Raw genomic sequence first — 144,179 nt, 5'->3', positions numbered from 1 at the left:
ATGTTACCAGTTAGGCTCTTGAGTCACGATGCTCAGGAGTCCCCCTTGACGCCCAAACGGGTCTTCGTACCTTGGGTCCACTAGGGGAGGGGCGTGCGATGACCAGGTCCGAGGGACCTGGCTCGGTGGCGTGTTCTCGGGAGTGGCCCAGGCGCAGCCCCCGTGCGCAGCCCCCTCGCACGGCGCTCCCGAGGGGAGGCGTTGCGATGAGGCCAGACACTAAGCTCTGGGCTCCCTGAGGTTGACACAGCCTTGGGCTTCCCTTAGTTGTTTATCACCAGCGCGGAGCATAGCGCTTCCGTATGTGCACGGGCATAGCCGCTCCTCGGCAGTGTCATCAGCCAGCACGGAGCATGGTGCTTCCACTGGTGCGTGGGAGTGGGGCTCCCCTTCGGGAGGAGCCCCCGAGGCATGTATGGCCCCGCCCTGACACGTGGCCGGCACAGTAGGGCTAGGAGAGGTGTATCTGGGCACCCGTGAGCCAGTACGGGACTCACGGGGCCCTACCTCGAGGCGGGTTGCGCCTGGCTCTGGGCCTTTGTCGGTGGTACGTCCCTGCAAGGTGGTTAAAATGCAAATTCTCTACATCCTCAGGTCCCGGCCCTCGAGCAAGCTCAGCCGCCGCCGGTATGCCAGGTCGCGATGTCGTGGACAAGGCCAGGTGGTGAGGGCTGGAGAGCCAGTAAGAGATCCTGAGTCGCGATGCTCAGGCGCCCCCCTTTTAACGTGCAAGCGCTTTGCATGATAGAGGAGAGGCCCATGGTAGGTAGCAGACGATAATCATAAGCAGGTTCAGCATGAAGAAGCAAATCAACTTAGATAGGTGCGGGGTAAGGCGAACACCATTGGGTCAGGCCCAAGCGGCTTGGGGATGATGCAGCCCGAGGGGCGCCCCCAACAAGGTAAGCTGAAGACGAAAGCAAAACGGATACATGCCGCAGGGACAGACCCACGCGACCTGGGAATGATGCAGCCCTGAGGGCGCTCCCAGCTGAAATGAAACTTGAAAGAAGTCACCTGATACCATTGTAGAGCAAGTGTCGGAGCAGCTGACGATGCGAGGCGAAGAAGCCAATCCTCACGAGCCCTCGGGGCCCCGAGCCTCGAGAGGCTCAGGAGGTTCGGGCGGCTTGGCGAGGTCCATCTCCATTTCCTCCAGCAGCGCATGATGCTTGGCCACCTGAGCTTCCAGAATGCTTCTCATCAGGCGCTGGTGGGCTACAGCCATGTTCGGCAGGCCGAAAGGCATGCGAACGTAGCTGTGCGGTGGACCCGCGCAATGCCCCATGCGTGAAGGACAGAAGCACTCCTGAGATGCGATTCGATAGAGCCCTGGGTAGTCGATGCAGATGCGCGGCCCGTTATCCTCGCCTGGATGGGGAGCTACGCTGGGCAGGCGGTGGTTGCCGTGCATGACTCTCGATTCCTGCAACTCCTGAGAGACCTTGGTGATGAACTCCTGAGGGTTGGGCCCTCCTTGCCTCACGCCTTCCTGAGGGAAACGTGCCGTGAAGCGTGCCTCCAAGTGGTGCCCGAGCGCCTCCCTCGTGACCTTGGCAAAGTCAGTGGCTCCCCAGGAAAGAGCCCCCGAGCCTTGCCCGAGGAGGGCACCGGGCGCGCCTTCCTATGCAATGGAGGGTGGCACCCCTTGGATGGGCGCATGTCCGGATGTGGCGCCTCCGGAGGATCTTGCCTCCTGAGGCCCTGAAAGAGGAGATGTCTTCTTCTTCTTGGGATCTGCTTCAAGAAGATTTCCATTCTTGCTGTCTGGGTCCATGATTGATGCGGATTGGAAGGCGCGCTCGAGGGAGCACACCGCATCCTTCTCTTCACAGGGGACCGTGATGACCCTGCCACTTCGTGGCATCTTGAGGACGTTGCTGTCAGGACCCCGATTCTGAGTCACACAGATCAGGCATGTAACACATCATATCACTTTGCGGCCTCACGCACGGTATTCCCACGGGTGCCACCTTACCTGGCCCGAGACCGTTTGCGCCTTTTGGCTCACGTATATGATAGTGTCGCTAGCGTCCATATGACAAAGAACCCGGGCTGACATGGCTAGTCGTGAACCCAAAGTGGCACTAACTTACAGGGACAGACATACATGACCCAACAACGAATGTGTCGGTCATCAGCGAGTGAATCCAGGCTATAGCACTGGGCTAGCAGGACTCCGGTGAACCAGGATGTAGCGGGCTAACAAGACTCCGGAATTCATCACGTGACATTTCCCCGAGGGGACAGACACAGGAATGAAGAAGGACACATGCCGGCCAGCCTAAGTGTTCCGGAGCAGTAGCAAGCTACCATGGCTCAGTGGAAACACTAGGAGACATTTCCCGGTAAGAGAGGCTACTAAGGATAAACAACTAGATAGTCAGATCCCACACATACCAAGAATTTCAATAACATGCACACAATATGCTCGATATGTGCAAATACAACATGGCATCACAACATGCCTCTACAACTCAAGTATTTTATTCAATAGGCTCCGAGGAGCGAGATATTACAAGCATGAGTCTCATGACTCAACATTGAGAGCAAACAAGTCAAGCACAAATGGAAGCTTAACATGTCTGAGTACATACATCTACAAAAGAAAAAGGCTGAGAAGCCTCACTGTCTATCAGATCCTGCCGAGGGCACAAGATCGTAGCTGAGGTAACAAGCTAAACGTCGAAGTCCACGTGGAACTACTAGCGAGACTGAAGTCTCTCTGCAAAAACATAAATTAAGCAACGTGAGTACAAATGTACCCAGCAAGACTTACATCAGATCTAACTACATATGCATCGTTATCAACAAGGGGATGGTGGGGTTTAACTGCAGCAAGCCAGCTTTGACTCAGTGGCTAACCTGAACTACGACTACAAGTAACTCTTTTGAGGTGGCGCACACGAGTCCACATATTCACCATATCAATACACCACTATGGATCCGCTCCCGTCTCCCTACGAGAACGCCATCCATAGCACTCACGCTTATCTTGCGTATTTTAGAGTATCCACTTTCACTTGTCTATGAACTGTACAGGCGACCCAGAAGTCCTTTACCACGGACACGGCTATTGGAATAGATCATATTAACCCTGCAGGGGTGTACTTCTTCACACACACTCTCACCACTTACCGCCGTTTACACGACATGTACTCGGCAACCTTCAAGTGGAAGCCCAGCGAGGGTGTCGGCCACGACCTGACTAAGCACACAAGTCTCTCATCTAGGTTTCTCGCCTATTCGGGTTCCATCCGCAAGGAGATTCGGCCGGGGTGTCGCTCACGGCCCCAAAAGATGTGAGCAGGGTTCCCAAGCCCACCATCCAGGTGCCACTTGGTACACCGTGCCACCGTGCCTAGTCTGTCCCAAGCCCACCTGTACCGGGTGCCACTTGGTAGACTACTAGCACTACCTACAAACACCAGAAACTAGTTGCAACTCCTGGACAGAGATCAAGTTGATTAATAAGCCGAGAGGGGCCGAGTTACCGGAACCCAATGTGTGGTAGTAACTGTTCATGGATCACAAACACAGAACTCAGTTACTGAGGACGGCTGCAATGAGACAACCCACCATGTACTCCTACATGGCCTCTCACCACTACCTTTACCAAATCGTGTTCACACACTTAGCTCTCAACAGTAGGACATGTTCACACACCTCTGATTCACCCCCGATGAATCAGACCTGACTCAACTCTAAGCAGTAGCAGGAATGACAAACAAGCATGAATGAGTAGGCACAACAGGGCTCATACAACTCCTACTCATGCTAGTGGGTTTCATCTATTTACTGTGGCAATGACAGGTCATGCAAAGGATAAAGGGGTTCAGCTACCGCAGCAAGTAATAGATGAATCCGTGTTGTCCTAATGCAGTAAAAGAGAGCAGGAGCGAGAGAGTAGGATTGTATAGGAATGAACAAGGGGGTTTCGCTTGCCTGGCACTTCTGAAGATAATATAGTTCTTCATCGGTGTCATCGATCACATCGTCGGTACACGTCTACTGAGAGGGGACAAGCACCGACAAACAAAGAAGAAACACAATCAATGCAATGCAACAGTATGATGCATGAATGTGACATGGCAATATGTTGTGGTTTGTGCTAATGCAACTCAAACCAGATTAAATGAAGTTGGTTTGAATCCAATATTCAAATTCAAACTCCACATGTGGTTATTTAAATACCATTTAATTGAATTGTCCTAAACAGTAGTCGTAAGTTGTTCTAACATGCATGAAAATGGTACGGATGGATAGATTGGATTTTTTGATCATTTTTCATATATAATTTATCTCATTTGGAGTTACGGTAGAATTTATATGAATTTTTATAGTTTTGGATATATTCTGGAATTTTTTGAATAAAAATAAATCCAGAAAATGGTTAACTGCGTCAGCATTGCATCACTGTGACGTCAGCAGGTCAACTGCGGTTGACCAGGTCAAACCTGACGTGTGGGGTCCACACGTCAGTGACATAGTTATATAACAGGATTAATTAAATTTAACTAATCAAATTAGCAGGCACTAGGCCCACTGTTAGTGTCAGCAGGGGGGGTAATTAGTCCTAAACTAAACTAGTCAAGGGCGGGGGCCACATGTCAGACGACCTGCGGTGGTGAAACCCCCGGTCAAAACGGTCAACGCCACCGGCGGCTTGACGCCGGCGACTGCAAACGCGGTGAAGCGTTGTGGGGTTGCTCCTCCGGTCACTAAAAGCGAGGCGGAGAGCCCCTGGGGGAAGCCCTTGCTCACCCGCATCCAGGGGAGCACGCGGCTGGGCGTGGGGTGGCCGGAGCTCACCAGAATGGAGCTCGCGGCGGCGCCGGAGTTCGGGCGGTGATGGTTACGGCGATGCAGCATGCGGCAGGAGCAGCGGAAGGGTGTGTTAGGATCCTGGGGGCATACTGAGCACGATTACGCGCTCAGACAGGAGCTTCAGCGGCTGCAACGACGACGGCGGCATGGCCGGCGGCGATGAGCTCTCGGGCTTGGCGACATACACAGCTAGGGAGCGCTATCGAGTGCTGTAATAGGGGTAAACGGATCATGAGCTCACAGTGGTAACATCGAGATGGTCAATGAGCTCGGGGAAGCGACAACGGCGACGAATCGACGATGACGGCCTTCGGTGCCCGAGGAAGAAGAAGATGATGGCGCCGGCATTGCAGGGCGTCCGGTGATGCTTGGCTCGGCGAGGATGAAGCTGGCGACGATACGGATCTCGGGGACGCGGAGAGGGAGCGAGGGAGTGGCTGGCTGCGGTGTTTCTCAGCGGAGTGGCCATGGCGGCTTCGGCCATGAGGGGAAAAGAACAGGGGACTGAGAGGGAGAGAGCAGGGAGGCAAGGGAGCGGCCGAGGGGGGTGTGCTGGCCGTTTCCCAGGCACGAGAACAGGGCGAGGGGGAAGCAGGAGGTGGAAGCAGGAGGTGGAGCTCGGGCGCGCACGCGTCGACACGCCTCTGCCTACTGGCAGAGGTTGAAGACGGTGGGGAGTTGGGCTGGGCCTCAGCCACAGTGTTGGGCCAGGTGGGGCGCTAGGTGGGCTGCAGGTAAGTCCAGGTAAACCTTTCTATCTCTCTCTCCTTTTATTAATGTTTTCTATTTTCTGTCTTTGTTTTTTTGGATTTAGTAAAATACTAAATCACTTTATAAAATCCTAAAATAAATTGTGGGCACATACTGGATTATTCCCAACAGCCCTCAATTATTCTCAGAATTTATTAGAGCATTTAAAATATTTATATAATTTAAATGCCCCAATTCATATATAATATGAGTTAATTCAAAAATCCATAAATGGCCAAGAAATATTCTCATCATTTTTGGCAGAGTTTTTCACCTTTATCAAAAATCATGAACATTTCCAAAGGCATTTTGGGTTCATTGAAGATTATTTTAGGTTGAACCTATTTGATTTGATCTGGTGTTAGGGTTTGAACAATCCCCATTTCAACTTAAATAAAATTTAAACATGATGCAAAAGGATGCAACACCAGGAAGTACCAGAAGCTAGGCATGTGACAACTCACCCCCACTAAATAAGAATCTCGTCCCGAGATTCAAACGTAGGGTAAGATGAAGGGGAACGCAACTAACGCAATCATCATGACCCAGGTTGCACTTCAAATGAACGTTGATTCAATCACCATCTTGTCTCGTCGTCTTGCTCTGAGAACTCAAGCCAACATGACAAAGAGAGGATAGGGAAAAAGTCTAAAAGGATCGATCTTATTAAAGGTCGAATAACTTAGGATCAACTCAGGGAATGAGACATAGCAACATCTCTCAAGCCGAGATACGAAGCACACATCTAGAGGGATGGAGTGGAACAGATGACGAGGGTTCACTAGGTAGACAACAATTCCACACTTAAGAAGGTGGTGAACGTTTGTCAACGTAGCGAGGAGTTGAGTTACCATGATACCATAACGGGGCACCTTAGGGAAGGTGACTCGTGGAATCATCCCTTAAGTGGCAAAAAGAATTACCTTTGAAATAGAGATCATTGAAACTCTTTATACCAGTCTAGGGAAAATCACAATTGATCGTCTGAAGGAATTTGAAGGAATGGCATACTCAGTTTGGAAAGGAAACTAGAGTTATAAGACAACTGGCAAACGGAAGGCACATCCCGATTGATACCGGGAATATAACCTAGTGTGTGAGCATGCTCTCAAGAACTTGAGCATTTCCATATTCATCAAGGTTTTACCAACATCCATGTCAAGGATCCTAGCAACACAACATACCACCATGATGAATAGTCATGGACAATGCAGATGCAAACGAAGATACCACCTTCTCAGATTTCACCTTAGCGAGGCCAAGGAAACAGAATCTGGATAATCGACCGAGAGACATTTAGCACTCCGCTTCTAATGTTCCCGTTGATGTGCTAGTGTATCCCATTCATATGGTTTGATATCTAGCACATCAAGTAAAGGTCGGACTTCGGGAACACAAAAATCCATAAGGAACAACTAGGGAGTAAATCCTATGAAATCCTTATGGGGAGGTGGCCAACTTCTTCAATCAAGATACTACAATAATAGGTCTTCCGGCTGGGTGTGTTGGCCACGACATCCACTTTACCGGTTTTCGAGGGACCGATATTATAGTTCTTGGGAAATGTTCCAACCATCATATCTGCCTGAGATTCAGATCTGGTTGGTGTCAGGATATTCCAGACTCATCAAGTCTAGGAAGAAAATGAAAGTTTGCAACACAAATCGACGAGATGACGTTGCGAGATTCTCGAGAAATGAACTATGATAGCAAGCTCCAAAACATGAGCTGGTTCTGCTACACACGTGTGAACACGCTGTCCCAGACAAACATGATCACATGGTAGTCTTACAATAAAACACTACCGAGTTCCGGTGGGGATCCATCAACAAGGATATCGAAGTCTTGTGCATGAACTAGTATTCGCACATCAACTCCTTTTCCTTGAACAATTCAATCAGTGGTTTGGTGTGCTAGGGACACATATAGAATGGAGGTAGCGAGCCTATCAAACCATAGCATACTTCGCACAAGCATGACTGACTTGAGATGGTTCCAGAGGAGGCAACATTGACTTTCTTGGATTCATGGCGGCAACTTGCACCAAATGCACATGAATTATAGGAAGTCACTTCTTTCATCCGAGCATATGCTTCATGCACGAGACATGAAGATAATGCTTATAAAAGTTTCCAACACTATCTTAAGATTCAACAAAATCATGGAAAAGATAAGGATGTTGTCGATGGGCTCAACAACAACTCATCTAGGATCCCATACAATGGAATTCCACAATCATGTGAACAAGATGATAGCATTGGTCAGACTCAAAGATATAATGGTGTATGCTCAAGGGGTCAACCACGAGTAAGACAACACTACGAATATCGTTGGTTCTAATTTGATTTGATGATAGCCCATACTCAAATCAAAGTTTTGACAAGACAATAGATCCAACAACTGATCACGGGGATCAGTCGATGAAGATATCATCTTTCTTCAACACACACACACTCACACTCAAGGATATCCCTTAGTGACGAACAAAGTCATACCATCTTCCATCTTCCAACTCTCCAAGTTGTTGTTTAGCTTAACCAACTAGCTCGGGGTATCCAACACAGAATCTTGGAGAATGGGTGGTTTGGAAGAAAACCAACATGGTCATGAACTCAACATAGCGGTCAGGTGAAACCTGGTCATACTTCCGAGAAGATATTCAGAAAATCACGTACCACCGATATGTTGCTAAGCTCGAGAACAATCTTGCTTTTCAGGGCAAGATAATATGACTGAATAAGCAAGGACTGACACTATCCTAACTCATTGATCGAAAAGTGCACCGGGAATAAGGACTAGGTAGCACGATCAACCTTAGGGCGATGATTCAAAAATCAACACGCTAAGAATGAAATTATTGTCCATTAACTACCAAGCAACGGAGTTGCTAGGAGTATTGATTTCGCACATCACGGTACACTTGTCGGCATTCCAGTTACAATAACACGGGAACCAAGGAATGAACAATGATGGCGAGAAGTATCACTACGTCAAGAATTCACAAGAGATGGTGCAATTCTCATGACACTCTGGACATAAAGATGGTAACACTCCAAGGTAGAACAGAACAAAAACTGGATTAGTATTTTGATCTGCGGAGTATGACTACTTTGACCCAATCCTAGATATGGATGAGGTACTGGAGTTCATTTCTCCTAGTCATTCTGGAATAGAATGATTTGACGGACCATAGAAAAAAACAGGCATCGATAACACGAATGCATAACTACTCCTGACTATCAATGGATAGGCGAGGGCTAGAAGACAACTAAAGAGGGACAACTCAAAGGAACATATGATTTTCTGAGTTGTGGGTGCATAGATTAACATGTCGAACGAGTTCAACATATTTCTTCCGGATAACCCATGCAGAAAGGTAGGACTGGCAGGGTCACAACATAGAATCGAGAACTCATCAAGAGCACTCTGGTTGTGATCTTTTTGTTTGACAAGGAACTACTGCCATAAGTAGTTCATGGTATTTGGAAGAACGATATACCACGAACCTCGAGGACTAATGCAAAGGTTACTAATAACCTAAAGGAACTAGCAACACTATCAACATGAAGTAAGTAGGGTGAATCTTGGTTCGGAAACCCAGGAATAGAATACCTACCAACTAAATGGCATCATGGGATGCTATTGAGAATAATGGCCAGAATCATCACACTGGGACACAAAACATGGCTAGATTACTAGGTAATACTCCAAGACACCTAGGGCCATAATAATAATTCCAACATATATACCGAGGCAATGAAGTACCTCAACACAGTAGTTCGTGTGGTTAATCTGGCCAAAGGAACACCGGATCGGTAAGAAGGGATTTGCAAATGCATCAGACTATTTAGAAACCTCGGATGACTCGGACAGCATAACGGCTGTAAACGCTCAAAAAGATTTGAGGAATCCTACAAAATGGTGGCATAACCACTCGATCATCACAATATCAAGATTTCGAGATCAACAGTTAACATACGGAAGTAGTAGGAGCTGAACTGAGGCTTAAATCCAACAATCTTATAAGTCTACGGATTAGCAACACGTGATCCTGATCGAAAGAGGAGATAGCCTAGTTCCTTAACCCCGTAGGAAAGGTAAGATGACTCAGATCAGAGGGCATAAGGTATAAGGAGTAAAAAGAGCCTTACGTTCCATCCCACAATCAATTCCCTTATATAACTAAATAATTTCTATACTCAACTTCGACCAGTTTGGCTTGGTAATCCTACAGGCAGTCAAGCTATGATACCAAAGCTGTCAGGACCCAGATTCTAAGTCACACAGATCAGGCATGTAACACATCATATCACTTTGCGGCCTCACGCACGGTATTCCCACGGGTGCCACCTTACCTGGCCCGAGAGCGTTTGCTCCTTTTGGCTCACGTATATGATAGTGTCACTAGCGTCCATATGACAAAGAACCGGGGCTGACATGGCTAGTCGTGAACCCAAAGTGGCACTAACTTACACGGACAGGCATACATGACCCAACAACAAACGTGTCGGTCATCAGCGAGTGAATCCAGGCTGTAGCACTGGGCTAGCAGGACTCCGGTGAACCAGGCTGTAGTGGGCTAACAGGACTCCGGAATTCATCGCGTGACATTTCCCCGAGGGCACAGACACAGGAACGAAGAAGGACACATGCCGGCCAGCCTAAGTGTTCCGGAGCAGTAGCAAGCTACCATGGCTCAGTGGAAGCACTAGGAGACATTTCCCGGTAAGAGAGGCTACTAAGGATAAACAACTAGATAGTCAGATCCCACACATACCAAGCATTTCAATAACATGCACACAATATGCTCGATATGTGCAAATACAACATGGCATCACAACATGAATCTACAACTCAAGTATTTTATTCAATAGGCTCCGAGGAGCGAGATATTACAAGCATGAGTCTCATGACTCAACATTCAGAGCAAACAAGTCAAGCACAAACGGAAGCTTAACATGTCTGAGTACAGACATCTACAAAAGAAAAAGGCTGAGAAGCCTGACTGTCTATCAGATCCTGCCGAGGGCACAAGATCGTAGCTGAGGTAACAAGCTAAACGTCGAAGTCCACATGGAACTACTAGCGAGACCGAAGTCTCTCTGCAAAAACATAAATTAAGCAATGTGAGTACAAATGTACCCTGCAAGACTTACATCAGATCTAACTACATATGCATCGTTATCAACAAGGGGATGGTGGGGTTTAACTGCAGCAAGCCAGCTTTGACTCAGTGGCTAACCTGAACTACGACTACAAGTAACTCTTTTGAGGTGGCGCACACGAGTCCACATATTCACCATATCAATACACCACTATGGATCCGCTCCCATCTCCCTACGAGAACGCCATCCATAGCACTCACGCTTATCTTGCGTATTTTAGAGTATCCACTTTCACTTGTCTATGAACTGTACAGGCGACCCAGAAGTCCTTTACCGCGGACACGTCTATTGGAATAGATCATATTAACCCTGCAGGGGTCCACTTCTTCACACACGCTCTCACCACTTACCGCCATTTACACGACATGTACTCGGCAACCTTCAAGTGGAAGCCCAGCGAGGGTGTCGTCCACGACCTGACTAACCACACAAGTCTCTCATCCAGGTTTATGGCCTATTCGGGTTCCATCCGCAAGGAGATCCGGCCGGGGTGTCGCTCACGGCCCCAAACGATGTGAGCAGGGTTCCCAAGCCCACCATCCGGGTGCCACTTGGTACACCATGCCACCATGCCTAGTCTGTCCCAAGCCCACCTATACCGGGTGCCACTTGGTAGACTACTAGCACTACCTACAAACACCAGAAACTAGTTGCAACTCCTGGACAGAGATCAAGTTGATTAATAAGCCGAGAGGGGCCGAGTTATCGGAACCCAATGTGTGGTAGTAACTGTTCATGGATCACAAACACAGAACTCAGTTCCTGAGGACGGCTGCAATGAGACAACCCACCATGTACTCCTACATGGCCTCTCACCGCTACCTTTACCAAATCGTGTTCACACACTTAGCTCTCAACAGTAGGACATGTTCACACACCTCTGATTCATCCCCGATGAATCAGACCTGACTCAACTCTAAGCAGTAGCAGGCATGACAAACAAGCATGAATGAGTAGGCACAACAGGGCTCAAATAACTCCTACTCATGCTAGTGGGTTTCATCTATTTACTGTGGCAATGACAGGTCATGCAAAGGATAAAGGGGTTCAGCTACCGCAGCAAGTAACAGATGAATCGGTGTTGTCCTAATGCAGTAAAAGAGAGCAGGAGCGAGAGAGTAGGATTGTATCGTAATGAACAAGGGGGTTTTGCTTGCCTGGCACTTCTGAAGATAATATAGTTCTTCATCGGTGTCATCGATCACATTGTCGGTACACGTCTACTGAGAGGGGACAAGCGCCGACAAACAAAGAAGAAACACAATCAATGCAATGCAACACTATGATGCATGAATGTGACATGGCAATATGTTGTGGTTTGTGCTAATGCAACTAAAACCAGATTAAATGAAGTTGGTTTGAATCCAAGATTCAAATTCAAACTCCACATGTGGTTATTTAAATGCCATTTAATTGAATTGTCCTAAACAGTAGTCGTAAGTTGTTCTAACATGCATGAAAATGGTACGGATGGATAGATTGGATTTTTCTGATCATTTTTCATATATAATTTATCTCATTTGGAGTTATGGTTGAATTTATATGAATTTTTGAAGTTTTGGATATATTCTGGAATTTTCTGAATAAAACTAAATCCAGAAAATGGTTAACTGCATCAGCATTGCATCACTGTGATGTCAGCAGGTCAACTGCGGTTGACCGGGTCAAACCTGACGTGTGGGGTCCACACGTCAGTGACATAGTTATATAACATGATTAATTAAATTTAACTAATCAAATTAGCAGGCACTAGGCCCACTATTAGTGTCAGTAGGGGGGTAATTAGGCCTAAACTAAACTGGTCAGGGGCGGGGCCCACATGTCAGATGACCTGGGGTGGTCAAAGCCCCGGTCAAAATGGTCAACACCACCGGCGGCTTGACGCCGGCGACGGCAAACGCGGCGAAGCGCTGCGGGGTTGCTCCTCCGGTGACTAAAAGCGAGGGGGAAGCCCTTGCTCACCCGCGTCCAGGGGAGCACGCTGCTGGGCGTGGGTGGCCGGAGCTCACCGGAATGGAGCTCGCGGCGGCGCCGGAGTTCGGGCGGTAATGGTTACGGCGATGCAGCATGCGGCAGGAGCAGCGGAAGGGTGTGTTAGGATCCTGGGGGCATACTGAGCACGATTACGCTCTCAGACAGGAGCTTCAGCGGCTGCAACGACGGCGGCGGCATGGCTGGCGGCGATGAGCTCTCGGGCTCGGCGACATACGCGGCTAGGGAGCGCTATCGAGTGCGGTAATAGGGGTAAACGGATGATGAGCTCACAGTGGTCACGTCGAGATGGTCAACGAGCTCGGGAAAGCGACGACGGCGACGAATCAACGATGACGGCCTTCGGTGCCCGAGGAAGAAGAAGATGATGGCGCCGGCATTGCAGGGCGACCGGTGATGCTTGGCTCGGCGAGGTTGAAGCTGGCGACGATGCGGATCTCGGGGACGCGGAGAGGGAGCAAGGGAGTGGCTGGCCGCGGTGTTTCTCAGCGGAGTGGCCATGGCGGCTTCGGCCATGAGGGGAAAAGAACAGGGGAGTGAGAGGGAGAGAGCAGGGAGGCAAGCGAGCGGCCGAGGGGGGTGTGCTGGCCGTTTCCCGGGCACGAGAACAGGGCGAGGGGGAAGCAGGAGGTGGAAGCAGGAGGTGGAGCTCGGGCGCGCGCGCGTCGACACGCCTCTGCCTACTGGCAGAGGTTGAACACGGTGGGGAGTTGGGCTGGGCCTCAGCCACAGTGTTGGGCCAAGTGGGGCGCTAGGTGGGCTGCAGGTAAGTCCAGGTAAACCTTTCTCTCTCTCTCCTTTTATTAATGTTTTCTATTTTCTGTCTTTGTTTTTTTTTGGATTTAGTAAAATACTAAATCACTTTATAAAATCCTGAAATAAATTGTGGGCACATACTGGATTATTCCCAACAACCCTCAACTATTCTCAGAATTTATTAGAGCATTTAAAATATTTATAGAATTTAAATGCCCCAATTCAAATATAATATGAGTTAATTCAAAAATCCATAAATGGCCAAGAAATATGCTCATCATTTTTGGCAGAGGTTTTCACCTTTATCAAAAATCATGAACATTTCCAAAGGCATTTTGGGTTCATTGAAGATTATTTTAGGTTGAACCTATTTGATTTGATCTGGTGCTAGGGTTTGAACAATCCCCATTTCAACTTAAATAAAATTTAAACATGATGCAAAAGGATGCAACACCAGGAAGTACCAGAAGCTAGGGATGTGACAGTTGTAGCCATGGTGAGTCACTGCCATGAACTTGGCCAGGGCTGGATACCCGAGGATGGCATTGTATGGCAGGCGAATGTGGGCGACGTCGAAGTCAATGAGCTCAGTGCGGTAGTTGTTGCGCTGTCCAAAGGTGACGGGGAGGCGGACCTACCCTATCGGGACAGTGGAACCATCAGTGACTCCGGAGAAGGGCTTGGTTGGCTGAAGCTGATCGTATGGCACTTGAAGATTGTTGAACGTCTCGACGGACAAGACGTTGAGCCCTGCCCCGCCGTCGATGAGGGTCCTGGTAACTTGCACATTGCTGATGACTGGGGAGCAGAGCATCGGGAGGACACCGGCCGTTGCCGCGCACTTGAGCTGATCCGCTGAGCTGAACGTGATGGCGCACACGGACCACCTGAGAGGGCGCGTGGCCTCAAGCTTGGGGAGGACTGCATTCACCTCGCGAGAAAACTGCTTGAAGATGTGCTGAGAGGCTAGGGCCTGAGCGCCGACCAAGATGCAGGCGATTGCACGCGGCTCCTGGAAGCCCCCAGCCCCCTCGTCCTGATGATGGTCTTCATTCCTTCTTGGTGGTGGTGGCAAAGGAGGAAGTCCTGCATTGCCTTGCGGGCGATCCTCAGGAGGTTGATCCCTCCAAGCTCCATCGCGAGGCTAGTCCTGCCAGCGGTCCTCGCGAGGCCGGTCACGCCACCCTTGGCGGGAGCCAGGGTCATCCCATCGTCCTCCACCTCTTGCTCTGCCTCGGCCGTAGCCCTGATCATTGCGCTCAGGGCGTCGACCGACCCGGCCTTCTCGCACGGCCCTGAGCTCTTGGAATTCGTTGGTGTTGTGGGTATGGAGATCGTGGTACACACAGTACGGGCTGCCCTTGAACGACTTCGGCTGGTCCCTGCCATGCTTTGTGTCCGGCTCTACTACAAGCACAACTGCCCCCTTGCGCTTCACATCCTTGGCCTTGGCTTTCTTCTCTTCAGGGTCTACTGCTGGGAGCTCGAGAAGAGAGAGGCGTCCCTCCTCAGCCCTTGCGCACTTGGTCGCCAGGTTGAACAGCTCCAGAGACGTACACAGATCTTTGTGGATCGCCAGCTCCTCCTTCATCTTGACGTCGCGGACGCCATCAGAGAACGCTGAGATGATGGCCTCCTCGGTCACCCTGGGAATCTTGAGGCGAGCATTGTTGAAGCGCTGGATGTACTTCTGCAAGGTGTCTCCAGGCTGCTGCTTGATGCGGCGCAGGTCACCCACGGCCGGCGGACGGTCGCGCGTGCCCTGTAAGTTGGCGATGAAGCGAGTGCACATCTCGTCCCAGGAGGAGATTGTGCCAGGGGCCAGGTTAAGGAGCCATGTGCGGGCGCCGTCCTTGAGTGCCATGGGAAACCAGTTCGCCATGACCTTTTCGTTTCCGTTGGCGGCTTCGATCCCCACCTCGTAGAGCTGTAAGAACTCCGTGGGGTCTGCAGTGTCGTCGTAGCGAGGAGGGAGGTCAGGCTTGAACTTGCCCGGCCAGGCGACACTGTGTAGCTCGGTGGTGAAAGCGTGGTAGCCTACGGTGACCACCGGATCTCTCTGCTGATGTGGGGCTTGCTCCTGGAGATTCCCACGTGCCGCTGCCTGGAGCAGCGTGGGGTCTTGACGTGGTGGCGCAGGGATGCGGTCATGGCGCACCAGTGCCAGGAGCACACGTGCCCCTTCTTGGGGATGAGGGGTTTCTTGGCAGCTCCTTTCTTGTTGCGGGGGCGCTGGACGCGGTGGATCTCGTCCTGGGGCCACGCGCCTTGGAGCCAAGAAGCTGTCTCGGGGAGGAGGTGGCGGAGGCGCCACCTGATCTACGCCTCCTGCGCAGGACGGAGGGCGAGGCAGCGAGAGGGACGGCACGGGGGAGCCCCCTGCGATGCTGACGAGCTCGGTGATGCGGGCGATCCATTCCTCGTAGAGGTCATCGACCGGACGGTAGTGCAGGAGCTCACGCGCCAAGAGCAACGCGGCGTGCGCGTCCGTGGGGGCGCGACGGCCGTGGGACGACGAACCAGCTAGAGTCAGCGATGGGGTGGCGGTGTGGCCTTCCCGCCGCACCGAAGGATGCAGCAACGAGGCCTGCTGCTCATTCCCTGCCGGGCCGGTGGCGGCGTTGGCGGCAGGCGACGCGGGCGGCGAGAGCAGCCCAACGCTCGGCGCGAGCTCTACGAGCGTCAGCCATGGGCACGACGGAAGATCGAACACGAAACGCGGAAGAAAGATTCCGGCGCACCCCTACCTGGCATGCCAATTGTCGGATGTTGGGTTCCGGCAGACCCTTAAGGTTCGAACTCTAGGGTGCGCACGAGGATCTTTCCCCTACTGGCGTACGTCTGATCGCCTCGTGAGAATCTAAGCTAAAACAATGAACAACACAAGGGACGCGAGATTTATACTGGTTCGGGACACCGTTGTGGTGTAATACCCTACTCCAGTGTGTGGTTTGGTAGATTGCCTCAGGGGCTGATGATGAATAGTACAAGGGAAGAACAGCCTCGCGAGAGGTGTTCTTGAGCTGGTGCGATGAACTGCTTGGGTGAGTTCGATCGACTCTTGGATGACGAACCAGATGCCCCTATTCTGTGGTGGCCATCCCTATATATAGAGGCCCTGGGCCTCTTCCCAAATATTGAGCGGGAAGGGCACCAACAACAGCCATTTCAAAGGGGAACATCGAGTACAAGTTATCCTGACTAAAGTTGGTCTTCAGCTGCCAAAGGCACTGGCGATGATGCCGTCCTGGGCTCCACGGTGACCTCCATCCTGCCGCTCTGCTGGTCTTGGTCTCGTTGCACTGAAATGGCAACCTTTGCCTGATGCCTCGGTACTCCATGCCTGTGCCTGCCCCCTTTGCACCAAAGAGGAAACAAGGACACTGCGCAGGCCGGCGCCCGCCTGGTGCCTACCTGGTCTCGATCATCATGGCTTGCGTCACGAGCACCTCGCGAGGTACCCTGCCTTGATCTCTCTGCCTCCTAGTGAGCCTGCCTGGCAAGGCCGTTCCTGAGGAAGCCTTGTGTCATCCGCCCCACGAGGCTTGGCCCCTCGCGAGGGTCTTGAGTCTTGTGCTGATGAAGATGGGCCGTGCTGGGCCACCACTTGAGCCACGCCGCAGGCCGCAGGCAGGCAAGTCTGGGGACCCCCGTTCCCAAAATGCTGATATTACTGGAGGTAGAGGGTGACTATATGAAGTTGTGGTAAAAAGTTGAGCTGAAGGAGAATAGTGTAGGTGGTCAAAACAATGATTTTGGTAAAATGTCAGAAGGTGTTTGATGCAAATTTGGGCAAGCAAATGGAGTCGAATTTACATGAGAATTAACATGATCAAATTTCATATAGTAATGAGTTTGATCACCAAGTTTGATCTCATCTGGAGAAAGTTGCCAATGTAACTTTGGCAAACCCTAGAAATCAACATAAATGGATTTTCCAAGATTTAGTCGTGAAAATCTTTTCTCCTTGATGCACCACTTGGTGTAGTGTTATCATTTGAGGATTTGAACATGTCCACAAAAATTGAGACCAAAAGGAGAAAGTTGGCAATGAGTTGTTCAAATTTGGTTCTGGACAGAGAGGGTTTTGGGGCACCTTGATTAAGATAACATTCTCTCCAACTTGTACCATTTTGTCTAGATGAATAATTAGACCATTTGAGCATGTTCACCAAGTTTAAGAACATTTGGACATGTTCGGCAATGTAAAGTTGCTCAAACTTCAAAATGGACAGAAATGGTTTTGATGGGATTTCATGATGTTATCTTGTTCTCCAAGACATGAGACTTGGCAAGACCACCAAATAGGGCATTTGTGACATGCTAGAATTTTCTTGGAATTCTTAGAGAATATTTCCTTTTTAAATATTTCAAAATCTTAAAATATCCAGAAAGGGGTTTTGAGAGATTTCACCAATATTTTGAAAATGAACATGTGTTGAAACTCATATATATGGTAAATATATGTCCACTGAGTTCCCCTAAATTTTCAAAAATAATTTTGAAACATTAAAAATAACTTTTTACCTATTAAAGACCATTTCTGGCCTAAAGAAAAAGCCTTTAAATAAAATAGCAAGATAACTTCTAAAATTATATTTTTGTGGTTTATGGGAGTCCTATACCTAATAGGAGTCAAACAAACTCTTTGAAATAGTTTGCATACCCCAAATGAAGTACTTGTAGTGCAAACCTCAATTCAGGGGGTTTTGGAAGACTAAATTTAGAAAATACTTTTTGGCCAAATTTTTTTTATAAGGAAATTCTATACTGTACTATACACATGGCATGATCATTGGGCAGAAGTTTTTTATCAAGGACAAGGAGTTTAAGAGTTGGAGGATTTATTAGATTTTTAGAGCACTTGCAACCATCACGCAAAAATCAAATCAAGCAAGGACCAAAACACTCAAAAGTTTTTGTTAAACCACATTTTATCATGATTTATTAGCTTAAGTGTTGTGGCATGAATATCGGGGTGTGACATCTACCATGTGCTAGAGGTGGGATGAAAAGCACTTGGCAATGATGCAAGGTGTTGCACGTATGCCATGATCCCCTTGGAGTTGCATTCTTTCAAAAAAACCACCGGGTGCCCCTAATGCTCATGGGTGATGTTGAACTAGGTCACCACTTGAGGAAGAAGTGGTGTACCGGAGCAAGCATTTGTGTGTGTAAAATGATGGATTAGAATTAAGATGTGATTACCATCCCAACCAAACATTTGCAACCACTCTACCCCTTGTGGGACGGGGCATTGTTAATTACCTAGATCGGTACTAGCATGGTGCCCACATTACTAGTGACATGGGTGACATGAGGTCACTCCTGGGACGGGGTCGTGCTTGGATAGGTGACCATGACTATTTTCACATGGCACCGGACACACCGTTGGTCCCTGGATGTATGCGTGACAATGAAAGGGCAGAGTCCCAAGATCTTGATGCTTATACACAAAGGTCGTGTACCAAAGAGTGGACCATATGTTAGTGTAGCCTAGGGAAAGATAGTGATCACGTGCTTCCCCTTAGTACTTGAGGTACTGCAGGATCGTGGATGACATGAAAGCTTCCCAATTATTGTGGGTAAATTGCACAACCTCTGCAGAGTGTCAAACTATTCGAATAGTCGTGTCCGCGGTCAAGGGCACTTGGGTGGTGCTACTTACTATGTCCAGAACTTTACATACTTGGTATGTGTAAGTTGCTTGGGTCAAGTAAAGACTTGCCATGTTGATTAAGCTAGAGTTGTTCTGAACTCTATTTATGTTGATATATGTAACCTGTTCACACGGATATCTAAATCCTTATGATGCATATTTTACGAGTTGTTGAACATGACATAGCACTCAAAACTAGCTTTCTACAAAAAATTACCTGTATCATGCATTGTTTTGCCTTGTTTCAAAACATGGGTTGCTTGTGAGTACATTCAAAGTACTCATTGGCTTGCCACTGGTTATTTATTGGCCAGGCTTCAGAGAATAGGATATAATGAAGAGTACCTTGGTGACGAACATGCGAGCTAGGACGCTTCCCAGACAGAATGCCTGTAGGGTTAAGGCAGATGGCATGGGTTCACGCTATCGTTCAAGACGTCCACTGCGATGATATACTCAAGACCTGACCATAATGGTCACAATTTTTGTAAACTGGTATGTATGGATGTAAGACTCTTATTATTCAGCTTCTGTGTGTTCAATGAGCATTGATCTCTGGGATCATTGTACACGTGTATTCGGTGATCACGACTTATGAGTCAGGGTCCCCACAGCTTTTCTTTTTCATTGACATGCTGATACAAGTACAAATGTTATAGAACATAAGCATGGACTCGAGAGATTACATTATCTAGAAAGTTAAAGATTTGGCAAGTGCTTACAAATTAAAAGAAGATAAGTGCCCCGTAATCCCCATTCTTTCCCTTTTCCTTCCCAGGTAAGGCAAGTAAAGACGGAGACGGGCATGGGGAACGCGTCGATGGAGAGCTTGGCAAGGTACACCATCTACCACCGACACCAGAGCCAGCAGGGCACAACCCCCGGCAAGGCATGTTGCCGGGGGAGGAGGCGGAGCAGATGATGGTGATGTCACTCATGGTCAGCTGGAGTCAGAGTCATCATCTTCCCTCTCGCTGTCATCATCGTAGCTGGCGTTGTCCTCCTGGTCACTGTCGCTCGAGAGGAGCTTTCGTCGTCCATGGAGCTCTCCGCACAGCACCCTAAGCGAATTCCTGAGCTCCCGAAGACCTTGACGGAGAGCAGGCCGTTCTCCATTAACTTGAACTGGAGAACGTGCCCCTCCAACAAGCTGTGCCGCGGGCAAAAGTTTTCCACCCATGGCGAAGATACATGACGTGAGGGGCGAGGAAATGGACGTCGACCCACATGCTACCATTCCCGCAACTCCTCATCTGCAATCTCAAGGCCTGTGGCGGATCAACCTCCATCACCCGAGCAAACCGGGTAGGGAGGCAGAGATGACCGCACACGGGCTTGTACAGCCTGATGAAGAACTCGCGGGGCTGGTCTCCGACATGTCCCTCCATTAGAGGAGGGGCCGCCAGCAGAGGCACAGCTGGGGCGCCGCCCCGTCCTCCTCTTCCCCGGGCACCGCGGTGACCTCGGCCTCGTCCCCTTCCTCTCCCTCTCACGGCGGGTTCCACCGCCGTGAGCTTCGGAGGAGGGGGAACACACTAGCGAGCAGAAGCCCTCGTCACCACCATCGAAGCACCAGCACGCCCTCTCACCATGGTGAATGGAAGAAAGATACTAATAAAAAGGAGGAGAAGAAGGCAAATGCGGAAAGACACCATCCCTCTCCCTTTTTATAGAAGGGTGGGGTCGAGGCCTGGCCTTCCGAACCAAGGGCGGCCGCCCCGCTCAACCAACGCGGCCTCTCGAGGCATAGGGAATCAGCACCGACCTGGTGCCCCAATCAGCGACGCCTAGTTTCCCACCTTGGTGTCAATGCCCATGCCCTCCGCGTCCGCCACCTGCCCTTCCTAAGGCATGAAGGACACGTGGCATGCGAGCCAGAGGCATGAAGACAAGTGGGGCGACCGTTCCACCCCGTGATCGTGGGGTGCAGTGCCATGCATGCCACGACCCAAGTCCACTTAGTAAATGAGTAGCGCCCCTGTGAATTCCTCTTTTTTATGAGGAGGGCGCGGGCCGCCTCTTTACTATCCACTGCGAGGTGACGCATGCGTGCTGTGGCCATCCCACGCACGACCCCCACGTCACGCACTCAATGCGGATCGTGGGGAAGCGCAACTGGTGAGAAGATCGTTGTCACGCCCAATATGCGATACTATCCTAAAGAGACTCGAAGGTCCCACCAAGGATAGAACCGCATATTAATACGCTTTTGCAAGGTGGATATCATTACATAAACATTACATAATAGATGGGGACACATACAAAAGGCATACAATGCCACATGAATACAACAACATCATACATGAGAGCAACATCCGACTACAGATGAAACACAAACAGAAACTCAAATGACATCCACCCTGCTAGCCCAGGCTGCCGACCTGGAACCTATCCCCTGATCGAAGAAGAAGCAGAAGAAGAACTCCAAAACACGTAAACATCGCTCTCACATCATGATCATTGCAATACCTGTACCTGCAACTATTGTTGTAGTAATCTGTGAGCCATGAGGACTCAGCAATCCCATTACCATGGGTATCAAGACTAGCAAAGCTTAATGGGTAAGGAAGGGGGTAAAGTGGTGAGGTTGTAGCAGCGACTAAGCATGATATGGTGGCTAACATACGCAAATACGAGCGAGAAGTGAGAAAACGGAACGGTCGTGAAGCTAGCAATGATCAAGAAGTAATCCTGAACTCCTACTTACGTCAAACATAACCCAAAACCGTGTTCAGTTCCCGGACTTCGCCGAGGAGAGACCATCACGGCTACACACGCGGTTGATGTGTTTTAATTCGAATCTGGTGTCAAGTTATCTACAACCGGACGTTAACAAATTCCCATCTGCCACATAACCGCGGGCACGACTCTTGAAAGTTTATACCCTGCAGGGGTGTCCCAACTTAGCCCATCACAAGCTCTCACGGTCAACGAAGGAGATGCCTTCTCCCAGGAAGACCTGATCAGTCTCGGAATCCCAGTTTACAAGAGATTTCGACAATGGTAAAACAAGACCAGCAAAGCCGCCCGATGTGCCGACAATCCCGATAGGAGCTGCACATATCTCGTTCTCATGGCAACACCGGATGAGACATCCTATGAGTAAAACCAACCCTCAAGTTTCCCCGAGGTGGCCGAATCAGCACTTAGAGAAGCACTGGCCCGGGGGGGCTAAAATAAAGATGACCCTCGGGTTGGATGACCCAAGGGAAGGGTATAGGTGGTGGTGAGGCAAATGGTAAAACCAAGGTTGGGCCTTGCTGGAGGAGTTTTATTCAAAGCGAACTGTCAAGGGGGTCCCATAAATCACCCAACCGCGTAAGGAATACAAAATCAAGGAACATAACACCGGTATGACGGAAACTAGGTCGCAAGAGTGGAACAGAACACCAGGCATAAGGCCGAGCCTTCCACCCTTTACCAAGTACATAGATGCATTAATTAAATAAGAGATATTGTGATATCCCAACATAATGATGTCTACCATGGAGCAATCTTCAACTTCACCTGCAACTAACAACGCTATAAGAGGGGCTGAGCAAAAGCGGTAACATAGCCAAACAACGGTTTGCTAGGAAGGGGGAAAAGGTTAGAGGCTGACATGGCAATTTGGAAGGCTTGAAGAGCAAATGATAGGTAGGGCGGCAAAGCGGTAGAACGAAGCAACTAGCATAGCAATGATAGTAATGAGATCCGAGGTGACGGTCATCTTGCCCGAAATCCCGCTAGCAAGAAGAACAAGTCCATGAAGAAGATGAAGCCACGAAGATGAACCAAGCGTAGACGAACGAATCCTCACGATCGCAACGAAACAGGAACTAACGAGAAGGAGCACAACCGGAAAGAAGCAAACAACAAGGTAAACACACCACACATAGACAAGACATGATGCACAACAAGCATGATGCATGACAAGGCTACATGAAGCTACTCATGGCAAGAGATGATGCATACAAGAGCAACACGTCAAAGCAAGTTTAAATGATGCCGGAAACAACATATAACAATTCCAGAAAATCCCCATATGCATATTTCGGAATTGGTCCAGAACTGAATAAAAATTAAGTTGCAGTTGTTAAACAGCAAGTTAAAGAGCACCAAAAGGATCTACACAAAATTCTAGTCAAGTTACATATAAAGTTCATTTAATTCAGAGCTACGGCCTAGAAGATATGAGCAACACAAGTTAAACATGGCATTGATGCAAAATGCACTTAAACATCAAGCAAACACACTCAAGACATAGATGCAACAAGGTAACATGAAGCTACATGCAAAACTACGCAAGTTTCATATAAAGCACACTCAAAACGGAGCAACGGTTCAACACATACACTATATACAAGTTTAAAGGACACATTGTCCAAAACACCAACTAGGCATCTTGCAAGCATCCAAATAATATGCTACAGCATCTCAATGTGAAAACAAAAGTCATGGGGATGAAGTACAGATGAAGCATGACAAAACATGAACACTGAGCTATCTCCAGAAAACACTATAACATGCTCAAAAGGACATGGCAAGATTGCAAATAATAACAGTTTACAGACTTAGAAGAAATAACATCAGGTTGCAGTGTTTAGAGCTATCAAACAACATGCTACAAGAAGTTATCATGGCAAACAAAGGCATGGCATGCTAATACTAAAGACAAAGAACAAAACACCCTTACTGAACTAATTCCAAAGATCAACAGAAAAGATAGTAGGATCCATGCAAACATGGCAAATGATATGACAGATTCAGACATGGCAGGAACAACGATAAGTAGGCATGTTGGTGAGCTTGTACCACTCACCAAAGAGCAATACATGGCATTAACCGGTGACCAACAGTAATATGACATAATTATGAAGCTAAACATGGCAATAGAAAGTTCATATGGGTGCACGGATCACTAGCAAAGCTCATGGAAAAACTGAACTTAATGTTAACAGGCTGACAATAACATTATTTAGCAACTTGAAAGCAAGATTACAACAATATAAAGCAGGCTATAAATGGAACCAGGGGCATTGATGGATAGAGCATGACATGTGCAACAAAACATCCTTAGTGAACATCTCCAGATTATACATAGAATGACTTGTAGCAGCAGGTTTACATAGCATCATGATATAACAGATTCAGACTAACAAAACAACAACAGCAAGTACCCTACTTCACAAGCTTGATGCACTCACTACAATACTCCCACAAATACATGGATTGCACCACCGTCAATATGGCATGATGTATCTCAAAACACATGTAGACATCAAGCTCATAGGATGCACACACAAAATGCAACGAAAAAGACAAAAGAGCAAGTTCTGTTAACAGACAGCAGTCAACATCATATGGCACTCTTGCAACGATGATTTGGGCATCAAGACGAACTCAAACAAACATGGCACAATGGAACAAAATGAAGAGCACACTCTGATGAACACTCTGAAATATAACACACACGAAATGGAGCGGTACACATGGAGTTATAGCAGGTCAAAGATAGCACCAGAATGTAACTATTTCGCGACTTGGCGGTTTTCAGTAAAAAAACAGGATGAGCGTCAAATAGCAACTAGCGCGCAGGGAGGGATTTAGGCGTGCTCACCACTGGGCTTGGCCCAGCATGCAGAGAAGGCCGGCTGGGCTTGGGGAGATGGGCCTGGGGGAGATGCTGGCCCACACGGGGGCTGCGTTGGAGGCGCCTTCCTCCTCCCATGCTCCTCATGGGCAGCAGCCATGGTGGCGGCGCCACTAGAAGAGGAGGTCGGCGAAGGCCGAGGCGAGGCAGGAAGGGGCCCAGCCGGATCCGGGCGGATCCGGTGAGGCCGGATCCATTCCCGGCGGCAGCGAGGCCGGGCGGCGATGGGAGCTTCGGGAGGCGACAGGAGGTTCTGCAGGGAAGAGAGAGTGAGACAGGGGAAGAAGAGAGAGGAAGGGAGATGGCGCGGCAACGGGGCTCGCCTGGGAGGCGAGGCGGCGGCGGTCGGCGACCTGGCGGTGGCGAGCCGGCGACGGGGTCGGGGAAGGCGACGGGGACGAGGCGCGGAGGAGCTCGGGCGCGGGTGAGCTCCTCCCTGGAGTAGGCGCAGGGAGGTTTCGGGCCCAGATGGGCTTCGAGGGCCTCCTGCGGGCCTGGGAGGGCCGACGGTGGAGCGGAGGAGGCAGAGGCGCGCGGGAGGCGACTCAGGGGCGACGTGGCCGACTCCGGTTGACTGCGCGCGACAGCTGGTGGCGGCGCGGCCTATTGGACGGTGCCAAGTGGCGGGGAGGAGGTGGCCGGTGCCGGATTACGAGGAGAAGGTGGGAGGTGGCGGCAGCTGATGATTGGGGCACGGGATTCGAGGAGGGAGGTTAGGGGTGACAAAATGGCAAGGAGGGCTGCTATTTATAGAAAGAGGGGGTTAGGGTTGGGGGTTTCAGACAGTTTCAGAGCTGTTTGATCTTGATCGGACGGTCCGGAGCGGAGGGGGGTTAGGTAGGTGGACTAGTGGGCGTGTAGAAGAGTCCTTGGGCTGAGAGGAGAGAAGAGAGAGAGAGGCCGGCGGCAGTTTCCTGAGACCGAAAACGTCCGACGATTAAACCGGCAACGATGCCGCTATAAGTTTAACGGTTGGGCTATCAAACGGACTCCGAATGTGACGAATTTTGATAGGCGGTCTAGCTACGCTATAATAAGACCACACGCCAACTTTCATCCCATTCCTAGAACATTTTTTGGCCACTTATACAATAATATTTTGGAGGTGTCGCGGGCGCGTGCGAGTGTGGTTGGGCTCAGAACGGACAACGGAGAGAACCGGGGGAACCCGAACAGATGCAAGTTTTGAAAAACATGCAGATGAAATGCAGATGATGACATGGCAAAATGCAACACGCAAGCAAATGACACGGCAACAACGACGAATAACTGGAGGACACCTGGCGCATCGGATCCGGGGCGTTACAACTCTCCTCCACTAAAAAGAGATCTCGTCCCGAGATCTTAGGACTGAGACGGAAGAGAAAGAGGAAGAGGTGAAGTAAGAATGCACGAGAAAAGATGAACAAAGTCGAGAGCACTCGGGTAGAAAAGATGAACGGAGAATATGAAGAGAATGAAAAGCTCAAGAAGAAGACAAACTCTGAAACCACTCTGATTAGAACAATATAGAAAAGGAATGAATAAAAGAATTTCTGCAACACTTCGACTGAAAATGGAAGGACTAGAACAAGAACTTCACAAGATGGGATGACACTTGACGAGATGAACAATGCAATGCCTCCAGAAGAACTAAAAGAATGGAATGAAAAGAATTTAGAAGGAAGGGTTGAACGGAGTTGTTGAGAAATTCAACAACGAAAGAATAAGCTTGTTGTGGACTTATCAAAACAACTCAAAACTTGAGGTGAAATTATGCCACAACCAAATGCTTGAATATCTGGGAATAACAAAGAAATGCTAAACTCCACTTCAAAAGAAAACGGAGAATTAATTACACTTCAAGACGCGAGAGGAAAGATACTTGAACTCCTCCAACAAAATCTTGATGAACTATTGAAGAATGAATTAAATCATGAAGAACCACCGTGAGGAACTCCAGTGACGAAAGGATGATGAGATAGAATGAAGGATGAAAAAATAAGATGAGCCTTGCGATGATTTAAATTGAGGTTCCGATGAAATGGCCGAGGAAATTTGAACTCCGGAAAAGAAAAGATGAAAACACTTGGAACTAGAATTTATTACTCACGAACAAACTCCGAAGGAAGGGATTAATCCTTTTGAGGAAATAAGTGTCAAATAGCAACTAGCGCGCAGGGCGGGATATAGGCATGCTCACCACTGGGCTTGGCCCAGCACGCGGAGAAGGCCGGCTGGGCTTGGGGGAGATGGGCCTGGGGGAGATGTTGGCCCACACGGGCGCTGCGCTGGAGGCGCCTTCCTCCTCCCATGCTCCTCACGGGCAGGAGCCATGGCGGTGGCGCCGCTAGAAGAGGAGGTCGGCGAAGGCCGAGGCGAGGTGGTAAGGGGCCCATCCGGATCCGGGCGGATCCGGTGAGGCCGGATCCATTCCCGGCGGCGGCGAGGCCGGGCGGCGATGGGAGCTTCGGGATGCGACGGGAGGTTCCTGCGGGGAAGAGAGAGTGAGGCAGGGGAAGAAGAGAGAGGAAGTGAGATGGCGCGGCGACGAGGCTCGCCTGGGAGGCGAGGTGGTGGTGGTCGGCGACCTGGCGGCGGCGAGCCGGCGACGGGGTCGGCGAAGGCGACGGGGACGAGGTGCGGAGGAGCTCGAGCGCGGGTGAGCTCCTCCCTGGAGCAGGCGCAGGGAGGTTTCGGGCCCATATGGGCTTCGAGGGCCTCCTGCGGGCCTGGGCGGGCCGACAGCAGAGCGGAGGAGGCAGGGGCACGCGGGAGGCGACTCAGGGGCGACGTGGCCGGCTCCGGTTGGCTGCGCGCAACAGCTGGCGGCGGCGCGGCCTATGGGACGGTGCCAAGTGGAGAGGAGGAGGTGGCCGGCGCCGGATTACGAGGAGAAGGTGGGAGGTGGCGGCGGCTGATGATTGGGGTGCGGGATTTGAGGAGGGAGGTTAGGGGTGACAAAATGGCAAGGAGGGCTGCTATTTATAGAAAGAGAGGGTTAGGGTTGGTGGTTTCAGACCGTTTCGGAGCCGTTCGATCTCGATCGGACGATCCGGAGCGGAGGGGGGTTAGGTAGGTGGACTAGTGGGCTATGTAGAAGAGGCCTTGGGCTGAGAGGAGAGAAGAGAGAGAGAGGCCGGCGGCAGTTTCCTGAGACCGAAAACGTTCGACGATTAAACCGGCAACGATGCCGCTATAAGTTTAGCGGTTGGGCTATTAAACGGACTCCGAATGCGACGAAATTTGACAGGCGGTCTAGCTACGCTATAATAAGACCACAGGCCAAGTTTGATCCCATTCCGAGAACATTTTTTGGCCACTTATAAATTATTATTTCGGAGGTGCCGCGGGCGCGTGCGAGTGTGGTTGGGCTCAGAACGGACAACGGAGAGAACCGGGGGAACCCAAACGGATGCAAGTTTTGAAAAACATGCAAATGAAATGCAGATGATGACATGGCAAAATGCAACACGCAAGCAAATGACACGACAACGACGGCGAATAACTGGAGGACACCTGGCGCATCGGATCCGGGGCGTTACAATCGTGGAAGCTAAATCTCTGCCATGTGTGCCCACGCACTGCTTTGGGCCTGGCCCAACTACGCCTTGCACTTATGTGTGGCCCAGGCCCGAGGGCTCCTGTCAGTGTACAAAAGTATGGGCTCTTCTATACCCCTTACTTGTGCACGGGCCGTCGTAGCCACACCTGCGATGGGGCTTGGCAGGGCGGAAGAAAGCAAAACACAAGACTACCAAGATAGACACTCAAGACAGTGAACAAAGAGCAGAGGACAAGATGGACCTCCCCCGGCAACATCCTTACCGGGGCGGCTTGCATCGCCCCGGCAAGCTCCTTGTCAGGACGACCTGCGAAGCACTAGCAAGGCCATCACCCTTGAGGCTAAGAGCTTTGACACCATCGACAGCGTCAAGGCCAAGACTTGGGAACGCATGCATAGTAGCATGCAGATCTTTTGTGAAGACTGATAGCATGCAGGCCGGCGTGGGACCAGAAGACAAAGCCCCCCAGCAAGACCCTTGCCGGGGACGACTGTGAGGCCCCTGGCAAGCCTTGTCGGGGACGATTGCGGGGCCACAGCCAAGCCCGCACCCGACAAGGTTTTGCCACGTCACCACCGCTCCAGCACGATGACCAGCTTGCCAACTAGGCAGACGCCTGCGTGGCGGCATGCAGATTTTCATGGAGGCTCTACCACCGCACCAGCACAACAGCTAGCTAGCCAGTGTGGCACTGCATGCCTGGTCATCCTAGACGCGTGTCAAGGCAAGGACGGGCGGCGACGGATGGGACGACTTCTATTACCGTCCCCGATAAAGCAAGAGGGCACGTAGGCAGCACATTAAATGTGTTTGTCCTACGGTGCCGAGCGATAAGTATGTACATTGTAGATACTTTCCACCTCATGTGTGCCATTGTGGCAACCTCTTTGAGATATAAAAGGAGGCCCAAGGCATACTGAGAGAGGATTTGGACTTTTGGACTAGGCATGCACCATAGCTAGTTCAAGAGCTCAAGACCACAGAATATACAGACAAGCAGGACTAGGGTTTTACGCACCAGTGCGGCCCAAACCTGGGGGAAAAATCCCTCGCGCTAATCACTAGACCTGCTCTTCATGCAGCTCTCTCCCCGCCAACCGTAGAGGGGATCCCCGTAATCCCATAGGTGTTCGTTTCCCCGATAGTTTGCAATTAAATATAGCAAGGTGATTTGGAATGTGATGAGAAAGAAGCACAAAATTTATTGACGATTCCATTTTTCGAAGTGCGACACAATTCCTGGATGGCGTAACATGGGCACGCATTCTTGGATGCATACATAGCGTGTGCACCGTAGGATGCACCGCAATCGGCGATGTCAGCACAACACTTGTTCCATCAAGTGTGCGCGCTTGTTATTACCATCACGCATGATTCTTTTAATTAGAATATGTGCCCGTCTCCTGCACACACCTTGATTTGGCTAATCGTTTCTGTTCTTTTGGCTAATCGTACACAGTTGATCCTAGTTAACTATATGCCATCTATGGCACACACCTTGATTTGGCTGACAGTTTCTGTTGTTTTGTCTCATCGCAAATAGTTCATCTGAGTGAATTATATGTCGTCTATCGCACACACCTTGATTTCTCTGATTTATATTGTTTTTACTTATCGTAAATAGTTCATCCGAGTGAACTGTATATCGACTATCGCACACAACTTGATTTGGCGGGCCATTTCTGTTGTTTCGCTCGTTGCAAATAGTTTGTATGGATCAACTATATGCCACATATCACACACGTGACTCTAATTTGAATCGTGCTTGATGCATCCACCATCGCACACAATTCGTTTTATTGGTGACAGTTTTGTTACGATACCGTTTGCAATTCATGCATCGCACACAGTTTTGTCGAAGGGTCCCGCATACATGTGTCGCATTAGCCTCATCCTATAGTAGTGTAAGCCTCCTTGTATCTCCCTCCAAACAGCTACCATACCTACCTATTATGGCATTTGCATAGACATTCCAAGGTATATTGCCAGGCAACATCCATCATTCTGTTTCCATGACATACATGTTCATTGTCATATTGCTTTACATGATCATATAGAGCCGACATGATATTTGTGGCACAGCCACCATTCATCATTAGTATTCATTTTACGCTAGATTGTTGTACATCCTGGTACATTGCCAAAGGCATTTATATAATGTCATATTGTTCTAGTTATCGACTTGTAGTTTTGAGTTGTAAGTAAATTAAAGTGTGATGATCATCATTATTAGAGCATTGTCCTAGTGAGGAAAGTATGGTGGAGACTATGATTCCCCCACAAGTCGGGGTGAGATTCTGGAAAAAAAAAGGAGGCCAAAGAGCCCACAAAAAAATGAGAGAAAAGAGAGAAGGGGCAATGTTACTAACCCTTTCCACACTTGTGCTTCAGAGTAGCACCATGTTCTTCATATAGAGAGTCTCCTAAGTTGTCACTTTCGTATACTAGTGGAATCTTTCATTATAGAACCCTGCTTGTATATTCTGATGATGGGATTCCTCAAATATCTGAGGTCTTCATGAGTAAGCAAGTTGGATGCACACCCACTTTTAAGCTTTCATACACTTATAGCTCTTAGTGCATCTGTTGCATGGCAATCCCTACTCCTCGCATTGACATCAATTGATGGGCATCTCATAGCCCGTTGATTAGTCGTGTTGATGTGAGACTTTCTTCCTTTTTGACTTCCCTTATTAATCTCTATCACCGCATTCTATTTCACCTATAGTCCTATATACATGGCTCACGCCCATGTATTGCATGAGGCTGAAAATGATGAAGCGCATTAGAAGTATGATCCAATTATCTAGTTTGACACCGGGGTGCTCATGATTTATATTTATGCGATGAAGGTGGAGCCATGCCATGCTAACATGATAAAATGAGTGGGGATAACATTCATTAAGGGTTGTATATTTTGAAAAAATTATTATTATGGTTCCTATATTCATGGACATTGTTATGTTGATATTATTACTTCATTGTTTCTTAATGATTATACCATAAAGAGATTACATGATACACATGTTATGTAGCATTTCACATCATACATTCTGTTTTTATCATTTACCTACTCGAGGACGAGCAAGAATTAAGCTTGGGGATGCTCATACATCTCCAACATATCTATAATTTTTGTATTGTTTCATGCTATTATATTATCAATCTTGGATGCTTTATATCCATTTTTATGCTATTTTATATCATTTTTGGGACTAACCTATTAACCCGATGCCTCGTGCCAGTTGTTGTTTTCTAGTTCTTGGCTTTTTAGAAAATCAATACCAAATGAAGTCCACACACGATGAAACTTTACAGTGATTTTTTCTGGACCAGAAGGGACCCTAGAAGGTTCAGGAGGAGGCCAGAATAGCTACGAGAGATCCACGAGCTCACAAAGCGCGCCCTAGGGGGCAAGGTGCACCCTCCAAGCTCATGAGCCCCACGCAACTCTGTTTGACCTAATTCCACCTCTGTGAATTCACATATATTCCCAAACCAACAAAGAGCCACCCGCAACACTTTTCCACCGCCGCAAGCTTCTGTTCTTTCGCGATCCCATCTATAGGCCTTTTCCGGTACTCTGCCAGAGGGGGAATTGACCATGGAAGGCTTCTACATCATCCTTGCTGCCTTCCGATGATGTGTGAGTAGTTCACGACAGACCTATCGGTTCATATCTAGTAGCTAGATGGCTTCTTTTCTCTCTTTGATCTTCAATACAATGTTCTCCTCGATCTCCTTGGAATTCTATCCAATGTAATCTTCTTTTGTGATGTGTTTATTGGGATCTGATGAATTGTGGGTTTACGATCAGATTATTCATTGAAAGTAATTGAGTCTTTTCGGAACTTTATTATACATGCTTGTTATAGCATTGTATTTCTCTCCGATCTATCCGTTTGGTTTGGCCAGCTAGATTGATTTATCTTTAGTGAAAGAGGTGCTTTGTAATGGGTTCAATCTTGCGGTGTCCTCACCCAGTGATGGAAGGGGTAGCGAGGCACGTATGGTGTTTTTGCCATTAAGGGCAAAACAACAGGGTTTAATCATATTGCTTGAGTTTACTTTGTCTATATCATGTCATCTTACTTAAGGTGTTACTATGTCTGTCATGAACTTAATACCATAGATGCATGTTGGATGGCGGTCGATTGGTGGAGTAGTAATAGATGCAGGCAGGAGTCAATCTACTTTCCACGGACGTGATGCCTATATACATGATCATTGCCATGAATATGTCATAAGTATGCACTTTTCTATCAATTGCCCAACAGTAATTTGTTTACTCACCTTGTGCTATGTGTTCGGGAGAGAAGCCTCTAGTGAAAACTATGGCCCCCCGGTAAACTTTTACCATATTGCTGAAACCAAAAATACTCTGCAATTCTACTTTTTTTGTTTTACTTTCCTTTTTATCTATATATCACTTTCAGAATTAATCCTTGCAAGTAACGAGTTCAAGGGGATTGACAACTCTCTTTCCCACGTTGGGTGTAAGTATTCGCTTTTGTGCATGTAGGTGCTGCTAAAGAAGGTTTGCTTGGTTCTCCTATTAGTTTGATAACTTTGGTTCTCACTGAGGGAAATACTTATCTCTATTGTACCGCTTCACCCCTCCTCTTCGGGGGAATCCCAACATAGTTTACAAGTAGCAAAATGCAGCTACGTGATGCAAATGACTAGGATGTCGACCCTTGTAAAGCTTGACATGGGCCTCCTTTTATAGACGAAGGGGCTACCAAAGTGGCAAATTTGTAATTACAAGGATAGATAATGGCTACAGTAAGCTACAGTGCCAAATACCTAACTCTGATGGATTAGGACAAAAGCATTAAATGCTTTGTTAGGTGACACGCTAGGGAGGAATGTCGGAAAGTCATCCATCTCCACCTGTGTTGCTCGCCAAACTACCTTTTATTTCCTTCAAACGCCTATGGGACGGGTGTCAATAAAGTTGTTCTTCAGCCACAGCATTGACACGTGCCCCGACAAGCATCACCTAGCTGCCTGCCCGCTCGACACCTGTTGGCAGACTCTTGTCGACTGCCACGGTGGAGTAGCGGGCGGGAGCTTACCTGCTCCGACCCTCATGCTACTTCTTGAGCTTGCATTGTTGTTTCCCTTGAAGAGGAAAGGGTGATGAAGCAAAGTAGAGATAAGTATTTCCTTCAGTTTGAGAGCCAAGGTATCAATCCAGTAGGAGACAATGCACAAATCACCGAATACCTGCACAAACAATCAAACAAACTTGCACCCAACGCGATAAAGGGGTTGTCAATCCCTTCACAGTTACTTGCAAAAGTGAGATCTGATAGAGATAGATAAATGATAAAGTAAATATTTTTGGTATATAGATCGGAAAGTAAAAGATTGCAAGAATAGTAGATCGGAAACTAATATTGTAGATCAGAAACTTGTCTGATGGAAAATAGACCCGGGGCCATAGGTTTCACTAGAGGCTTCTCTCAAGATAGCAAATAATACGATGGGTGAACAAATTACTGCCGAGCAATTGATAGAAAAGCGCAAAGTTATGACGATATCTAACACAATGATCATGAATATAGGCATCACGTCCATGATTCTGCATCTACTACTATTACTCCACACATCGACCGCTATCCAGCATGCATTTAGAGTATTAAGTTCATAAAGAATGGAGTAATGCATTAAGTAAGATGACATGATGTAGATGAATTAACTCAAGCAATATGATGAAAACCCCATCTTTTTATCCTCGATGGCAACAGTACAATATGTGCCTTGCTGCCCCTACTGTCACTGGGAAAGGACACTGCAAGATTGAACCCAAAGCTAAGCACTTCTCCCATTACAAGAAAAACCAATCTAGTTGGCCAAACCTAACCAATAGTTCTAAGAGAATTACAAAGATATCAAATCATGCATATAAGAATTCAGAGAAGATTCAAACAATATTCATAGATAAGCTGACCATAAATCCACAATTCATCGGATCTCGGCAAACACACCGCAAAAAAATATTACATCAAAATAGATCTCCAAGAACATCGAGGAGAACATGGTATTGAGAATCAAAGAGAGAGAAGAAGACATCTAGATACTAGTTATGGACATGTAGGTCTGTGGTAAACTACTCATGCTTCATCAGAAGGGTAATAGAGTTGATGTATAAGCCCTCCATGATCGAATCCCCCTCCGGCAGGACACCGGAAAAGGTCCCTAGATGGGATCTCACGGGTACAGAAAGTTGAAGCACTGGAAAAGTGTTTTCGTGGATGCCTCTGTTGGTTTGGGGATATATGGGAATATATAGGCGAAAGAATTAGGTCAGGAGGGTCACGGGGTCCACAAGGGTGGGGGCGCACTGATACGTCTCCAACGTATCTATAATTTTTTATTGTTCCATGCTATTATATTACCCGTTTTAGATGTTTATGGGCTTTACTTTACACATTTATATCATTTTTGGGACTAACCTACTAACTGGAGGCCCAACCCATATTGCTGTTTTTTTGCCTATTTCAGTGTTTCAAAGAAAAGGAATATCAAATGAAGTCCAAACGGAATGAAACCTTCGGGAGCGTGATTTTTGGAACAAACGTGATCCAGAGGACTTGGAGTGCAAGTCAAGAAGCAGCCGAGGCAGCCACGAGGGTGGAGGGCGCGCCCACCCCTACAGGGCGCGCCTCCCTATCTCGTGGGCCCCTTGGGCGGCCACCGACCTACTTCTTCCTCCTATATATACCCACGTACCCCGAAAACATCAAGGGAGCCCATGAAAACCTAATTCCACCGATGTAACCTTCTGTATCCGCAAGATCCCATCTTGGAGCCTTCGCTGGCGCTCCGTCGAAGGGGGAATCGACCATGGAGAGCTTCTACATCAACACCATAGCCCCTCCGATGAGTTGTGAGTAGTTTACCACAGACCTTCGGGTCCATAGTTATTATCTAGATGGCTTCTTCTCTCTTTTTGGATCTCAATACCATGTTATCCTCGATCTTCTTGGAGATCTATTTGCGGTGTGTTTGTCAAGATCCGACGAATTGCGGGTTTATGATCAAGTTTATCTATGAGAAATATTTGAATCTCATCTGAATTCTTTTATGTATGATTGAATTATCTTTGCAAGTCTCTTCGAATTATCAGTTTGGTTTGGCCTACTAGATTGATCTTTCTTGCAATGGGAGAAGTGCTTAGCTTTGGGTTCAATCTTGCGGTGTCCTTTCCCAGTGATAGCAGGGGCAGCAAGGCACGTATTGTATTGTTGCCATCGAGGATAAAAAGATGGGGTTTATATCATATTGCATGAGTTTATCCCTCTACATCATGTCATCTTTCTTGATGCATTACTCTGTTCTTTATGAACTTAATACTCTAGATGCATGCTGAGTAGCGGTCGATGTGTGGAGTAATAGTAGTAGATGCAGGCAGAAGTCGGTCTACTTGTCGCGGACATGATGCCTATATACATGATCATGCTTAGATAATCTCATAATTATTCGCTTTTCTATCAATTGCTCGATAGTAATTTGTTCACCCACCGTAATACTTATGCTATCTTGAGAGAAGCCACTAGTGAAACCTATGGCCCCCGGGTCTATCTTTTATCATATAAGCTTTCAATGTACTTTGATTTGCATCTTTACTTTTCCAATCTATATCATAAAATACCAAAAATATATTTATCTTATCATACTATCTCTATCAGATCTCACTTTCACAAGTGGCCGTGAAGGGATTGACAACCCCTTTATTGCGTTAGTTGTGAGTTCTTTGTTTTTTTGTGTAGGTGCGTGGGATTTTTGAGGAGCCTCCTACTGGATTTATACCTTGGTTCTCAAAAACTAAGGGAAATACTTACGCTACTATTGTTGTATCACCCTTTCCTCTTCAAGGAAAACCAACGCAAGCTCAAGACGTAGCAAGAAGGATTTTTGGCGCCATTGCCGGGGAGGTCTTCACTCAAGTCAAGACATACCAAGTACCCATCACAAACTCATCTCCCTCGCATTTACATTATTTGCCATTTGCCTCTCGTTTTCCTCTCCCCCACTTCACCCTTGCCGTTTTATTAGCCCTCTCTTTCCCAATCACCTCTCTCTTTCGCTTGCTCTCTTCTTCTTCCTCGCTTTTGTTTGCTGTTATGTCTGAAATTGGGGAAATTATCGTCGATATGGACAATAATGATAACATGGAAAATTTGGCTGCTCCTGCTGAAGAACCACCTATCTTGCATACTAAAAAGTTTCGAATTGGTAGTCGTAACATTATTGGAAAAGGTGTTATTCAAGATTTCTTTACTTGTGCCGGTGCTTTACCTTCTATGGGTGGTTCTATTCTTCATAGAACTAGTAGTTGCGGATGCTATCGCTATGCTTGTAGTTGAGCTTGAAAGACAATTTATGCATATGCATCCTTGCATACAAAGAATTTTCTTGGAATTTTCTAATATTGAGCATTCTTCTGTTAAGCGCATTGTTACTATATTTTTGGCTAATGAGTTTACATTTATAATAAGAGAGGCCAAAGAAATCTTTGTGCACTATAGGGTGGACGCCGGTCGTCCTCCCATAGAAGCGATCCTCTTTGATCAAGAGGAAATTAGGCGTTTTCAATCTTTGGACTATGTTGCTTTCAATGAAAACCTTAGAAAAAATGTTCCTACCAATGTCCTAGTTGATAGAATTTCCGAACTTAATAATGATTTTGCTCTTAGAAATAATGAGCTAGGATACTCTCTTGAGTATAGGCTCACGAAATTCTGCCAAAAGAATGCTTATAATGATGAATTAGTTGTGCAATATGAAGAGCCAAAGGAGGAACCCATCCCTCATATGATTGATCTTGGGGACTTCTGTCCCATTAAATTTAGCCCTTATGATTATTTTCGCTTGCCTCAAAGAAAACTTGCTGCTGAACGTAGAGATCTATCTTATTATTATGGCACTACTTAGATCTATCCTCGCTTTTATGCCTAGATAGGGGCGTTAAACGATAGCGCTAGTTGGGAGGCAACCCAATTTTATTTGTGTTTTTTGTTTTTGTTTATTTTTAGTAATAAAGTTTTCATCTACCTTCTGTTTAGATGTGTTTTTATGTTTTAATTAGTGTTTGTGCCAAGTAGAACCTATAGGATAACCTATGGTGATAGTTAATTCGATACTGCTGAAAAACAGAAACTTTGCACGCACGAAATTAGTTTTGTTAAATCACAAAAACGTGCTTTTGTGTTGATTCTATTTTCTGTAGACAAATAGACAATGTATTCAGGACTTCCTATTTTTGTAGGATTTTTAGAGTTCCAGAAGTATTCATGGGTTATAGATTGCTACAGATTGTTCTGTTTTTGACAGATTTTGTTTTTCGCGTGTTGTTTGCTTATTTTGATGCAGCTATGGCTAGTATTAAGTGATATGAACCATAGAGAACTTGGAATACAGTAGGGGTAACACCAATATAAATAAAAAATGAGTTCATTACAGTACCTTATGTGGTGGTTTTGCTTTCTTTCACTAACGAAGCTTATGAGATTTCCTGTTGAGTTTTGTGTTGTGAAGTTTTCAAGTTTTGGGTAAAGATTTGATGGACTATGGAATAAGGAGTGGCAAAAGCCTAAGATTGGGGATTCCCATGGCACCCCAAGATATTCAATAATAGCCAAAAGCCTAAGCTTGGGGATTCCCCCGGAAGGCATCTCCTCTTTCGTCTTCGTTCATTGGTAACTTTACTTGGAGCTATATTTTTATTCGCCACATGACATGTGTTTTGCTTGGAGCGTCTTGTATGATATTAATCTTTGCTTTTTAGTTCTCCACAATCATCCTTGATGTACACACCTTTTGGGAGAAGCCCACTTGATTAGAATTTACTAGAATACTCTATGTGCTTCACTTATATCTTTTGAGCTAGATAGTATTGGCTCTAGTGCTTCACTTATATCTTTTAGAGCACGGCGGTGGCTTAATTTTGTAGAAATTGTTAGTCTCTCATGCTTCACATATATTATTTTGAGAGTCTCTTAGAACAGAATGGTATTTTCTATGGTTATGAATTTGGTCCTAGAATGATGAGCATCCAAGTTGGGTATAATAAAAACTATCATAGAAAGTGCATTAAACACTAGGATCAATTTGATGCTTGATAATTGTTTTGATATATAAAGGTGGTAATAATAGAGTCATGCTAGTGGATAATTATGAAATTGAGAAATACTTGTGTTGAAGTTTGCAAGTCCCGTAGCATGCACGTATGGTAAAAGTTGTGTGACAAATTTGTTGCATGAGGTGCTCTTTTGATTTCCTTCCTTATGAGTGGAGGTCGGGATTGCGCGATGGTTAACTCCTACCAACCCTTCCCCTAGGAGCATGCGTAGTAGTACTTTGCTTTGAGGGCAAGTAAACTTCTGCAATAAGTATATGAGTTCTTTATGACTAATGTGAGTCCATGGATATACGCACACTCACCCTTCTACTTTGCTAGCCTCTATTACACCGCGCAACTTTTGCCGGTATCATGCACCCATTATTTACCTTCCTCAAAACAGCCACCATACCTACCTATTATGGCATTTCCATAGCCATTGTGAGATATATTGCCATGCAACTTTCCACTGTTCCATTATTATGACACGCATCATCATTGTCATATTGCTCTTTGCATGATCATGTAGTTCACATCGTATTTGTGGCAAAGCCACCTTCATAATTTTCATACATGTCGCTCTTGATTCATTGCATATCCCGGTACACCGCCAGAGGCATTCATATAGAGTCATATCTTGTTCTAGTTTTGAGTTGTAAATCAATAAAAGTGTGATGATCTTCATTATTAGAGCATTGTCCTAGTGAGGAAAGGATGATGAAGACTATGATTCCCCCACAAGTCGGGATGAGACTTCGGACTTTATAAAAAAAGGAAAAAAAGAGAAAGGACAAAAAAAGGCCAAAGAAAAAAAAAGAAGAAAAAAGAAAGAAAAAATAATAATGAGAGAAAAAGAGAGAAGGGACAATGCTACTATTGTTTTTACCACACTTGTGCTTCAAAGTAGCACCATGATCTTCATGATAGAGAATCTCCTATGTTGTCACTTTCATATACTAAGTGGGAATTTTTCATTATAGAACGTGGCTTGTATATTCCAATGATGGGCTTCCTCAAAACGCCCTAGGTCTTCGTGAGCAAGCAAGTTGGATGCACACCCACTTAGTTTATTTTGTTGAGCTTTCATATATTTATAGCTCTAGTGCATCTGTTGCATGGCAATCCCTACTCACTCACATTGATATCTATTGATGGGCATCTCCATAGCCCGTCGATATGCCTAGTTGATGCGAGACTATCTTCTCCCTTTTTGTCCTCGCAACCACCACCACATACCACCTTAGTGCTATGTCCATGGCTTGCGCTCATGTATTGCGTAAGAGTTGAAAAAGCTCAAGCGCATTAAAAAGTATGAACCAATTGCTTGGCTGAAACCGGGGTTGTGCATGATGGGAGTGTTTTGTGTAATGAAACTGAAGCATGGCCTAACTATATGATTTTGTAGGGATAAGCTTTCTTTCGCTATGCTATTTTGATAGGACATGATTATTTGTTAGTATGCTTCAAAGTATTATTATTATTTTGTTTTAGAGGCTTTTATCTTGAATCATTTGGATCTGAACAATCATGCCACAATAAAGAAAATTACATTGAAAATTATGGTAGGTAGCATTCCACATCAAAAATTCTGTTTTTATCATTTACCTACTCCAGGACAAGCAGGAATTAAGCTTGGGGATGCTTGATAGTCTCCAACGTATCTATAATTTTTTATTGTTCCATGCTATTATATTACCCGTTTCAGATGTTTGTGGGCTTTACTTTACACATTTATATCATTTTTGGGACTAACCTACTAACCGGAGGCCCAGCCCATATTGCTGTTTTTTTTTGCCTATTTCAGTATTTTGAAGAAAAGGAATATCAAACGGAGTCTGTTGGGGATATAACTATTTGTGTAAGCCGCCCAGGAGGGGCCGGGTTACGCAAAGAGGACTCACTAGGGAGAAGCCCAAGACCAAAGTATGAAGATGGTGGTTCATAGAGAGCTTAAAGCCCGCAGGCGACTTAAGGCCCGTTGTAATAAACTGCTGTCATAATATTACTTGTATCATAAGGTAGACTTAACTAGTCACCAAGCCGGACATTGTTTATAAGCCGTCCGAGACTCTGTAAGCCGCAAGGTGTTGACCCGTGTATATAAGGGGACGACCCGCTGGCGGCTTAGGGCAAGAAACAACTCATCGAGATCCAGGCATAGCGTATCTCGCTCCCTGGTCATTGAAACATCAATACCAACCCAACTAGACGTAGGCCTTACCTTCACCGTAAGGGGCCGAACTAGTATAAACCCTCTCGTGTCCTTTGTCCCGATTAACCCCTTCAAGCTTCCTAGTTGCGATGGCTCCACAACTAAATCCTTTCACGAGGACATCTGACGTGACAATTCCACGTCAGTTGGCGCCCACCGTGGGGCCAGCGCATGGTGGATTTGAGTTCTTGAAGGGAAACTTCGAAGGGCTCACGGGATACGTAGTAGGCCAGAGGACCAAAAGTCGTCGCGGTAAGATCTACATCGACGACGAAGGCTGGGGCCCCGACGCCGGCTCAATTGAGTATGGGTACCAGGTCCCCTTTGGAGGGATCCACGTCTTCATCAGCCGGATTGGAGAGCCGGGGCCTGAGCCGGACAACTGCACCGACCTCGTTGAGACGGCTCAGCGTGCGAAACCCGCCCGAGTTCAAACCGGCATGAAGCGTGTCTTTGTGGGCTACGTCCATGGAGAAGAATTTTCTGAAGGTCCTGAAGATGGTGGTGAGACGGTCGTCCCCTCTAACGGTGATTCGTCCACCGATTCAACAGATTCTTTGTATCAAGTTCAAGATGGTGTGCTCGGGGGCTGTTCCGATAGCCTTAGTATTCCGGACCCCTGTGAGTCGCCAAATTGGGCAGGAGTCTTTATGGCTGGGACTCAACCCGGACAAAACTCTACAGCCGCGACCGCAATCACTTCCGGGTTAGGAGCAGCCGGGGCAGGAGGCCCTGTGCGCCCGCCGGCTCAAGTGCTGATAGACCTCATGGACAAGCTTACGACCTATTAACCGCCACGGTTATCCCTGCAAACAAAGATGAGCATGATGCGGAGGTAGCATGGGTACGTGAGGAGATAGCTCAGGCCAAGGAGGCCTTAGCAGCTGAGGATACTAGGCTAGCTACGGAGCGGGCGGCTCTTGATGCCCGGGCACAACGGTTGCAGTCAGAGGCCTACCAGCTCACGATGAGTTTAAACGCGTCCAATGAGGTAATGAGGAGGAGACACCAGAAGACCCAATCCTGGTTGCCTCCGAATTATGACCCGAGGGTTCTTTTTGCTACACCCGGAGCTGGCCCAAGTAACCCGCCCGATGCTAATCAGTTTATGACATCCGGAGCGGGAGGACCGGCTCAGCGTCGGGAGATGCCTCCTCCTCATATGAGCATGGCACCGCCGCGTTATGTGCCGGTACCAGAGGGTCACTTTTCCAACCCCATGGAGAATTTAATCACGGCGTCAGCACGCCTGGCGGCTCTTCTAGTGGACGGGGATGATCCAACAGCAGTGGAGACCCAGAGGATCAGGGAACTTGTCCAGACGGCCCTGGCTCAGCAGGAGACCTATTCTTACAGCCGGGATAGGATTCATTCAACCCCTCCGCCTTGGTTAGCACCGCCTCGTCAGAACCGGAGCCCGAGTTACAGCAGGCACATGGAGTCCGAAGCTTTATCAAGCAACGCCCAATGCCGTAACTATCATGGTGGCTATAACCCGGTGCAAGACCGAGTACGTCAGGAGAATGAGCGGGCGGCTCAACAGGCGGCTCAGCTGGCAGCTCATCAGGACATCCCGGAGTACCCAACGACTTCTATTGAGTTGGGAGTAGCCACCAGAACCGGTGGAGTTCCTTGTTTGATACCGGCTTTGCGCAACGTGCGCCTGCCTAAGGACTTCAAGGGACCTCGAAAGGTGCCGAATTACACGCCCGACTTACAGCCCGGAGCATGGATTGAGAGTTATGAGATGGCCATGGTACTGTTGGAGGTCAGTGATGCGGAAATGGCTAAATACTTCACCATGATGTTAGATGGAACGGCCCGGTCTTGGCTAAAAGGTTTACCACCTAATTCCATTGGTTCGTGGGAGGAGTTAAAGGCCCGTTTCATCCAGAACTTCAAGGACACTTGTAAACAATCCATGTCAATCGTGGACTTGATGAGTTGTAAGCAGGGGGAGGGTGAATCCACCACCCATTGGGTACGCCGAGTTAAGGAGATAATTCATTCATCTGATAAGATGGATGCCGGCTCTGCAGTCCTCATGTTGGAGAAAAATTGCAACTTTGAGCCGCTGAGGCAGAAATTGGGACGCCTTAGGCGTGACTGCGCCGATATGGGAACGCTGATGGCGGCTTTAGTCAAATATGCCGATTCTGATAATACCAAGGACCCTGCGTCTGACGATGAGAAGACAGGGAAGGGTAAAAGGAACGGTAATGGAAAAGGTCAACAGCACAACCCGGGGAATCAAGGCGGCAATAAGCGTAAGGCAGACGGTAGCCCGGAGCTTGTTGCTAACGCGGGTACACAGGGTAACAATGAGAGACGCGGGGGTAAGTGGCCCCGAATCGGCGGGTCAGGTCCATCTCTTGAGCAGCTACTCAACGAGCCCTGTCCGAAACACGGCACCCGGGAGCACCCCGCTACGCACCTGTGGAAAGATTGTGCGATCATGAAGGCGTTTAAAAATTCCAATATCTTTGATGGTGGTCATGGACCTGGTGGCGGTTCAGGGGCCGGCGGCTTTCATGGCCCGGGTGGCGGTTCAAGTTCCGGTTTTCAGGGACAACCGGGTGGAAATAATCAACAGCAAGCTGGTCAGGGAGGACAACCGCAGCAGCAGTCGGGTTACCAGAGCCAACTGAAATAGTTGAGCGGTGGGCAATACCATGTGTTCACCACTAGCTTATGCAAACGTGACCAGAAGGTTCATAAGAGGGCTGTAAATTTGGTTGAGCCGGCAGTCCCTCGTTATTTGAGATGGTCAGAGCAACCTATCATTTGGAGCAGAGAGGATCACCCGCTACGAGTTGATAATCCGGGTCAGTTAGCCTTGGTTGTAGCACCCCAGGTTGGTGGATATAAATTCACTAAAGTACTCATGGACGGAGGTAGCAGCATCAATATCCTCTATTATGAGACCTTCCAGCGCATGGGGTTGACTAAGAAGAATCTGAGGACGTCCAACACTGTTTTCCACAGGGTGGTTCCAGGCAAGTCAGCTTAACTAGTTGGTAAGATTGAATTAGAGGTGGCTTTTGGAGATGAGTATGATTCCAGGGCTGAGAAGTTGACGTTTGAGGTGGTCAAGATCAAAAGCCCGTATCACGCTCTATTTGGGCGACCGGCTTATGCTAAGTTCATGGCACTGCCGTGTTAAGTTTACTTACAGCTCAAGATGCTGGGTTACAAGGGCACCATCACCGTACATGGGAGTCGAAAGGTGGCCTTGGAATGTGAAGAAGGCGACGCGGCTTACGCTGAGATGGCCTATGCTGCGGAGGAGCTCAAATTCTATCAAGACAATGTTGACCCAGCGGATATGACCTCCCTCAAGAAACCAACTACTGAGCATGACCCGGCGTTGAAGTTTAAATCGGCCTCTGAGACAAAGCTTGTCGACTTCACCCCGGGAGACGCCTCTAAACAGTTCAGTATCAATGCCAATTTGGATCCTAAATAGGAAAGCGCGCTCATCCAGTTCATCCGTGAGAACCGGGACATCTTTGCATGGAAACCTTCTGACATGCCGTGTGGCAACCGGATTTCCGGGTATTAATTCCCAGAAAATGGCCCTTGTGCTCATCAGCCCCAGGATTACTGTTAGCTGATGAGGCACCAACTTGATACAGATATTCCAAGCAAAACATAAAATATGTAGTACAAGACCATTCTGGTCTGTGAGTACAACAAATGGTTTCTAGTGGTTGATGGCGGAAGCGGGTTGTGAATCATCAGTGTCTATGGGAATCCGTTTCCCACAGGAATAGGTGACCAGGATAACTCCTATCTTCGCGAGGCTGCTATCACCGTTGCTTAGGTTTTGGGGCTGTCATCACGGTCGCTCCTCTCCGCGCAAGAAATCTGGCCAAGACAATAGCCAGGGACAAGCCAGTGAGTACTTTGAATGTACTCGCAAACATTATGAACATGGATATAATATAACAACGATGTTCTGAAATATTTTATGCTCACGACGTCAATCACAAAAGATAATAAAAACTCTGATGCATGCAAGCAGGATATTTATGAATATGCAATAACATATTAATAATAAAATGCACCGATCGGGTGTCTGAAGCGACGCCTCAAAGGTTAGTAACAAAGAGAAATGCCTCAGTCGGGCGTCTGAGTGACACCACATAAAGGGCTTATAAAGAAAATAAATAACAACATGCCACAGTCGGGCGTCTGAGCGACACCGCATAAAGGGCTTATAAAGAAAATAAATAACAACATGCCACAGTCGGGCGTCTGAGCGACACCACATAAAGGGCTTATAAAGAAAATAAATAAAGTGAATATCCAGGAGGTAAAACCATCCCAGGGATACTCAATATTCCAAATAATATAAAGGGGTTAGTCCATAATAAAAGACTAATCATAATCATCATAAGTCACAAGGCACAATCCATGTTCTGGTTTAACAGTTTCTCCTTCGCAGACCGACACTTGACCCATCCCAGACTGTAGTCCTTAACCATGGACACGGCTATTCGAATAGGTTTAATCTCTGCAGAGGGTGTACTCTTTACCCTCGAGTAACGGATTCCTTTAGTCCATCAGGACTAATTCCGTCTATGGTCTTTTAAATGAAAACGCACCTGACTTGCACACACCAGCTTAACTCACCGGTGTCTGGAATCACCCACGACACTCGTTAAGCAAAACTCTAAGTGGGGAGGCTACAACCTCGATTAGCATGGGATCACAAAATTTATACAGCATGCAAACTGGGGAAGCTACCCCCTCGGCTACAACCGAAACACCCATGCCCCCTGACCGGATGACTGGCTTTAATCCATGGCCGTGGTACCCTCATCCCGGCCTCTCTGTACGGTGTGTGCTAGAAAGGGGTTGACAAATTACTGAACTGTACTCTACTTGTTGTAGAGACGAGTGGTAGTACGAAACAAGTATGGGGGTTACTGGAAATGGACTCGATCTATGGTCGACTCAGGAGGTTTAAGTATTCCCTACAAGATTAGCATAACGAGTATATTTCATCCAACAGACAGAATCACCACTTATCATACCCTTCATGCCATGCCAGAAAAATCGTCTCGACGAGAAACTAGGGACAAGCTCGGGTCAACCCAAGACAGAGACTTTCCCGTTATTCTTCCGGTAGGCACGGAAGGCATTCGAGGATGATCACTATCACAAGCCTGTCCATTTCCAACAGCAAAGAAATTTCCAATGCGCATTCATGCAAATGATCACATCACCACATAAAATAACGAGTTCTACGTATTGAGGTGGTGTCATGATCGTGTCAAGCAATGCATGCAAAATATTATGCCAGGGTTCAGAATGCTTGCCTTCAAGGTGTGGAAAGGCAGGGTGCACTCCAAAACTTTTGAAAGTTTTCTTCTCTCTCTCCAAAGTCCTATTTTAAATAAATTTCAATTAACACACAAACTCAAAACAGCACAAAAAGTTGTTTTGAAATTTTTTCAAATAAATCTTAAAATAAACTAGATTAAATTTGAGAGAGGTAGGAAAAAGAATCAATTCATTTGGAGTTATATTTAAAAAGTTATAGCCAGTCAAAGTTTAGTCAAATTCCTGGTTTTTAAATAAAACAGAAAAAGAAAAGAAAACGTTTCGAACTGGTACACGTCGAAGACGTACTTTGAGATTTACGTCTTCACTTAACCCACGTGGACTGGGGCGGGGTCACTGATAGTGGGTCCAGGGGGGCCACTGGTCAGGTTTGACCAGTCCATCTCTCCCTCCTCTTCCTCTGCCCGAACGGAGGCGAGGTGACGGCGATCAACGCCGGTGAATGGCTGCTCCCCGCGGGCTCCAGAGGGTCGGGATGGATCGGCAAGACCGGGGCGGTCCTCCCGGTGGTCGTTGGGTCGGCGAGGGTGGAGGGAGTCGCCGACGGTGAGTTTCGCGGCGGAGGAGACTTCGGGAGCAAAGTGGTTTTGGGGCTGCAATGGTTCCCGATCAAAATCGAGCAGGGGGAAGGGTTCACGGGAGGAAGAGATAGCCTCTGGTGGAGAGAGAGGAGAGGGGGAGGCTCTGGTGGTGCCGGAATGGCCGGGGCGGTGGCGGCGGCAGGAGTTGCCGGAGAGGAAGAAGACGACTCCCCTTGTCTTCCTACTGCTATGGGTGGGTCGGTGAGGGAGTGAGAGAGGCTTCGTGAGGCCTGGACGAGCTCGGGTGCTTCTTATATAGCATGGCCATGGCGGTTCCGTGGCCGAGGATAAGGTTGCCGGCGAACCGACGTTCTATAGCTTCCAGGGTGACGTGGAGGCGACGAGAGCTAGCGGACGAGCGAGGGGATAAGCTTGCGCGGCTCCCAGGGGCAGGTGGCGAGCCGGGGTGGCTCGGGCGGCGCTGACCGGGCAGAGGCGCACTGCGGACGCGGGCGTGCCGCCAAGGCTCTGACGGCGGCGCTGTAGAGTGCCAGGGCGGTTTGGGGTTTTCTGGTGAGAAGGGGAGTGCGTGGCGCGGCTCTGTGGTGTGGGCAAAACTGGGGGCGCGACGTGGCGGCTCGGGCGCGGCACGTGCAAAACGCGCGCTCTGCTCGCGCCCAGAGCACGCACGAGACGTGCTCGACGAAATGCCAGGGCGTGTTAGAGGTCTCGGGTGAGGCTGGGAATTAGCAGACCTAGGTTAGGAGTAGCTAGAAGTCTATTGGACAAGGTAGTTAGGCAAGGGAATCAAGATCACAGTGCAAGCTAAGACTTATGTCAAAACTGGTCATGCCTACAGGGTGCTCGACAGAATGCCACATGCACCTAGGCATTTCTTGGAGTGGTAAAATCTTCCAGAGTGGGGTCTCTTTAGATGAAAGAGAGGGTGGTGAGGTTAGTTTGCCAAAAGGAGGAACTTGCTAGTGCAAGTTTTGCAAAAGTTCAGTTTTGGACAGAAAGAACAGGGCATGATTGCATGTACTAGAATTGCTCCAATGAGTCCAACCTCTTGAACTTAAGGTTCTAGCAGGAAGGGCTACAAGTAGGAAAAGGAATCATAGCAAAAGGAGCAAGTTAAAATATAGCTGTAGTACAATCCATCCAGTTGGACCAGAATGAAGATGAGGATGGTTCACTCAATTTTTCCAAAGAACAACACTAGGTTATTGCAAAAAGTTGATTAGTATACTCCTGTTGACATCCCAAAATTTTGGTAGAAGTTTTAAGGAAATATTTAAATAGGTTGTAGTGCAAAACTGCCATGTGGACCAGATTTGAAAACTTGGTGTAGAACTCAAAATATCCAAGTAATGAAATATATTTTTGCATAAAAGTGTTTTATAAACATCACATGACCTCCCTAAATTTTTGGTGGAATTTTTAAAAGAATTTATCAAAGGGTTGCGGTGTAAAAGAAGCCTTGAAGCTTAGAGAAATCATTTTTCAATAAATAAGGCACCAGGGAAAAATAATTATGCAAATAATCCCACTGATAAAAGAATTGTTTTATTTGAGAGGGAAAAATAAGTCCAACAATAATTGAAGAGATCTCACTTGGGGTAAAACTCCATAACAATAAAGAAAAGAGTGGTTCTGAAATCAGAAGAAAATACAGAAAATAAAGGTTTTAGTTTCTAGGCAAAATTTGAATTAATAAAACAAGGTTAAAATTTTGGGGTGTCACAACACTACCCCCCTTAAGAAAAAATCTTGTCCTCGAGATTTGCTAGGAGCTGTTTTGGAAAAACAAGTACTCCTCTTCGCAAAATTTATACCGCGCGCAAACTGGGGAAGCTACCCCCTCGGCTACAACCGAAACACCCATGCCCCCTGACCGGATGACTGGCTTTAATCCATGGCCGTGGTACCCTCATCCCGGCCTCTTTGTACGGTGTGTGCTAGAAAGGGGTTGACAAATTACTGAACCGTACTCTACTTGTTGTAGAGACGAGTGGTAGTACGAAACAAGTATGGGGGTTACTGGAACAAGACTCGATCTATGGTCGACTCAGGAGGTTTAAGTATTCCCTGCAAGATTAGCATAACGAGTATATTTCATCCAACAGACAGAATCACCACTTATCATACCCTTCATGCCATGCCGGACACACTCGTCTCGACGAGAAACTAGGGACAAGCTCGGGTCTACCCAAGACAGAGACTTTCCCGTTATTCTTCTGGTAGGCACGAAAGGCATTCGAGGATGATCACTATCACAAGCCTTTCCATTTCCAACAGCAAGGAAATTTCCAATGCGCATTCATGCAAATGATCACATCACCACATAAAATAATGAGTTCTACGTATTGAGGTGGTGTCATGATCGTGTCAAACAATGCATGCAAAATATTATTCCAGGGTTCAGAATGCTTGCCTTCAAGGTGTGGAAAGGCAGGGTGCACTCCAAAACTTTTGAAAGTTTTCTTCTCTCTCTCCAAAGTCCTATTTTAAATAAATTTGAATTAACACACAAACTCAAAACAGCACAAAAAGTTGTTTTGAAAAAATTTCAAATAAATCTTAAAATAAACTAGATTAAATTTGAGAGAGGTAGGAAAAAGAATCGATTCATTTGGAGTTATATTTAAAAAGTTATAGCCAGTCAAAGTTTAGTCAAATTCCTGGTTTTTAAATAAAACAGAAAAAGAAAAGAAAACGTTTCGAACCGGTACACGTTGAAGACATACTTTGAGATTTACGTCTTTACTTAACCCACGTGGACTGGGGTGGGGTCACTGACAGTGGGTCCAGGGGGCCCACTGGTCAGGTTTGACCAGTCCATCTCTCCCTCCTCTTCCTCTGCCCGAATGGAGGCGAGGCGACGGCGATCAACGCTAGCGAATGGCTGCTCCCCGCGGGCTCCAGAGGGTCGGGATGGATCCGCAAGACCGGCGCGGTCCTCCCGGTGGTCGTTGGGTCGGCGGAGGTGGAGGGAGTCGCCGACGGTGAGTTCCGCGGCGGAGGAGACTTCGGGAGCAAAGTGGTTTTGGGGCTGCGGTGGTTCCCGATCGAAATCGAGCAGGGGGAAGGGTTCACGGGAGGAAGAAAGAGCTTCTGGTGGAGAGAGTGGAGAGGGGGAGGCTCAGGTGGTGCCAGAATGGCCGGGGCGATGGCTGCGGCAGGAGTTGCCGGAGAGGAAGAAGATGACTCCCCTAGTCTTCCTACTGCTATGGGTGGGTCGGTGAGGGAGTGAGAGAGGCTTCGTGAGGCCTGGACGAGCTCGGGTGCTTCTTATATAGCGTGGCCATGGCGGTTCCACGGCCAAGGATAAGGTCGCCGGCGAACCGATGTTCTGTAGCTTGCAGGGTGACGTGGAGGCGATGAGAGCTAGCCGACGAGCGAGGGGATAAGCATGCGCAGCTCCCAGGGGCAGGTGGCGAGCCGGGGTGGCTCAGGCGGCATCGACCTGGCAGAGGCACACTGCGGACGCCGGCGTGCCGCCAAGGCTCTGACAGCGGCATTGTAGAGTGCCAGGGCGGTTTGGGGTTTTCTGGTGAGAAGGGGAGTGTGTGGCGCGGCTCTGTGGTGTAGGCAAAACCGGGGGCGCGACGTGGCAGCTCGGGCGCGGCACGTGCAAAACATGCGCTCTGCTCGCGCCCAGAGCATGCACGGGACGTGCTCGACGAAATGCCAGGGCGTGTTAGAGGTCTCAGGTGAGGCTGGTAATTAGCAGACCTAGGTTAGGAGTAGCTAGAAGTCTATTGGACAAGCTAGTTAGGCAAGGGAAGCAAGATCACAGTGCACGCTAAGACTTATGTCAAAACTGGTCATGCCTACAAGGTGGTCAACAGAATGCCACATGCACCTAGGCATTTCTTGGAGTGGTAAAATCTTCCAGAGTGGGGTCTCTTTATATGAAAGAGAGGGTGGTGAGGTTAGTTTGCCAAAAGGAGAAACTTGCTAGTGCAAGTTTTGCAAAAATTTAGTTTTGGACAAAAAGAACAGGGCATGATTGCATGTACTAGAATTGGTCCAGTGAGTCCAACCTCTTGAACTTAAGGTTCTAGCAGGAAGGGCTACAAGTAGGAAAAGGAATTACAGCAAAAGGAGCAAGTTAAAATATAGTTGTAGTACAATCCATCCAGTTGGACCAGAATGAAGATGAGGATGGTTCACTCAATTTTTCCAAAGAACAACACTAGGTTATTGCAAAAAGTTGATTAGTATACTCCTGTTGACATCCCAAAATTTTGGTAGAAGTTTTAAGGAAATATTTAAATAGGTTGTAGTGCAAAACTGCCCTCTGGACCAGATTTGAAAACTTGGTGTAGAACTCAAAATATCCAAGTAATGAAATATATTTTTGCATAAAAGTGTTTTATAAACATCACATGACCTCTCTAAATTTTTGTGGAATTTTTAAAAGAATTTATCAAAGGGTTGCAGTGTAAAAGAGGCCTTGAAGCTTAGAAAAATCATTTTTCAATAAATAAGGCACCAGGGAAAAATAATTATGCAAATAATCCCACTGATAAAAGAATTGTTTTATTTGAGAGGGAAAAATAAGTCCAACAATAATTGAAGAGATCTCACTTGGGGTAAAACTCCATAACAATAAAGAAAAGAGTGGTTCTGAAATTAGAAGAAAATACAGAAAATAACGGTTTTAGTTTCTAGGCAAAATTTTAATTAATAAAACAAGGTTAAAATTTTGGGGTGTCACATGCTGGGTGTACCGAGGGAACTCGCTGAGCACACTCTCAATATTGATCCAAAGTATAAGTCGGCCAGGCAGTTTCTCCGACAATTCAATGAAGAGAGACGGACAGCTATTGGGGAAGAGGTGGCCCGGCTCTTAGCGGTCGGGTTTATTGTGGAAGTTTTTCATTCGGAGTGGTTGGCTAACCCAGTGCTGGTGCTCAAGAAGAACGGCACTTGGCGGAAGTGTGTGGATTACACGGATTTAAACAAGGCTTGTCCGACTGATCCCTTTGCTCTCCCCCGTATTGATCAGATCATTGATGCTACGGCGGGTAGTGAACATTTGAGTTTTTTGGATGCTTACTCTGGTTATCATCAGATCAAAATGGCAGTCAAGGACCAGGAGAAGACAGCTTTTATCACTCCGTTTGGGGCCTTCTATTATGTATCTATGCCGTTTGGGCTCAAGAGTGCCCAGGCAACTTATCAGCGATGCGTGCAGAACTGTTTGCACGATCAAATCGCGTGCAATGTTCATGCTTATGTGGATGACATCGTGGTGAAGTCCAGAGAAAAGGAGACCTTGATATCCGACTTGAGAGAGACTTCTGACAATCTCTGGGTTTACAAGATGATGCTTCACCCGGCCAAGTGTGTGTTTGGTGTACCTGCAGGTAAGCTCTTGGGTTTTCTGGTGTCAAATAGAGGCATTGAAGCTAATCCGGAGAAGATCACGGCGATTACCTCTCTGGCTAAGCCGGCATGTATCAATGATGTTCAGCGCCTGGCGGGACGGGTTGCTGCTTTAAGCCGGTTCATAAGCTGGTTAGGAGAGAATGCCTTACCGCTATATCAGATGATGAAGAAGACAAACACTTTTTTCTGGAGCGATGTTGCTAACACTGCCTTTGAAGATTTAAAGAGACAGTTGTCTGAGCCACCGGTTCTTGCAGCTCCCATTGATAAAGAGCCGCTATTGTTATATGTGGCTGCTAACTCACGTGCTGTCAGTGTTGCCATCGTGGTGGAACGTAAGGGGGCAGGCAAGGAGCATCCAGTTCAACGACCGGTTTACTACATCAGCGAGGTGCGCATTGAGTCTAAACAAAGGTATCCACATTGGCAGAAGCTTGTTTATGGTGTGTTCATGGCAAACCGGAAACTGAAGCAGTACTTCCAAAGTCACCCTATAACGGTGGTGAGCTCAGCTCCTTTGGGAGATATCATACAGAATAGGGAAGCTACATGATGAATCACCAAGTGGGCCATTGAGCTTGGGCCTTATGGTTTAAAGTATATGCCCCGTACTACCATTAAATCTCAGGCCTTGGTGGATTTTATCAATGATTGGACAGAGTTGCAGGCACCTAAGGAGAAGCCGGACAATACGTATTGGACTATTCGTTTTGATGGGTCCAGGCAGTTAGAAGGATCAGGGGCTGGAGTTGTCTTAACTTCCCCTCGAGGTGATAAATTTCGTTATGTGCTCCGGCTCATGTTTCCTTGTACTAACAATGCAGCTGAATACGAGGCCTTGCTCCATGGTCTCCGGATGGCTAAGGAGATGAATTTAAGCCGGGTAAGGTGCTTGGGCGACTCAGACCTCGTGGCTCAACAGGTCTCAGGCACATGGGATTCTAAGGATCCCCTTACGGCGGCTTATCGCCGTGAAGTCGATGCCGTAGCTGGGTACTTCAAAGGGTATCAGGTGGAGCACACTGACAGAAGGAAGAATGAGGCGGCGGATGCTTTAAGCCGGTTGGGCTCTCAACGCGAGCCGGTGCCACCTAACACCTTTCTTGATGTTTTACATAATCCTTCTGTCAAGGTACCTACGGAGGAGGAGCTTGCAGTGCCAGACCCGGAGGCACAGTTGGTGGCTGCACTTCATGTCATCCCGGTTTGGACATTGCCATATTTGGCTTATATGACCCGGGGAGAGCTGCCTGAGGATGAGACCTTGGCAAGACATATTGTCAGGCGATCCAAATCCATGACAATTGTTAACGGCGAGTTACATCATCTCAGTGTCACAGGGGCGTTCCAGCGTTGTGTGTCGCCTGCAGAGGGTCAAGAGATACTTCGAGAGATCCATGAAGGAGATTGTGGTCATCATGCCGGTTCAAAATCTCTGGTGGCCAAGGCCTTCCGTCAAGGTTTTTATTGGCTGACGGCTCATGCAGATGCAGAAGATCTTGTTAGCAAATGTGACGGATGTCAAAAATTCTCACGATGGGCTCATGTGCCGGCTCAGGAATTGAGGATGATTCCAATTACTTGGCCATTTGCATTCTGGGGGCTTGACATGGTGGGACCTTTTAAAAGGTCTAAGGATAAAAAGACACACCTCCTGGTGGCAGTGGATAAATTTACAAAGTGGATTGAGGCAGAGCCAGTTAGTCAGTGTGATGCGGCCACAGCAGCTCAGTTCATCAAAAAGGTGATCTTTCGTTTTGGTTTTTCACATAGCATCATAACTGATAATGGCACTAATCTCTCCAAGGGTGCTGAGGGAGTTCCAGACTAGGGGGTGTCCGGATAGCCGAACTATCATCATCGGCCGGACTCCAAGACTATGAAGATACAAGATTGAAGACTTCATCCCGTGTCCGGATGGGACTTTCCTTGGCGTGGAAGGCAAGCTTGGCGATACGGATATGTAGATCTCCTACCATTGTAACCGACTCTGTGTAACCCTAGCCCTCTCCAGTGTCTATATAAACCGGATGGCTTTAGTCCATAGGACAAACAACAATCATACCATAGGCTAGCTTCTAGGGTTTAGCCTCCTTGATCTCGTGGTAGATCCACTCTTGTAACACACATCATCAATATTAGTCAAGCAGGACGTAGGGTTTTACCTCCATCAAGAGGGCCCGAACCTGGGTAAAACATCGTGTCCCTTGTCTCATGTTACCATCCGCCTAGACGCACAGTTCGGGACCCCCTACCCGAGATCCGCCGGTTTTGACACCGACATTGGTGCTTTCACGGAGAGTTCCTCTGTGTCGTCACCAATAGGCTCGATGGCTTCTTCGATCATCAACTACGACACGGTCCAGGGTAAGACCTTTCTCCCCGGACAGATCTTCATATCCGGAGGCTTCGCACTGCGGGCCAATTCGCTTGGCCATCTGGAGCAGATCGGAAGCTACGCCCCTGGCCGTCAGGTCAGATTTGGAAGTTTGAACTTCACGGCTGACATCCGCGGGGACTTGATCTTCGATGGATTCGAGCCACAGCCAAGCGCGCCGCACTGTCACGACGGGCATGATTTAGCTCTGCAGCCGGACAGTACCCTGGAGGCCGCACTCGAGCCCGCTCCGATCTTCAATTCGGGGCCGGCTGCACAGATCGAGAACGGATGGCTAGACACCGCCTCGGGGGCTGCAAACTCTATGGCGATAGAGCCGAACACTGACCTTGTCCCTCACAAAGCTCGTGACTCCAAGGTGCCGGACTCCGAACCTCCTGCACCCCCTCCGATCGAATCCGATTGGGCGCCGATCATGGAGTTCACCGCAGCGGACATCTTTCAACACTCACCTTTCGGCGACATCTTGAGTTCGCTAAAGTATCTCTCGTTATCAGGAGAGCCCTGGACGGACTGCGGCCAGGATGGTCGGGATGCGGACGACGAAGAAATTCAAAGCCCACCCACCACCCACTTGGTATCCACTGTCGACGATCTAACCGACTTGCTAGACTACGACTCCGAAGACATCGACAGTATGGACGATGATGCCGGAGACGACCAAGAACCAGCACCCATCCGGCATCGGAAAGCCACCCCAACGCACGACGTATACATGGTGGATACACCAAAAGGAAGCGACAACGAGGAAAAACGGGACGGGGCGAAGGACAACTCCCCCAACAAACAACCAAAACGGCGACGCAAGCGCCGCCCAAAGACCGGCCTCGATAAAAACGGCACCCATACGGACCCGGCCCTAGAGCAGGGCGAAGTAGTGGACGACGAACATGATGAACTGGACAAGCAACCCATCCCCGGCGAAGATGATCTCACATCACCAGAGCATATGAACCTTCATAAAAGGCTCATCGCCACTGCAAGAAGTTTGAAGAAGCAAAAGCGGAAGCTCAAAATAGCGGAGGACACACTCAGAATGAGATGGAGCAAAGTACTCAACACCGCAGATAAATATGGCGCTAGTCACCAGACAAAGAGCTACCCGAAGCGCAAACTGTTGCCCGAATTTGACGAGGAGGCCTTAGAACCCCCGCAGTCAAAAAATAAAGAAGCCACCTGGCCGGATAGATGACCAGATGACAGGCCAAGAGCAGCAAGGGGCGCCGGACACAAGCCGGCACACGATCCTCGGAAAAAGGGTGACCCGGCCAGGTCCATCTATGGGCCAAAAAAGAATACTCCAGGAAGCAACATAACCCGCCGAGCATTTGAAGACAATGGCACACCCAAATACAGGGGCACCGCACACCCACTATGTTTCACCGATCAGGTACTGGATCATGGATTTCCAGCGGGATTCAAACCCGTAAACATAGAGGCATATGACGGAACAATAGACCCCGGAGTCTGGATTGAGGATTATAACCTACACATACATATGGCCAGAGGAGATGATCTCCATGCCATAAAATACCTACCCCTCAAGCTCAAAGGGCCAGCTCGGCATTGGCTCAAAAGCCTCCCAGAAAATACCATTGGAAGTTGGGAAGAGCTTGAGGATGCGTTTCGAGCAAATTTTCAGGGGACTTATGTCCGCCCTCCGGATGCAGACGATTTAAGTCACATAACTCAACAGCCCGGAGAGTCAGCACGCAAATTCTGGAACAGGTTCCTCACTAAAAAGAACCAAATAGTGGACTGTCCGGACGCTGAAGCCTTAGCATCCTTTAAACACAACGTCCGAGACGAATGGCTCGCGAGACACCTCGGCCAGGAAAAACCAAGAACAATGGCCACACTAACAAGCCTCATGACTCGCTTCTGCGCAGGGGAGGACAGCTGGCTGGCTAGATGCAGCACCAGCAACCCGAGTACATCCGAAGCCAGGGATGGAAATGGGAAATCATGGCGCAGAAAAGATCAGCGCCGGAATAAGGAAAATGGCCCAAATAGTACGGCGGCCAATGCTGGATTCAAAAGCTCTCGGCCGAATAACAAAACACTGCCCCTCAAGGACAATAGTGACGAGCTATCCAACCTAAACAAAATTCTCGATTGGCTATGTCAAATACATGGTACCTCCGGGAAGCCTGCAAACCATACCCATAGAGATTGTTGGGTCTTCAAGCAGTCCGGCCGACTTAACGCCGAACGCAAGGGGCTCGACACACCAAGCGAAACTGACAAACCCCAAAAGCAGCACTTCGGAAAATAGAAGACTTTCCCACTAGAAGTCAAAACAGTGAACTCACTTCATGTGATAACACAAAAACATAGCGTGGCACCTGCCGTATCAGGACACCGTCCACAGAATGAGGGTAGACCCTACCAAAATTCTCCATAACAGCACTTCCTTCAAAGGAGTGACGCCAGGCCTTTAAGGCAATTATACGGGCTCTGTACCACTAGAGGTTGTGTTCGGTTCATCCGACAACCTCCGTCGTGAAAAGCTCACTCTCCATATCGCCCCATTTTACAGTGGACATCGAGCACTACTGGGACGCAAAGCTTTCACCCGCTTTAACGCACTACCACATTACACGTCTCTTATACTTACAATGCCCGGTCCACGTGGCATAATCTCATTAAAGAGTAACTCCGAGTGTTCCTCGACCACGGAGAGCGTGGGGCTGCCTTGACAGCCACTCCGACCTTGCAGGTCAAGGCCCCTGAAAGCAGGTCATTCAGACCCCGGACACGCTAGGCGAGTTCGGCGTAAATAAACAAGGGGCTTCCCAGCCGCATACCCCCTTTATAAGGGGCCGCGCGTATAAATGATGAGAGCCAATAAAGCTCAACTTTCTTCATCTTCCAAATTATACTTTATTTTAATACAACTTTTGCACGATATTTCTTAGAAACTAAGTCCTTCTCTTTTATAGACGAAGCACGTGCTACACCCGTCCAGGATACAGCACAATGGAGACACAGGCGCAGACGTGCAGCAGGGACCCGTTGCAAGGATTCTTTTCAGATTAAGACCCTGCGTAAATCTTTCTTACTGTCTCTTGTTGATACACATCCCCCGGTTTCCTACCATAGCCGAGGAGGAGGCTGGTGTTTTGGCATCGGCCGCGTCAGAAGTCCCCTCCTGTACCTGGACACTAGGGGCTTAGGGCATTGTTCTGCCCGGTATCATAAAGACCAAACACCTCAGGGAGTGTTCGGCGTCTCGAGTTAGGCCTTATATGCATCAGCTCCGAATCATGTCTTTGGTCAATTGTTGGGTTTGCCCGGCTCCTGTGTTTTGCGGCCTTATGTTCCGTATGATCAGCTAACGCGGCACCGGGAGAACTACTGCGATTGTGCCCCGGTTCGACCGGGCGAGCACCTCAGTAGAGAAAGCCGAAAACTGACTGTCATGATATAGCGAGAGACTGGTCAACCACTCGATCGACCATTGGAATGTTTAGAATTCCTCCGCTTTGACGAAGGACCGCTTCCCGGTCAGGCACATACGCACCCCGAGTTCGGAGAAGAGCGGTGCCGCTAGGGGCTATATAGTAGCCCCACATTTGAGCTCCTATGGCTAAGTGAAAGTGATAAAGCATTATAGTCCGGTTGCCTAGTTTGCTACGCTATCACCTCCTTAAAAGGACCAAGACGTTGGATTAAGTGTGAAAAAGCGCTTTTCTTTTTGCAAACACCCCCGCACCATGTGCATGGGGGCTGAAGCCAAAGACTGCCATCTTTCAGATTATACATACACATACGGCCGCACAGGAGATAGTTCAATACTTGAACGCACAAGTATAAAAAGCTATTGCATTATAAACATGATATCAAAAATCATACATGTCATTTAAACATAACATCTTTCGAGCACTGCGACTCTATTAAACGAGCGCCCTACAGGACTTCCTCAAAATAGTGCTCGGTGGGGAATCGGCTTTCGTCCGTACCCCGGGACGCAACAGCGGTGGCATCCATCTCCGCCCAGTATGTCTTCACACGGACGAGTGCCATCCGTGCACCTTCTATGCATGCCCACCGCTTCATCGCCCCGATATGCGGCACCGCCCCAAGGAACTGCTGCAACAAGCCAAAATAACTCTTCGGCTTGGGCCTTTCCGGCCACAGATGAGCGACCACATCCGTCATGGCAAGTCCGGACAACCTATTTAGCTCAGCCCACTCAACCAGCCGATCACTCAACGGAAGTGGACGCTCCGGACTATGGAATTGAGACCAGAAAAGCTCTTCCATTTCGTGATCCTTCTGGCTTCAGAAGTGCACGACTGCGTCCGCCGCACTCGCCGCCAAATCCATATAAGGATCCTCCGCACCGCACAACCGGCCCAGTTGAGCATACTTCATACCCGTGAACTTCCTACGCATCATAAAGGGCTTTCCAGCCACAATGTCTCTGACCTGATGCAGTTCCTCCTTCACAGCCCGCATTGCACTACGGGAATCCTTGGCTTCGGCGTCGGCCTTCTTCAGGTCCTCTTGCTCCGCTCGGTGTTCTCTTTCAAGAACCTCCTAGCGGCCGGTAGCATCTTTTAAGTTCGCGGCCATTCCGGCCATCTCCACCCTGCTTCGGCAGTGAGCAGCCTTCTCGGCTTCTAGCACTTCCGCTGCCTTCGGGGCAGCCGCTTCGCTTTTTTTGCCTTGCTCCTTGGCCCGAGCAAGCTCTGCTTGAAGGTTTTCCACAGCAACAGCACCATCTGCATCAAGCATACAAATCGTAAGGAATGGGCGTCAGTTCCCTTACTAGGCAATCGCGGAGCAACCACATACCTTGTGACTCATCAAGTCGTTTATTGACCAGCAAGATGTCCGCATCCGCAACGTCGAGTTGCCTCTTCATCTCGGCAACTCCATCAGTCCGGCTGGCCACCGAACGTTTCGGCACCTGCACAGGAAAGGCGACAATCTATAACTGAGATTATGATCCTCGGCACGCTGCCGTTTTCGAAAGCATACCAAGTCTCAGGGGCTACTATCTATACAGGGCGCACTTCATGTGCAAAACTGTCAAAAGGTATGTCATTTTTTGCGTACCTCAAATCCCGTCAGCAAACTTCCGACGGCCTCACACAACCCACTTTCGGCGGATGAGATCCTCTCAATCACTATACTCATTAATGTGCGGTGATCTTCTGAGATAGACGCCCTCTTTAGCAAATCTTGCAGCTCCACCGGCCGTACTCCAATGGGTGCCGAACTCTCCGGCCCCGCCGGACTCGGGGAGACCCTCCATGATTACACCTCAGGGTCGCCCGCCCCGCACGACGGAGCGGCAGATGGAGGCGTTTCGCTCTCCATCATCTCCGGACGAAGGTCTCCCGAAGATGAGTTGTGCTGAGATGGGCTGAGATCCGAACTACAAGGTGAAAACTTCGGTTACCCTTAGAAATTAAGCAGGGGTATCCACTATTACAAAATTCCCCCTTTTTTACTTACGGCTCGCTGGAGGGCTGATTCCTCCGAGGAGACAGTACGGCCGGAGCTCTTCCCGGCACAGGACCTTCCGGTACAGATTTCTTTCCCCGCTTTGAGGCCTTGGCCTCCGGGTCTTCGGAAGCGGTCCTCTTCTCCCCCTGGAAGGAGGGACTCTCGATCCCTCCCTTCCTGAAAGCCTCCTTGGCAGAGGTGGTAGTTCCCCTGTGCCCCCCTTTGCCCTCCTCCGAAGGTGCAACCTCCAACATTTTGATTAACACGGGATCCTGCATGGTCTCAGGGAGGGGGGCCAGACACCGTATCAGTTTTGCTTGCGCTATCCACTCCTGTCCAAGGGATAGCTGGTTAAAAGGCAAACCTACGATAAATAAATGGACAATGTGTCCGGACACAGGGCTACTTACTTGAGTATCCGGGCGATTGCAGCTTAGGCCAGCATCCTCGGTCAAGTCCGGACGCATCTCTTGCGATCCGAAGAACAGTTTGTACATCTCCGCGGGTGTCAAACCCATGAAGTGTTGAAGAGCTCGTGGCCCCTCCGGATTAAACTCCCACAGGCAGTGGGGGCGACGTTTGCAGGGCAGTAGGCGCCGGATCAGCATAACCTGTACCACTACGACTAGATTGATCTCCCTTTCTTGGAGGCCTCGAATCCGGTCCTGCAATAGTGGTACGTCTTTGGATGGCCCCCAGTCACGCCCCCTGTTGACCCATGACGTCAGCTGTTGTCGAGGGCCCGAGCGGAAGACGGGCGGCGGCCTCTGCCTGCTGCCCCTAGGATTGGTGATATAGAACCACTCCTGTTGCCACAGGCCGAGCTCCTCCTGAAAAGAGCCCTCGGGCCATGGAGCATCGGCCCTCTTGCTTATAACCGCCTCGCCGCACTCTGCCTGACGCCCCTCAATCATCTTCGGCTCCACGTTGAAGGTTTTGAGCCACAAGCCGAAGTGAGGGGTAGTGCAGAGGAAGGCTTCGCAGACGACAATGAATGATGAGATGTGGAGGATGGACTCCGGAGCCAAGTCATGGAATTCCAGCCCATAGTAAAACATGAGCCCCCTCACGAAGGGATCCGTCGAGAAGCCTAAACCCCGACGGAGGTGAGACACGAACACGATGCTCTCACCAAGCTCGGGAGTCGGAATGACCTGCCCTCGGGCAGGTAGGCTATGCGAAATCTTGTAGGTTAAGTACATGGCGTCTCTCAGGTTTAGCACGTCCTCTTCCGTGACAGAGGAGGGCATCCACCGGCCTCGTAGGTCAGGGCCGGACATTGTTGAAGATCGAAGGTACCCGAATCTGGAGCCATGGGTGTTGGAACTCGGGGCGAGGGGCGGATTCGATAGAGGATTGAAGGAAAAGAACGGGCCTTCGTCTCATTATAAAGAGGAAGAATACCAAGAGTCGTCCCCGTGACCGTTTGGAACCCGCCTTCGATGTAGGGGGCGTGGCAACGGGCACAGTTGGGTTACCCACGTCTGTATTGATGGGAATCCTGGAATAAGGGGAACACGATCTCTGCTTCGACAAGACGTGCCAAGGAAGCCGCTTTGCTAAACGCGCTGAGGTGGTACAATAAAAACAACTCTAGTAAAGGCTTGGTAGTGGTGTGACGTCATGCCGCAAAATACGTCAGTAGATTGAACTTGTGTAATATTATTCTCTCTACGGTGGTGCGTGGAATTTACTTTTGCAGAGCCAGACACTATCCTGGTGTTCACAATCTTCTATAAATTATTCGGAGGAAGAACCCGCCTTGCAATGCCGAAGACAACATGCGCACCGGACTCGTCGTCATTGAAGCCTGGTTCAGGGGCTACTGAGGGAGTTCCGGACTAGTGGGTGTCCGGATAGCCGAACTATCATCATCGGCCGGACTCCAAGACTATGAAGATACAAGATTGAAGAATTTGTCCCGTGTCCGGATGGGACTTTCCTTGGCGTGGAAGGCAAGCTTGGCGATACGGATATGTAGATCTCCTACCATTGTAACCGACTCTGTGTAACCCTAGCCCTCTCCGGTGTCTATATAAACCGGATGGCTTTAGTCCATAGGACGAACAACAATCATACCATAGGCTAGCTTCTAGGGTTTAGCCTCCTTGATCTCGTGGTAGATCCACTCTTGTAACACACATCATCAATATTAATCAAGCAGGACGTAGGGTTTTACCTCCATCAAGAGGGCCCGAACCTGGGTAAAACATCGTGTCCCTTGTCTCCTGTTACCATCCGCCTAGACGCATAGTTCGGGACCCCCTACCCGAGATCCGCCGGTTTTGACACCGACAGGTGCCATGGAGGAGTTCTATCAATGGGAACATATCCGGCTTGATGTTTCGGCTGTTGCTCATCCTCAATCCAATGGTCAAGCAGAAAGAGCTAATCAGGAGATTTTAAGGGGTATCAAGCCACGACTCTTGGTCCCCTTACAGCGGACTCTGGGTTGTTGGGTGGAAGAGTTTCCCTCTATGCTGTGGAGCATCAACACTACGCCTAACAGATCAATGGGTTACACGCCTTTTTTCATGGTTTATGGAGCAGATGCAGTTCTGCCAAGTGATATCTGGCATGATTCGCCCCGTGCGACGGCTTACGTTGAGGCTGATAATGAGAAGGCTCGACAGGAGGCTCTTGACTTGTTGGATGAGGAACAAGACTTGGCAATAGCCCGCTCGGCGATTTACCAGCAAGACCTTCATCGCTATCACAACCGCCGGGTCAGAAGTAGAACATTTCAGGAAGGCGATTTAGTGCTCCAGCTCATCCAAGATCAGTACAATATGCACAAGCTATCCCCTCCTTGGGAAGGACCCTTTGTGGTCAGCAAGAATCTGCACAATGGGTCATACTACCTCATCGATATTTGAGAGCACAAGGACTCAGGTAAATCGGAGGAGGAGACCCGCCAGCCATGGAATATAGCCCATCTTCGGCCTTATTATACATAAGCCACCGGCTCTTTAGATGTATATATTTTTTGACAATGTATACATTATATAAAGTAATAAAGCAGGACCTCTGTCCTTTTTTCACCCTCAAAAAAGTGTATATGTCCTTTTGACAGGTGGTGTAAACAACCAATAGGGACCGGATCATATCTGAATCCAGTTTTACCTTTGGTCCGGCTTATGATCATATCAGAATCTAGCCATGGTCATTTGGGGGCTTCCTGTTCAAACATAGGTCGTATCTGAACCAAAGAGAACATAGCTGTCGATACCCACTTGATCGGCATACTTGCCAAGCCTACTTGGGGGCTTCCTGATTATATTTGAATCATAGCTTAACCCCTTTAGGTCTGACGTGGATCGTATACGAATCAGTGTCATTAAACAAATCTTATGGTCACTTGGGGGCTTCCTGTTCAAACATAGGTCGTATTCGAACCAAAGAGAACATAGCTGTCGATACCCACTTGATCGGCATCGCCAAGCCACTGGGGGCTATATGATTGTATCCGAATCTTAGCTTAACCCCTTTGGAACGGTTTACTGGTCGTATCCGAATCAGAAGCCTGTAAAGTATTTTGATTATCCTGAAACCTTGTGAAAAGCATTTTGAGATGTTTTTTGTCTTGCCGGTTTAATATTCGTTACCCCAGGTTGTTAAGTGCCGGGTAAACATTATATGAGCCGGGAAGATTATCCAAGGATTGTAGAATAAGGCAAGGAAAGTTTAAAACACAAAGGAAGCAAAAGCCAGAAATATATAGCCATGGCAGCTTACGAAAAGTATTAAGCATGCACAAAGGCATGACAGGCATGGGGAAGTTTTTTCTACCCTATTACAAGACTCCCCGAGTCTGAAATTGATGAAACATTGTTTTATGGCCAAACACTTGGCGATTTACTCCTTCGGCGGGCTTGAGGGCTCCGGGTCATCCTTCTCCGCTTCTCCGTCGGCGGTTTTGTCCTGGAAAGTTGATGAGGCCCAATCAATGCGGCTCAAAGCTTCAAATTCAGCTTCAGCATCTATTAAACTGGCCGGGTCCACTTCAGGGGCAAAAGTATGCTTATGAATTGGAGGGATCAGGCTGATTTGATCATATGGAGCGTTTGGGATTCTCCAGTTTTTACTGTCATAAGTCGGTGCATACTTGCTAAGATCTGTGTCGTTTCCAATAAGGGTTGCCACGGGACGTATGGCTTTGACACAGGCGTTGAAGTCATGGTCATCAAAGGCAGTATCGTCCTCCTTCAGACTTGGGTATCCAAGGGCAAGGTCGGTCGGGTCTAGTTCTGGGAGCCATGCTTTGGCCCGACTTAATGCGGCTACGGCTCCGGCTCTTGAGGACGCCTGCCTTAAATCTTGGATCCGCTGAGGAAGAAAAGCGAGGCTCTTCAATACATCTTGCAGAAGGCGGGGATGTGGAGTTGATAAAGCTACAACGGCCAAGGCACGTTGTGACCCGGAGTATAGCTGCTCCACAAGGGTGTAAACTGCCTTGAGCTTGGTCAGCATGTTTTGCTTATGGTTGGTACTCCTGGGGCCTGTATGGTCACAAGCATAACAATTAGCCGGAGATACTCGTCACACTAAATCTTGGAAGATTACAATGTTTAAAGGCTTAGAGTGACTTACCGAAGATGGATGAGACCATTTGGGATATCTGCCGCTTTAAGTCGGACAGTTCGGTTGTTGCCTCTGCAAGTGATGCTTCTGCCGTTTCGGCCCGAGCCACTAATGAAGCCCTTTCATCAACCCAAGCTTTTTTCTCCGACTCAAAATTTTTCTTCAATTTCTCTTGTTCAGAGATGCTAAATTCAAACTTGGAGTTTGATTTTTGAGTTTCAAGATCTTGAAGCTTCAGGTGGCTCTTCAGGTCAGCAATCTCCGATTCAAATTGACTTATGGTGACCTGCATTGACACCAGGTTCTGGTAAGGATTATAAGGTAACATTCAAAGTCTCAAGCACCTTACAAGTAAAGATACTTGACACTTGGGGGCTAATGTTTGCTGAAAAATTGTAAACCTTCTCTTGTCGGGTCACATATATTAAAGTCTCAAGCACTTTACAAGTAAAGATACTTGACACTTGGGGACTAATGTGTCAATTCAAAGTTTCATGCTATCAATGGGTTAAAAATATTCACTTTAAACCGGACAACTAACGGTAAGTAGATTTCTAAGTCTGTAGCATATTTATTCATAAGCGATAGACTTGGGGGCTGGTACAGTAAGTAAGGTTCAAGAAAAGTTAAAGTTATACCTCAGATTTATGCTGTATTTGCTTCACCATGTCAATTTCCAGGTCACGGCTGTTGTGCACTTGGTTCAGATAACCTGAGACTATATCACCAATGCTTAGGTGAGCTTAATCAATGATATCTTGTTTAGCTTTCTGACGTTGGGAAAACTCCTCCTTGGCAGTGCAATGAGAAAGAACAGTAGGCTGGCCCGGTTCAACGTATTGGTTTTTCATAAACACAACTTCTGGATCAGTTGTCTTGACCGGGCTATGAATTTCCGGGTTATCAGAATTGTGGACAACGTCTTTTGTAGGCGGGTCAGAGGTTGACACTGGAATATCAAGAGTCAATTCAGGCGGTGGCTGATGAGTGGAGCTGTCAGGAACGGATGAGTCAATTGCCGATTCAGGGACCACCTGGTCTTGGGACGGCTTATTCTTCTTTGCCCTCTTGCTGGGCTTCACTTGAAGGCTGTCAATCAAAGTGGAAGGATGAGTATCAACGTATAAGTATGGAAAAACTTAAAGTAAGAAAGGTTGTATTACCCGGGAGCTGTTTTAAAAACCGACATGTTTGATTGCATCGACTCGTCGAAAGACGGAGAAGCATCCTGATAATTGGAGTCAGATGAATTGAGAGGTTGGCGAATTAGACCCGCCAAAGGAAAGGCAGAATGTAAATCGGAGGTAACCTCAGTTCGACGCTTCCTGGTTACATCAGGTAAGCTGGAGGAGAGTTCGGCGTCTTGAGTGGCCCGAGTTTGCCTCCGGTTCTCAAGCTATTGTTGCTTCAAAAGAAATTGAGGATCTTGATAAGCAAGTGCATGTGAAAATTTTACTTTCCGGGTCACCCTTCGGATCTTTTGCTTTGGCAAAGGCTCTGAGTCGGAGGAGATTATAGTTACCTCTTCATTGGCTGCTCGACTGTTCCCCGTATCCTCTTGAAGGGATAAAATGTCAGACAGGTGATAGGAAGGGACTTAAGAAAATTTAAAGATTACCTCTTCCTCATCCGAAGAGCTATCCTCCAATCTGAGTAAGTCGGAGGCGCTGGGTTTCTTCTTCTTTGAGGTTCCTACCTTGGCGGCTTTCCTTTCAGCTTTCTTGGTTGTCCTGGCCTGTTTGGCAGTGTCGTGGGCATATTTGACCTTCCAGAAGTCATCACCGGCCTGTGGAAAAAGTTAAAGAATTATGAGTATCAAGAAAGGTATAATATATCCGTAAACATTTGTTACGATTGATAACTTACCGCAGGGGCCGGGTTACTCTTGCAAAATGGAAGTAAGCCGAAGGTGTTGCTCGTCACAGTGCCCTCCTTCAGAAGTGATTGGGTTGTAGCATCCACCACATCATCTGGTAAGTCATCAGGGCTATGGCGTAGCGGATCATTCTTTTCTCCAGTATAAGTACACAATAAGCCGGGACGGCGGCTTAATGGAAGTATACGCCAAGTGACCCAGACTCGGACCAGATCGATGCCGTTTAAACCATTTCCCAATAGAGCTTTAATCTTCTTGATGGTGGAATTAAGGGGCACGCGTTCAAGGGTTGTTAGCTTGTCTGGTAGCAGATGATTAGACTCAAGGCACAGGGCGGGAAAGCCGGGCAGAGGTTTTTCATCAGCCGGAGAAGTGTCCTGACAGTAGAACCATGTCTGGTTCCAAGATTTGGGGTGACTCGGTAGCTCAGCATAAGGGAAAAGACAACATCTCCGTCGCTGGATTGAGATGCCGCCAAACTCAAGACTGGGCCCGTTGGCACGTTCATTTTGCCGGTTCATATAAAAAATTTCCCTGAACAAAAGCAGACTTGGCTCCTCTCCCAGGTACACCTCGCAGAAGACTTGAAAATTGCAAATATTTGACACAGAATTCGGTCCGATGTCATGAGGTCTAAGGTCAAAGAAATTTAAAACCTCTCTGAAGAATTTTGAGCCAGGAGGAGCAGATCCACGGCTCATTTGATCCGTAAAAATTATTACTTCCCCTGCTTTGGGGTGAGGCTTTTCTTCAGACGGGTCAGGGGCACGGTACGATATGACGTCCTTTTTTGGCAGATGCCCAGACTTTACAAACTCAGCTAGTTTGCTATTGGTCACTATGGATGGAACTCAATTGCAAGTTACAGGGGCCTTGGTAGCCTTAGGAGCCATCACAGCAATTGGCCTATGGAAAAGCAAGAAGATCCGGTTCAATTTAAAACCCGAGAGGAAAATCTTGATTATTTAAAGTGGCAGCTTAATGAGGGGCCTAATGATATAAGGATGACTGTGCAATAATATTTAAGCCGCTACACGTATCAAGTACAATTCAAAAAAATTCTAGGTCATGAGGAGCAATCAGGGTTCTGTGTCATTTATTTAAGATGGATATCTTGACGGTGGTATTTCCGAGCATTTACCAGAAGAGGTTTTCCGGGTGATAAAAGCAAGTTTCACAGATAACAGTTATTACTCTGGATCAAAATATTGCTCTGAAAGGAAATTTTCTAGACCTAAAACGAGGCAGAGAAGTTCATGCACTCGAAGAGGTTTCTTGAACAAGGAAAAGGAGATCTATTTTTATGCAAGATCAACACAAACAAACACCGCAGCAGTTCTACGTGGTTTTCACGATCTAAACAGGGCATTGGAAGGAACTAGTGAGGGTTTGGTGTCGGCCAGTGATGAACACCGACGAACTCGATAAGGACCTAATGCAGATCTGAGAAAGGGAATGAAAGGAACTCACAGATGCGGACGAGCTGCGGAGTTTCGCCGTTGATCTCTGGTCAAGGTCAGGTCGATGCAGAATCCTGAGTTGATGAAGATGAGGGAGTCGATGGCGACAGCGGCGGAGCTCGAGTGGCAGAGAGGAGAGGAAGAAGACAACTGGGGAAAAGACCTAGGTCGCCCTATTTATAAGGGAAGACTAACTAAGAGGGCGTGAAAGACGAGGAGATAACAATTATTATCCAGCGGCTCTGGCGCCTCGATTCTCGGGATGGTCAGTAAAGACAAAGGTCCGTTCAAGATACGACGGAGTAAAAATTAATTTTTATTGAAGATGACATCATGATGATTTAACCCGGATCGAGATGATGACATCACGGCGGGTTAAAATTCTTCATTCAAGACAAAGGACTGCAGGATAGTCCATAAGGTATTTTAAGATTGACATGAACAGGTTCAAATCAATCTGGGGCCTAATGTTGGGGATATAACTATTTGTGTAAGCCGCCCAGGAGGGGTCGGGTTACGCAAAGAGGACTCACCAGAGAGAAGCCCAAGACCAAAGTATGAAGATGGCGGTTCATAGAGAGCTTAAAGCCTGCAGGCGACTTAAGGCCCGTTGTAATAAACCGCTGTAATAATATTACTTGTATCATAAGGTAGACTTAACTAGTCACTGAGCCGGACATTGTTTATAAGCCGGTCGGGACTCTGTAAGCCGCAGGGCGTCGACCCATGTATATAAGGGGATGACCCGCTGGTAGCTTAGGGCAAGAAACAACTCATCGAGAGCCAGGCATAGCATATCTCGCTCCCTGGTCATCGAAACATCAATACCAACCCAACTAGACGTAGGCCTTACCTTCACCGTAAGGAGCCGAACTAGTATAAACCCTCTCGTGTCCTTTGTCCCGATTAACCCCTTCAAGCTTCCTAGTTGCGATGGCTCCACAACTAAGTCCTTTCACGAGGACATCTGACGTGACAATTCCACGACAGAGTCCAAACGGAATGAAACCTTCGGGAGCGTGATTTTTGGAACAAACGTGATCCAGAGGACTTGGAGTGCAAGTCAAGAAGCAGTCGAGGCGGCCACAACGGTGGAGGGTGCGCCCACCCCTACACGGCGCGCCCCCCTACCTCGTGGGCCCCTTGGGCGGCCACCGACCTACTTCTTCCTCCTATGTATACCCACGTACCCTAAAAACATCAGGGGAGCCCACGAAAACCTAATTCCACCGTCGTAACCTTCTGTATCTGTGAGATCCCCTCTTGGAGCCTTCGCCGGCGCTCAGCCGGAGGGGGAATCGACCACGAAGGGCTTCTACATCAACACCATAGCCCCTCCGATGAGTTGTGAGTAGCTTACCACAGACCTTCGGGTCCATAGTTATTAGCTAGATGGCTTCTTCTCTCTTTTTTCATCTCAATACCATGTTCTCCTCGATCTTCTTGGAGATCTATTCGATGTAACTCTTTCTACGGTGTGTTTGTCAAGATCCGATGAATTGTGGGTTTATGATCAAGTTTATCTATGAGAAATATTTGAATCTCATCTGAATTCTTATGTATGATTGAGTTATCTTTGCAAGTTTCTTCGAATTATCAGTTCGGTTTGGCCTACTAGATTGATCTTTCTTGCATTGGGAGAAGTGCTTAGCTTTGGGTTCAATCTTGCGGTGTCCTTTCCCAGTGACAGCAGGTGCAGCAAGGCACGTATTGTATTGTTGCCATCGAGGATAAAAAGATGGGGTTTATATCATATTGCATGAGTTTATCCCTCTACATCATGTCATCTTTCCTAATGCGTTACTCTGTTCTTTATGAACTTAATACTCTAGATGCATGCTGGATAGCGGTCGATGTGTGGAGTAGTAGTAGTAGATGCAGGCAGGAGTCGGTCTACTTGTCGCGGACGTGATGCCTATATACATGATCATGCCTAGATAATCCCATAATTATTCGCTTTTCTATCAATTGCTCGACAGTAATTTGTTCACCCACTGTAATACTTATGCTATCTTGAGAGAAGCCACTAGTGAAACCTATGGCCCCCGGGTCTATCTTTTATCATATAAGCTTTCAATGTACTTTTATTTGCATCTTTACTTTTCCAATCTATATCATAAAATACCAAAAATATATTTATCTTATCGTACTATCTCTATCAGATCTCACTTTCGCAAGTGGCCGTGAAGGGATTGACAACCCCTTTATTGCGTTGGTTGCGAGTTCTTTGTTTGTTTGTGTAGGTGCGTGTGACTTTTGAGGAGCCTCCTACTGGATTGATACCTTGGTTCTCAAAAACTGAGGGAAATATTTACGCTACTATTGCTGCATCACCCTTTCCTCTTCAAGGAAAACCAACGCAAGCTCAAGACGTGGCACGCACCCTCAATCCTTGTGGCCACCCCATGGCTCCTCCGACTTCATCTCCAAGTCTCCTGGTTGTCTTCTGTTCCAAGAAAAATCATCGTGAAGGTTTCATTCCGTTTGGACTCCGTTTGGTATTCCTTTTCTGCGAAACTCAAAAATAAGGAAAAAAACAGGAACTGGCACTGGGCTGTAGGCTAATAGGGTAGTCCCAAAAATAATATAAAATAGCATATTAATGCATATAAAACATCCAAAACAGATAATATAATAGCATGGAACCATAAAATATTATAGATACATTGGAGACGTATCAAGCATCCCCAAGCTTAATTCCTGCTCGTCCTCGAGTAGGTAAATGATAAAAACAAAAATTTTGATGTGGAATGCTACCTAACATATTTATCCATGTAATTTTTTGGCATGAATGTTCAGATCCATAAGATTCAAAACAAAATTTTAATATTGACATAAAAACAATAATACTTCAAGCATACTAATAAGACAATTATGTCTTCTCAAAATAACATGGCCAAAGAAATCTTATACCTACAAAATCATATAGTCTCGCTATGCTGCATCTTCATCACACAAAATATTCAAATCATGCACAACCCCGACAAACCAAGCAATTGTTTCATACTTTTGATGTTCTCATACTTTTTCAACTTTCATGCAATATAGGAGCATGAGCCATGGACATAGCACTATAGGTGGAATAGAATATGGTGGTTGTGGAGAAGACAAAAAGAGGGAGATAGTCTCACATCAACTAGTGTATCAATGGGCTATGGAGATGCCCATCAATAGATATCAATGTGAGTGAGTAGGTATTGCCATGCAACTGATGCACTAGAGCTATAGCTTTATGAAAGCTCAAAAGAAAACTAAGTGGGTGTGCATCCAACTTGCTTGCTCAAAAAGACCTAGGGCAATTTGAGGACGCCCATCATTGGAATATTCAAGCCAAGTTCTATAATGAGAAATTCCCACCAGTATATGAAAGTGACAAAATAGGAGACTCTCTATCATGAAGATCATGGTGCTACTTTGAAGCACAAGTGTGGAAAAAGATAGTAACATTACCCCTTCTCTCTTTTTTCTCATCATTTTGTTTTGTTTGGGCCTTTCTCATTTTTTGGCCTGTTTTTTATTATTTTTTTATTTTTATTTTTCGCCCGGAGTCTCATCCCGTCTTGTGGAGGAATAATAGTCTCCATCATCCATTCCTCAGTCGGACAATGCTCTAATAATGAATATCATCACACTTTTATTTACTTACAACTCAAGAATTGCAACTCGATACTTAGAACAAAATATGTCTCCATATGAATGCATCGGGTCGTGTACCGGGATGTGCAATGAATCAAGAGTGACATGTATGAAAGAATTATGAAAGGTTGCTTTGCCACAAATAAGATGTCAACTACATGATCATGCAAAGCAATATGACAATGATGAAGCATGTCATAATAAATGGAACAGCAGAAAGTTGCATGGAAATATATCTCGGGATGGCTATGGAAATGCCATAATAGGTAGGTATCGTGGCTGTTTTGTGGAAGGTATATGGTGGGTGTATGGTACCGACGAAAGTTGCGCGGTACTAGAGAAGCTAGCAATGGTGGAAGGGTGAGTGTGTATAATCCATGGTGAAAGCACAAGTGCTCCCTTGGTGATTTTGGTAATTAATGTCAACATATCTCTTGTTGGACTAATACTCTTACCTAGTATGTTTCAGATAAGTTCAACAATGGACTGGTGTGGACTAGAGGATGTGGAACCCCTTCAAGATGCTAAGGACAAAGGATTGGCTCAAGCTCAAAGCACAAGACTCTACATTTTACTTTTAGTGATCCAAGATCACATTGAGTCCATAGGAAAGCCAATACCATTAAGAGGGGATGAGGTGTTGCTTAATGGCTTGCTTGCTCAAAGTGCTTAGTGATATGCTCCAAAGCCCTCAACCACTTTCTCACATCCACATATGTCCCAAACCAAAACTCAAACTCGGCCCTACCGAATCTTTCTATCCGGCGCCACCGAGTTCAGATGACATAGCCACTGCCAGAAACCCTAATCAAGTCGGTCTCATCGAGATGGGCTTGCAAACTCTCTGTTGCCTATTGCAATAATTTCGGTCCCACCGAGGTACGCAATCGGTCCCACCGAGTTTGCCTGGCCAACTCTCTGTTTCGCTTATTACCCAAATCGGTCCCACCGAGTTTGTGTAATCGGTCAAACCGACTTTAGGCTTTACCCTAACCCTAGCACATCGGTCCTACCGAGTTGATCATATCGGTCCCACCGAAATGCCTAATGGTCACATTATGAACTAAATCGGTCTAACTGAGTTTCACGATTCGGTCCCACCGAGTTTGGTAAGTTGTGTGTAACGGTTAGATTTTGTGTGGAGTCCCTCCACCCACTCTTCATTCGTGGAGAGAGCCATCAGAACATGCCTACACTTCCAACATACATTTTCTGAGAGAGAACCACCTACACTTGTGTTGAGGTCAAGATATCCCATTCCTACCACATAAATCTTGATCTCTAGCCTTCCCCAAGTTGCTTTCCACTCAAATCTTCTTTCCACCAAATCCAAATCCTATGAGAGAGAGTTGAGTGTTGGGGAGACTATCATTTGAAGCACAAGAGCAAGGAGTTCATCATCAACACACCATTTGTTACTTCTTGGAGAGTGGTGTCTCCTAGATTGGGTAGATGTCGCTTGAGAGCCTCCGTCAAGATTGTGGAGTTGAACCAAGGAGTTTGTATGAGCAAGGAGATCGCCTACTTCGTGAAGATCTACCCTCGTGAGGCAAGTCCTTCATGGGAGACGGCCATGGTGGGATATACAAGGTTGCTTCTTCGTGGACCCTTCATGGGTGGAGCCCTCCATGGACTCGCGCAACCGTTACCCTTCGTGGGTTGAAGTCTCCATCAACGTGGATGTATGATAGCACCACCTATCGGAACCACGGATAAAAAATCTCCATGTCTCCAAATTGCGTTTGCACACTCCAATCCCATCCCTTTACATTCTTGGAATTTGCATGCTTTATTTTCCACTGCTCATATACTCTTGTCATGCTTGCTTGATATATATTGTGAATGTTAAACTTGTGCCAAACTCCATTCAACTTAAAGAGATTAAAAACTGCAACTTTTCTTACTTAGAGGTCTATTCACCCCCCCCCCCCCCCCCCGCCCCTTCTAGACACCTCTTCTCGATCCTTTCAATTGGTATCAGAGCTTTGGTCTCCATTGCTTTGGTTTAAACACCATTGGAGGAAGATGGATGAGTCTACTTTGGGGAGTCTTAGACATAGAGTGCCTATACTTGATGGAGAGTATTTTCATGAGTGGAAAAATGAGATGCTTGTGATTTTCAATGAATATCATTTGAACAAGTACATTACTAGCCCTTGTGCACCTCATGTTGACCCTATGCATCCTACCCTTGATGAGTCAATTGACATGATTCGCGATCTTAGAACTGTTGATCTTATCACTAGAGGTTTGCCTAGAAACTTGATAGGTTGCTTGCCTACTCTTAAGTGTGCCTACACCATATGGAAATTTCTTGAGGAACGTTTTCCAAATTATTCCTTGCAAAATCTAGATGAAATTCTCCATAAGTCTATTGCCTTGAGTAAGATGAATTCCAATGATCCTAAGTTTGGTGATTGTCTATTTGAGCTTACAAATCTTATGCGTGCCAAAGGAGATGTTGGAATTATTAGCGTTATTATTTCCGAAGCTATTAGAATTCATAAAGAAGATCGTTGTCAAACTCATTCTAATGAATCACCCTCTCTAGGAATTGATCCATCACATGCCGATGTTGTACATGGATACTATGATGAGGATGATGATAGTGAACTTGATCTTGATGATGCAATGAGACACTTTGGTCTTATGGCAAATCTTCGGGGATACATGGCGGTAGGAAAGGAATGGGTTCTTGATAGTGGATGTACCGATCACATGACCGGAGATAAAGATATGTTCCGTGAGCTTGCTGAAAACGACGGCCCTCAAAAGTATGTCACTTTTGGTGACAACTCAAAGGGTAAGGTGGTTGGCCTCGGTAAGGTGGCTATCTCACATGATAGCTCCATACAAAATGTCATGCTCATTGAATCTCTTGGGTACAATTTACTTTCAGTATCTAGACTTGCTGATTTCGGTTTCAATGTCCTATTTACTGAAGTAGATTGCCAAGTGTTTCGAAGAGACAATCATAAAATGGTCTTTACCGGTATACGTATAGGTGATCTTTACATTGTTGATTTTACTAAAAAGGATCAACCTAGAACATGCTTAATTGCTAAATCCTCTAAAGGCTGGTTGTGGCATAGACGGTTAGGTCATGTGGGCATGCGAAACCTTGAAAAGCTTATTAAAGGTAATCATATCCTCGGTGTTAACGATGTCATATTTGATAAGGATAGACTTTGCAGCGCTTGTCAAGCAGGTAAATAGGTTGGAGGAAGGCATCCCATGAAGAACATCATGACCACAAGGAGGCCGCTCGAGCTACTTCACATGGATCTTTTCGGTCCCAACGCTTACAAAAGTCTCGGTGGAAATTCTTTTGGCTAGTCATAGTCAATGATTTTTCAAGATTTACATGGATATTCTTTCTTGATGATAAATTGCGGGTCCAAAATATCTTCAAAAACTTCGCTTGGAAGGCCCGAAATCAATTTGAAGTGAAGATCAAGAAGGTTCACAGCGACAACAGAACGGAGTTCAAGAACGCAAATGTGGACACCTTTGTTGATGAAGAAGGGATTTCACATGAGTTATTGGCTACGTACACACCTCAACAAAATGGAGTTGTTGAGAGTAAGAACCGGATGCTCATCTAAATGGCGAGAACGATGCTTGATGAGTACAAGACGCCGAAGTACTTTTGGGCGGAAGCGGTTGAGACAGCTTGTCATGCAACAAATCGCTTGTATCTTCACAAGCTACTCAGCAAGATGGCATACGAGCTCCTCACCAGTAACAAACCCCTAGTTGGATACTTCCGAGTATTCGGCTCAAAGTGCTACATTCTTGATAATCATCATCGTTCTAAATTTGCTCCTAAATCTCATGAAGGTTTCCTACTTGGTTATGGCTCAAACTCTCACACTTACCGTGTCTATAATAATTTCACCCGAAAGGTTGAAGATACGGTAGATGTGAAGTTTGATGAATCTAACGGCTCGCAAGTAGAGCAATTTCCAATTGATGTAGGCGACAAAGACCCTTCAGAAGCAATCCAAGACTTGTCTATTGGCAAGATTCGTCCAACGGAGGTGAAGGAGAGTACCCCGTCCATCCAAGTGGAAGCTTCCACCTCACGACAAGGTGAACCAAGACTTGATACGGAAGCATACACAAGTGGGACACTCCAAGACGAAGAAAACAAGGAAGTACACCAAGATGAACATCAACAACCTCCTTCTCCACCATGACAAGAGAACGACAACGTCAACAATGAAGAAGGCCAAGAAGAAGAACAAGATGAAGAAGATGTTCCACCCAGATCCAAGCAAAAGCTTCCACAAGTTTGAGCAAGAGTCGCCAAAGACCATCCCGTCGAGCAAATCTACAATGATATCCAAACCGGGAGAATCACTCGCTCTAAAACTCCTTTGGCTAACTTTTGTGAACATTATTCATTCATCTCTAGCATTGAACCTATGAAGTTTGAAGAAGCATTGGAAGATCCGGATTGGATAAACGTCATGCATGAAGAGCTACACAACTTTGAGAGAAATCAAGTTTGGACATTGGTTGAGAAGCCCGACAACAACCACAACATCATTGGTACCAAATGGGTGTTTCGCAACAAGCAAGATGAAGATGGACAAGTAGTTCACAACAAAGCACGTCTCGTCGCCCAAGGCTACACTCAAGTCGAATATATGGACTATGGTGAGACATATGCCCCCGTTGCTAGACTTGAGTCCATTCGCATCTTACTTGCCTATGCTAATCACCATGATATCAGCTTGTACCAAATGGACATTAAAAGTGCTTTTCTAAATGGTGAAATAGAGGAGGAAGTTTATGTTAAGCAACCTCCATGCTTTGTCAATCCTAAGAAACCTAATCATGTTTACAAACTTCACAAAGCTCTTTATGGTCTTAAACAAGCTCCTAGAGCGTGGTATAAATGCTTGACCAAGTTCCTTATTGAAAAAGGCTTTGAAATTGGAAAAATTGATTCTACTCTTTTTACTAAAAGGGTTAATGGAGAACTATTTGTGTGCCAAATTTATGTTGATGATATTATATTTGGTTCGACTAACCCTCACTTTAGTGAGAAGTTTGGAAAGCTAATGTCGGAGAAGTTTGAGATGTCTATGATGAGTGAACTCAAATTGTTTCTCGGTTTGCAAATCAAGCAAACTAAGGAAGGTGCCTTTGTCTCTCAAACAAAGTACACCAAGGACTTATTCAAGAAGTTCAATATGCAAGAATGCAAAGGTATGAGTACACCCATGCCTACTAGTGGACATCTTGATTTGACCAAAGATGGTGAACAGGTTGATCAAAAGGTTTACCGCTCCATGATTGGTTCATTGTTATATCTATGTGCCTCTCGTCCCGATATTATGCTAAGTGTGTGCATGTGTGCACGATATCAAGCGGCCCCTAAAGAATGTCATCTTAAGGCAGTGAAAAGGATAGTGAGATACTTAATACACACACCAAATTTTGGCATTTTGTATCCTAAGAGGTCTTCTTTCGATCTTGTTGGTTACTCCGATTCGGACTATGCGGGAGACAAGGTTGATAGAATGTCCACTTCGGGTACTTGTCAATTTCTTGGTAGATCTCTTGTGTCTTGGTCCTCCAAGAAACAAAACTCGGTATCCTTATCCACTGCCGAAGCGGAATACATTGCCGCTGGTTCATGTTGTGCTCAATTACTTTGGATGACCCAAACTCTCAAGGATTATGGGATATATGTGAAACATGTTCCATTGCTTTGTAACAATGAAATTGCTATCAATATTGCTCACAATCTCGTGCAACACTCTCGAACTAAGCATATTAAAGTTCGTCATCATTTCATTCAAGATTACATTGCCAAAGGGGAAATTAATCTTAAGCATGTTCGCACCGATAAGAAATTAGCGGATATATCCACCAAGCCGCTTGATGAGAAAATCTTTTGTTGTTTGAGAGGTGATTTGAACATCATTGATGCTTCAAACTTGGAGTACGAACTTCTTTTGGATACATGCAAGGCATGAGCCTTTGACTAATCCTTGATATTTTCTTTCATGTTGCTATTCATATATCTTGGATATATTTGCACCCTTGCATATCATCTAACCCTTGTAGGTACTTGGATGAATCTAAATCTATGAGATTGCAACCCACTCACATCTTGAGCAAATTTCTACATCAGCAAGTCTCTACACAATGGTGGTTGAAGACAAGGAAGCACGAAACCCTTCAAACATATCCTTTGACAAATTCTATATTGAGTTTCATGATTGTCATTTTCGATACACAAGTGCTCTTCCTTGCAAGACTAACCCATGTAGGTAGATGAACTCAAATTCCAAGTGGAGCTCTCAACTCTTGATGAGCTACATCAACCTTGAGCAACCCACAAAAGTTCAACTACATGATCATGATCAACACCACCACCCATGGTATGTTATTCCATCTTAGAGAAGCTTTACTCCAAGTCATGAGTCAAAGCAACTCAACAAGATGTGAATACATCAAAATGCTTAAACGAAAAATGGTAACCCCATTTTGAGCTTAAACGAGGAGTATAACCTATGATCAAGTGATCTCACTTGACTCCTAAGTTAATATACTCTAACATAGGTGACATTGTTGCCGACTAATTCTAGATGAAGTTCTCTTGTGTTCTTTTCTGTGATCTTGCATTTGTCTCATGCATATTTGTTTCCCCTTTAAAAAAACTTCATCTAGATTTCTTTTCTATTTCTTTTTGTTCTGCATTCCCTGCATCCAATTATTTGCAAATCTTTCAGTTAATTCCTTGCAAATCCTTGTGAGATCTTACTTGACTAGTGAGCTGAGGTGACAAGTGTTTTCTCTGTGATGAACTCAGTCACACCGGTTTGTTGTTTTCGGTCCAACCGAATTCTTTCGGTGCAACCAAAGCACACAACTCGGTGCCACCAATTTCACTGCAGGAAAGACAGCTTGCCACTTGTTCCTGCATTCTTTTTGATCCAGCTCCACTCAATGATTCTTGTCCTCTACCAGCATCACATTCGACTTGCTGCTTTGCTCTGTGACTCAAGGACCAAACCCTTTTGTAACAAAAATCCAGAAGAACCCTTCCTGGAAATTGATGTCAAAGGGGCAGAGAGAGATCACATCAAAGCTTAATCATTTCTATAAGGGGGAGAATACTCAGGGGGAGAGAGTTCTTCCACAAGGAGACAGGAGTATCACTTCAAAAGACCCCAGATGCTTGGTGTTCAAGAGGACAGAAGTCACATGTCTTTAAGAGGGGAAATACATGTTCATATTTGATTGTTTGCATTAGCTCTGTTTCTTTTCTTTGCTCTGATTTTCTGTTCCCTATCTTCTCGCAGTATCCCATGCTAGATTCAGGGGGAGCAAGACATCTAAGGGAAGGAAATCCTTGAATTCATTGCACATCTTTACCTTTGGGGACATGTCTATATCCAATGGGGTACTCAGTACTCACTCTCTACATGTCATCCCAGTCTTGGTACTCTTGTGGTTTCTTTTGTTTGCTCTGGCTAGTAGTTGTATCTGTGTTATCTAACCTTGTTTACGCAGGTTCATTCCTTCCTAAGCCAACTCAAGACCACAAGGTAAGTATATGCATCACAGTCATGTGTATGAGGATATCTTGCTGATGTACATACTGTTTGCAAGGACTCATGAGCATTAAGGAACATTTCCTATAATTCACATCATTTGCTCTGATGCATACAGCCAAGATACATATAACACATTGCTTACTCTGTCATGCTTATGCATTCACATGCTCCTATATTCCATATTTACATGATTGCATACATGTAGGGGGAGCCTATGCATGTTACATGTCTTTCCAAAGCTTTACTTGTTATTCTCTATATCTTTATCTAAAGCTTTGATGTATGTTGTCATCAATTACCAAAAAGGGGGAGATTGAAAGCACAAGTGCTCCCTGGGTGATTTTGGTAATTAATTTCAACATATCTCTTGTTGGACTAATACTCTTACCTAGTATGTTTCAGATAAGTTCAACAATGGAGTGGCATGGACTAGAGGATGTGGAACCCCTTCAAGATGCTAAGGACAAAGGATTGGCTCAATCTCAAAGCACAAGACTCTACATTTTAATTTTAGTGATCCAAGATCACATTGAGTCCATAGGAAAGCTAATACTATTAAGAGGGGATGAGGTGTTGCTTAATGGCTTGCTTGCTCAAAGTGCTCAGCGATATGCTCCAAAGCCCTCAACCACTTTCTCACGTCCATATATGTCCCAAACCAAAAGTCGAACTCGGCCCTACCAAATCTTTCTATCCGGCACCACCGAGTTCAGATGACATAGACACTGCCAGAAACCCTAATCAAGTCGGTCTCACCGAGATGGGCTTGCAAACTCTCTGTTGCCTATTGCAATAATTTCGGTCCCACCAAGGTACGCAATCAGTCCCACCGAGTTTGCCTGGCCAACTCTCTGTTTCGCTTATTACCCAAATCGGTCCCACCGAGTTTGTGTAATCGGTCAAACCGAGTTTAGGCTTTACCCTAACCCTAGCACATCGGTCCTACCGAGTTGATCATATCGGTCCCACCGAAATGCCTAATGGTCACATTATGAACTAAATCGGTCTGACCGAGTTTCACGATTCGGTCCCACCGAGTTTGGTAAGTTCTGTGTAACGGTTAGATTTTGTGTGGAGGCTATATATACCCCTCCACCAACTCTTCATTCGTGGAGAGAGCCATCAGAACATGCCTACACTTCCAACATACATTCTCTGAGAGAGAACCACCTACACTTGTGTTGAGGTCAAGATATTCCATTCCTGCCACATAAATCTTGATCTCTAGCCTTCCCGAAGTTGCTTTCCACTCAAATCTTCTTTCCACCAAATCCAAATCTTGTGAGAGAGAGTTGAGTGTTGGGGAGACTATCATTTGAAGCACAAGAGCAATGAGTTCATCATCAACACACCATTTGTTACTTCTTGGAGAGTGGTGTCTCCTAGATTGGCTATGTGTCACTTGGGAGCCTCCGTCAAGATTGTGGAGTTGAACCAAGGAGTTTGTAAGGGCAAGGAGATCGCCTACTTCATGAAGATCTACCCTAGTGAGGCAAGTCCTTCGTGGGCGACGGCCATGGTGGGATAGACAAGGTTGCTTCTTCGTGGACCCGTCATGGGTGGAGCCCTCCGTGGACTCGCGCAACTGTTACCCTTCATGGGTTGAAGTCTCCATCAACGTGGATGTACGATAGCACCACCTATCGGAACCACGAATAAAAAATCTCCGTGTCTCCAAACTGCATTTGCACACTCCAATCCCATCCCTTTACATTCTTGCAATTTGCATGCTTTACTTTCCGCATGCTCCTAGGGGGATAGATTGGTAGGAAAAGACCATCGCTCGTCCCCGACCGCCACTCATAAGGAAGACAATCAAAAAATAAATCATGCTCATCACATAATGGTTCACCATACGTGCATGCTACGGGAATCAAAAACTTTAACACAAGTATTTATCAAATTCGCAATTACTCCACTAGCATCACTCTAATATCATCATCTTCATAGCTCAAAACAATCATAAAGAATCAAACTTCTCATAGTATTCAATGCACTTTATATGAAAGTTTTTAGTATATCCCTCTTGGATGTCTATCATATTAGGACTAAATTTATAAGCAAAGCAAATTACCATGCTATTTAGAGACTCTCAAACTAATATAAGTGAAGCATGATAGTTGAACAATTTCTATAAAATAAAACCATCATCGTGCTCTAAAAAGATATAAGTGAAGCACTAGAGCAATATTGCCTAGCTCAAAAGATATAAGTGAAGCACATAGAGTATTCTAATAAATCACGATTCATGTGTGCCCCTCTCAAAAGGTGTGTACACCAAGGATGATTGTGGCAAAATAAAAAGCAAAGACTCGGATCATACAAGACGCTCCAAGTAAAAACATATCATGTGGTGAATAAAAATATAGCCTCAAGTAAAGTAACCGATAGACGAAGACGAAAGAGGGGATGCCTTCCGGGGCATCCCCAAGCTTAGGCGCTTGGTTGTCCTTGAATATTACCTTGGGGTGCCTTGGGCATCCCCAAGCTTAGGCTCTTGCCACTCCTTATTCCATATTCCATCAAATCCTTACCCAAAACTTGAATACTTCACAACACAAAACTCAAAAAAAAATCTCATAAGCTCCGTTAGTATAAGAAAATAAATCACCACTTTATGGTACTGTTGTGAAATTGTTCTTTATTTATATTGGTGTAATATCTACTATATTCCAACTTTTCCATGGTTCATACCCCCCGATACTACCCATAGATTCATCAAAATAAGTAAACAACACAAAGAAAACAGAATTTGTCAAAAACAGAACAGTTTGTAGCAATCTGTAACTCTCGAATACTTCTGTAACTCCACAAATTCTGAAAAAATAGGAAAACCTGGGAAATTTGTGTACCAATCCAGTGCTAAAATAATCAGATCAAAAGCTCGCTTCTGTGAATGACGAAAATTATTTTCCTGGGCGCAAAAGTTTCTGTTTCTCAGCAAGATTAAAACAACTATCACCGTAAGCTATCCAAAAGGTCTTACTTGGCACAAACACTAATTAAAACACAAAACCACATCTAACCAGAGGCTAGAAGAATTATTTATTGAAAAACAAGAACAAAAATAAAAGAACAAAAATAAAATTGGGTTGCCTCCCAACAAGCGCCATTGTTTAACGCCCTTAGCTAGGCATAAAAACACGAATAGATCTAGGTATTGTCATCTTTGGTATGCAATCCATAAGTGCCTCTCATAATAGATTCATATGGTAATTTAATTTTGTTTCTAGGAAAGTTTTCCATGCCCTTCCTTAATATAAATTGAAAGCTAATGTTTCCTTCTTTCATATCAATAATTGCACCAATCGTTCTAAGGAAAGGTCTACCAAGAATAATAGGACATGTAGTATTGCAATCTATATCAAGAACAATGAAATCTACGGGCACATAATTCCTATTTGCAACAATAAGAACATCATTAATCCTTCTCATAGGTTTCTTAATAGTGGAATCCGCAAGATGCAAATTTAAAGAACAATCATCCAATTCACGGAAACCTAACACATCACATAAAGTTTTTGGAATTGTGGAAACGCTAGCACCCAAATCACACAAAGCATGGCACTCATAATCTTTACCCTTAATCTTAATAGTAGGTTCCCACTCATCATAAAGTTTTCTAGGGATAGAAACTTCTAATTCAAGCTTTTCTTCAAAAGATTGTGTTGGCGTACTAGAGTAGGGGTACCCTAGTATCCCGAACTCGTGCACGGGCAGTTGCAGCGCCTCGCGGCAAGGCTTGCCGGGCGACCGCCAAGATCCTCCGTGGTTCCTTTGGAGCCATTCAAGAACAAAGTATTTAAGCCCAGGACACAAGGCCCTAGCAATAGGAGCTTGCCGGGAAGGCCAACCAAGGCATTTCAAGGAACTTGCCGGTGAGCGACAAGCTTTCGGACCCGACAAGGCAACGGCCGCGGCAAGGCGCTTGCCGCGGTAGGCGGCCACTCTGTCCCCACGCTCCAGCGCATCCACCAACGTGTCGCTCTAGGGGCCTTTCCAGGCGCGCGTGGCAGGAGGCTGTGCAGCCAGCGGTGCGTGGTGGCATGCGAAGCTGACAAGATCGCCATCGTGGCGAGCGGTGGCGCCCCTGACGGTCCTTTTCTGCACTGTTTGGGCTACACAGACGGGCATTTAATGCCCTTGTCCCCTGCCGTCAGGGTTAGGTAGGAAACACTGTACAAGTAACTGTACCAACCACCTCTCTTTTTACATTTGTACCCTTGTTTACGTTGCCACCTGTCGGTGACCCCTTGAGCATATAAAAGGAGGCCCATGCGCAATGTAGAGAGGGTTTGGATCATTCAGAAGCCAGAAAAACACTTAGCTCTCTCGAGCAAGAACACAATACAATCAGACAAGCAGCAGTAGGAGTATTATCTCTCCGGAGAGCTCCGAAGCTGGGTAAACTGCTCGTGTGCTTCGCCTCGATCTGCTCTTCGTGCGACCTCCGCCCCCCACCGAACCGAAAGGGGCCACGGTCCGCCGGCCCCATAGGTGTTCGTGGATCAGTTTCCCCGACATCTTTGGCGCGCCAGGTAGGGGGCGTCGAGGTTGTGTGAACCTGATCCGGCGTTCACACGAGCTAGATCTTCATTTTCTTCATCAACATGCCACCGAAGAAGAAGGCTTCGGAGGCAGCTGTTCCGTCCACGTCGATCCCACCGCCACCGGAGCAAACGGGTGGTGGGGTAGACGTCAGCGGAAGGATGGACATCGACGAGGAAGCTCATGACGCTGCCAGGTCCAAGGGCAAGGCAGCGCAGACCTCGACGTCCACGCTTGTTCCGCGCCCATCTCAGGAGGCGCAGGACCGACAGCGTCATGGTACTCGCAGTACCATACGTTTGTTGGGCCAAGATCAAGCTGGTGGATCCCGGGGCGCTCAAGACCAGCATGCACGCCAGCATACTAGCACGAGCGAGACACGGTCGCCCGAACGGGATGATGCTCCTTCTAACATAGTTAGAAGTCCGAGCACATCCCGCTCCTCACGCCGTCCGCCACTGCCACCCACCACTCCGGCAGAAGCTTTGGCGCGAGCTCAACTGCTCCTGGATTACCCTCCGACGTCGGACAAGATCGACGAATGGAGGGCCACCATTCAGAGTCTCATCGGCTATGCCAACGGCGACACTCTGCGGCAGTGACGCATTCAGAGTCTCATCGGCTATGCCAACAGCGACACTCCACGGCAACCGAGCGCGTCGCTGCCGGGGCAGGGTTGCCAGGCGCGAGCCGGTGGCGACGAAACTAGTGGAGGTGCAACCACCATGCAATCACCACCCCGAAGGCCAAGATCGCCGACTCGTCGGATTCACCTCGATAGCGACTCCACCGCATCGTCGGATCCACGAGCTCGTCACGATCAGCGCCAAGTTCTTCATGATCGACAGCAAGAAGACACTCGTACTCGCATCGAGCGCCGAAGAGAAGCGCGACGTCAATCTGACAAGCGCGCTGGGCCTTTTGTTGACATGCATGCGCCAGGGGAACCAGGCGATCTACCGTACGCGGTAGGTTGCCCTGCCTTCACTCGTGAACTGCGGCAAGTCCAGTAGCCCAGCACGAAGAACTTCAAGCCAGACGTACCGGAGAAGTATGAAGGCAAGACGCATCCGTCGGAGTTCCTCAGCATCTACACCATTGCGGTGCAGGCTGCCGGGGGACGGGACGACAAGATCCTTGCCAACTACTTCCCGCTGGTGCTCAAGTCCAACGTCAGATCCTGGCTCATGCACTTGCCGGACAACTCCATATCCTCTTGGGCCGATCTATGCCATCAGTTTGTCGGCGCCTTCACAGGCGGCCACAAGCCTCATGGCCAAGAGAGTGACCTTCATCTTCTCGCCCAGAAGGAAGGAGAACCCCTGTGCAAGTACATTCAGAGATTCAGCAGTGTACAGCACAACATCCCAGACGTCCACCCTGTCACGGTGATCAGCGCGTTCCATCAGAACGTGCGAAACCGCAGGATGCGGGAGGAAATGGCGATGTGCAAGATCAGACATGTCAGTGAGCTATATGCCCTGGCCGACAAGTGTGCACGTGCTGAGGAAGGGAGGAGACTCCCTGGAGAGAACATAGGAGCAGGAGGATCTAACAGTGATGATGCTGCCCCGGCAAAGAAAAACCGGTGGCGGAATAACAGGAAAAAGAAAGGAAAAGAGGTGCTAGCCGTTGAGCAGTCCGGCAAAGAAGCCAAAGCTGGTAACTCCGGCAAGGAGGTTGCCGCAGCTGTGGCAGTTGCCGACAAGCAAGACGGCACCAACAAGCAGTACTGCAAAATCCACCGCACTAAGGGCCACGACCTCCAGAGCTGCAAGAAAGTCGAGCAGCTTGTTGAGCAACAGAAAGCTGAATACGAGCGGCGAGACAAGGAGAAAGCCCAGGAAGGTGCTGGAGGATCCAGCAAGAAACGTCCCGGCCGAGGACGACGCCACGGCAAGGCCAAGCAGCGGCAAGGAGACAGACCTCCTCGCGGCCGCGACAAGGATGAAGATGACGACGACGATGAAGACATGGATGGTGAGGAGACAGATTAGCAGGAGTTCCAGAAAGCCACAGAGGTCCTGTGCGTTGACGGTGGTGCTTCTCTGCATACTTCGCACCGCCAGCTCAAGCAGTGGGTGCGGGAAGTTAATGCAGCAGAACCACCCGTCGAGTCACGCAAGCCTCTGAAATGGTCCAGCACGCCTATCATCTTTGATATTGAGGACCACCCTGATCGCATAACTGCGGTCGGGTGCTTGCCGATGTTGGTTTCACCAACTATCCGCAACCTCAAGGTCACTAAGATGTTAGTTGATGGCGGGGCCGTCTTGAATCTGATCTCCTCCGCGGTGCTCCAGAAACTCCAGATCCCTAACAGTGAGCTCGAAGAAACCGGTACATTTCAAGGAATCAACCCGGGAAGGAGCAAGCCGAAGGGAAAGATCACGTTGCCGGTAACATTTGGCAGCGAATTGAACTTCAGGACTGAGAGGGTCACTTTTGACGTTGCTGACTTCCCATTGCCTTACAATGGGATACTCGGCCATCCAGCACTCGCCAAATTCATGGCAGCCTCTCACTATGCCTACAACATGCTCAAGATGCTAGGCCCGATAAGTGTCATCTCTGTCCCTGGCGACAAGAAGGATGCTCTTATCTGTGCCGACAAGATCTACCGGGAAGCAACAGCCGCAACAGATCGCAAGTCACTTGCCGCTGAAGCTCCAGGGGGGAAGAAGAAGACCAAGTCCGGCAAGAGCTCTGATGCCCACTCCGGCAAGCGCACCTCTTCGGAGTGCTGCGCTACCATCGAGGACGCACCATCGAGCTCCACCGGCAAGTGTAAGAAGGTAATGGCAGCTCCACCTGAGACCAAGAAGGTGCCCGCCAAGGAGGACGGCACTGGTGGTACCTTCACCATCAGTGCCACTCTCGACCCTAAATAGGAAAGCGCGCTCGTTGCTTTCCTGCGGGCGAATGTCGACGTGTTTGCATGGCAACCGTCTGACATCCCCAGTGTTCCCAGGAAAGTAATTGAGCACCACCTTGCCGTTTGTCCTCATGCGCGGCCCGTCAAGCAGAAAGTCAGGAAACAGGCAGTGGAGCGCCAAGAATTCATCGCAGAAGAAATCAAGAAGTTGGAGGCAGCGGGCCTTGTCAGAGGGGTGCTCCATCCTACATGATTGGCCAATCCTATAGTCGTGCGCAAGGCAAACGGGAAATGGAGGCTTTGTATCGACTTTACCGATGTTAATAAAGCTTGTCCTAAAGACCCATTTCCCTTTCCGCGCATCGACCAGATTGTTGACTCCACGGCCAGGTGTGATTTGCTTTCATTTCTTGATGCATACTCAGGATACCATCAGATCTTCATGGCAGAAGAGGATGAGGAGAAGACCGCATTCATCACCTCGTGTGGCACGTACTGTTTCGTACGGATGCCTTTCGGTTTGAAGAATGCTGGTCAACATTTGCAAGGGTAGCCCACCACGCTTTTGAGCCGCAGATGCACAGGAATGTGGAAGCATACATGGATGACATAGTGGTCAAGAGCAAGGACAGGGCGACCCTGATTCAAGATTTGGACGAAACATTTGCAAATCTGCGCAAGATCAACCTCAAGCTTAACCCCGAGAAGTGCGTGTTTGGAGTACCCTCCGGCAAGCTTCTCGGGTTCTTCGTGTCTCAGCGGGGAATTGAAGCCAATCCCGACAAGATCAAGGCCATTGAGCAGATCGAAGCACCAAGGTGCGTCAAGGATGTACGAAGACTTGCCGGATGCGTGGCTGCTCTCAGCAGGTTTATCTCTAGATCTGCTGAGCGCGCCCTGCCATTTTTCAAAATATTGAAAAAGGCAGGTCCAATGAAATGGACTCCGGAGGCGGAGGCTGCGCTGCAGGACTTGAAGAAATACCTGTCCTCCACCCCAACACTTGTCGCACCTAAGCCACAAGAGAAGTTGCTGCTGTATATAGCGGCAACCAATCAAGTGGTTAGTGCTGCGTTAGTGGCAGAGAGAGAGGCAGATGCAATCACGGCAGACGCGTCCAGCGACAAGCAGGGGGCTTCGCCGACAAGCTCTGGTCCCGACAAGGATGGATCTGCGCAGGAGCATGATAAGATGCAGAAGAGAATGGTGCAGCGCCCAGTTTACTTTGTCAGTTCCCTTCTGCAGGGGGCTAGGTCAAGGTACTGTGGTGTGCAGAAATTGCTTTTCGGCCTCCTCATGGCCTCGAGAAAGTTGCGCCATTACTTCCAAGCACATGAGATCACAGTCGTCACTCGTTTTCCGCTGAGGAGGATACTGCAAAATCCCGAAGCAACAGGCAGGATTGTAGAGTGGGCGCTGGAACTGTCAAGCTTTGGCCTCAAGTTTGAAAGTACTTCAACTATCCAAAGCAGAGCATTGGCAGACTTCATAGCAGAGTGGACGCCAACGCCAGATGAAGAAATTCTAGAGACAAGCATCCCCGTCAAGGAAGCGAGCAAAGAGTGGCTGATGTACTTTGATGGTGCCTTCTCGCTGCAAGGCGCCGGTGTGGGCGTGCTGCTTGTCGCACCCACCGGAGAGCATCTCAAGAACGTAGTCCAGATGCACTTTCCCAAGGAGCAAGCAACCAACAATACTGTAGAGTATGAAGGATTGCTTGCCGGTCTCAGGATCGCAGCAGACCTTGGGATCAAGAAGCTCATTGTTAGGGGTGACTCACAACTTGTCGTCCGCCAAGTGAACAAGAATTATCAGAGTCCGTTGATGGAAGCATATGTTGATGAAGTGAGAAAGCTGGAAGAGCACTTTGACGGCCTGCAGATGGAGCATGTTCCGAGAGCTCAGAATGACATTGCTGATGGCCTGTCAAAGTGCGCCGCGCTAAAGTTACCTGTGGAACCAGGGATCTTTGTGCTCAAGCTGACTCAACCATGTGTAACACCATCAACTGGACAAAACAAGAAGAGAAAGTTGATTTCTGGTGACTATTTTCCGGCAGAGCTCCCTGAAGCCGCCGCCAAGAAGGTCCCCAAAATCAACGCCAAGAGTGCTGAGGAGCAGTCTGCTCCGGCAAGCCTTATGGTTTGTTCCGTCGTAGTAGACGCTCCCGACAAGCTTCGCTCCGGCAAGCTTGCCGGGGGACATCAAGCTCCGGCAGAGCCGTAGGTTCTCGCCGTAGAAGCGGATGTTCCCGCAGCAGCAGATGTGCCTTTAGTCCTTGTTGTCGAGCCACAAGCTCCAGCATGGGCATAGCAGATTGTCCATTTCCTTCAAACAGGAGAACTTCCCGAAGAACAAGAAGAAGCGGAAAAAGTAGCCCGATAGTCAGGTATGTACCAGTTTGTTGACAGCACACTGTACATAAGAAGACTCAACGGTGTGAAATTGAAGTGTGTTTGCCGGGAAGACGGACGAAAGTTGTTGGCAGAGATACACGGAGGCATATGTGGTCACCACATTGGCGCAAGAGCACTTGCCGGCAAAGCGTTCCGGCAAGGTTTCTTTTGGCCGACAGCCCTCCAGGATGCAACTGCACAAGTAACCAAGTGTGAAGCGTGCCAGTTCCATTCCAAACAGATACACCAGGCAGCTCAAGCTCTCCAGACGATCCCTTTATCCTGGCCATTTTCGGTCTGGGGGCTCGACATCCTCGGCCCCTTTCCCCGAGCTGTCGAGGGCTTTTAGTACTTGTACGTTGCAATCGACAAGTTCACAAAGTGGCCGGAAGTGGAACTAGTGAGGAAGGTGACAGCATAGTCAGCAATCAAGTTCTTCAGGTCGATTGTTTGCCATTTCGGGATCCCTAACAGGATCATCACTGGTAATGGCACGCAATTCACGAGCCGCACCTTCATGCAGTATGTCCAAGATCTTGGCGCCAAGATCTGCTTCGCTTCTGTTGCTCATCCGAGAAGCAACGGTCAAGCGGAGAGGGCAAATGCTGAAGTGCTGCGCGGGCTCAAGACCAGAACTTTCGACAGGCTGCACAAGTGCGGAAGAAACTGGATCGAGGAGCTGCCGGTGGTTCTTTGGTCGATCAGAACGATGCCAAATCGAGCCACTGGCCAGACACCTTTCACTCTAGTCTATGGAGCAGAGGCAGTTCTCCCCACGGAACTCGTATACGGATCACCTCGAGTGCTCGCTTATGATGAGCTTGAGCAAGAGCAGCTGCGACAAGATGACGCGTTGCTCCTTGAGGAGGATCGTCTTCAGGCTGCTGCACGAGCTGCTCGATACCAGCAAGCTTTGCGCCTCTACCATAGCCGCAAAGTTAATGCCAGAAGCTTCGAGGAAGGTGACCTTGTTCTTCGGCGCGTTCAGTCCGCCAAGAATTCCAACAAGTTGACGCCGAAGTGGGAAGGCCCTTACCGGGTGAAACGAGTCACTAGGCCTGGCGCTGTCCACCTTGAGACCGAAGATGGCACTCCGGTGAGCAACTCCTGGAACATTGAGCATCTTCGTAAGTTTTACCCGTAGGGCGCGGTTGCCGGAACCCGTTCCGGCAACCACCTTTTGTACGAGTCTTGCCGATGTTGCATGTAATCCTTTGTACAAAGCCGGGCGCAGATCCCGTGCATAAGTAAAGCTCATGTGCTCCGCACATCTTGTCAATTCCATGCATTATATTATTTCTTGCATGCGTTATCTGACACTTTGTGCAGCACCTACCCCCGGTAAGCAATAACGAGCCGGAAGGCTCCATATCTTTATTTTCTCTTCTTTCTTTTTCTCAACAAAGGAAAGGAAGGTACCCTCGCACACAAGTTTCCCGGGGGGAAAGGAGAAGATAATGGTATGGACCAGGCGTCGTTTAAGGAAGTTTTTCGCCTTGCCGGGAAGCAAACGACAGAAAAGCTAAGTTGCCAAAGTTTGAGCAATTAGTTTTAAATTTTTAAGTTATCTTCCTTGAACGACCGTGCTTTGTATGGAAAAACTGTGTGCGGAGGAACCAACTCGTAGCTAGTTGCGCCCTTACTTTGTTTCGAGTCCGCTCAACAACTTAAGTGTGCTGCAACTAGTCGCGACAAGGTTTCTTGTCGGAAGCAGCACCGCCAGCAGGCTGCTGACGTCCCGCACTCAGCGCTCGCAGCTCGGGTGCCTGCGCCGACAAGTTCCCTAAAAGCGTAGGGTAAAAACATACAAAGGAAGGAATCTAGTAAAGGAAATAACATACCAATTGATAACAGAAATAGAGTTATATTACAAAATAACTTGTCACAGCTCTAACAGATTGATCTTATAATATGGCTAGGAGCGATAAGGAGAAAGAGAAAACGGGCGGCCTAGTCTACGCGATCGCCCTCAACCCTCTTGATCTCGCTCACCTTGTCCACAATGGGTGCGACAAGGGCCTTGAGCGCATCCAGATCGGCGTCAGGAGGCAAGGACCTGAGGACGTTGGTGATGTTGAGGCCTGGGTTGCGGAAGGCCACCTTCATCAACACCTTCTGGAGAGCCCCCGCGCAAATCCTGCGCGACTCGTCGGCCAGCTGCTTTGGGATCCTCTCCCGGAGTCGCTGGAGTGTCGTCGCCACGCCCTTGAAGAACAGGCTGAGCTTGGCACTGGGTTGGAGATGCTCATCGGAAGGATACCCAAAGTCCTCCATCCCCAGCTGCGCCAGCTCCCCGTTGATGACTGCGGCGATATTCACCAGACCCTCGGTCCAATGCTCCACCGTCTCCCTAAATGAGTTCTGGGTAACAGCGATGCTCGCCAGCAGCGCCTTGTCGGCCTTGATCTTCTCCGACAAGGTCACCTCTCGCTCCTTGGCGGCGTCCAGCGTCTGAGTCAGCGTAGCCAGCTTCAACTCGAGATCCGTGTTAGAGTCCTTGGCGGTGCTGAGCTCCCTGCTCCTTTCAGCGAGAAGACCCTATAGCTCACCATGAGCAGCAGCATCCTTCTCGCGCTCACGCTTGAGCACAGCAAGCTCCTCGCCACTCGTCTTGAGGTTGGCCTCCAACTGCGTCACCCTCGTCTCCAGCTCCTTCTTGGCGGCCTCTGTAGTTGCGGCAGCATCCCTTGCTTCCTTGAGAGCCCCGCCAAGTGTTTCCTCGCACGCGACAAGCTCCTCCTCGTAGCTGTCAAGGTTGGCCTTCCGCTGCACCAACTCGCCTTCTCGCACGGACTACTTCTCAGCAGCAAGCCTTTGTTCCTCCTCAGCTTCGGCCTTCTCGAGAAGGAAGGTTGTACGCTCCTCGGCGAGTCGCTCCCGCTCCTGTGCCAGGGCCGGAGGGCTTCTTGATTGAGGCCCCGGAGCTCCTCCGCGAGTTTCTCCATATCGACTCCCGCCCTCACGACAAGCGCTTCCCGGGAAGCCAGCTTGGCTTGTCGTGCGCGGTAGAGTGACAGCAGCTTCCGCAGCAGTTGCTCCTCCTCAGGCTCGCCACTGCTGCTGCTTGGCGCATCGACCAACGACAGCCCGGCGGAGGCGAGCAGCTCCTCATCGAAAGCTTCTCCTTCGACCGGCGCCCTAGAGCTCGACGCCCAGGGAAGCTTGATGAAGATACCGTCACCGGCCTTCAAGTAGGCACCGGGCTGGGGCTCTTCGGAGCCTGGCTCCGCGGCAGCGGCGGAGGGATCGGCGGTCGGCGCAGCGCCTGGCGCTCCTGCGGCCTCAGGGCCGTCAGTGCGATCGCCCGACCCCTCGCCAGCTTCTGCGGCGGCAGCCTTGGCGGCCTCTTCGCCGGCGGGCTCATCAGCACCGGCCCCTTCTTCGTTGGCAGCGGCGTCGTCGTTACTGCCACACACGCCTTCCTCACCGGCGTCCTCAGTCTCCATTGGCTCCGCAGCAGATGGATCTGAAGAACGAAGAAGGGAGAAAAGTCAAGCAAAAATCCAAGAAAGGGAATTCAGAAGAAGAAGGGCCCAAGGGAAGATTCCAGGCGAGAAGATTACCTGTACTAGGATCTGCAGTCGCGGTCTCAACCGCCGGAGGATCACTGGTGCCGTCCCTTGCCGGAGAACTGTCCCTTGCCGGCGCGTTCTCCCTTGCCGGAGAGCGCTCCCTTGCCAGGGACTCCTCCCTTGGCGGCATAGTCGAAGCAGATGGCGCTTCGGGGGCGGCTTCCGGGCCCTCCTGGTGAGGCTGTTCTGCTCCTACACAAATCAACAAGCAAGATATCAGTAGAGAAAAGAGCACCCATGCGTGCCCGACAGCAGGAAGTAAAACCACAAACTTACGCTGGGGGCTGCGCTGGGGGCTGCTTTGGGGAGTGGCTGCAGGGTCCGTCAAGGTGGTCTCAGACACACCCCCTGCTGACACGGTGGGATCATCTTCGATGACAATCACCGGAGCCTTGGCTCTCTTCGCCGCTCTCTGGGCCAGCGTCCTGAAAAGGAATGGGTTCAGATTGAAGAAAGTCAGAGACAAGATAAAAGCAACAAGATTGGAGAACTACAAGAACACCAAAGAAACTTACTCTTCTTCCTCCTCGTCGGAGCTGAGCGCGGAGAGATCGAAGTCCGGCTCCCCTCCGGTGTGGCGAGGTAGAGGAGTAGGATCCCTTGCCCGCTTGGCAGGAGCGATGGCGGTGGACCGGGAAGATCCCGCTCCAGTTGCAGCAGCAGCGTGAGGCGCTCCCGCGGCAACATTGCTTGCCGCGGTAGAGCGTGTCGCGCGGCTTGGCGGCTGTTGGCTCGTTTTCCACCCCGCTACGTCCCCGGCCCTGCGGAGACGCCTTCTTGGCGGGGCCGGGGGCTCCGCCTGCGGCAAGCTGTCTGAAGGCTCGGGCTCTTCCTCGCCGGCCTCGCTCGGCTCAGCTTCAGGGCCGGCAAGATCTTCATCACCGGCAAACTCCTCGCGCTCGGCAAGGCTTGCCGCCTCTGCCGCCTCTGCCTCCTCTACGGTGAACCCGAACGCGCCCGCCGCAGCTGCTGCCGCAGCCTCTTCCGCCCTAGTGGCGATGCGCTGCAGCTCCGCGTCGGTAGTGTCGCAGGTGAGGCTCTTCTGTTCGTCGGCATGGACCGGCACTTCTACCAAGTCGTCGAAGAACGCCTGCACAACGTCATCTGCAGGTTCTTGCCAAGTTGGAACGATTCCGTGGGAATCGCACAACGGCATCATGGCGCGGATCCGGTCAAGCGATGAATTATTGCACAATGGAACGACGCTCCTCGGCAAAACGAATGGGTGCTGGGGGTCACGTTTGAACAGCTCCAGAAGCATTGCATCCAACTCCAGGACGGTGAAGTTGAAGTTGAGACCTGGACGCAGCCGCATTATATCCGCCGAGTTCTTGAACTCCCAGGCGGGTCTCCCCCTCTCCTGCAGGGGGGCGATGCAGCGGCAAAGGAAGTCTGCGCCAACTGCGCCCACAGTGAGCCCGGCAAGCCTGAGGTGAAGGATCCGGTTGACGGCGATATTCAATCTGTCGTCTTCCGGGGCCACGTTGCTCCAATCGTTGCCGCGCACGATTGGGGCTTGGCGCAGGGCAGTGAACGGCTGCGGGTCCTCCTCGCCGATCCAGCACCACTCCGCTCTCCACTCCTCCCATTTGCTGCGAAGCTCACCCTCCAGATACGCTTCCTTCTTGCCGACTCTCGAGATCCAGGCGATCACCCCAGCAAGTGGCTCTCCTCTCTCGACCCGAGGCATGAAGAAGTGGCGGAAAAGGGCTACATTGGGGTGGACTCCGACAAAGTTTTCGCACAAATGTGCGAAAACTGCCATGGTCAGAACGGCATTGGGGGTGAAATCAAGGAGGCGGAGCTCATAGGTGTTCATTATGTCGCAGAAGAACTCCGAGAAGGGCGGGCAGAGCCCGCAATAGAAGAACAGCGTGAAGAATGGGTACCCGTTTGGAGCCAGTTCCGAAGCGGCGGCCGGGAGTACCCTCGTGCGCGGATGCGCTCGCGTCTCCGTCGACCAGAAGAGGTAGTAGTACTCCCTCAGCTCCTGCGCACCGAGCTGAGGGGAGAAGATCGCCCGCTCCTTCCGCAGCGCCGCGAGCCGCTGCGCCTCAGCCGACTTCACGCCCTTCCCCTTGTCGGCTTTCGGAGCCATGGCGGAGGTGGTGGGGGAGGTCGACGGCGTTGGTGATGCTGGTGGCAATGGGGGGCGGAGCGCTGCTCTCTCTCGGCTTCGAGAAGAAGGGGGGAGCGGCGGAGGTTTACGAATATGGAGTAGTAGCAACCAGCGGGGGGGAACAAACTGCCCCTGTTTCCCCTGCTTATAAAGAGGAAGGGGGCGGACGTTTCGCCCTTCCGAATAAAGAATCCACCCACGATCTCTCCCACGACGCCGCATTCGACGCGTGCCGTTGGGGAGGGCGCGGTGGATACGGAGTAAGATACGGCGTGGCCCAGGCCGCGTGTGCCCGTGCCCTGTTTTGGGCCTGGCCCAACAGCGCTCGGCACCATGTGTGGCCCAGGCCCGGGGGCTCCTGTCGGCGTACTAGAGTAGGGGTACCCTAGTATCCCGAACTTGTGCACGGGCAGTTGCAGCGCCTCGTGGCAAGGCTTGCCGGGCGACCGCCAAGATCCTCCGTGGTTCCTTTGGAGCCATTCAAGAACAAAGTATTTAAGCCCAGGAGACAAGGCCCCGGCAAGAGGAGCTTGCCGGGAAGGCCAACCAAGGCATTTCAAGGAACTTGCCGCAACGCGCCGCGCGTCCCGGCAAGGCCCAGTGAGCGACAAGCTTCCCGACCCGACAAGGCAACGGCCGCGGCAAGGCGCTTGCCGCGGCAGGTGGCCCCTCTGTGCCCACGCTCCAGCGCATCCACCAACGTGTCACTCTGGGGGCCTTTCCAGGCGCGCGTGGCAGGAGGCTGTGCAGCCAGCGGTGCGCGGTGGCATGCGAAGCTGACAAGGTCGCCATCGTGGCGAGCGGTGGCGCCCCTGACGGTCCTTTTCTGCACTGTTTGGGCTACACAGACGGGCATTTAATGCCCTTGTCCCCTGCCGTCAGGGTTAGGTAGGAAACACTGTACAAGTAACTGTACCAACCACCTCTCTTTTTACATTTGTACCCTTGTTTACGTTGCCAGCTGTCGGTGACCCCTTGAGCATATAAAAGGAGGCCCATGCGCAACATAGAGAGGGTTCGGATCATTCGGAAGCCAGAAAAACACTTAGCTCTCTCGAGCAAGAACACAATACAATCAGACAAGCAGCAGTAGGAGTATTATCTCTCCAGAGAGCTCCGAAGCTGGATAAACTGCTCGTGTGCTTCGCCTCGATCTGCTCTTTGTGCGACCTCCACCCCCCGCCGAACCGAAAGGGGCCACGGTCCGCCGGCCCCATAGGTGTTCGTGGATCAGTTTCCCCGACAGATTGCATCATAGCATCAACGATATGTTTGGTAAAAGCTTTGTGTTGATTATAAGCATGAGGAGAATTCAACATGGATTGTAACAAGGAAATACAAATCTATTAAAGAACAATTATCACAATTAAATTCATCTAAATCCAAAAGAGTGGGTTCGTTGCTACTTAATGTCTTGACCTCTCCAATCCCACTTTTATCAATTTTTGCATCAAGATCTAAAAACTCTGAATCACTGGGATGCCTTTTAACTAAAGTTGACTCGTCTCCAGTCCCATCTTTATCAAGATTTATATTGGAAAACAAAGATTCAATAGGAGTCACATCAATCACTTTAAGATCTTCATCATTATTTTCATGAAAACTAGAAGAACACGCTTTTACAAACAAATCTCATTTAGCACGCATCTTAGTGGTTCTTTCTTTGCACTCATCAATGGAAATTCTCATGGCTTTGAGAGACTCATTAATATAATGCTTGGGTGGAATAGATCTAAGTTTCAAAGAATCAACATCAAGAGAAATTCTATCCACGTTCCTAGCCAAATCATCAATCTTGAGTATGTTCAATCAAAGCATTGAAATTATTTTTGTGAACTCATAAATTCTTTAACACTAGTCCAAAAATAAGAGGGAATCTTATTATAATTTCCATAAGAGTTGTTGTAGGAATTACCATAATTATTAGAGGAATTACTAGGAAATGGCCTAGGATTAAAATTACCTCTATACGCGTTATTACCAAAATTATTCCTACCAACAAAATTCACATCCATAGATTCATTATTATTCTCAATCAAAGTAGACAAAGGCATATCATTAGGATCAATATAAGCACTCTTCCTAGCAAATAATTTCATAAGTTCATCCATCTTTCCACTCAAAACATTAATCTCTTCAATCGCATGCACTTTTTTACTACTGGAAGATCTTTCGGTGTGCCATTGAGAATAATTAACCATAATATTATCTAGGAGTTTAGTAGCTTCTCCTAAAGTAATTTCCATAAAAGTTCCTCCTTAAAAGATTTCTAGAAGCAAAATTCAATCCGGCATAAAGTTTGTATAATCATCCACAAATTCAAACCATGAGTAGGGCAATTTTGTATCATCAATTTCATCCTCTCCCAAGATTGTGCAACATGTTCATGATCAAGTTGCTTAAAATTCATAATATCGTTCCTAAGGGAGATGATCTTAGTGGAGGAAAATACTTAGAGATAAAAGCATCTTTACACTTATTCCATGAATCAATACTATTTTTAGGCAAAGATGAAAACCAAGTTTTAGCATGATGTCTAAGTGAAAACGGAAATAGCTTCAATTTAACAATATCATTATCCACATCTTTCTTCCTTTGCATATCACATAAATCAACAAAATTGTTTTGATGGGATGTGGCATATTCACTAGGATGGCTGGAAAATTGATCTTTCATAACAAGATTCAGCAAAGTGGCATTAATTTCACAAGATTCCGTACTAGTGGTGGTAGCAATCGGAGTACTAATAAAATCATTGTTATTGGTGTTGGAAAATCACACAATTTGGTATTCTCTTGAGCCATTGTGACAAAGTAATCAATCCAACACACGAGCACACAAAAAGCAAGTGAAGAAGATGAATGGAAGAGGGGCAAAGAAAAGGAAAATATTTTCGGAAATCATTTTACAAGTGGGGGAGAGAAAAATGAGAGGAAAATGGTGAATAATGTAATGCAAGAGATGAGAGTTTATGATGGGTACTTGGTATGTCTTGACTTGGCATAGATCTCCCCGGTAACAGTGCCAGAAATTCTTCCTGCTACTTCTTGAGCTTGCATTGTTGTTTCCCTTGAAGAGGAAAGCGTGATGTAGCAAAGTAGAGATAAGTATTTCCCTCAGTTTGAGAATGAAGGTATCAATCCAGTAGGAGACAACGCACAAATCACCGAATACCTGCACAAACAATCAAACAAACTTGCACCCAACGTGATAAAGGGGTTGTTAATCCCTTCACAGTTACTTGCAAAAGTGAGATCTGATGGAGATGGATAAGTGATAAAGTAAATATTTTTGGTATTTTAGGTTTATAGATCGAAAAGTAAAAGATTGCAAGAATAGTAGATTGGAAACTAATACTGTAGATCAGAAACTTGCCTGATGGAAAATAGACCTGGGGCCATATGTTTCACTAGAGGCTTCTCACAAGATAGCAAATAATACGATGGGTGAACAAATTACTACCGAGCAATTGATACAAAAGCGCAGAGTTATGACGATATCTAAGGCAATGATCATGAATATAGGCATCACGTTCGTGTCAAGTAGACCAAAACGATTCTGCATCTACTACTATTACTCCACACATCGACCGCTATCCAGCATGCATCTAGAGTATTAAGTTCATAAAGAATGGAGTAATGCATTAAGTAAGATGACATGATGTAGAGGAATTAACTCAAGCAATATGATGAAAACCCCATCTTTTTATCCTCGATGGCAATAGTACAATACGTGCCTTGCTGCCCCTACTATCATTGGGAAAGGACACTGCAAGATTGAACCCAAAGCTAAGCACTTCTCCCATTGCAAGTAAAACCAATCTAGTTGGCCAAACCAAACCAATAGTTCCAAGAGAATTACAAAGATATCAAATCATACATCTAAGAATTCGGAGAAGATTCAAATAATATTCATAGATAAGCTGACCATAAATCCACAATTCATCGGATCTTGGCAAACACACCGCAAAAAATTATTACATCTAATAGATCTCCAAGAACATCGAGGAGAACATGGTATTGGGAATCAAAGAGAGAGAAGAAGCCATCTAGCTAATAGTTATGGACATGTAGGTCTGTGGTAAACTACTCACGCTTCATCGGAAGGGCAATAGAGTTGATGTATAAGCCCTCCGTGATTGAATCCCCCTCCAGTAGGACACCGAAAAAGGTCCCTAGATGGGATCTCACGGTTACATAAGGTTGCGGTGCTGGAAAAGTCTTTTGATGGATGCCTCTATTGGTCTGGGGATATGTGGGAATATATAGGCGAAAAAAATAGGTTGGGAGGGTCATAGGGTGCCCACAAGGGTAGGGGCGCGCCCTACCCCCCTGGGTGCACCCTCTGTCCTTGTGGCCGCCTCGTGGCTCCTCCGACTTCATCGACAAGTCTCCTGATTGTCTTCTGGTCTAAGAAAAATCATCACGAAGGTTTCATTCTGTTTGGTATTCCTTTTTTGCGAAACTCAAAAACAAGGAAAAAATAGGAACTGGCACTAGGCTCTAGCTTAATAGGTTAGTCCCAAAAATAATATAAAATAGCATATTGATGCATATAAAACATCCAAAACAGATAATATAATAGCATGGAACAATCAAAAATTATAGATACGTTGCAGACGTATCACCTCGCAACTACGTAGCCTTGTCGGTGCCTTGCTTGCCAGCTTCTTGAATCTTGATCGTCGGTACTTCCTTATTTATTATCAATCACATGCCTGGAGGTCTTCTTCATAGTTTTTACCAAGTCTTGAGTGTTGATAAAGGCTATCTTCCAACAAGCCCTTGCTTTCGGGAAGGCTGCAACTGTCCGTGCATAAGTCAGGGTATAAACATTCATGTTCAAGACACCGACACCATGGCAACAAAAAGTCTTCACAAAGTTCTTAGGCAATACTAGATCTGCTATAGCAAGGGGATGGAAAACAGTGCAACTGACGCTCTGTCAAGACGACCTATTGGGATGCTGCTCACCTCCATGTTATTTCAGTCTGTCAGCCAGCCTAGCTTCAGAAAATTGTCAAAGGGTACAACAGCGATCCCAAGATGCAACAACTCATCACTCAACTGGTTGTGGCACCGGTCGCTAATGGCAAATTCACTCTCACCAGGGGTGTCATGAGGTTTGAAGGGCGTGTATGGTTGGGCAACAACACAAAACTCTAGTAGCAAATAATGTGAGCTTTACATGATAGCTCTATTGGGGGACAATCCAGGTTCCCAGCCACCTATCGCCGTATTAAGCACTTGTTTGCTAGGCCGGGCATGAAGCAACAGATCAAAGAGCATGTATAGACTTGCCAGGTGTGTCAGCAAGCTAAGCCGGACCAAGGTCAGTACCCCGGATTGCTACATTCCTTGCCGGTAGCCAAGCGATGCTAGGATCTTGTCTCATTGGATTTCATTGGTGGTCTACCCTAATCCAGGAACTACAACTGCATATTGGTCGTCATCGACACCTTCTCCAAGTATGTTCAATTCCTCACAGTTCGGCGGTTGCACACTGCTCAGACAATTGCCCAACTATACAGTGATCAAGTCTACAAGTTGCATGGGATGCGTGAAGCCCTCGCCTCATATCGTGATTCCATCTTCACTAGAAAAGTTTGGCAAGAAATTTTCAAGTTGCAAGGAGTTGAGCTAAAGATGAGCTCCTCTCATCACCCCCAGGCGGACGGCCAAACCGAATGAGTCAATCAATGCGTGGAAACCTATTTGCGTTGCTTTGTCCACCACACACCAACTAACTGGAGTCGCTGGTTGATAACCCACAAGTATAAGGGATCGCAACAGTTTTTGAGGGTAGAGTATTCAACCCAAATTTATTTATTCGACACAAGGGGAGCCAAAGAATATTCTCAAGTATTAGGAGTTGAGTTGTCAAGCAACGGCAAAGTAACCTAGCAAAGATCAATATGTGGAAAGCTCGTAGGCAATGGATCAATGATGGATAATTATGTCGGATGGCATTCATCATGCAACAATTATAACCTAGGGTGACACAGAACTAGCTCCAATTCATCAATATAATGTAGGCATGTATTCCGTATATAGTCATACGTGCTTATGGAAAAGAACTTGCATGACATCTTTTATCCTACCCTCCCGTGGTAGCACGGTCCTAGTGGAAACTAAGGGATATTAAGGCCTCCTTTTCATAGAGAGCCAGACGAAAGCATTAGCACTTAGTGAATACATGAACTCCTCACACTATGGTAATCACCGGAAAGAATCCCAATTATTGTCACCTTGGGGTATGCGGATCATAACTCATAACAGGTGTCTACAACATGCAAGATCGGATCAAGAACACAAATATATTCATGGAAACATAATAGGTTAAGATATGAAATCATGGCACTCGGGCCCTAGTGACAAGCATTAAGCATAACAAATTCATAGCAACATCAATCTTAGGACATAGTGGATACTAGGGATCAAACCCTAACAAAACTAACTCGATTACATGATAAGTCTCATACAACCTTTCACCATCCAGCAAGCCTACGATGGAATTACTCATGCACGGCGGTGAGCATCATGAAATTGGTGATGGAGGAAGGTTGGTGATGATGATGGCGACTAATCTCCCTCTCCGGAGCCCCGAACGGACTCCAGATCTGGCCTCCCGATGAAGAACAGGAGGTGGCAGCGGCTCTGTATCATAAAATGCGATGAATCCTTCTCTTTGATTTTTTTCTCTCCGGATGTGAATATATAGAGTTGGAGTTAGGGTCGGAGGAGGTCCAGGGGACCAACAAGCCAGGGGCGCGCCCCCCCACCCTTGTGGTCTCCTGGTGGGTCCCCTCTAGTTGATTCTTTTGCCAGTATTTTTTATATATTCCAAAGATATTCTCTGTAAATTTTCATGTCAATCCGAGAACTTCTATTTCTGCACAAAAATAACACCAAGGCAATTCTGCTGAAAACAGCGTCATTCCGGGCTAGTTCCATTTAAATCATGCAAATGAGAGTCCAAAACAACGGCAAAAGAGTTTGGAAAAGTAGATATGATGGAGACGTATCAACTCCCCCAAGCTTAACCCATTGCTTGTCCTCAAACAATTCAGTTGATAAACTGAAATGACAAAGAAAAACTTTTACAAACTCAGTTTGATCTTGTTGTTGCAAATATGTATAGCCAGCATTCAGGTTTTCAACAAAGATTATGAACTAACCATATTCACCATAAAATTTAGGTCTCACATTTACTCATATCAATGGCATAATCAACTTGCGAGCAATAATAATAAATCTTGGATGACAACACTTCTTCAAAACAATCATGATATGATATAACAAAATGGTATCTCGCTAGCCCTTTCTGAGACTGCAAAACATGAGCACCCCTGAAGATCAAGGACTGACTAGACATTGTAATTCATGGTAAAAGAGATCCATTCATACTCAATATCAATTAATAACAATGCATACAAATGACAGTGCTGCTCTCTAACTGGTGATTTTTATAAGAGGATGATGACTCAACAATAAAAGTAAATAGATAGGCCCTTCGCAGAGGGAAGCAGGGATTTGCAGAGGTGCTAGAGCTTGAGCTTTAAAACAGAGATGAAAATAATTTTGAGCAGTATGCTTTGATTGTCAACATAACAACCAAGATATCTCGGTATCTTCCATGCTATATACATTATAGGTGGTTCCCAAACAGAGTGGTAAAATTTTTACTCCCCCTCCACCAACAAGCACACTCCACGGCTGGTCCGGAACAACGGGTACCGTCCATACCAACAACGGTCCTGGGGGAGTTTTCTTTGATATTATATTTTGATTTGATTTAGAGCATGGAACTGGGCATCCCGATTACCAGCCACTTCCTCATGAATGACAAGTGAATAAACACTCATCGTGAAAATAACCCACCTAGCATGGAAGATACTGACAGCCCCCAGTCGCTACATGAGTGATTCGAGCATACAAAACATATTATTATTTGAAGGTTTAGAGTTTGGCACATGCAAATTTACTTGGAATGGCAGGTAAATACCGCATATAGGTAGGTATGGTGGACTCTTATGAAACAACTTTGGGTTTAAGGAAGTGGATGCACAAGCATTATACCCGCTTAGTACAAGTGAAGGCTAGCAAGGGATTGAGGAGCGACCAACTAGAGAGTGACAACGGTCATAAACATGCATTGAGAGTAACCAACATTGAATTCAAGCATGAGTAGGATATAAATCACCATGAACATAAATATCGTGAAGGCTATGTTGATTTTTTTCAACTACATGCGTGAACATGTGCCAAGTCAAGCCACTTGAATCATTCAAAGGAGGATACCATCCTGTCATACTACATCATAACCATTTTAATTTTCATGTTGGCACTCAGGATAAGCCATATAAACTCCTAGCTAATTAAGCATGGCATGAGTAACTATAATCTCTAATTGTCATCGCAAACCTGTTTCATTCATAATGGGCTGAATCAAGAATGATGAACTTATCATATTTACAAAAAAAATAGGTCGAGTTCGTACCAGCTTTTCTCCATCTCAATCATTTCATCATATATCGTCATTATTGCATTTCACTTGCATGAACAAACTATGTGAATAGTAATAAGTGTGCACGTGCATTGGACTAAGCTAGAATCTGCAAACATTTATTCAAAGGGGGAGACAAGGTAATATGGGTTCTTTGTTAGATCAACAATAATGCATATGGGAGCCACTCAATATTTGCATCGTGGTCTTCTCCTATGGACCCAAAGAAAAGAAAAGAATTTCAAAGAAACACACTGAGATATTTTTGGAGTTTTTGTTTTTCTGAAGAAAGCAAAAACAAGAACAAGAAAAACTATTTACACGGGAAAGCTCCCAACAAACAAAAAGAAGAAAGAGAAATCTTTTTGGGTTTTCTTTTAATATGACAACTATTTTTTTATTTTCTCAAAGTTTTTCAAACACAAGAAGAAAGCGAGAAAAAGAAATAAACTAGCATGGATAATACAATGAAAAAGTATGAACACTGGCAACTGAAATGAGTGTGTGAACACGAATGTAATGTCGGTGAGAGATATGTACTCCCCCGAGCTTAGGCTTTTGGACTAATTTGGTCTATGCCCACGGCTGACCTGGCGGATATCCAAAGTTGTAGTCGGGGTTGTACTGGGACGCGGCAGCTACTGCCTGAAGGGCTGCAGCATGGAGGCGAGCGGCCTCCACCTCTCTCTCATACTCGTTCGCCTCCTCTCTAGTTATAAAATATCTCCCATTTACCTGCAAGTTAAAGAAAGCAGGAGCAGGAAGGGTAATATGGACAGCATGTTGTCTGTCAAAGATTAGTCGGTACAGGAGGCACTGTTCGTTCCTCTCAAGAAATGGTAGCATACCATAGCATTATAATCAAGGAAAGCAGGTGGTAACTCAATGTCATTCTCCCTTATGGGTACCCCAAGATAATTAGCTTAATGGGTGGCATAAATCCCACCAAAGAAATCTCCATCTTTAGCATTAAGACGTAACCTCCTCGCAATAATAGCCCCCAAGTTATATCGTTTATCACCCATTATTGCACACTTGAGGACACTAAGATATGATGCACAAAGGTGGCTATGATCATGTTTACCGTTAATTCATCTACCTATAAAGAAATCAAGATAATGTACGGCAGGAAAGTGAATGCTCCCTATGGTGGCTTGTGTGATATTTCTAGTTTCTCCCACAGTGATGCTAGCAAAGAAATCATTATACTCAGTTTTACGAGGTTCACTATGAATGCCCCACTGTGGAATTTTGCATGCATCATGATAATATTCTAGGTCCATGGTATATGATTTATCATAAATATCAAATAGGACAGAATGAGTGTTGCACTGGGATGTTGTGGGGGAACATTGCATGAAAACAAAAAAATTCCTATGCCCATGCAAGATCTAAGGGAGAGTGTGTCTACGTACCCTCGTAGACCGTAACCGGAAGCGTTTCACAATGCAGTTGATGTAGTCGAACTTGCTTCGCAATCCAACCGATCGAGTACCAAATGTACGGCACCTCTGTGTTCAGCACACGTTCAGCTCGGTGACGTTCGCGCCTTATTGATCCAGCAAGACGGCAAGGTAGTGGATGAGTTCCGACAGCACGACGGCGTGGTGATGGTGATCGTGAAGTGATCTCCACAGGGCTTCGCCTAAGCATTATGAAAATATGACCGGGGTGTAAACAGTGGAGGGGGGCTACACACGGCTAGGCAATTGTCTGTTGTGTGCTAGGCACCCCCTCCCACATATATATAGGTGGGAGGGAGGGAGGATCAGCCAAAGGACGTGCTCAAGTAGGAGGAATCGTACTTGGAGTCCCTCCCAAGCCACAACCGCCTGCCTTATATAGGTGCGGGGAAAGGCAAGGGAGGCTGGCGCCCCCCTTTCCTTTCTCCCATGAGAGGGAAAGGCAGGAGGGGCTAGACCTCCCCCTTTCCTTACCTTAGGGCCAGTGATGTCTACTACACAACCTTCCTCTTGTAGACGTTGTTGGGCCTCCAAGTGTAGAGGTTTGTAGGAAAGTAGCAAATTTCCCTCAAGTGGATGACCTAAGGTTTATCAATCCGTGGGAGGCGTAGGATGAAGATGGTCTCTCTCAAGCAACCCTGCCCAAATAACAAAGAGTCTCTTGTGTCCCCAACACACCCAATACAATGGTAAATTGTATAGGTGCACTAGTTCGGCGAAGAGATGGTGATACAAGTGCAATATGGATGGTAGATATAGGTTTTTGTAATCTGGAATTATAAAAACAGCAAGGTAACTAATGATAAAAGTGAGCACAAACGGTATTGCAATGAGTTGAAACAAGGCCTAGGGTTCATACTTTCACTAGTGCAAGTTCTCTCAACAATAATAACATAACTGGATCATATAACTATCCCTCAACATGCAACAAAGAGTCACTCCAAAGTTACTAATAGCGGAGAACAAACGAAGAGATTATGGTAGGGTACGAAACCACCTCAAAGTTATCCTTCCTGATCGATCTATTCAAGAGTCCGTAGTAAAATAACACGAAGCTATTCTTTCCGTTTGATCTATCATAGAGTTTGTACTAGAATAACACCTTAAGACGCAAATCAACCAAAACCCTAATGTCACCTAGATACTCCAATGTCACCTCAAGTATCCGTGGGCATGATTATACGATATGCATCACACAATCTCAGATTCATCTATTCAACCAACACAAAGTACTTCAAAGAGTGACCCAAAGTTTCTACCAAAGAGTCAAGACGAAAACTTGTGCCAACTCCTATGCATAAGTTCACAAGGTCACTGAACCCGCAAGTTGATCACCAAAACATACATCAAGTAGATCACGTGAATATACCATTGTCACCACAGATAAGCACATGCAAGACATACATCAAGTGTTGTCAAATCCTTAAAGACTCAATCTGATAAGATAACTTCAAAGGGAAAAGTCAATCCATTACAAGAGAGTAGAGGGGGAGAAACATCATAAGATCCAACTATAGTAGCAAAGCTCGCGGTACATCAAGATCGTGCCAAATCAAGAACACAAGAGAGAGAGATCAAACACATAGCTACCGGTACATACCCTCAGCCCCGAGGCTGAACTACTCCCTCCTCGTCATGGAGAGTGCTGGGATGATGAAGATGGCCACCGGTGATGGATCCCCCCTCTGGCAGGGTGCCGGAATAGGGTCCCGATTGGTTTTTGGTGGCTACAGAGGCATGCGGCAGCGGAACTCCCGGTCTATAGTGCTCCTGGATGTTTTCGGGGTATATGGATATATATAGGCAAAAGAAGTCGGTCAGGGGAGCCACGAGGGGCCCACGAGGGTGGGGGCGCGCCTAGGGGGTAGGGCGCGCCCTGGACCCTCGTGGCCACCTCGTTGCTTCCCTGACGTCTACTCCAAGTCTCTTGGATTGCGTTTGTTCCAAAAATAACTCTCCCGAAGGTTTCATTCCGTTTGGACTCCGTTCGATATTCCTTTTCTGCGAAACACTGAAATAGGCAAAAAAACAGCAATTTGGACTGGGCCTCCGGTTAATAGGTTAGTGCCAAAAATAATATAAAAGTGTATAGTAAAGCCCATTAAACATCCAAAACAGATAATATAATAGCATGCAACAATCAAAAATTATAGATATGTTGGAGACGTATCAGCTAGCTTTCCAAACAAGGGGTGCACCAGGGGCTGGTCTGTTCCCCCTTTGTCCAATTAGGCCCATATCTTTGCCGGGGGTGCCCGAAACTCTTTCCGATGACCCGGTAAGTACCCGGTACCCTCCGCAGCACTTCCGGTGTCGGAATACAATCATCCTATATATCAATCTTTACCTCTCAACCATTTCGAGACTCCTCGTCTTGTCCGTGATCTCATCCGGGACTCCGGACAACATTCGGTCACCAAATCATATTACTCATACAACACTGTATTATCAACGAACATTAAGCGTGTGGACCCTACGGGTTCGAGAACTATGTAGACATGACCGAGACACCTCTCCGGTCAATAATCAATAGCGGAACCTGGATGCCCATATTGGCTCCTATATATTCTATGAAGATCCTTATTAGTCGAACCGTTATGACAACATACGTAATTCCCTTTGTCTATCGGTATGTTACTTGCCTGAGACTCAACCGTCGGCATCTTCATACCTAGTTCAATCTTGTTACCGGCAAGTCTCTTTACTCGTTCCGTAGTACATCGCCTCGTGACTAACTCCTTAGCCATTTACTTGCAAGCTTATGATGTGTACTACCGAGAGGGCCCAGAGATACCTCTCCGATACTCAGAGTGACAGATCCTAATCTTGATCTATGCCAACTCAACAAACACCTTCGGAGATACCTATAGAGCATCTTTATGATCACCCAGTTACGTTGTGACGTTTGATAGCACATAAGGTATTCCTCCGGTATCTAGGAGTTGCATAATCTCATAGTTGAAGGAATATGTATTTGATATGAAGAAAGCAATAGCAATAAAACTGAACGATCATTATGCTAAGCTAATGGGTGGGTCTTATCCAGCACATCATTCTCCTAATGGTGTGATCCCATTATCAAATGACAACACATGTCCATGGTTAGGAAACCTTAACCACCTTTGATCAACGAGCTAGTCTAGTAGAGGCTTACTAGGGACATGGTATTTGTTTATGTATTCACACATGTATTTAAGTTTCCGATTAATATAGTTCTAGCATGAATAATAAACCTTTATCATGAATAAGGAAATATAAAATAACAACTTCATTATTGCCTCTAGGGCATATCTCCTTCAGTCTCCCACTTACACTAGAGTCAATAATCTAGTTCACATCGCCATGTGATTTAACACCAATAGTTCACATCATCATGTGATTAACACCCATAGTTCACATCGCCATATGACCAACACCCAGAGGGTCTACTAGAGTCAATAATCTAGTTCACATTGCCATGTGATTAACACCCAAAGAGTACTAAGGTGTGATCATGTTTTGCTTGTGAGAGAAGTTTAGTCAACGAGTCTGTCACATTCAGATCCATATGTATATTTGCAAATTTCTATGTCTACAATGGTCTGCATGGTGCTACTCTGGCTAATTGCTCCCACTTTCAATACGTATCAAAATTGAGACTCGGAGTCATCTAGATTAGTGTTAAAGCTTGCATTGTCGTAAACCTTTACGACGAACCCTTTATCACCTCCATAACCGAGAAACATTTCCTTAGTCCTCTAATAATAATTTTGATCGTTGTCCATTTATCTACTCCTGGATCACTATTGTGCCCCCTTGCCAAACTCATACCAAGGCACACAATAGGTCAGGTACACAGCATGGCATACTTTATAGAACCTATGGCTGAGGCATAGGGAATGACTTCCATTCTCTTTCTATCTTCTGTTGTGGTCCGGCCTTGAGTCTTACTCAACTTCACACTTTACAATACAGGCTAGAACTCCTTCGTTGACTGATCCATTTTGAACTCCTTCAAAATCTTGTCAAGGTGTGTGCTTTGTGAAAGTCCTATTACGCGTCTCGATCTATCTCTATAGATCTTGATGGCCAATACATAAGTATCTTTATCGAGGTTTTTATTGAAAAATTCTTATTCAAGTATCCTTTTATGCTATGCAGAAATTCTATATCATTTCCAATCAACAATATGGCATCCGCATATAACATCAGAAAAGCTACAGACCTCCCACTCACTTTCTTGTAAATGCAGGCTTCACCATAAGTTTGTATAGAACCATATGCTTTGATCACCTCATCAAAGCATATATTCCAACTCCGAGATGCTTGCACCAGTCCATAGATGGATTGTTGGAGCTTGCACACTTTGTTAGCACCTTTAGGATCGACAAAACCTTCTGGTTGCATCATATACAACTCTTCTTTAAGAAATCCATTAAGGACTGTAGTTTTTACATCAAATTTCATAAAATGCGGTAATTGCTAACATGATTCGGATAGACTTAAGCATCGCTACGAGTGAGAAAGTCTCATCATAGTCATCCCCTTGAACTTGTCAAAAACCTTTTGCGACAAGTCGAGCTTTGTAGACAATAACATTACCATCACCGTCCGTCTTCTTCTTGAAGATCCATTTATTCTCTATGGCTTGCCGATCATCGGGCAAGTCCACTAAAGTCCACACTTTGTTCTCATACATGGATCCTATCTCAGATTTCATGCCTTCAAGCCATATGTCGGAATTTGGGCTCATCATAGCTTATTCATAGTTCGTAGCTTCACCTTGGTCTACTAATATGACTTCCAGGACAGTATTACCATACCACTCTGGTGTGGAACATGTTCTGGCTGACCTACGAAGTTCAGTAGTAACTTGATCTGAAGTTTTATGATCATCATAATTAGCTTCCTCTCTAGTTGGTGTAGGCATCACGGGAATGGTTTTCTGTGATGTGCTACTTTCCAATTCGAGAGAAAGTACAATTACCTCATCAAGTTCTACTTTCCTCCCACTCACTTCTTTCGAGAGAAACTCCTTCTCTAGAAAGGACCTATTCTTAGCAACAAAGATCTTGCCTTCGGATCTGTTGTAGAAGGTGTACCCAATAGTTTCCTTAGGGTATTCTATGAATACATACTTCTCTGATTTAGGTTCGAGCTTATCAGGCTGAAGCCTTTTGACATAACCATCGCATCCCCAAACTTTAAGAAACAACAGCTTAGGTTTCTTGCCAAACCATAGTTCATACGGTGTCGTCTCAACTGATTTAGACGGTGCCCTATTTAATGTGAATGCAATTGTCTCTAATGCATAACCCCAAAACGATAGTGGTAAATCGGTAAGAGACATCACCGAATGCACCATATCTAATAAAGTACGGTTCTGACGTTCGGACACACCATTACGCTGTGGTGTTCCAGGTGGCGTGAGTTGTGAAACTATTACACATTGTTTTAGTGAAGGCCAAATTCATAACTCAAATATTCGCCTCCACGATCAGATCGTAGAAACTTTATTTTCTTGTTACGATGATTCTCCACTCCACTCTGAAATTCTTTGAACTTTAAATGTTTTAGACTTGAGTTTCATCAAGTAGATATACCCATATCTACTCAAATCATCTTTGAAGGTTAGAAAATAACGATACCCGACGCGTGCTTCAACACTCATCGGACCGCATACATCGGTCTGTATTATTTCCAATAAGTCATTTGCTCGTTCCATTGTTCCAAAAATAACTCTCCCGAAGGTTTCATTCCGTTTGGACTCCGTTCGATATTCCTTTTCTGCGAAACACTGAAATAGGCAAAAAAACAGCAATTTGGACTGGGCCTCCGGTTAATAGGTTAGTGCCAAAAATAATATAAAAGTGTATAGTAAAGCCCATTAAACATCCAAAACAGATAATATAATAGCATGCAACAATCAAAAATTATAGATATGTTGGAGACGTATCAGCTAGCTTTCCAAACAAGGGGTGCACCAGGGGCTGGTCTGTTCCCCCTTTGTCCAATTAGGCCCATATCTTTGCCGGGGGTGCCCGAAACTCTTTCCGATGACCCGGTAAGTACCCGGTACCCTCCGCAGCACTTCCGGTGTCGGAATACAATCATCCTATATATCAATCTTTACCTCTCAACCATTTCGAGACTCCTCGTCTTGTCCGTGATCTCATCCGGGACTCCGGACAACATTCGGTCACCAAATCATATTACTCATACAACACTGTATTATCAACGAACATTAAGCGTGTGGACCCTACGGGTTCGAGAACTATGTAGACATGACCGAGACACCTCTCCGGTCAATAATCAATAGCGGAACCTGGATGCCCATATTGGCTCCTATATATTCTATGAAGATCCTTATTAGTCGAACCGTTATGACAACATACGTAATTCCCTTTGTCTATCGGTATGTTACTTGCCTGAGACTCAACCGTCGGCATCTTCATACCTAGTTCAATCTTGTTACCGGCAAGTCTCTTTACTCGTTCCGTAGTACATCGCCTCGTGACTAACTCCTTAGCCATTTACTTGCAAGCTTATGATGTGTACTACCGAGAGGGCCCAGAGATACCTCTCCGATACTCAGAGTGACAGATCCTAATCTTGATCTATGCCAACTCAACAAACACCTTCGGAGATACCTATAGAGCATCTTTATGATCACCCAGTTACGTTGTGACGTTTGATAGCACATAAGGTATTCCTCCGGTATCTAGGAGTTGCATAATCTCATAGTTGAAGGAATATGTATTTGATATGAAGAAAGCAATAGCAATAAAACTGAACGATCATTATGCTAAGCTAATGGGTGGGTCTTATCCAGCACATCATTCTCCTAATGGTGTGATCCCATTATCAAATGACAACACATGTCCATGGTTAGGAAACCTTAACCACCTTTGATCAACGAGCTAGTCTAGTAGAGGCTTACTAGGGACATGGTATTTGTTTATGTATTCACACATGTATTTAAGTTTCCGATTAATATAGTTCTAGCATGAATAATAAACCTTTATCATGAATAAGGAAATATAAAATAACAACTTCATTATTGCCTCTAGGGCATATCTCCTTCAGTCTCCCACTTACACTAGAGTCAATAATCTAGTTCACATCGCCATGTGATTTAACACCAATAGTTCACATCATCATGTGATTAACACCCATAGTTCACATCGCCATATGACCAACACCCAGAGGGTCTACTAGAGTCAATAATCTAGTTCACATTGCCATGTGATTAACACCCAAAGAGTACTAAGGTGTGATCATGTTTTGCTTGTGAGAGAAGTTTAGTCAACGAGTCTGTCACATTCAGATCCATATGTATATTTGCAAATTTCTATGTCTACAATGGTCTGCATGGTGCTACTCTGGCTAATTGCTCCCACTTTCAATACGTATCAAAATTGAGACTCGGAGTCATCTAGATTAGTGTTAAAGCTTGCATTGTCGTAAACCTTTACGACGAACCCTTTATCACCTCCATAACCGAGAAACATTTCCTTAGTCCTCTAATAATAATTTTGATCGTTGTCCATTTATCTACTCCTGGATCACTATTGTGCCCCCTTGCCAAACTCATACCAAGGCACACAATAGGTCAGGTACACAGCATGGCATACTTTATAGAACCTATGGCTGAGGCATAGGGAATGACTTCCATTCTCTTTCTATCTTCTGTTGTGGTCCGGCCTTGAGTCTTACTCAACTTCACACTTTACAATACAGGCTAGAACTCCTTCGTTGACTGATCCATTTTGAACTCCTTCAAAATCTTGTCAAGGTGTGTGCTTTGTGAAAGTCCTATTACGCGTCTCGATCTATCTCTATAGATCTTGATGGCCAATACATAAGTATCTTTATCGAGGTTTTTATTGAAAAATTCTTATTCAAGTATCCTTTTATGCTATGCAGAAATTCTATATCATTTCCAATCAACAATATGGCATCCGCATATAACATCAGAAAAGCTACAGACCTCCCACTCACTTTCTTGTAAATGCAGGCTTCACCATAAGTTTGTATAGAACCATATGCTTTGATCACCTCATCAAAGCATATATTCCAACTCCGAGATGCTTGCACCAGTCCATAGATGGATTGTTGGAGCTTGCACACTTTGTTAGCACCTTTAGGATCGACAAAACCTTCTGGTTGCATCATATACAACTCTTCTTTAAGAAATCCATTAAGGACTGTAGTTTTTACATCAAATTTCATAAAATGCGGTAATTGCTAACATGATTCGGATAGACTTAAGCATCGCTACGAGTGAGAAAGTCTCATCATAGTCATCCCCTTGAACTTGTCAAAAACCTTTTGCGACAAGTCGAGCTTTGTAGACAATAACATTACCATCACCGTCCGTCTTCTTCTTGAAGATCCATTTATTCTCTATGGCTTGCCGATCATCGGGCAAGTCCACTAAAGTCCACACTTTGTTCTCATACATGGATCCTATCTCAGATTTCATGCCTTCAAGCCATATGTCGGAATTTGGGCTCATCATAGCTTATTCATAGTTCGTAGCTTCACCTTGGTCTACTAATATGACTTCCAGGACAGTATTACCATACCACTCTGGTGTGGAACATGTTCTGGCTGACCTACGAAGTTCAGTAGTAACTTGATCTGAAGTTTTATGATCATCATAATTAGCTTCCTCTCTAGTTGGTGTAGGCATCACGGGAATGGTTTTCTGTGATGTGCTACTTTCCAATTCGAGAGAAAGTACAATTACCTCATCAAGTTCTACTTTCCTCCCACTCACTTCTTTCGAGAGAAACTCCTTCTCTAGAAAGGACCTATTCTTAGCAACAAAGATCTTGCCTTCGGATCTGTTGTAGAAGGTGTACCCAATAGTTTCCTTAGGGTATTCTATGAATACATACTTCTCCGATTTAGGTTCGAGCTTATCAGGCTGAAGCCTTTTGACATAACCATCGCATCCCCAAACTTTAAGAAACAACAGCTTAGGTTTCTTGCCAAACCATAGTTCATACGGTGTCGTCTCAACTGATTTAGACGGTGCCCTATTTAATGTGAATGCAATTGTCTCTAATGCATAACCCCAAAACGATAGTGGTAAATCGGTAAGAGACATCACCGAATGCACCATATCTAATAAAGTACGGTTCTGACGTTCGGACACACCATTACGCTGTGGTGTTCCAGGTGGCGTGAGTTGTGAAACTATTACACATTGTTTTAGTGAAGGCCAAATTCGTAACTCAAATATTCGCCTCCACGATCAGATCGTAGAAACTTTATTTTCTTGTTACGATGATTCTCCACTCCACTCTGAAATTCTTTGAACTTTAAATGTTTTAGACTTGAGTTTCATCAAGTAGATATACCCATATCTACTCAAATCATCTTTGAAGGTTAGAAAATAACGATACCCGACGCGTGCTTCAACACTCATCGGACCGCATACATCGGTCTGTATTATTTCCAATAAGTCATTTGCTCGTTCCATTGTTCTGAAGAACGAAGTTTTAGTCATCTTGCCCATAAGGCATGGTTCGCAAGCATCAAATGATTCATAATCAAGTGATTCGAAAAGCCCATTTGCATGGAGTTTCTTCATGCGCTTTACACCGGTATGACCTAAACAGCATTGCCACAAATATGTTGCACTATCATTATCAACTTTGCATCTTTTGGCATCATTATTATGAATATGTGTATCACTATGATCGAGATTCAATAAACCATTTACATTGGGTGTATGACCATAGAAGGTTTTATTCATGTAAACAGAACAACAATTATTCTCTGACTTCAATGAATAAATGTATTGCAATAAACATGATCTAATCATATTCATGCTTAACACAAACACCAAATAACATTTATTTAGGTTCAACACTAATCACGAAGGTAGAGTGAGTGTGCGATAGTAATCATCTCAACCTTGGAATCAATTCCAACACACATCGTCACCTCGCCCTTAACTAGTCTCTGATTATTTTGCAACTCCTGTTTCGAGTTACTAATCTTAGCAACTGAACCGGTATCAAATACTCAGGGGCTACTACGAACACTAGTAAGGTACATATCAATAACATGTATATCAAATATACTTTCTTTCACTTTGCCATCCTTCTTATCCTCCAACTATTTGGGGCAGTTCCGCTTGTAGTGACCATTCCCTTTGCAATATAAGCACTCAGTTTTAGACTTAGGTCCAGCTTTGGGCTTCTTCACAGGAGTGGCAACTTGTTTGCCATTCTTTATGAAGTTCCCTTTCTTTTTCCTTTGTCCTTTTTCTTGAAACTAGTGGTCTTGTTAACCATCAACACTTGATGCTCTTTCTTGATTTCTACCTTCGTCGATTTCAGCATTGCGAAGAGCTCGGGAATCGTTTTCATCGTCCCTTGCACATTGTAGTTCATCATGAAGTTCTAGTAGCTTGGTGATAGTGACAAGAGAACTCTTGTTAATCACTATCTTATCTGGAAGATTAAATCCCACTTGATTCAAGCGATTGTACTACCCAGATATTCTGAGCATGCTCACTAGCTGAGCTATTCTCCTTCATCTTGTAGGCAAAGTACTTGTCAGAGGTCTTATACCTCTCGACATGGGCATGAATCTGAAATACCAATTTCATCTCTTGGAACATCTCATATGCTTCGTGGCGTTCAAACCATTTTTGAAGTCCCGGTTCTAAGCCGTAAAGCATGTCGCACTAAACTATCAAGTAGTCATCATACCGAGCTTGACAAACATTCATAACGTCTGCATCTACTCCTGCAATAGGTATGTTACCTAGCGGTGCATCAAGGAAATAATTCTTCTGTGCAGCAATGAGGATAATCCTCAGATCACGGACCCAGTCTGCATCATTGCTACTATCATCTTTCAACTTATTTTTCTCTAGGAACATATCAAAAATAGGGGAGATACATCGCGAGCTATTGATCTACAACATAATTTTCAAATACTATCAGGACTAAGTTCATGATAAATTAAGTTCAATTTAATCAAATTACTAATGAACTCCCACTTAAATAAACATAGCTCAAGTTATCTAAGTGATACATGATCCAAATCAACTAACCCATGTCCAATCATCATGTGAGATGGGGTAGTCATCGATGGTGAACATCTCTATGTTGATCATATCTACTATATGACTCACGTTCGACCTTTTGGTCTCAAGTGTTCCGAGACCATGTCTGTACATGCTAGGCTCGTCAAGTTTAACCCAAGTATTATGCATGTGCAAAACTGTCTTACACCCGTTGTATGTGAACGTAGAGTCTATCACACCCGATTATCACGTGGTGTCTCGAAACGACGAACTTTCGCAACGGTGCATACTCGGGGAGAACACTTATATCCTAAAATTTAGTGAAGGCGTCATCTTATAATGCTAATGTTGTTCTAAGCAAAATAAGATGCATAAAAGATAAACATCACATGCAATCAAAAAAATATGTGACATGATATCGCCATCATCATCTTGTGCTTTTGATCTCCATCTTCAAAGCAATGTCATGATCACCATCGTCACTGGCTGGACACCTTGATCTCCATCGTTGCATCGTGGTCGTCTTGCCAACTATTGCTTCTACAACTATTGCTAACGCATAGCGATAAAGTAAATCAATTACATGGCATTTGCATTTCATACAATAAAGAGACAACCATAAGGCTCCTGCCGGTTGCCAATAACTTACAAAACATGATCATCTCATACAATAACGTATATCACATCATGTCTTGACCATATCACATCGCAACATACCCTGCAAAAACAAGTTAGACGTCCTCTACTTTGTTATTGCAAGTTTTATGTGGCTGCTACGGGTTTCTACCAAGAACCGTTCTTACCTACAGCAAAAACCACAACGGTGAATTATCAAGTTTGTTGTTTTAACCTTCTTCAAGGACCGGACGTAGTCAAATTTGATTCAACTAAAGTAGGAGAAACAGACACCCACCAGCCACCTTTATGCAAAACTAGTTGCATGTCAGTCGGTGGAACCAATCTCATATACGTGGACATGTAAGGTTGGTCTAGGCTGCTTCATCACATAATGACGCCGAATCAAAATAAGACGTTGGTGGTAAGTAGTATGAACATCACCGCCCACAACTTCTTTGTGTTCTACTCGTGCATATCATCTACGCATAGACTTGGCTCATGATGCCACTATTGGGGAACGTTGCATGAAAACAAAAAAAATTCTACGCCCACGCAAGATCTATCAAGGAGATGCATAGCAACGAGAGGGGAGAGTGTGTCGGTGCAATAGACACTGGGTCTATTTCCCTGACTATGCACAGGCACAAGATCAATATTGAAACACCAGTGCAAGACGGAGTACAAGAAACCAAGAGATTCGAAGAACAACCAAGAAGATCAGCGAGACCAAGACCAAGCTAGAAGAACAAGATGTCGTCAAGAAAGGGGCCTCCCTTGCCGGGCAGGCGAGCCTGGCAAGGGGCGAGGCCACCCCCAGAAGAAGATGATCAAGGCGTCCCGGCAGGGCCTTCCAGGACCTGTGGAGACTAGATCACCTCCCCGACCACTCCACCACGACTCACGTCGTCGATCAGTGCAGTGTCAAGCCGCAGAGTGATTAAGTGGCAGCCATTTGCCACATGGCAGCCACTTTCTACCAACAGAACCCATAGATTACACCCATCCTATGGCGTGTCAGGCAAGCAGGCGTGGAGCTGGCAAGATAGCCTGGCAAGCCTTGTCAGGAAACCAATGACGTGACGCTAAGCGGTGCATTAAATGTGTGTTGTCAGCCTGCAAAGTTAGGTATGATAGCACTATTTTCTATCTTATCAGTGTCTAATGACTAATTTGCCACTATTGACCCCTTAACCTATAAAAGGAGTCCCATGGCAACGGTTCGAGGGGTTGGAAAGTTAGATAACTCGCACCCCCGTACGCGCATAGCCACTGCCGCCCTGAGGCAACCCTTGTCGGGCAAGTGTACTACGCACCACCACTTTTCCACCATCAATCCACCAAAGCAGGAGTAGGGTTTTACGCCTCACGGCGGCCCGAACCTAGGTAAAACTGCCTGTGTGATCTCTGCCATGCTGCCCCACGTTGGTCTGCTCTTTGTGCAACGCGACATTGTCAGGACCCCGATCCTAAGTCACATCGATCTAGCATGTAACACATCATATCACTTTACGGCCTCACGCACGGTATTCCCAGGGGTGCCAGCTTACCTGGCCCGGGACCGTTTGTGCCTTTTGGCTCACGTATATGATAGCGCCGCTAGTATCCATATGACAAAGAACCCGAGGCAACATGACTAGTCGTAAACCCAAGGTGGCGCTAACTTACAGGGACAGGCATACATGACCCACCAACGAACGTGTCGGTCGACAATGTATGAACCCAAGTCATAGAAAGCTACAAGGACTTAAAGGAATAGCGGGTGACATTTCCCCGAAGGGACAGACACAGGAACGAAGAAGGACACATGCCGGCCGGCCTAAGTGCTCCGGAGCAGTAGCAAGCTACCATGGCTCAGTGGAAGCACTAGGAGACATTTTTCGGTAAGGGAGGCTACCAAGAATAAACAACTAGGTTGTCGGATCCCACACATACCAAGTGTTTCAATAACATACACACAATATGCTCGATATGTGCAAATACAACATGGCATCACAACAAGACTCTATGACTTAGAGTATTTATTCATTAGGCTCCGAGGAGCGAGATATTACAAACATGGGTCTGATGACCCAGCATTCAGAGCATACAAGCAACGGCAGCATACATGTCGAAGTACAGACAACTATAAATGAAAAGGGCTGAGAAGCCTGACTATCTACAGGATCCTTCCAAGGGTACAAGATCATAGCTGAGGTAACAAGCTAGACATCGAAGTCCATGCGGAACTACTAGCGAGACTGAAGTCTCTCTCCAAAGCATAAATTAAGCAAACATGAGTACAAATGTACCCAGCAAGACTTACATCAGAACTAGCTACATATGCATCATTATCAACAAAGGGATGGAGGGGTTTAACTGCAGCAAGCCAGCTATGACTCAGTGGCTATCCTGAACTACGACTGCCAGTAACTCTTTTGAGGTGGCGCACATGAGTCCACATATTCACCATATCAATACACCACTATGGATCCACTCCCGTCTCCCTACGAGAATGTCATCCATAGCACTCACGCTTATCTTGCGCATTTTAGAGTATCCACTTTCACTTGTCTATGAACTGCACAAGCAACCTAGTAGTCATTTACCGCGGACACGGCTATTCGAGTAGATCATGTTAACCCTGCAGGGGTGTACTTCTTCACACACGCTCTCGCCACTTACCGTCATGTACACGTCATGTATCTCGACGACCTTCAAGCGAAAACCTGGCAAGGGTGTCGGCCATGACCTGACTAACCACACAATTCTCTAGTCCAGGTTTATCGCCTATTCGGGTTCCATCCGCGAGGAGATCCGGCTGGGGTGTCGCTCATAGCCCCAAATGATGTGTACAGGGTTCCAAGCCCACCAAACGGGTGACGCTTGGCATACCCGGCCACGGTGCCTAGTCTGACCTAAGCCCACCTGTACCGGGTGCCACTTGGTAGACTACTAACACAACCTACAAACACCAGAAACTAGTTGCAACTCCTAGATAGAGATCGAGCTGATTAATAAGTCGAGAGGGGTCGAGTTACCGGAATCCAATGTGTGGTAGCAACTGTCTTGGATCACAGACACAGAACTCTGTTCCTGAGGACGGTTTCAAAGAGACAACCCACCATGTACTCCTACATGGCCTCTCACCGCTACCTTTACCAAATTGTGTTCACACACTTAGCTCTCAACCATAGGACATGTTTCACATAATTCCAATTCATCCTCGATGAATCAGACCTGACTCAACTCTAGGCAGTAGCGGGCATGACAAACAAGCATGAATGAGTAGGCACATCAGGGCTCAATCAACTCCTACTCATGCTAGTGGGTTTCATCTATTTACTATGGCAATGACAGGTCATGTAGAGGAAAGGGGTTCAACTACCGCAGCATGTAACAGATGTATCGTTGTTTTCCAAATGCAGTAAAAGAGAGCAGAAGTGAGAGAGTGGGATTGTATCAGAATGAACAAGGGGGTTTTGCTTGCCTGGCATTTCTGGAGATAGTATAGCTCTTCATTGGTGTCATCGAACACATCGTCGGAACGTCGTCTACTGAGAGGGGACAAATACCGGCATACAAGGAAGAACACAATCAATGCAATGCTCAATATGATGAATGATCATGACATGGCAAAATGAGTGTGTTGGGCTAATGCAACTACAACCAGATGGGTTTGAGTCATTTTGAACCAAAGGTTCAACCCCACACTCAAATTATAATTTTAAATAGTGCCTTATCATGTTTTGCACTAAACAGCAAAGTTCAGTTATTTTAACATGCATAAAACTAGTACAGATGGATAGATTGGATTTTTCTGATCATTTTTCATATATAAATTATTTCATTTGGAGTTACGATTGAATTTCTATGAATTTTAGAAGTATAAATCATTTTCTGGATTTTCCTGGTTATTTAGAAATAAATCAAATCCAGAAAATGACTTATTGCATCAGCATGGCGTCACTGTGACATCAACAAGTCAATAGGGTTGACCAGGGTCAAACCTGACGACCCGGTCCCACATGTCATATGCTCATAGTTAATTAGGGGTTAATCCCGTGTTGACTGGGATTTGACCCAACACGGGGCCCGCTCATCAGTGTCTGTTGGGGGGGTAGTGGTGATTAGCACCTAATGATAGCTCCACGTCAGCGTCGCCGGAGTTCAATGCCTACGACCTGTAACCGCGGCAGAGGGTTGCCAGAGCGGCGCTACGGGCGATGTTGGGTCAAGCCAAGGGAACCAGAGGGTTTCCCTTGCTCGCGCACATCCAGCGGAGGCACGCGGGGGGCGCGGGGTGGGCGAAGCTTGCCGGAACAAGCTCGCGGCAGTAGCCGGAGCTCGGGCTAGCAGGGGCGCGGGGCTACGCTTGGCGAGCGAGCGAGCTGAGAGGCTGGGCGGGCTCCTGGGAGCTCCACGAGCTCGAGGTCGTGCTCGGACGCGAGTTTGGTGACCTGCAATGACGGCGGCGACAGGCACGGCGGTAGCAAGCTCACGGGACGGCGGAGAAACTTGCTAGGCTTCATGCGTGACGACAGGGTAAGGGGGAAACGGATGGGAACTCATAGCGCATCCATAGGGCAGGTCAACTGGCTCGGGGAGGTCCTAGCGGCGTCGAAACGGAGACGGCGAGGACCAGATGCAGAGAACGAAGACGAGCTTGGGGACGATGTTAGAGGGCGCCCGACGCTGCGTGACTCGATGGAGAGGTCCAGGGCATCGCGGCGGATCTTCCGAACACGGTAAGGCAACGGGGGAAGCATGGTGGCTGTGTCGACGAGCCGCGGTGCGCTGTGAGGCACTCGGCAGCGGCGGGGAAGAGAGACAGGGGAGAGGATAGGGACGGTGAGAGTAAGATAAAAATCGGGGGGTTGTGTGGCGTCCTCAGGGAGACAGGCAGAGAGGCATGAGGTGGCCGGTGTGCGACAACCACGCGCCTCGTGTCCTTCTGGCGCGAGGTAGGCGATGACTGGCGGCTGGGCTGGATAGCACTGGGCCGGCAAGTGGGTTGCGGTAACTGCCAGGTAGGTTTTTCCGTCTCTCTCTGCTTTTCTTATTTTGTTTTGTTTCCTATTTTGCTTTCTGTTTTTGATTTAGCAAAAATAATAAACCATTTCCAAAACTCCTAAAAATATTTGTGGGCACTGTTGAAATTATTCCCAACAGCCCTCAACTAGTTTTAGAATTATTAGAGCATTTAAAATATTTATAGGATTTAAATGCCCTAATTCAAATACAATATGAGTTAATTCAAAAATCCATAAATGACCTAGAAAAGTGTGCACCATTTTTGGCAGAGGTTCTAGACCAATTAAAAAATCATGAACTTTTCTGAAGGGCATTTTGGGTTCATTGCAAATATTTTTATTTTGATCCTAGTTGCATTTCATTTGGTGCTAGGGTTTATCAATCCACAATTCAATTTTCCTTTGAACTTAACATGATGCATGGATTCTTAAGCAATGACACGCAAGGACTAGCTAGGGCTGTGACAGACGTCCCCTTCCGAACCAGCAAGGGGCTGCCCTGACCCCATAGGTGGATGTGGTTTCCCGTGACATCTTTGGCACGCCAGGTAGGGGGTCGCTTGTGCAAACCAGAAGACATGAGCAGCGCGTCACCTTCATCGCCATCCCTATCTTTGACGGCACCGTCGACCATGGCGCCCAAGAAGATACCAGCTTCTTTGGATCATCCATCCACCTCGAAGACTCCGCCGCCCGCGGCCTCCAACGCTACGGGGGGCACGGAGACGCGCGAGGAACGATGTTGGGGATGTGGTCAGAGCAAGCGGCACCGCCACCATTTCCCCCGCGGCCGACGCAGGAGCAGGAGGCACCGGAGGAGAGCAGCATCAGCAACACCTCGACGGACACGCTCTGCTCGCTAACGGGCACAGCCACAGCGATGGCGCTCGGTCTGGGGCGAACCACCTCCCCTGTCACAGATGCGGCCGCTACGCTCGCGCTTACCCCCGGATGAGTCGACCAACCCGCTGCGCCCAACAGAACCACTAGCCCTTGAGCGCCTCTGCCTCACCACCCTCTCATCCAGGTGGTTGCACCGCAACAGCGGGGGCGCTATGCTGCCGCCGCTGGCTCCATCTGGAGCCGAGCGACGGCACGATCGACTTCATCATCATCTATGCCAAGCACAGCCTCGGAGGCCATGGCGCGGGCTCAGCTACTGCTGAGGTTTCCGCCAGCGGCCTAGCAGATGGACGAGTGGTGCGCCACCATCCAAAGTCTGCTCGGTTACGCCGGATCACGGCGAGCTGGCCCACCACGGCCTCCCCAAGCAACGGCAACGGCTCTTGCTGTTGCCCGTACGGAAGGAGCCGTCCCCATGGTGCAGTCCCCACCACGGCAGCCAGCACGAGCGCAACCAAATCAAGATCCTGATGACGTCTCGATGGCCTCCTCTTACCCTCGAGCATGTCCAAGCCAACGGCGAACCCCAGAAGATAAGCAGAGAGAAGATGTGTGCATTGTCGAGCAGCGCCACAGCGACCTTCTCCGAGCCGACGGGCGTGGCGGCCCCGACGTCGATGAGCCTGTGCTCGGTGTTGGTGGGCCCCTATCCTTCGAGGTTGGCTGCCCTGCCTTCACCCATGAGCTGTGGCAAGTCCGTTGGTCGTCCATTCGCACGTTCAAGCCAGAGATACCTGAGAAGTACGATGGGAGGCTGAAGCCGGCAGAGTTCCTAATCATCTACACCATCAATGTTCAGGCTGCCGAGGGAAGAGATGAGAAGGTGTTCGCCAACTACTTCCCTATGACCCTGAAGTCCAATGTGAGGTCTTGGCTGATGCACCTGTCGGAGAACTCTATTTCGTCGTGGGCAGACCTATGCCATGAGTTCATCAGTGTCTTCACCAATGGCCACCAGGAGCCAGGCCGACCCAGTGATCTGCAACTTCTCCAACAGAAGGAAGGAGAAACCCTTTGTAAGTATTTACAGAGATTCAGCAAAGTTCATAGAAATATTCCAAATATCCATCCAGCAACTGTGATAGTTGCCTTCCAGTCCAATGTGCGCAACCGCCAGATCCGTTCCAAGATGAACGTGCGGTTGCCCAAGACTATGAAGGAGCTGTACACCCTGGTGGATAAGTATGCCCGGATGGAGGAGGGAAGGAAGTTGCTCGGAGAGGAAGATTTCATCAATGTTGATTCAGATGATGATGATGATGATGAATCAACCTGTCAGAAGAAGAGCAAGAAGCGCAGTAAGAAGCGGAGGGATAAGGCAGTGTTGACTGTTGAAGCATCAGGCACCCCTAGTACCAGCAAGATCGCCAAGGCTGAGGTCCCCGGCAAGGAGACTGCCATGTGCGCTGATTGTCGCGAAGCTGCGGCTGCCGAGAAGGCCGGGAAGGGTGATGGATTGTACTGCAAGACCATCGGACCAAAGGTCATGACCTTCAAGAATGCTATCAGGTTGAGCAGTTAGTCAAGAGGGAGAGAGCAGAGTATGAGAAGTGTGATAAGGAAAAGAGTCACAATGTTGCTGCCGGTAAGGGCCGAGGTGGTGAAGCAAAACCCCCCGGCAAACCCTTCCGGAGTAAAGGAAAACCCGCCAGGGGCCAGGAGAAAGAAGCCTATGATGATGAGAGTGATAGAGGGGATGAAGAGGAAACCAATGAGCAAGAGTTTCAGAAGGCCATTGATGCCCTATGTGTTGAGGGGGTGCATCTCTGCACACCTCTCACCGCTAGCTCAAGCGGTGGGCACGCGAAGTCAATTCCGTGGAACCAGTGCCAAAGGCCCGGAAGCCGCTCAAATGGTCCCGTACACCCATCATCTTTGACGAAGAGGATCATCTTGGCCGTACCACTGCGGTAGGGTGTTGTAACACCCCGAGACCTATGCGCCAGGTGTCTTCCAGTCATTCATCGTCGTTGCCATGTCATTTGCTTGCCTGTTGCACTTTGCCATGTCATCATGTGCATTTCATCTGCATGTTTTTCAAAACTTGCATCCGTTCGGGTCTCCCAGTCCTCTCCGCTATCCGTTCTGAGCCCAACCACACTCGCACGTGCCCGCGGCACCTCCAAAATATTATTTTATAAGTGGCATAAAAATGTTCTCGAGATGGGGTGAAACTTGGCGTGCGGTCTTATTATAGTGTAGGTAGACCGCCTGTCAAATTTCTTCGCATTCGGAGTCCGTTTGATAGTCCAACCGTTAAACATATAGCCACGATATAGCCGGTGTATTCATCGGACGTTTTCAGTCTCCGGAAACTGTTACCGGGCTGCCCTTCTCTCATCTCTTCTCTCCACCAAAGCCTAGCCCATCTACACAGCCCACAAACCACTCACCTAGTCCCTCTCTGCTCCAGAGCCATCCGATGGCGATCGAACGGTCCGAAAACGGATGAAAACCACCATTCCTAGCCCCTCATGTCTATATATAGACCCCCAGGCCCCCCATTTATGGAAACCCTAGCCTCGCCTTGAAATTCTTGCACCGCCTGCCTCCACCAACCTCCCAGCCACCACCTCCCACCTCCCACCGTGTGGGCCCTTAGAACCTAGATCCGGCTCACCCGGGCCCGGATCGGGCCGCGCTGTCGCCGCGAGCCGCAGCTCACCCCTGCCCTCCAGCGCACCTCGCGCAGTGCCTCCACCGCCTTTGCTCGCCCGAGGCTCCTCGTACGGCCCCCAGAGTGCGCCACCACTGGCGATCTTGCCTCCACTTCGTCGCGGCTCTGCTCCCACTGTCGCTGCTGCAAGCCGTCCTCCCCACGCTCGCGCTGCGACCCGACCTTGCCGCCTTGGAGCCTCAACCCCGCTGCCTCGCCTTCCGCTCGCCGGAGCTCGCGCGTCCGCCGCCCGCACCACATGGAGCCGCACCCGCCGCCTCTCCTCCGACCATCTCCACCGCCGGCGCCCCGTCTCCAAGCCGCCCTCGCCCCGGCGTCCTCTCGTCGAGCCGCCGTCTCGATCTGCTCGAGCGCACGAGCAGCGCCCATTGACCGCGCGTGGTCTGTGCGTGGGCCGCCGGCCTCCCCAAGGCCCAGTTGGGTCAGCCCAGTCCGTCAAGCCCCACGGCCCAGCCACTGCCCCAGTCGGGCCGACTCATCTACTTCCTAGGCCAAGCCCACGTGGTGAGCCATCGCCTAACTCCCGCCCAGAGTGCTGCATAGTTTTCCCACACTCACTATTTTCGTTGTAAAAACTGTGAAGTCCCTGAAATTATCATATCATGTATGCATGTTTGGATGCTCGTAACTTTGTGCATGTTGCTCCGTTTTGCATGTATGATATATCAAAACGTTCATATCTTAATGATCTACACACTAGTATAATTTGCACCCATGTTACTGTTAATCTTGATGCTCTAATCATCGTTGCAAAACTGCTAAGGGACATAAACTGCTGAAATCTGCTGCTTTTTAACATCATGTATGCATTTTGTGAGTGGTGTAACTCTGTCCCTCTTGATCCTATAGTGATGATCTTGATATGAAAATGTTCTGTTGTTCATGATCTACATGCTGGTGCACTTTTCATTCATGCTAGTGTGAATCTTGACATGTTAATCTCTGTTGAAAAAGTGCTTGTTGATGTTAACTGTTGAAAACTGTTGTAACTTGCCTATTTGTCATTTTTGTATCTTTTTGTGTAATTTTCTTTTGAGCATGATGTCAAAATGATTTAGGAGCATAATTATGCCATATTTACTGTGGTGCAATCCATCTATTTTGATATGCCCTGTTGTGAGTGCATCAAGCTTGTTAATTGGGCTACTTACTGTTAATGTTCTGTCAAGTCTGAATCTGTCATATCATGTTTCTATGTTTTCTTGATGCTAGCATCAAATCCATGAATCGTATGGAGATGCTTAGTTGACATATTTTGATGTACATGTTATGATCTATCTTTCCATGTGTTTTGATGCCCTATATATGCCCTGTAGCATATGTTTTAATCGCCATTAATATGCCTAAATGATGTTCCAGTTTTCTGTTAACTTCATGATGCCATGTTGTGAGCTAGATAGTAATTGATATATGCCTCATTTGGAGATGCTCCAATTACATGTTTTCAATTATTATATGATTACATTGTCCACATGCCAAGTTTGATAATTTTGGACTTCATATGATCTCTGTTTCAAGATTGCAAACATGCTATGCTGATGTTGCTGTTTTACACTTGCTGAAACTGTTTCAACATTCAAACTTGTCTTGTTAGTTCCCACTAATCCATGAGCCGTATGCATATGATGTCTTGATATTATTTGCTATTTGCTATGTGAAATTTGATTACATGCCATTGGTTGCTATGTAGGATTCCTGTAGCATGTTGTTTTGATGATTGCAAACTACCTACTTGCTGTTTTGGGCAGATTGTTGTTATAACTTGTTTGGAGTGTATGTGTTGCACCGTTGCTCCATTTTGAGCATGCTCTATATGGAACGTGCTTAGAGTTGCATGTATTTTCATATTATCTTACTGCATCCATGTTTGTGTAGTGTGTTTGCTTGATGTTTGAATGCATTTTGCATCAATGCCATGTTTAACTCGTTTTGCTCATATCTTCTAGGTCGTAGCTCCGAATTAAATGAACTTTATATGTAACTTGACTAGAATATCATGTAGATCATCTTGGTGCATTTTAACTTGCTGTTTAACAACTTGAACATGATGTGTTATTCAGATCTGGACCAATTTCCAAATTTGCATATGAGGACTTACCAGAATTGTTATATGGTGTTTCCGGCCTCATTTAAACTTGCTTGCAAGTGATGTTCTTGAGTGTTTCATCGCTTGCCATGAGTAGCATCATATAGCCCTGTCTTGCATCATAATTGATTGAGCATTATACCATGTTTATGTGTTGGGTGTCTACCTTGTTGTTTACTTCTTTCCGGTTGTGCTTCTTCTTGATAGTTCATGTTCCGTTGCGGTCGTGAGGATTCGTTCGACTACGCATGGTTCGTCTACGCCCGTTCGTCTTCTTCATGGACTCGTTCTTCTTCCTAGCGGGATTTCAGGCAAGATGACCGTCACCTCGGATCTCACTACTATCTTTGCTATGCTAGTTGTCTCGATGCTATCGCTATGTCGCGCTTCCTACCACTTGTTTATCAAGCCTCCCAAATTGCCATGATAGCCTCTAACCTTTTCACCCTTCCTAGAAAAATGTTGTTTGGATATGTTACCGCTTGCTCAGCCCTTCTTATAGCATTGCTAGGTGCAGGTGCAGTTGCAGGTTGTTCCATGTTGGGACATGGATATCATGGGATATCACAGTATCTCTTATTTTAATTAATGCATCTATATACTTAGTAAAGGGTGGAAGGCTCAGCCTTATGCCTGGTGTTTTGTTCCACTCTTGCCGCCCTAGTTTCCGTCATACCGGTGTTATGTTCCTTGATTGTGTGTCCCTAACACGATGAGGGGTATGGGACCCTCTTGACAGTTTGCTTTGAATAAAACTCTTCCAGCAAGGCCCCACATTGGTTTTAACATTTGCCATAATAATACTTGAACTAAATAATTAATTGGCATAGGGCATCATGAACCCGAGGATTTTCTACATACCAGGGAGGGGCTAGTGCTTATGGTGTTGGTCCCAAATGGGCAGCCTGCGGGGCCACCTCGGGGAAACTCGAGGGCTGGTTTTACTCGTAGCTTGTCCCATCCATACGTGGCCTGAGACAAGATACATGTGGCTACTATCAGGGTGTCAGCACACCGGGAGGTCTTGCTGGATTAGTTTTACCATTGTCGAAATGTCTTGTGCGCCAGGATCCCGAGTCTGATCGGATGTCCCGCGATGGAGGATTGTCTCCGCGGATGGTGAGCTTGTTATGGGCTAAGTTCGAGAGCAGTGCCCACGGTTATGTGGCAGATGGGAATTTTTAATATCCGGTTGTAGAGAACTTGACACCAGACTCGAATTAAAATACATCAACCGCGTATGTAACCATGATGGTCTCTTTTCGAGTGGGTCGAGAAGTGAACATGGTAGGGTTATGTTGGAACGTAAGTAGTTCAGGATCAATTATTGATCATTACTAGTTTGCGACTGTTTGCATACCTTCTCATCTTGTTCTTGTACTCATAAGTTAGCCACCATACTTTGCTTAGTCGCTTGTTGCAACCTCACCACTTATCCATTCCATACCCATTAAGCTTTGCTAGTCTTGATACCCATGGTAATGGGATTGCTGAGTCCTCCTGGCTTACAGATTACTACAACAATAGTTGCAGGTACAGGTTATATGATGATCATGACGTGAGAGTGATGTTACTTGTTTCGAAGTTCTTTCGCTTCTTCTTCGATTGAGGGATAGGTTCCTGGTTGGCAGCCTGGGCTAGTAGGGTGGATGTCATTTGAGTTTCGGTTTGTGTTTCATTAGTCAAATGTTGCTCTTATGTATGATGTGGTTGTATTCATGTGGCATTGTATGCCTTTTGTATGTATCCCCATCTATTATGTTATGGTACGATGTAATGATATCCACCTTGCAAAATCGTTTCAATATGCGGATCTATCCTTGGTGGGACCTCGAGTTCCTCTCGGATAGGATCGCATATTGGGCGTGACAGGTGCTGCCATTGTTGGTTACTCCAACAATTCATAACCTCAAGGTCACGAAGATGCTGGTGGACGATGGGGCTGGACTGAATCTGATTTCCCCAGCAGTTATCAGCAAGCTTCAGATAGCAGAGGAAGAGCTAGAGGTTACCGTCATGTTTCAAGGAATTAATCCCGGCAGGAGTCATCCTAAGGGAAAGATCATGTTGCTGGTGAAGTTTGGGGGAGAAATGAACTACCGGACTGAAAAGATTGTGTTTGACGTAGTTGATCTCCCTGAGGGAGTCCTGGATTAAGGGGTCCTCGGACAGCCAGATTATATACTTTGGCCGGACTGTTGGACTATGAAGATACAAGATTGAAGACTTCCTCCCGTGTCCGGATGGGACTCTCCTTTGCGTCGAAGGCAAGCTTGGATATTCGGATATGTAGATTTCCTTCTCTGAAACCGACTCTGTGTAACCCTAGCCCCCTCCGGTGTCTATATAAACCGGAGGGTTTAGTTCGTAGGACAAGAACAATCATAATCATAGGCTAGCTTCTAGGGTTTAGCCTCTACGATCTCGTGGTAGATCAACTCTTGTAATACTCATATCATCAAGATAAATCAAGCAGGAAGTAGGGTATTACCTCCATCGAGAGGGCCCGAACCTGGGTAAAACATCGTGTCCCCTGCCTCATGTTACCATTAGCCTTAGATGCACAGTTCGGGACACCCTACCCGAGATCCGCCGGTTTTGACACCGACATTGGTGCTTTCATTGAGAGTTCCATTGTGTCGTCGTGATAAGGCTTGATGGCTCATTCGATCATCTTCAACGACGCATTCCAGGGGGAGGTTTTCCTTCCCGGACAGATCTTCATATTCGGCAGCTTCATACTGCGGGCCAATTCGCTTGGCCATCTGGACCAGATCGATAGCTACGCCCCTGGCCATCAGATCAGGTTTGTAAGCTTAAACTATACTGCCGACATCCGCGGAGACATGACCTTCGACAGATTCGAGCCCATGCCGGGCGCGCTGAACGGTCACGACGGGCATGACTTTGATCTATCGTCGGGCAGTATTCGGGAGATCGCGCCTGCAGTGGCAGCGGGAATCAATCCGGAGCAGATCGTGCCTTCCAAGGGCGGGTGGATGGACCCCTTCGCGGAGGCCGCACACTGATTCCACCTCCTATGAGGGTGGTGTCATCAGACCCTCAGATTCGTCTCCGGCTACAGGATCTGAACCGCGTGTGTCTGTGCCTATCGAATCGGATTGGGCACCCGTCATAGAGTTCACCGTCACCGATATTTTTCATCACTCTCCCTTAGGAGATGTGCTAAACTCATTAAGGTCTCTTTCCTTGTCCAGAGATTCCTGGTCGAACTATGTCCGACTCGACTGGGAAGCAGACGACGAAGAAATTCGTTCCCCAACCACCACCCACTTAATAGCCATTGTCGATGACTTAACCGACGTGCTTGACTTAAACTCCGAAGACATCAACGGTATGAACGACGATGCAGGAGAAGAACAGGAACCACTGCCTATAGGGCGCTGGACAGCCACCTCATCATATGATATATATATATATGGTGGACACACCAAAAGAAGGCGATGGTGACGATGCAACGAAGGATAATCCCCTCGATAAGCCACCAAAGCGGCGCCGTAGACGCCGCTCTAAATCCGGCCATAGTAAAAACAGCGACAACAACGCAAGAAATAATAATACCCCGGTTGACTCCAAAGGAAACGACGACCCCATGGACCCAGCGATGGAGCAGGATGAGCCAGGGGACGATGAGCATAGTCCGGAGCCGACGTCAGATGACGCCGATCCGGAGGGTAAAATTCAGCAACCCATCTCCGGAGAAGAGAACAGCCCGGACGATGATGCACTCATCATCCCAGAAAAACTCTTGGAACAATAGAACCTCCACAGAAGGCTTATCGCCACCGCGAGGAGCCTAAAGAAGCAGAAGCAAAGGCTTAAGACCGCGCAGGATACGCTCAACCGCAGGTGGAACAAAGTGCTCGACTCAGAAGAAAATACGGCGACGGTCGTCACACAAAGAGCTATCCAAAGCGCAAGCTGCTGCCCGAATTCGACGACGAGGCCATAGAGCCCATTCAGCCGAAAACGACCGATCAGCCGGACTGACCGCCTCGTGGCCTTGACAAGACGGCTAATGATGCTGCACACAAGTCAGCACACAATTTATGTGAGCTCCTGGACAAAAAGTCTGGTATGGCCAGATCCATCTACGAATCTAGGGAGCGCGCTCCGGCACAGGATCAGAGCTACTGAAACGATCACATTGATCGAACACCATCTAGGAATCAGAACCAAACACAACAACCGTCGACAGCATGCCACGACATGACCAAATACAGGGGTGCCGCACACACCCTGTGCTTCACCGATGAGGTGCTGGATCATGAATTTCTGGAAGGATTTAAACCCGTGAATATAGAGGCATACGACGGAACTACAGACCCTGGGGTCTGGATCGAGGACTTTATCCTTCATATCCACATGGCTCGCGGAGATGATCTCCACGCCATTAAATACCTACCCCTCAAATTAAAGGGACCACCTCGGCACTGGTTGAAAAGCCTTCCCGAAAACTCAATCGGAAGTTGGGAAGAACTTGGGGATGCTTTCAGGGCCAATTTTCAAGGGACCTATGTTCGACCTCCAGACGCAGATGTCACGCCCAAGATGCGACCCTATCCTAAAGGAACTTGAAGGTCCCACCAAGGATAGAAGCGCATCTTGAAGACGCTTTTGCAAGGTGGATATCATTACATCAACATTACATAATACATAGGGATACATACATAAGGCATACAATGCCACACGAATACAACAATACATCATCCATAAGATCAACATCCGACTACGGATGAAACACAAACAGAAGCTCAAACGACATCCACCCTGCTAGCCCAGGCTGCCGACCCGGAACATATCCCCTGATCGAAAAAGAAGCAGAAGAAGAACTCCAAAACAAGCAAACATCACTCTCGCGTCATGATCATCGCATAACCTGTACCTGCAACTGTTGTTGTAGTAATCTATGAGCCATGAGGACTCAGCAATCCCATTACCATGGGTATCAAGACTAGCAAAGCTTAATGGGAAATGAAGGGGTAAAGTGGTGAGGCTGCAGCAGCGGCTAAGAAAGTATGGTGGCTAACATACGCAAATAAGAGCGAGAAGAGAAGCAAAGGAACGGTCATGAAGCTAGCAATGATCAAGAGATGATCCTGAACTCCTACTTACGTCAAACATAACCCAAAGACCGTGTTCACTTCCCGGACTCCACCAAAAAGAGACCATCATGGCTACACACACGGTTGATACGTTTTAGTTCGGATCTGGTGTCAAGTTATCTAAAACCGGACATTAACAAATTCCCTTCTGCCACATAACTGTGGGCACGGCTCTCGAAAGTTTATACACTGCAGGGGTGTCCCAACTTAGCCCATCACAAGCTCTCACGGTCAGCGAAGGATATTCCTTCTCCTAGGAAGACCCGGTCAGTCTCGGAATCCCGGTTACAAGACATTTCGACAATGGTAAAACAAGACCAGCAAAGCCGCCCGATGCGCCGACAATCCCGATAGGATCTGCACATATCTCATTCTCAGGGCAACACTGGATGAGACATCCTACGAGTAAAACCAGACCTCCAGTTTCCCCGAGGGGCCCTGCAGTCTACTCGGTTCGGACTAGCACTTAGAGAAGCACTGGCCTGGGGGGGTTAAAATAAAGATGACCCTTGGGTTAATTACTCCCAAGGGAAAGGTATAGGTGGTAGGAAAATGGTAAAACCAACATTGGGCCTTGCTGGAGGAGTTTTATTCAAGGTGAACTGTCAAGGGGGTCCCATAAATCACCCAACCACGTTAGGGACTCAAAAACCGGGAACATAATACCGATATGACGGAAACTAGGGCGGCAAGAGTGGAACAAAACATCAGGCATAAGGCGAGCCTTCCACCCTTTACCAAGTATATAGATGCATTAATTAAATAAGAGATATTGTGATATCCCAACATAATCCTGTCCACCACGGAGCAATCTTTAACTTCACCTGCAACTAACAACGCTATAAGAGGGGCTGAGCAAAAACGGTAACATAGCCAAACAACGGTTTGCTAGGAAGGGTGAAAAAGGTTAGAGGCTGACATGGCAAATTGGGAGGCTTGAAGAACAAGTGAATAGGTAGCGCAGGAAAGCGATAGAACGAAGCAACTAGCATAGCAATGATAGTAGTGAGATCCAAGGTGACGGTCATCTTGCCTGAAATCCCGCTAGGAAGAAGAACGGGTCCATGAAGAAGATGAACGGAGGAAGCCGAACCAAGCGTAGACGAACGAATCCTCACGACCGCAACGAAACAGGAACTAACGAGAAGGAGCACAACTGGAAAGAAGCAAACAACAAGGTAAACACACAACACATATACATGACATGATGCTCAACCAAGTATGATGCAAGACAAGACTACATGAAGCTACTCATGGCAAAATATGATGCATACAAGAACAACACATCAAGGCAAGTTTAAATGAGGCCGGAAACAACATATAACAAATCCGGTAAGTCCTCATATGCAACTTTCGAAATTGGTCCAGAACTGAATAAACCTTATGTTCAAGTTGTTAAACAGCAAGTTAGGATGCACCAAGATGATCTACACCAAATTCTAGTCAAGTTTCATATAAAGTTCATTTAATTTGGAGCTACGGCCTAGAAGATATGAGCAAAACAAGATAAACATGGCATTGATGCAACATGCATACAAACATCAAGAAAACACTCTCAAAATATGGATGCAACATGATAATATGAAGCTACATGCAAAATCAAGCAAGTTTTATATAGAGCACACTCAAAACGGAGCAACGGTTCAACACATACACTCTATACAAGTTTAAAGGACAAGCTATCCAAAACAGCAACTAGGCATATTGCAAGCATCAAAACATTATGCTACAGCACCTCAACATAAGAACAAAAGGCATGGACATGAAGTACAGGTAAAGCATAACAAAACATGAGCACTGAGAAATCACTAGAACATGCTCCAAAACACATGGCAAGATTGCATATAATAACAGTTTCAGACTTTGCAGAAATAACATCAGGTTGCAATGTTTAGAGCTATCAAACAACATGCTACAGGAACTTAACATGGCAAAAAAAGACATGGCATTCATTTACTAATTGCGTATAACAAAAGTCCCTTACTGACCTAATTCCAAATATCAACATAAGACATGGTAGCATCCATGCAAACATGGCAAATGATATGACAGATTCAGACATGGCAGGAACAACGATAAGTAGGCATGTTGGTGAGCTTGCACCACTCACCACAGAGAAATACATGGCATGACAAGGTGACCAACAATAAGATGGCATAATTATGAAGCTAAAAATGGCAAGATCAAGTTCATAGGGTGCATGGATCACTAGCAAAGCTCATGGCGAAACTGAACTTAATGTTAACAGGCTGACAGCGACATTATTTAGCAATTTGAGATCAAGATTACAACAAGCTACAGCAGGCTATAAATGCAACCAGAGGTATTAATGGATAGAGAATGACATGTATAACAAAAACATCCTTAGTGAACATCTCCAGATTATGCATAGAATGATTTGTAGCAACAGGTTTATATAGCATCATGATTTAACAGATTCAGCATAGCAAAACAGCAACAACAAGTACCCTACTTGACGAGCTCGATGCACTCATTAAAAGACTCAAAAAACTACATGGATTGCACCACTGTAAAGATGGCATGATGTAGTTCAAAACACATGTAGACATCAAGCTCATAAGATGCACACACAAAATGCAATGAAAAAGACAAAACAGCAAGTTCTGTTAACAGACAGCAGTCAACATCAAATAGAACTCTTGCTATGATGATTAGGGCATCAAGATGAACTCAAACAAGCATGGCACAATGGAATGAAATGAAGAGCACATCATGATGAACAATTTTACATATTACACGCACAAAATGGAGCAGTATGCATGAAGATATGGCAGGTCAAACATAGCATCAGAATGTAGGAAATCAGGGACTTAGAGAAAAATTGGACCTCGGGTAATCTGGACGGGGTCGTGCGGGATGGGGAGATCCAGGGGAGAGCCGCGCGTTTGGTTCGAGGGCCTGGTGGACCTGGTCCACTCGGCCAGACCCAAATCGGGGACGGTTCCGGGTCCGGCGACGGCGGCTCGCCGGAGGCCGGCGACGACGGGCGGGAGGTGAGGCGGCGGAGGGCGCGGCAGCGACCTGGCGGCCAGGGGCGGCGCCGGCGAGCCAACGGCGGCAGCGGACGGGCACCGGGCGGCGGGGCGGAGCACGGGCGCCTGAGGGCGGCACCGACCGGGGACGGCGGGGCCGCGGCGGGAGGTCGCCGGCGGGAGCGGATGGGGCAGAGCACGGGCGGCTCCGGCGAGCACCACGCGGCGGCGGGGACGACCGGCGGCGACGGCACGGCGCGCCGAGGAGGCAGAGATCTGGGTCGGGCGCGGAGGCGGGCTCCTCGGGCGGCGGTGTGCGGCGGCTCGGGCCCCGCGGGCCGGCACGGAGGGCGGCGCGGTGCGCCACGTGGCGGCTCGTGGATGGCTGCGGGGGTGGGTGGACATGTCCAGCCATCTGTGAGAATTTCGTCCGGCGGCGGGGAGAGGAAGAAGACTAGGGTTTGGACCCGAAATTTCAGAGGGGGAGGTCTATTTATTGATAGAGGAAGTTAGGAGACTCCAAATGAGGAACGGTTTTCGCCCACACGATCGTGATCGAACGACTGAGAGCATGGAGGGGTTTTGGATGAGTTATTGCGCTGTGGTGAAGGGGTGCTGGGCTGCAAAGAGAAGGGGTTTTCGGGGTACGCGGTTAACGGTTGGAGCATCAAACGACTCCCAAATGGAACGAAACTTGACAGGCGGTCTACCGGTGGTGTACCAAGGCTGCTTGGCAAATATCGGTCCATTCCGAAAATGTTTAACACCCGCTCACAACAAGAGACAAGAGGGGAACGCCGGAGGACATAGGAGTGTTGGATTGCAAAACGGACAACGGGGAAAATGCTCGGATGCATGAAACGAGCACGTATGCAAAATGAGATGCACATGATGACATGGAAAAAATGCAACACGCAAGCAAACGACATGGCAACGACGGCGAATATCTGGCAGACACCTGGCACATCGAATCCGGGGCGTTATAGCAGACGACCTAAGTCACATAATTCAACAGCGCGGAGAGTCAGCGCGAAAGCTCTAGAACAGATTTCTTACTAATAAGAATCAAATAGTCGATTGCCCGGAAGTCGAAGCCCTAGCGGCCTTCAAACACAGTATCCGGGATGAATGGCTTTCCAGACACCTCGGCCAAGAAAAGCCGAGGACAATGGAAGCCTTAACAAACCTTATGACCCACTTTTGCGCAAGCGAGGACAGCTCGCTGGCCCGTAGCGGCACCAATGACCCAAGTACATCCGAAGTCAGGGATGGCAATGGAAAGCCGCGACGCAACAAAAACAAGCGTCAAAACAATAATGACAGCCCAGAGAACACGACAGTCAATGCCGGATTCAGGGGCTCTCGACCCGGTCAACGGAAGAAGCCATTTAAAGGCAACAGAGATAGACCGTCCAGCCCAAACAAGATTCTAGACAAATTATGTCAGATTCACGGCACCCCCGAAAAACCTGCAAACCACACCCACAGAGAGTGTTGGGTTTTCAAACAGGCCGGCAAGCTGAATGCCGAACAAAAGGGGAGGGAGACGCCAAGTGAAGACGAGGATGAGCCTCGTCAGCTGAACACTAGAGGACAGAAAAAACTCCCACTAGGAGTCAAAACAGTGACTATGATTTATGTAACCCATATTCCAAAGAGAACGCGCAAGCATGCACTCCGAGACGTATATCTTGTGAACCCGTCGCCCCCAAATTTAATCCCTGGTCGGCCTGCCCTATCACCTTCAATCGCAGGGACCATCCGACTAGTATCCGGCATGGAGGATCGGCGGCCTTGGTGCTCGACCCAATAATTAACGGATACCATCTCACACGAGTCCTCATGGATGGCGGCAGTAGTCTAAACCTGATATATCAGGACACTATCCGCAAAATGGGGATAGACCCCTCAAGAATCAGCCTAAGCAACACTACCTTTAAAGGAGTAATACCAGGTGTCGAGGCCCACTGTACAGGCTCTCTAGTACTAGAGGTTGTATTCGGTTCTCCCGACAACTTTCGAAGCGAGGAATTAACCTTCGACATCGCTCCATTCCGAAGTGGCTATAACGCACTATTCGGAAGAACGGCCTTCGCTCGTTTTAATGCAGTACCGCATTACGCCTATCTCAAACTTAAGATGCCCAGTCCACGCGGCGTCATCACAGTTAGCGGAAATACAGAGCGTTCCATACCCGCGGAAGAATACGTGGCGGCTCTAGCAGCCAAACACTGAGCGGTCCCTCCAACCAGGATAAATGGTCGGTCGTCAAGACCACGGACACGGTTAGATGAGTCCGGCGCTCCACCCAATGTAGCAGCCCAGCTGGGGTTTCCCCATAAAAGACGCTAGGGGCTGCCCGCAAAAAGAGCCCACAGTTTGGCTCGACCCTATCAATGCAATAACATATTGCATTTTGATGGTTCACTCAAATTAACGAACACCTCGCACGAAGTCTTTCACCTGGGTTTTTTATTTTTTTACAGATGATCATCGTGCTACACCCTTCCAGGATACGGCACAACGGAGATAAAGGCGCGGACATGCAGCAGGGCCCCACTCAAAGGTTTCTTTTTAGATTAAGACACTGCATAAACCTTTCTAATATCTCTTGTTGCTTCTTCCCATCCGGAAACTTTATACAATCGGGAGGGATACTGGCGTTTTCGGCATTTTTGTCACACCAGACTATTGCTCATACCTGGAAACTCAGGGCTTATTGTCAAGGGTGTTATTCAGCCCAGTACACATTATAAAGTCCGAACACCTTAGGGAGTGTTCGGCGCGAGTTTGTCCTTATATGCATCAGCTCTGAATCATGTCTTTGGTAAAATTTTGGGTTTTCCTGGCTCCCGTGTTTTGCTACCTTAGGTTCCGCTCTATCAGCTAAGGCGGCACCAGGAGAACTACTGTGATTGTGCCCCGGTTCATCTTGATGAGCACCTCAGTAGAGAAAGCCGAAAACTGACTGTCATGATACAACGCGAGACTGGTCAACCACTCGATGACCCAGCGGAATCTTCACGATTCCTCTGCATTAACGAAGGACCGGCTTTCCGGTCACGTACATACGTGCACCATATTCGGATGAATGCGAAAGTACCAGGGGCTATATAGTAGCCCCACCGTCAAACTCCTATGGCTAAGTGAAAGTGTTAAAGCTATATAGTCCGATTGCCTAGTTCACCGCGCTATCACCTCCTTAACGGACCAAGACGTTGGATCAAGTGTGACTACGCATTTTCTCGAACACCCCCACATTATATGTGTGGGGGCTGAAGCCGACGACTGCAAACTTTCAGGTTATATACATACATAAACGGCCGCACAGGAGGCATTATAATACTTTCGGGCAAAAGTATAAACATAGCCTTTATAATCAAAATAGCATTGTCTTTACAATTGCGATACATGTCATTCGAACATGGCACTCTTCAAGCACTGAGCCTCTATTAAACGGGCGCCTTCTAAGACTTCTTCGAAATAGCGCTCGGCCGGGTCCTGGCCTTCCGCCGCACTCCGGGTTGCAATAGCGGTGGTTTCCATCCCAGCCTAGTATGTTTTAACATGGGCAAGAGCCATACGCGCACCCTCTATGCACGCCAACCTCTTAACAGCATCGATATGCGACACAACACCAAGGAATTGTTGCACCAATCCAAAATAGTTGTCCGGCCTTGGTCCTTGTGGCCAAAGATGATCCACGACAGACCTCATAGCAAGCCCGAACAACCTGTGGAGTTCGGCCCATGCGGCCATCTTTTCATTCAATGGCAGCGGAAGTGTCGGGGCACTGAACTGCGACCAGAATAACCTCTCAGCCTTATGGTCTTTCCGATCTTTGAAAAACTCAGTCGCATCAGCAGCACTCTTTGCCAGGCCCGCATACGCATCCGCCGCACTCCACAACTGATCCAGAGGGGCATACTTCGGATCTTCGAATTTCATCCGCAACAAATAGGGCTTCCCAGCCACGATATCTCCGGCTTCATGAAGCTCCTCCCTCATCCCCCTCATTTCAGAGCGGGTTTCCTTGGCTGCCTCCAGGGCCTTCTTCAGGTCAGCCGCTTTTGCTTGATTTTCCTTTTCAAGGAGCTCACAGCGGTTGGCGGCATCTTCCAGCTCTGTAACCATCTGGGCTATCTTTTCCTCGCTCTGGTGATGAGCAGCCTGTTCGTGTCACATCCCTAGTTCTAGCCTGACCTATGCTTGCTTCCATGTGTGCATCATGTTTAAATTCAAATGAAATTTGAATTGAGGAATTTTCAAAGCCTCAGGAAACCTCTAAAAATAACCAACATTTAAATCTTCTCAAATGAGTCCAAGAAAATGTTCCTGTTATTCCATAGAAATATTGGTAAGAGGTAAAATTCAAACCAATATTTTTGGAGTCACAGAGATAATTATTTTGGCCATTTGAATTAATCCAATAACTATTTGCTTTGGATTTATATTTAATATATATTAAATATGACTCCAATAATTCTGGAAGTTTGTGAGTGGCTTTGTATATATTTTAGCAAGCCACATAAAAACCTACAGAATTTATAAAAAAATGATTTAGTGTCTAAAACTAAATCAAAACAAACTGCAGAAAATAGAAAAGAGAAAGAAAGAGAGAGCAGAAGACCTACCTGTTGCTCACCTGGCAGCCCAGCCGGCCCAGCTCCTCCAGCGGCCCAGCCCACCGCCGCTTTTCCCCCTGTCGTCTTCCTCCCCTCGCACCGAAGCAGCTCGGTGGCGAGCGCCGACGCCGCCCCGGCCACCTCCTGCTTCCCCGGCCCTCCTAGCAACGCCACGACGACGCCCCGTGTCCCCTCGCTCTTTTCCCTCACCCGCTGCATCCCCTCTCCCTCCTCTGTCTCTCTCCCTCGCTCATCCCCGGACGCACCCGAGACCGCCGACGAGCACCACCGGAGCCACTAGCATCCCCACGCCCAGCCAGTTAGGCCACGAGCTCCGCCTTGGATCCGGGAAGCTCTACCACGACGCACGCGACGCCGGGTGCCCTGAAGCCACGCCATCACCGCCATCTTCATCGCCACGGCCGGCGATCGCCGCCGTTCGATTCGCAGCACCGAAGACGCCCCCGAGCTCGCTGACCACCTCATCGTTCTCCCTGTGAGCTCCTGCTGCCTCCTCTTTGCTCGCTCCCTCTGTTCCCGTCCCCTAGTTCCATCTTCCACCATGGCCGAAGCTCGCCGCCGCCGTGCCTCGTCGCCGTCGTGGCCAGAGCCACTGTGGCTCGAAGCCGGGCACACCACTGCGCTCCACACCTCACCAGGAGCACGTAGCACGCACCAACGCCTCCCCTAGCGCCCTGCATCGCCTAACCCGCCGTTGGCCGAACTCCGGCCGCCGCCTCCCCCGCCGCTGCCGACGCCACAGCTAACCCCAGCTCATCTGGCTTGCTCCATTGGATGCGCATGAGCTCGAGCTCCCTGTAGAACCCCTCCGCGCGTCGAATGGGCGCCGGAGCAGCCATCCCGGCGAGCCTCCGTCGTCGGTTTTGGTCGTCGCCGGCCGAACTCCGGCGATGTCGACGTGGCCCATCATTAGCCACTAACAATCCCACTAATTAAGCTTAGTTACACTGACAGCTGGGCCCCGCCGTCCAATTAATAGTAGATTAGTTCCTGTTTAGTTTTAACAAATATCAGTGGGCCCACGCGTCAGCTTTGACCAAGCTGACGTGGCCGTTGACTGGGCCCACATGTCAGCGACACTAATCAGCCCCAGTCACTGACCAGTGGACCCCACTGGTCAGGTTTGACCTGAACCTGCCCGTTGACCTGCTGATGTCACTATGAGGTCATGCTGACGCAATAAACCCCTTTTCTGGTTTTAAATAAATCTTAAATGATTTAATAATTTCAGAAAATGCCTAAAACTTCTAAAATTCATAGAAATTCAACCGTAACTCCAAATTAAATAAATTATATATGAAAAATGATCAGAAAAATCCAATCTATCCATCTGTACCATTTTCATGCATGTTAGAACAACTTATAGCTGCTGTTTAGGACAATTCAATTAAATGGCATTTAAATAATCACATGTGGAGTTTGAATTTGAACCTAGGGTTCAAACCAACTCCATTCAACTTGCTGCTAGTTGCATTAGCTCAAATCACATCATATTTCCATGTCACACATGCATCATATTGTCGCATTGCATTGATTGTGTTCTTCCTTGTTTGCCGGTAATTGTCCCATCTCGATAGACGTGTACCGGCGATGTGATCGATGACACCGATGAAGAACTATATTATCTTCAGAAGTGCCAGGCAAGCAAAACCCCCTTGTTCATTCCGATAAAATCCCACTCTCTCGCTCCTGCTCTCTTTTACTGCATTAGGACAACAACGATCATCTGTTACTTGCTGCGGTAGTTGAACCCCTTTATCCTTTGCATGACCTGTCATTGCCACAGTAAATAGATGAAACCCACTAGCATGAGTAGGAGTTGTTTGAGCCCTGATGTGCCTACTCATTCATGCTTGTTTGTCATGCCTGCTACTGCTTGGAGTTGAGTCAGGTCTGATTCATCGGGGATGAATCAGAGGTGTGTGAACATGTCCTACCGTTGAGAGCTAAGTGTGTGAACACGATTTGGTAAAGGTAGCCGTGAGAGGCCATGTAGGAGTACATGGTGGGTTGTCTCATTGCAGCCGTCCTCAGGAACTGAGTTCTGTGTTTGTGATCCATGAACAGCTACTACCACACATTGGGATCCTTAATTGACTCTCTCGACTTATTAATCAACATGATCTCTATCCAGGAGTTGCAACTAGTTTCTGGTGTTTGTAGGTAGTGTTAGTAGTCTACCAAGTGGCACCCGGTACAGGTGGGCTTGGGACAGACTAGGCACAGTGGCACGGTGTACCAAGTGGCACCCAGATGGTGGGCTTGGGAACCCTGCTCACACCGTTTGGGGCCGTGAGCGACACCCCGGCCGGATCTCCTTGCGGATGGAACCCGAATAGGCGATAAACCTGGACTAGAGACTTGTTCAGTTAGTCAGGTCGTGGCCGACTCCCTCGCCCGGCTTCCGCTTGAAGGTTGCCGAGGTACATGACGTGTACAGGGCGGTAAGTGGCGAGAGCGTGTGTGAAGAAGTACACCCCTGCAGGGTTATCATTATCTATTCGAATAGCCGGATTCCTCGGATATGGAAACTTGGACCCCTTGTACAGTTCATAGACAAGTGAAAGTGGATACTCTAAAATACGCAAGATAAGCGTGAGTGCTATGGATGGCGTTCTCGTAGGGAAACGAGAGCGGATCCATAGTGGTGTATTGATATGGTGAATATGTGGACTCGTGTGCGCCACCTCAAAAGAGTTACTTGCAGTCGTAGTTCAGGATAGCCACCGAGTCAAAGCTGGCTTGCTGCAGTTAAACCCCACCATCCCCTTTGTTGATAATGATGCATATGTAGTTAGTTCTGATGTAAGTCTTGCTGGGTACATTTGTACTCACGTTTGCCTATTTTATGTTTTGCAGAGAGACTTCAGTCTCACTAGTAGTTCCACGTGGACTTCGACGTTTAGCTTGTTACCTCAGCTACGATCTTGTGCCCTCGGCAGGATCTGGTAGATAGTCAGGCTTCTCAGCCTTTTTCATTTATAGATGTCTGTACTCAGACATGTAAGCTTCCGCATGTGCTTTGACTTGTATGCTCTGAGTGTTGGGTCATGAGACCCATGTTTGTAATATCTCGCTCCTCGGAGCCTAATGAATAAATACTTGAGTCGTAGAGTCATGTTGTGATGCCATGTTGTATTTGCACATATCGAGCATATTGTGTGTATGTTATTGAAATGCTTGGTATGTGTGGGATCTGACTATCTAGTTGTTTATCCTTAGTAGCCTCTCTTACCGGGAAATGTCTCCTAGTGTTTCCACTGAGCCATGGTAGCTTGCTACTGCTCCGGAACACTTAGGCTGGCCGGCATGTGTCCTTCTTCGTTCCTGTGTCTGTCCCTTCGGGGAAATGTCACGCGATGAATACCGGAGTCCTGTTAGCCCGCTACAGCCCGGTTCACCGGAGTCCTGCTAGCCCAGTGCTACAGCCTGGATTCACTCGCTGATGACCGACACGTTCGTTGCTGGGTCATGTATGTCTGTCCCTGTAAGTTAGTGCCACTTTGGGTTCACGACTAGCCATGTCAGCCCGGGTTCTTTGTCATATGGATGCTAGCGGCACTATCATATACGTGAGCCAAAAGGCGCAAATGGTCCCGGGCCAGGTAAGGTGGCACCCGTGGAAATAGCGTGTGTGAGGCCGCAAAGTGATATGATGTGTTACATGCTAGATCGGTGTGACTCAGGATCGGGGTCCTGACGGCTTTGGTATCAGAGCTTGACTGCCTGTAGGATTACCAAGCCAAACTGGTCGAAGTTGAGTCTAGAAATTCTTAGCTATATAAGGGAATTGATTGTGGGATGGAACGTAAGGCTCTTTTTACTCCTTATACCTTATGCCCTTCTGATCTGAGTCATCTTATCCTTCCTATGGGGATTAAGAACTAGGCTATCTCTTCTTTCTATCAGGATCACGTGTTACTAATCCGTAGACTTATAGAATTGTTGGACTTAAGCCTCGTTTCAGTTCCTATTACTTCCGTATGTTAATTGTTGATCTCGAAACCTTGATTTTGTGCTTCTGAGTGGCTATGCCACCATTTTGTGAATGTCTCAAATCTTTTCTGAGCATTTACAGCCGTTATGCTGTCTGAGTCATCCCAGGTTTCCAAAGAGTCTGATGCATTTGCAAAATCCTTTTCCTCTGGTTTCAATGTCTTTTAGGCCAGGTTAATCACACAAATTGTTGAGTTGAGGTACTCTACTGCGTCGACCCTTATGTTGGAGTTATTATTATGACCCTAGGTGTCTAGAGTATCACCTAGTAATCCATTCATGTTTTGTGATCCCAGTGTGATGATTCTGGCCATCATTCTCGTAAGCATCCCGTGATGCCACTTAGATAGTAGGCATTTCACTTCTGGATTTTGAACCCGAGATTCACCCTACTTACTTCATGTTGATAGTAATTGCTAGCTCCCTTAGGTTATTAGTAACCTTTGCGATAGCCCTCGAGGTCTGTGGTATATCGTTCTTCCAAATACCATGAACCATTCCTCGCAGGAGTTCCTTTGAACCAAAAGATCACAACTAGAGTGCTTTTGATGAGTTCTCCATTCTATATTGTGAATCTGCCAGATCTACCTCTCTGCATGGGTTATCCGGAAGAAATATGTTGAACGTCGTTCGACATGCTAAACCATGCATCCACAACTCACAAAACCGTATGTTCCTTTGAGTTGTCCCTCTTTAGTT

Source organism: Triticum aestivum, chromosome 3B (genome assembly GCF_018294505.1).
Source record: "Triticum aestivum cultivar Chinese Spring chromosome 3B, IWGSC CS RefSeq v2.1, whole genome shotgun sequence".
NCBI lineage: Eukaryota > Viridiplantae > Streptophyta > Magnoliopsida > Poales > Poaceae > Triticum > Triticum aestivum.
The sequence above is the reverse complement of the archived record's forward strand: the minus strand, read 5'-3'. Positions refer to the sequence as shown.